Source organism: Arachis hypogaea, chromosome 5 (genome assembly GCF_003086295.3).
Source record: "Arachis hypogaea cultivar Tifrunner chromosome 5, arahy.Tifrunner.gnm2.J5K5, whole genome shotgun sequence".
NCBI lineage: Eukaryota > Viridiplantae > Streptophyta > Magnoliopsida > Fabales > Fabaceae > Arachis > Arachis hypogaea.
In genome coordinates this window covers 105,056,873-105,201,051 of record NC_092040.1, presented here as the reverse complement: position 1 = coordinate 105,201,051, position 144,179 = coordinate 105,056,873, and the positions used below count along the sequence as shown (strand labels likewise).

The following is a 144,179-nucleotide window of genomic DNA, read 5'->3' as shown; positions in this document are numbered from 1 at the left end:
AAACTAATTTTCTGAAACTTAACAGCTTTTTAAAAAAATGCAAGGCATGCGTACGCGGACGCATGCATGCATACGCAAGAATCCTTTCTGTTTCATACACCTGCGTACACATGAGGCGGATGCATATGCAACTTTGCTAAATTTTACAATCATGCATACGCATGAGGCATGCGTACGCATCAAAAGCCAAGTTTTGAAAGTAAGCGTATGCGACGATGTTCATGCGTACATGAGGCACCCTCTCTGTTTTGAGTACCCACGTACGCGGGAGGTATTCGCATACGTGAGTTTGTCAGGGTCACACCCGTGCGTACGCATGAGGTAGCATGTGTACGCATGACCACCCTGTTTTGGAAAAAAATGATATTTTGAGTTTTAAACGTACTCACTAGATTTTCAAATTAAACCTCTTTAACACTTGTTTAAAGTTTGTTAGCGAGTTTTTAAGTCTTAGAACGAGGGTGAGTATGTTAAATAAGTTTAAGGATATTAGGAAGGGTTTCGCAAAGTGATAATTGAACTTATGAGGTGTTGGTAATGTTGAATGAGAAAAGATGGATAAGGATGATAAAAGTAATGATGAATCGCAATTAAATGAGATATATGTGATGACTGGGTAAGAGACAGTAGCGTTGTCCACCTGCTCCAGATAAAATGCAGTAGTGTTATCCACTTGCTTCGGGTAAGAGGTAAAAGGTTGCCATTATTATGCTAGTCAATTACTTGTTGAATCCACCTTCCCTTTGCACATGTATTTCGGGTAATAAGAAGAAAATGGAGGCTACTTTCTTCTGCTGTGAATCAAGGCTGATATTGAAATTTGGGGTCAAAGCACAAGATTAAGAGTTTGGATTTGGAAAATACATTAAGGAACTCATATCAATAAAACTATTGCTGCTTATCTCTCTTCTACACTGCTTAACTCTATTATGAATCTCTGATTTTTTGGTCTGATTTCTTGAAAGAAGGAGAAGACTTCAACTAGTTCAATGCTCAAGAAAAATGCAGAGGCCGTGAAGCAAAATTTAAGAGACAGCCTCACACTCTATAGCTGGTCTAACAACAGCATTTGAAGGAAAGTAAAATAGAGTAAAAAAATTCTGAGCATCATATCATACATGCAGAATTATTTTTCTTCTTCTTGAACTTCATTTTAGATTTTTTTGTTATGGTTATTTGATGTTAATCTTTCTGTATTTGAGACAAAGGTAAATCATGGTGAGGTGAAAAATGAAAAAGTCATGAGGAAAAAGAGGCAAGAGAAATACATTGAAAAAGTCAAAAGAAATTTTTTTGTATTTGGTTAGTGATGAACTAAGATTAATTCCCCTTACCAAATTGGAATAGCATTTGGTGGCTGTTGAACCAGTTGGATTCTCCTTTGCCAAGTTGGAACAGCACTTGGTGGAGATTAGGCTTGGTTAGAAGTTTGGTGATTGATACTAGTTGAATTATAGTAAAATTCATTAGTATTAGTGTATGTAATCTGTTTGATTATAGTAAAAATTCCACTATAGTTGTGATAGAAACTGGATTTAGATTTAATTGCACAAAAAAACTAAACCAAGATACATGCTTGCCTGATTCTCTTTTCCTTGCTCCGTTGTGTTTTGGTTTTAGAGACAAAATGCAAAAAATCTCTTGCATAATCTACTTCTGTAAAAACAAAGCAAAAAAACTTCAATTTTAAAATTAACTTGATTCAACCCCTCCCACTTCTTAAGTTCTAGCATTACCATCAAAATGGTTATTTGTTACACTTTTATGCTATTAAATTGGTTCCTAAGAAAACACAATATCCAATCATAGATCTTCTAGCATCAAGGCTTACTTCCAATCTACATCAGAGAAGGCGTAAATTCAAAAATCAGTACAAGGTTTAAAGAGCAATCCAACATGTTGAATTACTTGAAGATATTTGAGAAGCCTTTTCACTGCCTTCCAATGATTTAATGTTGGATTGTGCATAAATTGACAAACTTTGTTGACAGTAAAGGTGAGATCGAGTCTGGTTAGAGTTAGATATTGTAATGCTCCTACTGTGGACCTGTAGAGCCTAGGATGGTCAAAGGGCTCAGAGTCATTAGTATACAATTTTAAATTAGCAACCATGGAGGTGTAGGGACAGGTTTAGAGTTATGCATATTTTTGTTTTTTTTTTTTTTAGTAGTTCAGAGGCATATTGCTGTTGTGACAACATAATGTTACCATCAGATTGATGAGTAACTTGCAATCCGAAAAAAAAGTTAAATTGGCCATGATCTTTTAATGAAAATATAGTATGTAGTTGTTCAATAAGTTTGTCAATTTCATAAGAATTATTACCAGTAACGAGAATATCATCCACATATACAAGTAAATATATCACAGAATCATTATTGCATCTAATGAACAAAGAAGTATCTGACTTAGCTGTATAGAAGCCAAACTGTTTGAGAGTGTTGCTTAGAGTGTTGAAGCATGCCCTTGGTGCTTGTTTAAGTCGATAAATTACTTTATTCAAATGACACACTGTGGCAGGATTTGAAGAAACAAAACCCTGAGGTTGTTCTATATAAACATCTTCTTGAAGCATTCCATTTAGAAATGCATTATCAAAGTCAAATTGTTGTAGCTTCCAACATTTGGAGAGAGAAACAGTGAGGATAATCCCTATGGTTTGTGGCTTGACAACTGGACCGAATGTTTGATCAAAATCAATTGTGCCTTGTACTTAAAGATACGACATGAGGGATCCCTATTGATGGCAAAGACCTATTTACAAGATCAAGATGAGATGTCAAAGCTCTAGGTTCCATTCTTGTAGTCTTCATTAAGTTCATTACAGATTACTTGAATATGATCATCTTTAGGATAATGAAAATTAAGATCAATGATGGAATCCATCAAGTGTCGAATATTGGTCAAATACTTAACCACTTTCTTAATAGACCTAAGCTGACCTGTTAAACTCTGAATTCTTGCTTTTGAAGAAACTATAAAATACTCATACAATTTGTCCCAAATTTCATAAAAAAAAAGTTACAGTGGAACACCTTGTTCTTAAAATTACAAGTCATAGAAGCATGAATCCATGTCTGATGAAAAAGATCCTTTAAGAGCCACTCGTTATATGTTTCTGATTTTGTTTTTGAGAGTTTCCCAGCTTCATTAGCAAAACGAGCTGGAACTTTTTCTTTTAGAAAATGATCTTGAGATAGAACCGTGATTAAAGCAGATTTGCGCCAAGTGTTATAATTGTTATCATCAAGCTTGTCACTAATAATTGGTAAATGATACTTGGAGGTTGAAACTGACAGAAGAAAGAAAAGAGAAGATTCTTGGAGAAAAACAAAAAGTGATTTGTGACTGAATGTATTATGATATATTGATCAATGAAGAAAAAGAAACAAGAGTATTTATAGAGGGTTCGGTCTGTTAAGTAATAACAACCCTTCTAACTAACTTTCCTTCCAATTCTAACTAATATAATTAATAATTACCAAACTTAGCATCATACTAGCATAACATTTTGAGTAAATAGTCAAATTAATCTCCGAAAGATTACTTATTCTCTAAATTAGTCTCCAAAAATTTTTTTTAATCAAATTCGTCCTTCAAAGATTTTAAGTTAGTCATTTTAGTCCTTTTGTCACTTCCGTTACTAACAGCGTTAAAATATATTGATGTGACACATTAAGTGACACCATAACACACATCTAGTAGTCTTGATTGGCGGTTAACATAATAAGTTTATGAAGTTAGATCAAATCAACTCCAAATTAAAAAATTCCAATGTTACTTTAAGTTCTTTCCTCAATTAGGTTTTGATTTGATCTAATTTCATAAACTTATCATACTAATAGTCAATTAAAACTCCTATGTATGTGTTGTAGTATCACTTAACGATCCACATTAACAAATTTTGGCGCTGTCCACAAAGAAAATGACAAAAAGACTAATGCGATTAATTTAAAATTTTTGAAGAATGAATTTGATTAAAAAAAATCTTTTGAAAACTAATTTAGAGAACGAATAATTTTTCAAGAACGAATTTGACCATTTACTCGTTTATCATCTAATTACTAATTTTTGTAAAATAACTTGTCAACTTCTGATGTATAGAAAAGATTTAGAAAAGAGTTTTGAGATAATTTCTAAACAAAGAACTATAAAATACTTGAAAACTTACTAATGTAGATATGAATTTAACAAAGTATCATTATATGTACACATTTCACAAACAAGAATAAAGTGAATTAAACATTAATTTTTTACATGCATTAATTTTTAGATAAAATTGTAGAAATTAAATATTCATTGAGAGAAGTCAAATAGAAAATCTCTATATTCAATCACAAATCATGATTTAGCCAACTGACGTGAGAGTAAATAGAGTTAATAGATTAAGTATATATTAGTAATTATAATAAGAAAATATAAGTCATATTTTTTAAGATGGTAAACTTTGTTTTATATATTAATCTTATATCGTCTAAATCAAAAAAGTTTTTTCTTCCCTACTCCTATAAATATACATTTGTATTCTTTTGATTATAAAGTGAAGTTGATATGGATATAATATAAGTTTTATGCTTAATTTTTTAGGCTCTCCTAAGAATAATACGTCTAGTTTACGTTCTTAGTTTAGCCAATCAAAAAGAATTTATGATTATTTTTATCATAATAGAGTTGTTAATCTCTCCAAAATTGACAATCCACATGTCTAAGCGTCACCAACTTTTTAGATACTTGTGTACACATATATATAATTCTAAATTAGATTTAACAATTATATTAATAGAAAAATAATTTGATCAAAGTGGCCCATCATACCTGTTGGGATGCTACTCGAGTACTCGTGCTAGTTTTAGAACTGTTTCCATATCTGTAATAATATTTTTGTGTACAAATACTAAGAATTGGATTAATATCGATTAATCCATTAGTTCAACATCATTGCTATTTATATTAATACACGACACTTTCCTTTCTATTATCGCAATATTGAATTCTTCATACTTTTGGAAAAGCCAAGTGACATGTAGTTTTATACCTTTGCCAGAGTAGCCTCAATCCTCATGATATGATACCCACATTTCGGCTTGAAACAAAATTTATCTTGGATTCAATATATAATATTGAACAATTAAAAAGGTAGAATTGAGCAATGCAACAAAAAATTGAGTATTCTTTCTAGTTAGTTTCCACTACTTAACTTGGAAATTGAATGTAATCATGAGTTCAACCCTCTTTATAGTATTTGTAGCCTATAATCCCTAATAGTAATTTTTTTGTGAGAGAGCACGTATTAGTTGTCTTTTCCAGTATCTTCTCCATGCAACTTGAATCCGTGTTGCTGCAACGGATCTCAAATAAGGTGATTCAAACCTAAATATCACAAATTATCAGAATCAGCAATACTACATTTCAAAATAATATGCTAGTGAAAATCACATGAACGTAACAGAACAATATTTTTTACAAACAACAAATTTATTTAACTCTCTAAAGTGGACTCATCTACACTATTCATAAACATAAACTATTAAAATTATTTTCGATTTTTTAATACGCTGACAAAAAATATCCGTCACTTTTAATAACCATAAAAATATTATAAAATACAATAAAAATAATATTTTTTTATAAGTGATAAATAATTGTTATATTTGACAAATTACTTATGTATTTGACTTAAAATTTTGTAAAAATATTTGAATAATTATCAATTTAAAAAAATTGAAGACGATTTTAACTGTTTATCCCTATTTAAAAAAGAGAAGTTAAAATAACGAAGACTAAAGATATCTCGGCAACGAGGCTATAAGGTTAATTATAATATCCTTATGGAGTTATGGTTAAGTATTTTTCATTCATTCATGAGGAGCATACTAAGCTAAGACCTAATAGTAGTGTTCTAGTTGTAGGGTGTGGATAGTATTTATGAAATTCCCATGAAAAAGAAAAAAAAAACGATGAGGCTCACACCGAACCAACTGCAAAATATTGAAATATAAGAAGATAATTTAATGACCTCAATGCTCTTTGAACAAGTGGATTTCGCAAGAATCTTGTGAAACGGATTGTAATTGCTTCTAGGTCAGCAGCTCCAATTGAATATACCTCCACATTCGTTAAACACGTTACTGTCCTTCTGCTAAGTAACCTTGGTCTAGGAAGCCATGCCTTTTTACCATCTGCAACAAAAATTAAATGATAAAAAAAAATATACTCATTTATATGTCTTTTATTATTAGTTTTTAATATTTTTTTTTAAATCATAATATAGTGTCAGAATTTTTTTATAATTTAAATATCTAAAATTCGATTCTTCTTAGCTCCAAAATAAGTTCATCATAAGACAAATAAAATAAATTACACGTTTCTAAATTCAAACAAAGATGCTATTTACATATCAAATCAGCTACTATATATTTGTATATAAATATATATGTAATTTAACTCATTTTAATATATATTTTATATTAATAGTTGATTTTATATACACATAATATAGTCAAAATTTCAAATACTTAAATGAGAAATTGAAGTTGTTTTCACAATATTGAATATTCATGTACCTGTGCTAACCGAAGAATTTTCAAGACACCATACTAAAAGTTCTTCACCACAAGCATCCCTTTCGGTTAAAAAAACTCTAGTTCCATCTTCGCCAATGCTCTTCAATTCCACACGCAAAACAAAGAACATTTTCTCTACCAAATCACCAGGATGCAAAATAGTACTTCCTTTGAAGTATACTTTTTGCCTAAGCCTCTCACAAATGGCATCTAAAATAGGCTCATCCATTAAGCTATAGATCCTCAAACTTTTTGCTTTTTCTCACATAACTTTAATTTAAGGGTTTTTTTTTTCAAATATACTGGGCTAGTGTTTAGTGTTGTATTATCATAAGATGTTTTTTTTTCTAATACTTTTACTTTTATTATCAGAAATTTATTAAATACACTAAAAAAAATTTATTTTCAATAAAAAAATATTTTTTTTATCAATTTAACGGTGTCCAAACAAACGCTATATTTCATTTCATAATAAATATAAAATAGGCATGCCTTCAAAATAACTTTTACAGTTAATTACCCTTATTAAATATTTATATAGTCCCACTTCATTTTTAGTTAAATTGTTATGGTTTAAAAGTTTATAATTAACGTTGTAAAACATTGTTAAATCAATTTATCTTCTACCTATTCATATTTATTTTTTATCTCTGTATAATATATAAAAATTGAGATCAAAGTCAATTCTATAATGGTGTTGTCTACCATGTATAATTTTTACACTACATGATAAAATACAAAAGATAGAGTCTACATTTTTTTCTCTCACCTTTTAGACAAGTTAGATTCCAATTTTTTAGGCATCATAGAACTTCCCTTCTATAATAAGCTAAACACTTTCGTTACTTTATAATTTTAATATTTTATCATTTCGGTACCAAATTAATTTTGTTACAATATAAACAGTAGCAATTACATAACTAACTATAATAAATAATAAGATGGAAGATATTATATATATGTCCAACCTTACTAATCTTCTCTAATCTATAGTTATTTCTCCTACTCACCTTTCACTCTTTCTTTTATATTAGTTTCTGATATTCTCTCAAATTGTTTTTTACCTATCCAGTATCCACCACCTACATGATGCTAGTTATGTTACGATGAAGGTAATGTTAGGTAATTAATAACTTTTTTGAACAATATGAACAACTACTAATAAAATAAAAACACACTACAGTTCTAAATTATCTATCTAAATCTTAATATTAGAATAACCATTCGCACACCTAATAAAATAAACATTTGATATATCTATTGTTCATATTGTTTATCAATATTATTGGTTTCCTATACTTTTTCTATGACAAAAGAAACTTTTCAAACTGCTCCTAAGGAGTAAAGACTTGAACAATATGCTACAAATACATCATTTTCGACATAGGGTGAAATTATAAAGTTTATCCAACATCTAAACCCCAAAATTATGATGCACTTGAAGTGAAAAGATGGTTAATTGGTGTTAATATATGTATATATATATATAGCTAGTCATATGCTATAGATTGTGCTTACTTTCTTAATAAATTCGAAGAGATGACGTCTTATGTCTCTCTGCAGATCTTTCTGGCATATTCTCCATAAGCATTTGTGCATTCATCCCTATTGTTGCCATCCAATTATACCTTTCGGCATGTCTGATCCTCCTGCATCATACAAATATTTTCTCTCACTCCTTTATATATAATATGCTCATCATAACATTTTCATGAGGCAACCCAAATAAAAATGAAAAATATAAGGCATACTACTATGTATTCATAGCATTTAATATTATAGACAGGGAATCAAATTTCACTTAGCTAACTTTAGTCAATTATTTTTTAGGATTTAATAATTTAGAATCTAGAATTAAGAGTTTATGATTTATGATATATAATTTAAAAATAAATAAAATAATTTTATAAAAATTAAGTGACATTGACTAAAAAAAAATTGATTCTCTCCCATTATTCCCTATAGACGACATTGGTGTAGTTGAGTTAAGTTTGAGACTGTGTCATTGAAATAACACATTGCTTATCTTTATTGCGCATAAAAGAAGAAAAGGAAAAGGGAAAAAAAAATAACAGTGGGTTAATGAAAAAAAAAAAGAACCAAATTACCCAATTGACAAATATATTTTTGGCAATGTGGAAGTGCCTTTGTTGAAATAATTTCATTGCGTGCCTTCTTACTTTCTTAGATCTTCTGATAAGTGAAACTGGTTCATCCATTGCTCAACTTCACGGCTTCTAAGTTGCATTTCTAGTGTTCTGTAAATAAAATGAATGAAAACACATCAAACACATTATTTTATTTAGAAAAAAGAATCATTTTATAAGGAATAACGTGAAAGCAGAGTATATGGGGAACTCTGAATATTTTTCTTGTTGAGGAATAAGAGAAACATTGTGATGAAACAAGTAAGGAAGACATGGAATGAAAGAGCAGAATTTTACCTTTGTCCGAGATTCTGAAGAAAGTTTTGTATGTTTCCAATGAGAAGCGCAAAAAGCAAGAGCCCCAATCCTATGATTATCATTGTGAAAAGGACTTCCAACTCAAAATCACTTGGGGTTAGATTACCAGCAAGAGTACTGATTTGCTGTATTCAGGAAGAAAGAATAATGATATTAAAATTGAAGTCTTACAATTAATATTAGCAATAGAAGAAGAACTATACCTGGAAGCCCCAAAAAAGTGCATACAAATATTTTTTGATCAAGTTGCTTCCTGTAGTAAGTCGAACAACATCGGCATAGATCCCATAATCAAAAGAACCAGACAACGAATTCAAACAAGATGTGGCATTTACATTGTTTGTCCACAAATCTTGTGTCTGGTGAGAGAAATGTCCTTTTCCACAATCCACATATTTCATGCAACCAATGATGTTAGCATTATGGCAAGCGTCTAGCAAACATTGATTAACTCTCTGCAACAAAAATGAGGGAACAAAAGGTATTAGTTTTCCTTTATGATTGAAGAGGGTTTTAGAGGGATAGAAGACTTTGGATTCCTTTTTTTTTTCACAATAGAGATAATAATTGAATTGTTTCTATCTTTTAAGCAATTATCAAACTAAGCTTCCTCCAAAGATACTTTAATTTTTATGTTTGTTTTGACTCACCTGAAGTCCAAAGAGATACCAACAAGAGCCAACAATATGGCCAGAGAGCATAAAAATGAGAAGATTGAGAGTGCAACTTGCCCAGGCTGACTCAAATATGATTCCTGCTGGAGATTGGCCAATTAGCAATGGCAAGAACCTGAATAATCTGGGAATGTATTGCACAAGGATCACCGCAGATATAAGATTCTTTGAATGATTTGCTCCTGATGAACCCAATAAGTACTTTGGTAGCACAAACAATATTATTATCTGCACATATTTCATTATAGAATTACAACACAATAAATCCATCATAAATTCTATCTTTTTCAAGGTACTAGTCCTATATTCATGTTCACATTTTTTGATTTTTAAACCTCACGATTCACATAAGAGAAGCGGTATTATATTTCTGCGGATATCCAAAATATTAAATACTAATGGTCGTTTGGATAAACAACTTAATTAAAATTTAAAAAAATTAAAATATAAAAGCTTATAAAGAGTTTATGAATAAATTATTTTGTGTTTAGTTTTAGTCATAGAAGTATTTATTTTAAACTTACAGTAATAAATAATTTTTAAAAGAGAAAAAATCAGTTTTTTTTCATAAATACTTTAAATAAATTTTTAGAAAATCACAAGTTAATTTTAAAAATGGTACCAAATAATAATAATTTTTTGAGAAGTCAATGATAAAAAAAAAAGTAACTTCTACACCTTTTCAAACCAGTTGTAAGTAAAATGTCAAAAGAAAGGAAAATTTTACCTGAGGCAACGGAATCACTACAAATAAATCAAGAAGAAAATAGCTATGCAAATAATGCATAGCAATCTCTTTTGGATGGTCAACTATATCAATCACCCTTGATCCATTACTAGCAGAAATATAAGCCAACCTAAACTGTAAAGATGAAACTTGATAGAGTTAGAATTGCACAATAAAATCCTTATTATACATAACATTCATTATAATGACAGCAATCGTAGCATTCATAACTTCTATGTTATCGTGCAATGAATCAAGAAAAAAAAAAGAAAAGACTTCAAACACAAATGGAAGTGTCTACTACTTTAATCTCTTTCTTCTCAAAATGTTATCAAAAAAAAAATTACCTTAATTTGAATTATATTTTTTAAGTGCGATCAAAATTTCATAGCTATTATAATCATGATAATAATAGACATTATAGCATTTTCCTATTTATCATCCCTAAGAATGTTCTATGATGTACTAATCTAATGAACAATATGATAGATGTAAGAGAGTTTGTAGACTCTATGTTCCTTTGATACCAAAATGTTTGTTTTTAATAAAAAAGTTTTGCTAAGAGATTACCTGAAGAAGTATGTTCAAGAAATACACTAAATCATTCAAGCTTCTAAGTACAACAAGTGGTATTGTCCTTGTCCAGTTGATAACGATGCAGTTGAAATCCTACAGGATGAACAGGAAATATATGGAGAAAACCAAGAGTATTACGGAAAGATTAATAACTGCAACTTACAAGATTATGCACTAATTAAGTTACAGGAAAATAATTATACCTTTTGTACATACGGTATGAAGAAAAATAATGGATCGAGAAATATTGCCACCAAGCAAAAGATAGCTATAATCTTGTTCCATTGCTTGACGCGTTTTGAGTGTGGGCTTATAACTTTAGGAATACAGGAAGAGATGAATGATAACACTTTTTTGACAAAATCCTCTTCATCACCATGAATGTCATCATGGTACTGTAAAATTCAAAATAGCAGGAGGCCAAAATCATAATTGGTTATATGAATAAGAATTTAATTTTGGTTTTCTGTCAAGTCATTTTATCCGAGTTAAGGTCTCTTTTGATCCTTGAGATTGGCGAGTATTGAAACCAAATCAGTGCAATTTGTCAATTTTAAAGACCAAAGTGAACTTTAACTCGATTTTATCCATATATTTAATTATATAATATCATATAAATAAAAATAGCTATAAAAATCATAAAAGAATGTGATTGAATGACGGTGTAAAGCGTCAATGACTGAGTATACTAAAAAAAGACAAAAACTCATCTGTAATTATTTTTGTAAAAAGCTGATAGCTGAAAATTATCAAAAGATTTAATAAGTTTAATTAAATTATCATTTAATAATTTTCAACTATCAACTTTACATGAAATTACTACAGGTAAGATTTTACATAAAATTAAACTCTGAAATAAATGTTGAAAAAAAAGAAAAAGCTTACAAATAAACTACTTCAGAAAGAAACAAGTATATACCTCTTGATCAAATCTAGTCGGAGTTCTTGGAATTCCTTGGTGAGCATTATCATGAGTACCGACCCTAATACAAAAATAATTATTACAAATGATTCCCTGTTGCCCAACGCTCACTGCGGGTGGTGTATGTTCCCAATCATAGTTGTCGTCCCAGTTGTTTTCACTGTTTTCAGTCACAGTAACTCCACTCTGTTTGAAAATATTTTGGGTTCCAAGGGTGGCATATAGTTCATCAATCTTGGGCGGGAAGGTTCTGACGCTGTTAAGTTGACGACGACTATGCTCTCCAAGACTTGGTTCTCTGTTGTAATATGGGTCCATAGACACCATGGGAATGTACATGGATGCGCTTCGTCTCCTTGATAGGATCCTCCGGAAACTAGAATCCTTGAGTTCATGGGATGATTGTGCATTTGATGATAGCATTGGCTCCTCTTCTATTTCCAAGTTAGCCATGTTTACTCTGTATTCTTTCATAGAGAAAACAACACATTCGATATCTTTTTAAGTGTGTCTATGTTCCATAATACAAGTCATGTGAGTCTAAGTAGCTGATAACCAAAGAGAAGGTAACAACTTAATAAGAAAACCAGCAAATAACGTAATAAAATATTGAAGAAATTGCACACACAAAAAAACACTGAAAACGTAAATAAAAGAGAAATCCAAACCAAATGTGTCTAAGTATAAAAGTATTATGTTGGAAAACGTAAAAACTAGGGCATACTCGAAATTATATAAAGATTCACACTCACATATATATTACAAGAGTACATAGCATACAGAGACGTGCTTTGTATTTATTATTATTTTTTTGGGTTAAAATAAGAGGAAAAAAGACACCCACACGTGTTTTCTTTTTTTCCTCTTTCTGTATCTCTAGCTAGGGTAAAACTCAGACAAGTTGAGTGAAAAATTGAGTTCGTCTCAGATTCGACTTATTAATAATTGAGTTTATTTTTAAGTTTAAAAATAAATATAAAATTTTAAATAATTAAAATTATTAAAATATAATAAATTTTATTATACCTTTTAACTTATGTCATGTGATGGGTTATTTTTTAATTAGTTATTAGATTAGTTATAATTAAATTATTTTATAATTAAATTAATTTTTAAAATGAGTAATTATGCAGTTTTTTAAAATATTAAAATTTAAAACATGACTTTTTTCTCAAATCATTTTCAGAAGATATATCCTAATCCTCTGTAATGGCTTTCAGTCTTTTGCTCTTCCCTCATTCCTTCATCCTCGTCACTCCTCTCCCATTCCTTTCTCGTCGCGCTTCTCAAGCAGCACCGTTTCGTTAGTTGTAATTAAATTATAAGCCAACTGAATAATTAAAAAAAAAACTGACAGGAAATTTCAAGAATGCAAAAAAGAGAGAAAACCAACTTGTCTAAACACGGCGAAGCAGACTCTGACCCGAGATGATAGCAGCGAAGGACGAGGACGTGACGACGAGAGACGCACTGGAATAAGGAGACGCGACGACACAGAGTAGGGGAGCCGGACGACGCAGTGTTGGAGACACATCGGAGCTGGTGAGACGAATTAGAAGAGTCGGCGATCGTGACTTCTGGACTCAGGAGTTCGGCTTTTTGAGATTTCAGGAGAGGCTGATTAGTGGGGAAGAGTTGTTGAGTGACATTAAGAGAGAAAGAGAAAGAAGAATTTAGGATTAAAGCCACCGTTAACGTGATTTGGAAAATTAAAAAAATCAGTTTCTAATCTTTTAATAAATTATATATTTACCCCTTTTAAAAATTTAATTACAATATAATCTAATTATGGTTAAGATAGTAATTCAAATTAAAAACAAATATTTAATTAAGATGTGACACATCATAGAGGATAATTTACATATTATTTTAGTAAATATTGAATAGCATTCATCCAAATATATATATTAAAAATATAGATTAAATACATATAAAATATATGTATTAATAATTTTATTTATATATATATGAAATCGAGCTACTCACGAACTAATAAGTTAAATTTATTTAAGTTTAATTGATTTAATTTATAAATTCAATTTTATTTTCAAACTCAACTCATTATCTTACAAATTTAACTTATTAAATTATTAACAAATCGAATTCAAATAGACTAATAAGCTGATTTGATTTATGTTTTGTCCTAATCTCTGCGTAAGCAAGCACCTTATATAAAAGGAGTAAGAAAGCATTGGTCCAAACAATTTAAATTTTTTCACTCGTATCTTTTTATGAGTCTATGACACAATATCTTACATGTTTATCGCTATTCATGCAACCAAATATGATTTTGTTGTTTCCAACCAAATATAATAACAATTCTGCTGAGAAAATTAATAGGTCTAATTAATAATAAACTAACAAATATTTTTGAACTATATTTTTATGCTAATTAATTGTTATTAATTAATAAATATTTAAATTTTATTTTTTAAAATATATAAAATTAAATAATTATTAATTATTTTTTTATTCTAATTCACTTTTTAGTTTCTATTATTTATTATGCAAATCTTAATTCCTTTTGTTAAAAAAAACTTTGAAACTCTAAAAAAAATTTCAAAACATAAGATAAAAAATTATTCAAATCTTAAAAAAAAACATATAAAACATAAGAAAAAGAATCATCCAAAACTAATTAGAGGTGAATACGGATCGGATCGAATCTAATATCCGCAGTTTTTAAGTTTGGATCCGATCTAATCCGCACATTTGTAGATCAGATATCGGATATATTTACAAAATACAAAAATATTTTTAAAAACTTATTTTTATTAAAAAATATCAATAAAATTAATTTTTTATATTCTTTTAAATATGTTTAATCTTAGAATAATATTAAACATACTTTTTAAATAATAAATTAAAACATAAAAAAATATTTATTTATTTTTTCAGATATCCGGATATGCGAATACCTACACAAAATCCTAATCCTATTAATTACAATTTCTTTTTTATTGTATTTAAACTTTAAACGAACACCGCTGTACCCTCTAACGATTTACGTATAAACTTAATCCGATTTGTGTATGCAATCTTTAAATATTATAATTCGATAAAATTATAATGTAAATGATTTATTTTGATAAATTGTCATCAAATAAAACTTAAATTTTCTCGCTTCAATTATATTAAAAATACACTCACGACACGAGCCACTGCCACTCACCGCAAACGCTCTCTTTAGTTACTATCTCAAGCTGCTCTCTCTTTCTTTTCTCTTGGGCTTCGTTATTGCCCCCACAGGATGCACACATAGGGGTAGAAAAAAAATCCACACCCACGACATAAAAAAAAAAAAACTTAACAGAGTGGAGATTAAGGTACTCGTTTTGGTTAGCTCACTAGTCCGCTTAAGCAAGTGTCGGGGGTTCGAATCCCGCCTTGTGCATGCAGCAACCCATTGGCCAGCGGCAAACCCTTAAATGGAGCTCAGTACCGCGACGGATTAGTCCTTGACCTGCCGGGTTGGGGGATACCGTGGGAAACCAAAAAAAAAAAGGTACTCGTTTTACAGGAATTTACAAAATGTTTGCCAAAAAAATTTATTTAAATATTTTTATATGTATAAATTATGTAAATAATTTTATTTTATTTTATTTTAATTTATATATTAAAAATTTTGTGTATATTATTATATTAAATTTATATTTAAATTATATTTAATTTGATATATTTAATTAAATTATATAAAATTTTATTATAGTTGTGTTTTATTTAAAAAAATTAAAACTTAATAATATTTATAATATTTTTATTTAAAAAAAATTAAAACTTAATAATATTTAGAAGTTTATAATATTTTTATTTAATTATATTATTTTTAATACTGCCTAGCGATAAAATATTGTGTTCAATTCCACTCTCATTTTACACTTAAATTTTAGTTGCGTTGGTTCATTTTAATATCCACCAACATAAACAAAAGAATTAGACAATGGAATTTAATTATGTATTCAAAGAGAAGTGACGGGATCTACTCTCCTAAATCCTCTGAAGCCTGAAAGAAAACAATTAGACACACTCTGAACCTTAGATTAACTGCACAATGATCCAAATACATGTTCGACCCAACTTGCTATATGCCGTTCATGCACAAGTTCTTGTTTTGTGTTTAGAACTAACACATATGTGCCATACCATATAATTAACGAACTATATGAAAGCATTTGCTAGGAATATTTGCACCTGGTTTAGGAAGAATTCAGGATCAAGCGGAGTGTGTGATCAGTTAAAAACAAAAAAGAAAAAAAGAAAATACACTTACAGTAAATAATAAACAGTGAGGAAAAAGTTAATAAAAATAAGAAAAGAAAACAGTAAAACCTGTGTACTGATGAAGTTCCAGTCGAAGCCCACCAATTACTTTCACAGCATTAAAGCAAGCAGAGAGTAGTCTGTGTTGCCAGGAATTGAAGAAGACTTTGTAAGCGAAGTCAATGGAAGACTTGTTATTAATGAAGTGAGAGTTGCAATAATTGTCTATGTGCGTCAGAGATGACATGTATTTTTATTGGTCACTAATTCACTATCCTTTTGCGACAAAAAAGGGGCTATTTTTTCTATACGGAAAAAATGTGTTTTTTTGTTAAAAATAAATCTTTTTGGTGTATATATAGTAGGAGTGGCAAACGGGCTTAAATCTGTCGGGTCGGTCTGCGTAACTCGCCAAAAAAGATGGACCAGGCTAAAAAATTGTAACCGCCAAAAAGTAAAAACCCACCTATATAAATTATTTTTTGCATGGAAGGACCGAAAATTTTTTGTTTGGAAATTGTTGTTTCATTCTTGACAAAGATAGCAATGGAATCAGTTAGCACTAGGGAATTTGAAGTTTTGTGCTTTTGGCTATGCCATTCATAGGTTTTAGATGGTTTAAATTATATGAATTTCGGCTAGTAAGGCTTCCAGTGCCATATTTTACTAGAGTAATGCTCATCTAGTTCATTCTTCATGTGCCTAAGCTTATCTTGTTGATTTGCTTTGTCGTCCTTTCTAGGGTAAATACCTTTTTCGACCCCTGAACATTTTAAAGTGACACATATCGTACCTTGATCATCCAGAAACCTTTATCCGATCCTCAACCAACGATAAAATTGAACGAATCGACCCCTGTGACCGGTTGCTAACAGGTTGCCTAGATGACGTGTTAGGTGGAGGCTGAGGTGTCAATTGAATGTGCCACGTGTAAGTAGAAGTTGTTGCAGGGACTTATAACCCCTTCCCTGTAACTCAAACGGCGTCGTTGCATTGAGTTAATATTCCCCCATTCTTGAATGATTGAAAAGGTTTAGGGTTTGCATCTTCTGGCTATGTGAGAGGACCAGCAACGGTGGGCATGGCAACTACAAATTCTGGTGCTTCATTCGGTGGCGAGAAAAGATGTGGTGGGGGCGACGAGAGTTGGGACAGTGAAATGAGTGCCGATGGAAGCATTCTGGAAGGAGCGTCGAGAAGGATGAAGAAGAAATTTGTTTCTCCAGTGTGCAATTGCAGATCATATGCCATTTTGTTCGAATCTGGAACTTCAAAAAACCCTGGGAGGCTTTTCTTTGGGTTGTTCCTATTTTAAGGTAAATTTTTTGGAAATCGTTTTTGTTTGGATTGTTGCGTTATTTTGGTAACTTATTGGAGCTGAACAGTAGGCATGTTTTGATGTAGAACAACAGAGGACATTGCAAATACTTTGCCTGGCTAGATGAGTATGTTGCCTCGTTTTGTATTGATGAGGTGGTACAAGATGGAGTATCAGACCCAATGAAAAAGATGGAAGAAAGAATTGCAGAAATAGAGAAGAAGATGGATGAGGTCAAAAGCGATGAGAAGAACAGTGGTGCTCTTAGCAGATGGAAAGTGTTTGGGTTGATTTTGCTGGGTATTGTAATAGGAAATGGATGTAGTATAGTAACAGCTGCATAATGTTAATATGCCTTTGACATTGTAAATTCAGTGTTTTGTAATGGGGCAATAATAACATCTGCTATAGCTCAACAACATTGCCAAAAAAATTGAAACTATTTTGACATGCATACACCTAACCTGTGAGCTGCCATAAGTTACATGTGCAGGTTTGATTTTTCAGGTCAACCCCCAGCTTGTGTGTATTCCTGGAAACCTCAAACACAACCCTGTCATTGTCACCACACCATTGAGCATTCCACTTGTGACTTTCTAGCTTAATCCACTTGTCCAATTTCATTTGTTGTACTGGAGCCAACTTTCCTTTATATGCTCCTAGGATCCTCTTGTGTCTAGCCATTTGTTCATAACATGAACCCGTAGCTCCTCACACAGTGTTAGGATTGGTTTCTTCCTAACCTTCACAATGACTGCATTCCAAGACTCACACATGTTGTTTGTCACAGCAGCGTTCTTAGGATAGTGACTGAAAAATGCCCTACACCATACCTTTGGGTCAAACTTACTCATGTATTCCCAATCTCCATTACTCACAGTTTTCAACCTATCCATAGCAGCCTTGAACTGAATTGGAGTTGTGCTCCTAGCTGCTTCCTAAACACAACCCTTAACCTATTTGTTCCTAAACCCCTTTTCACAGTTTTTCCACATATGTAGCACACAGTTCCTATGAATAGCATTTGGCATCACCTCTTGGACTGCCCTTACAAGACCCTGCAGTATATGATATCACACATTTAATCTAGCAGAAAACTGAACAATACATGATGCTTGCTAGTAATTATAAAACTTACTTTCTGTTGATTAGACATTAAATGCTATCCAAAGAGCATGCTTGCCCCGAAATCCTCCTGAAGGCAGGTCAAAAATCATTTCCAATTATCAGTGTTCTCAACCCTAGTTACACCAAATGCGATCACAAAGACATGATTTTTTGCATCTTGGGTCACTGCAGATAGCAGTTGGCCTCCATAGTAACCCTTCAGAAAACACCCATCCAACTCGATGAGTGGCCTGCACCCATTCTTGAAGCCTCTTTTGCAAGCATCAAAACTGATATACAATCTCTGAAACAAGTTTGGCCCTTGTGGCTGGGGTAAGGTGTTCATATGTGCTGTGCTTCCGGGATTACTTTTGTGTATCTCATTCAGATAGTCCCTAAGCTTCCCAAATTGAGCCCCTTCACTGCCCAACACAATCTCCCTAGCTTGCTTTATTGCTCTAGTAATCATCTTCCGATTCAGTTGAACATTATAGTCTTCTTTCATATGTTGCATTGCCTCCCTAGGTGTCAATTTTGGTTGCATTTTTAGTCTCAGCCCCAATTTTTCAGCCACCCATTTTTTATCAGCAAGGTTGCTTCCATAATCCCGGCCACATGTGTGCTCACTGTGAAATGTCTTGACCTCAAAAGACTTGGTAACCGAGTTCTTCGACACAAAAATTAGCCAAGGACAATCTTCCTCAGCACATGCTGCTCTAACTCTCCCCGACTCATTTTTTAGGTACATGCAATCCCTTCCATATTGTACAAAGACATCCTTAAGTGCCCTTTTAAATTGCTCCATAGTTGCAAACTGCATCCCTAGTCTAAACTGCACCTCTCCAAATATTTTGTCCTCATTAAAATCTGGACCAGAAGAGCCCCTCTCATCATCAGATGAAACTGGAGTCACAAAACCCTCAGACTCATACTCATAAACAATATCACCACCATCAACAAATTCTTCACCAACCTGAGTTGCAACCCCCTTCTGCCCCATATATCCCTCACTAGCTGGGTCTTCCATATTACCCAGATCTGGCCCAACACAGCCTCCACTACCTGGGCCTTGGCCCAACCAAGAATCTCCACTGCTAGGCCCACTTTCCATTTCTGTATTCAGAACATGTTTCATCCTCCTCTTACCAGTATATCTCCTGGAGGCCCTTCTCTTTGCCATGGTGTTAGGTGAGCAAGACTTCCAATTTTTCTTCTTTTTACTTTGTACATCAACAGCCTCCTCAGAACTGTCAGTTTCATACCCAGGAGGAGGGGGCTTGTAAGGTTCATCTTCAGCACTCTCATATGAATCGTAGGAGGAGGAAGAAGATTTTGAAGAATCTGTCACCGCCAAGACATCCTCATCTTCAGATACCCATTCCTCCTCCACAAGCTCATCGTCAGTTACATCAGGGATATCCACTCCATGCTCAAAGTAAGGTGGAACTCCTTCAGATTATTCCTCATAGTGAAGTCGCACATGTTGTTGATCTCCTTATCAGCATAGAGCACATGCAGACCATCCTCGAACTCAATAACAGTTGGGTCGTGCTAGTAGATTTGTTTGTATGTCAAGTACCCCAAACCTTTGAAAAGTTTCTCCAAGTCCTTCTTGTTTACGAAATCAATATCCATTGGAAGAAACTTCTCTACCTTCCCGTCTAAGTATTATAGCTTACCATTACCTCTAACAAGCTTTCCGCCATGGTTAAATACCGGGATCACAAACACAGACATTTGCAACATTTAAAAACAGTTTTACCGTAATCCACAACAATGCCACCAACATTATCATCACTAAAATCACTATATACAAATTTCATTACCCGGATTACTAACTATGTTTATCAACCCCTAGCATTATCAAACCCTAATTAAAAACAGTGTTTCTTCTTAACCACTTTATCCATTAATCATACTAATCATCTCGAACGTAAAGTTCCTCACATCACATCCCGCATAGACATGCATGAAAAACAACTACATTCTTAACTAACACAATGTGAAAATCGAAAAACTGAACTAACCTTTCACTGCCGTCTCACACAGTGAACGTCTATGCCCTGCACACGTTCGTCGCAGATTCGATTATACCAGACTTCCGTTCTAGCATCGTGCAAAGGTTCTGGAGGGAAACAATGGTGGAAGATGAAGTGTTAGGGCTTTTTAGTGAATGAATGAAAAGAAGAGGGAGATTATAGTAAATGTACTTTGAAACTGAAGGGGAATATTAACCCAATGCAACGACGCCGTTTGAGTTGCAAGGAGGGGGTTATAAGTCCCTACAACAACTTCTACTTACACGTGGCACATTCAATTGACACCTCAACCTCCACCTAACACATCATCCAGGCAACCTGTTAGCAACCGGTCACAGGGGTCGATTCGTTCAATTTTGTCGTTGGTTGAGGATCGGGTAGAGGTTTTTGGATGATTAAGGTGCGATATGTCTCACTTTAAAATGTTCAGGGGACAGAAAGGGTATTTATCCTCCTTTCTATAAATGTAGCACAATGTTGTCAAACATATGTGATTAGTTCATCTAGTGAAGATGATAAATTCTTTTGGTATTACTATTGGTGACTTTCGCAATCTAATACTATTGCCATTACTTGTTTAGTCTCTGGAACAAGTTTGGTATATTACCTTTGAATTGTAGTTTTCATTATTTAGGCTTAAGCCACTTAAGCTTAATTAAGCCCCACTGCACCTCTCCCTTCTAAGTAGAGTTTGGATTATAGTTATCTGAGCTTGTTGGATTATAAACAAACCAGTGTTTTAAAACAGCAGCCACGGTGAAATGGCATGGCTATTTTTGGCCCTGGCCACCATATGGGGGTCGTTGTGTTATGGGAATCACAGCAGCTACAATTGTGGCAATGTCGTGGCAGTCCATAACCTGAATAGAGAGATGGCGGGTTTGTTGGAAATTTTTTCTGCATTTGAGGGTTTGGTAATTTAGAGAACCTAATATCTAAATTAGAGAAAGATCTTACCTTCTTAGGAAGCTTCAGGCAGCTTTATCCTTTCCTCCCTCACCAACTCAAAATCTCTTCCTCTTCCTCTTTCTCCCCTTCTTCCCCCCTCTCTCATTTTCTTTGCTGCTGGTGGCGTCAACGCATCATCGGTGCCGCTGCGGGTTAGCCCTCCTCCACTCCAGGTGTTTCTTTTTCCAAATCTTCCTTTACTCTCTTTTCATGACTCTGTTCTGCTAACCCCTTTTTTCTATTTTGTTCCTCTCTTCCATTACCTCATTTTTTATATCCTTTATTTTGATTTACATAAGTAACTACTCACTATCTACTTTAAGACAACTAACAGCCCCTTCAAGACAACGTCTTTGGTGTTTCTTTTGTGTTTTTAGTATTTGACTATATCACCGTTGACATTTAAATTCTCTGTCTTATGTTATTTGGTGTGTTAAGACTTAATGTTGTGTCTATTTGCTGATGAATTTACTGAAAAGTTGCTTGTGTTGCCTAGATTTTATAATCTATTATATTGCAGTTTTTCTGCATGTTGTTTTACGCATATACATTTTGGTTTTAGTCCATTTGCCATAATACTATGGTGGATTTTTGGCTCTCCACCATGAGCCGCCATCCACAATAAAAAATTATGAAACAAACTGATTCTTTTTAATTTGAAAATTAGTTAAGGACATTGAGATTGATCTTGATGCTCATGAAGTTTATTAGATGTCTTAATTGTTCATGTTACATTTTTATTTCCTACTCATTCGATTGGTGATTAGTAATGTTGGACTGTTATATTTGACCCTCTAATCTCACATAATTTAACAATTTTTACTATCTATATAGACATGGATAAGGAGCACGAAAACATAAAGAGGCCTCAGGGAGCATAAAATTAAAAGAGAGTAGGTCAATATGTTAAAGAATTTTATAGTATTCTTTGGTCTGATCCTATTTAGGATGGACTGCCTTTCAGCCCCTCGTGTGCTTAAAATGAAGAAATAGAATTTCCATGGTATATATAGAATCTTATGTTTTTCTCTATGAATTTATTATCTTCTCGATCCGCAGGAGATAGTTACCCATCATATGGCTCACCAACTTCACTTGCCTCTATAGGAGGAGATCATAACTTAATTCATTTTTCCCATTCATTTCATTCCTAGTTAATTAAATACAAACCTAAAATTATGATTTGCATAAGTTTTACTTTTGCTTATAATTTTCTATTGCCATTCTCAAATCCATTTCTAGATGTATTTTGTGGGCAACATTAGACTCAAGTCAAAATTATGAAACTTATGTATATGGTTTTCCGGATCTTATATAATTACTCCTTGTTTGAGTTACCACAAAATTACTTGTATGAATTCACCTACATGTACCGATTTGTCTCCAGTTGCTGCTTGTTTGAAGGAAGCAGATACGATGAATGGAGACTCCAAGAAAGAATCTTCCTTGGTGAAGATAAAAGTATTATTTTTTGTAAGAGCACGAGACATTACTGGCTTGAGTGAGATGCCACTTGAGGTTTCATCTAGAAGCACCACTCAAGACTATTTGAAGAAACTTCTTGTAATGTTTCTGAGCTTGGAAGAGATTCAAGGGTGCGTAGTTTTGGCGTTGAATGAGGAGTATGCGGTAGACACAATAGTTGTTCAAGACGAAGATGAGTTGGCCATAATACCTCCAATTAGTGGTGGTTGAGGTGAAACTAGGGATGTCAATGGGGCGGGGCAGGGGATGCCTCCCTGCTCCCCATCCCCACCCCCAGAATTAATTCTCATCCCCACCCCGTTCCCCGTCATGGGGAAAAAATTGTCGCCATCCCCGTTCGCCGCGTTCTCCACATTCTCTGCGGGGCCCCATTCCCATCTCCCTATGTTTAACCTCTATATGAAAATTATAATAAAAAATATAAAAAAAACCAAAAAACAAACTACAAAATATTATTACAAACACACAAACATATCTTATCTATGATTATAAGTCCAGAAATATAATATAGCAAATCATAGTCCATAAAATAAAATCTTGAACAATAGGATTAGGATTTTTCAATGAGTGAAATTACTAAAAAAACCTTATATTAGAAATAAAGTAAGGGTTATTAAGTAAGTTCAAAAAATTGGGGAATTATCGGGGATGGGGCGGGGATTCCCGCTCGGGTCCCCACGCCTGTCTCGGAGAAATTTTGCTCCCCACCTCCATCTCCACGGGAAAAATTTTCCACTATTGGGGCCCCATTCAGGGCGGTCCCCGCGGGGATCCCCGCCTTCTGGAGATTTTTGACACCCTTAGGTGAAACAAACATCTTTATTTGTTGCAACAAAGTATTTTTTCTACTCTTAAAAACATTCAATATTAGTAAATGCTCATGAGCTTGTATATTATCAAAACATTTTAAGCAATGTCTTCAGCCTCTTGAGAAGTTCAAGTCTATGAAATGTGTTATCCTACCATCAATCCACCATGTATATTGAAAATTATTGTATAATAAGAGTTATTGTAAACTTTTATCGTCTTCTACATCTTGTCAATTTAAACATTCAATCCATAAGCAATTGAGGCTTGATATAGACTATATAGATAGAGGATATGTTGGCCTCTCATCCAGAGTGATTGTTTGCACTGGCTATAAGTAAGAACAAGTTCTGAGAGTAGTTTCAGTTTTTCAGACTCAGATGTGACAAGCTCACTTGTTGTTTTAGGGGTATCAGCAGTGTGATATATTGCATTTCTGATTTGTTGAATGTTCCTTGGTATAAATACCCATGTCATGTGTAGGGCGGACCTTAAATAATAAACATGGAGGACCATAAAAGATAGATAAGATGTATGTGACAATATGGTGATGTTATATAACTAAACATGGAGGACCATAAAAGATAGATAAGATGTATATGACAATATGGTGATATTATATAACTAAGTTATTTTGGGGGTTAAATAAGATTTTGGTCTTGAAGGTATAGTTCAAAATATTTTTTGTCTCCAACCTTTTTTTGCATATAAAATTGTCCCTAAGGTTTAACTTAGTTTTAAAATCGTTCTTTTTATCAAAATTTTAATTTTTATTACTAAATTACTCTTAACTAAAAAAATTATAAAAAAAAAGAAAGAAAACAAATGGGAAGGGGACTGGGAAGGGAATCACGACGGAGGGGGGAAGAAGGGGGAAGGGAAGGCGGGGAGAAGGGAATTACGTGATGGGGGAAGGGAATTCGCTGCGTTGTCGTTCTGCTCATTCTCCTCTCGCCGGTTGTTGCTGCTCACCACTGCTCCTCGTCTCGCGAGGGAGAGAGGAGATGCGAGCCTTGTCGCCACGTCTTGCCGCAGTTGAAGAGCTCGTGAAGAGAGAGAAAATGCACGGCCAGGGAAATGAAGAGGGGTGGCTCATCGCCGTCGCGTTCCGCCATTGCCGCCGATGCTTCTGGTCCTCCCCGCCGCTTCTGATTTGATCTTCTGCGTTTGATTATAATTCTAGTTTTACTATTCATTATTTTTCTACTTTTAATTTCTTCTACTTCTGATTTGATCTTTGATCTCTGTGTTTTGTTCTTCTGATTTTTTGTGTTCTGATTAGTTTATATATAGTAAGAGATGATGCATATAGATTTTTGGTGTTGATCTGGTCATTATAACTCGGATACAAGCTATAATTCAGAGATTAGGTATGATCTGTTCTTATAAGTCGGCCACGTAAGTTATAGCTCGGCCACTTGCAAATTCAAAACAGAGTAGTTTGTGATCTATCTGTATAAGTCAGTCGTGTGTGCTATAACTCGGCCATGTGCAACAAATTAAAAAAAGAGAACGGTTACTTGCTGATAGTCCTAAAAAGACCTTTTCAAAGAAGCCACCAAACGATTCTCTCCGAGATTCTCGGACCGTATCCATGCCTCATATCTCGGAATGAGAAGAACATACCACAATCAAGTCATATACAAATCTTATATAAACAGAACCAAGTAAACATAGCAGGATAAGTACACAGAAAACTCTCCCTTTTATTTTCTCTTTCAACTCAAAGAAAGTTAAAAAACTCTTTTTAACTTGAACGTTGGAGTCTCTTTGCAGGTCCCAACCTCCTCCAGTGTTTCTCTTTGCAGGTCCGAACAAAAAAATTTTTACAATGGAGAATTTTATTAGATTATTATTTTTATACGCCACGACTAAAAAATCATGACCTAACCCAAAATGTTGTGTTGATTTTTCTCATATTTTTTGATGAATTATCAATCATCCAAATATTCTTTCGGAAAAATATATACTAAGTTACTTTTCGAGAGGCAACAATTTTTTAGTCCAGTCAAAGATATGATTAAGCGAGTTGAGAATTCGACAACCACGCCAAGTGAAGCATATAAACTTCGTGCATAACAAAGTAATGAACTCAACTTCACTACTCCGGTCTTTGAGATGCTTAAAAAATGAAGAAGAAACCATATAAAATACACCTCTTATTATCACAATATATATAATTGATTATAGGTAATACATGTAAGACTCTGGATTTTTGAAAATTTAATTATGAGTTATATGAGATTTTGAACTTTATTTTATGAATGACAAAAAAATATTTTTTGAATAAAAATTCGAGCTGTTATCTTAAAGATTTTGGCCCTGAGTAAGGCCAAACGGGCTAAAAATTGAACTGGGCCTTCAATTGGGCCCAAGCCCCAAGCCCATGACCTATATAAACTCTCTCACTAGACAAGTTCACTTTTATTATATATATATATATATATATATATATATATATATATATATATATATATATATATAGAGAGAGAGAGAGAGAGAGAGAAACTATTATGGTAAGAAACTTCGAAATTCTTGCTCTATTTTCTATTTCTCTTCTGAATTTGCGTTATGGTATATGTTCGGTTAAAATATTGTGATTTTGATGTTTAGGAAAAATTTAATCTTAGAGTTCTAACGGGATTTTGACCCACGAACTCTTTTTTCTTTTGATTCCCCCTTGTATGTGCAAACCCTAACTTGAAATGTTGAGATAATTGATGTAAAAAGGGTGTATGGGATAGCTTGGGTACTTGGTTGATCTTGGTGTGAATTTTGGCGCTTGGTTTGATTATGGAGCTCTTGATGGAGGCTTGATGTCGTTGATTGAGGCTTGGGTATAATCGAGAAGGGAATCCAAGTGTTAAAAAACTACCGTCAATAAGTTAGGGATTTTTCTTAAAACCATTTTATCATGGTAGCCTGCTCCAGTTCCCTTACGAAACTTTCGTTATTGGGTTAGCCATACACTTCACATATACTTGCATTTTTTATTTCTCTGTGGTAGAAATATATATAAAGAGTATGTTGAACCTTTTCAGAAATATAGCCTAGACTGATATTTTCATTATTTAAAATTGAAAATAATAACTACGGGAAAAATATAGAAAAGATCGTTTGGCCATGCGGGTTCTCCATAATAATTATGACCCATTCCTTTAGCCACAACATAATGGAGGCAGTCAATCAATATAGATTGATCCGAAATCTGATTCAAATCCAATATAGCACCTATGGGTACATAAGAAATGTATTGAATCGATTACTAAGAATTGTTATAAATCAATATTGATATGAAAATTATATTTTTGGTGATCATCTGAGTATTATGAATTCATATGTTTGATTGTTGTGGTGATTAATTGATTGGATAGTAGCTTGAATTATGATGTGGATATGTGTGTATGTATAATTATAATGGTGTATGTGATTTAATTGCTTATTATAATTATTGATGTGAGATTTTGGGTCTAAGACCATTATTAGGGTGAGATATCCCCTATTTGGTAAGTTATGGTAAGTGTGTAAGTTTCATGTAGTTGAAATAATGAGTTTGGATTGATAATTGATGAGTTGTGGTTATTATAAATGTATATTTTAATGATTTAAGTTATATGATTTGAAAGTGGGTTGATTAGGCTTGAATGAGTAAGAAGCGATTGAGTATTGATGAATATGTATTGTTGGTGTCTAGAAGTGGTTTGTGATGGTGTGGAATGGAGCAAATTGGAGATTTTATGAAAAATGTCATTTTGAAGATTTTGGTAAAAATAAGTTTTTGACCAATTTGGATGGGGGTATAATTTGGCACTTGGAGTTCGGAATTTGATGAAATTTGTCTTAAATTAAAGGTGATGATGAGAGCTTTAAATGGTTTAAGAACAAAGAAAAATAGAGTTTTGTAGAGAAAGTTATATTTGATTAAAAATGGGCATTAAAAACTAAATTCTGCAGAAATTACAGAAAAGTGGAGTCATGCGTACGCATGAAATTTAAATAGAATTGAAATGTGGTGGATTTTGCGCGTACGTACCATGTATGCGTATGCATTATTCAGGATTTTTGCGTACACACGAGGCATGCATACGCATGATTGTGCAACCCGAATTGAAAACAAATTAAAAATGTGCGTACGCACAACTGCCCTGTTCTTCAGAAAATGCTGATTTTAACTGTTGTGGCCTATCTAACCAGCCTTTTTACCCCTGTAACCCCCAATTAAGGTCCAATAACTAGTTTTTAGACTTTGATATGAATGTGAGCATATGGAATGGATTAGAATGAGACATTTAATAAGATTGTGGATCAAATGTTAATGATTATTGAAAAAAGCTTGTGGTTGATGAACCTACTGAATATGAAATTGATTTAAAGATATTAATGTTGACTGATTATGGTCCGAATAACTGTAATGGCAAGAACGATGGTGAATCTCGTTTGCGTATTGATGTGGCAATGTCTCCAGAAAAAGGTGGTAGGACATTCTCCCTCAAAATTATTCTTCTTGGAGATGCGGTTGCAGTATGGGAGTGGGGAAGATGGTAGGGCACTCTCCTTCGGAATGTTTCTACACATTCTCTTTTAATTGTTAGTTGGAAGTAAAGAAGGTGGTAGAGCAGTCTTACTCGGAATATTTTTCTCACATCTTCTTTTGATTGTTGGTTGGGAGTAGAGAAGCTAGTAGGATACTCTCTCTCAAAATGTTTCTCTCACATTCACTTTTGATTGTTGGTTAGGAGTAGAAAAGGTGGTAGGACACTCGCCATCGGAATATTTCCTCTACATCCTCTTTTAATTGTGTATGTTGAAAGTGGGAAAGGTGGTAAGACACTCTCCCTCGGAATATTTCTCCCATGTCTCTCTCTGGTTGCAAAGTGGTAGTGTACTATCCCACGAAATTTTACGACATCCAGGGGAAGGTGGTAGAGCACTCTCTTACGGAACATTTCTCCCTGAGTATACCTCCAAGAGAAGGTGGTAGGGCACTCTCCCACAGAATTATTCCTCTTGGAATGTGCAACTGAGAGATTAATCTAGGAGATGCCAACTGGATTTGGATGGGATTCTGACAGTTTAACCGACACGTGAGCTCATGACTAGTAAAACAGGCATGCATCATACTGCATTTGTTTGCTATCATTTGGGTGTACCTAAGTGTTTTGGTTTGTCTATCTGATGAATTTTATCTAACTGTTAATTGTGTTACTTTCAGTAACTACTCTCTAATTGTGTTTGCCTTGCATTGTTTCTGCCTATGATTGATTCTGTCTTGAGACTGAGTATTGGTGAAAGAATTGATGCTTTTGAGATCGTGATTTGATTATATGTTGAGTCGGATGTAATGATTTGGTTATGTTTTGGGCCGGAGGCCGAAATTTGATTATTTTGGGTAGGAGACCGTGACTAGTTGGGCCGGAGGCCGTATTTTGATTAGTTGATAAATGTTGATATGCACATTGACTTGTGGTGGATTGTGTGTTGATTGATTATGTGATGGGTCGAAAGCCGTGATTTATTTGTGTGAAGTTTAACAAAGTATGAAAAATCTAACTGGTTCAATATAGAATTAATGAACATATGCTTGAAACAGAATAATCATTCAAACAGCTTAGGTAACTTTTAAGATTTTATAAGAAAAATATGAATTTGGATTTTGGATGATTAACTGTTGGTTTTTAAAAAAGGTTCTTAAGACGAATGATGATTGCTACGATTGAAAACGGTTTTCTTTTATATATATCTTCTTATAACAATTCTATAAAACTCCTATAATGAGATTGTGTGGTTAGATTCTCACCCCTTACAGACTTCTCTTTTTAGGATAGATGAGGATTTTTATGGAATTTTTCCTGTGCCTCTGGTTATATTGTATATTTATATATTAGTTATAGTTTTTCCCTTTTCCTTTGTTATTATATTTCCGTAAAGAGGGATAGGAGTTGTAATGATATGTACGTTTATAATATTTGTAAGTTACTTGTATGAGAAATTTCATATGTCACTACAAGAAAAACACCCATTCAGGTACATTTGAAAAGTGTAGCTAAAAGTGAAAAAAAAATGATGCCTTAGGCTACGGCTACGTTTTTTGGCTACGGCTACGCTTTTTGGAGTGATTCCTATTCGACCGTTGCCTATTCTCAAAGGCTACGCTTTTCTGCACCAAGGGCTACACTTTTGGCTTTTAGGAATAGGGTACGCTTTTCAAGTGATGCTTTCCAAGACCAAAGACTACGCTTTTCAGCTTCCATTTTTGCCAGAATAGGCTACGCTTTTCAACGCTACTGCATCACCTGTAAAGCGTAGCCACATTATATACCATGACTACCATTTATAAGTGTAGCCTTAGGTCCCTCTTTTTTTTTAAATTTTCTGTGTGTATATATATATATATATATATATATATATATATATATTCTAACAATTTTTTGTACATAATATTTAGTAATCATGATTACATGTATCATTTTAGATTTTTAATTAAATGAATTAAATATTATAAAATAAAAATAAATACATAATAATAAATAATTTCTTTAAATAATAAAAATGATCTTTCAACAAAAAATATATTTATAATGAACCAAAAATATTGGAATGAACATAATTTTGAATATTTATACATCTCACACTAAGTTAAACATACCCACTAAATTAAACATATTCTAAATAAATTATCCATCTCAAAATCTGGCCTAAAGAGCATTTTTCTAGGAGGGACTATTAAAAATCAAGCTGGATGAGCAAGCATTACTGTCATAATCAAGATTCTCCTCTTCTATTGTTCTCACCGGGTGAATAGTGCTTGAAATTGTAGATATACTTGGGCTGAGTTTGAGTCTGAAGGAGACAGCATTTTGACAGCAACTTCAGTATCACCTACATAGCCATGATACACTGTTCCAGATGCTCCTTTTCCCACAACCCTTTTAAAATTTTTGGTAATTTTTTGGACTTCAGCATAGCTAAATTGCTGTTTATTTGACTCTAACTCCATCTTTATTCTTGAATATGCTCTCAGATTCCCCATTTCAGAGGCTACTGTATGTGGAAACAATGCATTGAGTAAAATATAAAGCTAACTGTCTTAGAAATTAAACCAAACATAGAAGATTATCATGTACCTCTATGTCTTTTAAATATGAAGAAAGAAGTGATTGTTGTTGCTAGAATCACAAAACCTCCACCTAGTGATGCCACCAATGGGACCACAACTTTATTACTATTGCTGCATGAACCTGAATAGCAAAGACCTTGATTTCCTCCAAAACTTGCACTTACAATAATAATAAAAATAAATAAACATGTTAGTAACATAAAATATTACTATTTGGAACTGAAATTTGAGGTATAAACTATAAAACATACCTGGTTTTGAACATGCCATTATTTGAATTCTCTCTGAGTTGCATTGGAACTGCTCCTGTTAGTTGATTCCGTTCCAGGTTCCTTCATTGGAGGACAATGTTGAGTGTTATCACTTATTTTATATTTTATAAATTTATTTAGAAATAAGTTTTCAATATAAAAATATCTTACTTACAGAACTTTCAAGGAATGAAGTTGAGATAAGAAATAAGGCACTGATCCTGTCAAACTGTTGTTTGATAAATCCCTGAAATTGGAACAAATTATTTTTACTCAACTCTTGAAATTTATACCTCAGCATTTATAATTGTACATCTGATGGATTCAGTGACTTACAAATATCCTATTGACTTCAAATTGGATATGGCTGATGCTATGTTTCCAGTTAAACCACTGGAAGATAAGTTCCTACAACCATCATGATTATAAATAAATTTCATCAATTTCATCCAAGAGAAAACTATGTAGTTTCATCTACTATAAAATTAACCAAAACATACAAGTATATGATCCTTGGAGAAGAAGAACCAGCATAGCTGCAATTAACACCATCCCACATGTAACTTAGTGGAATGCATGGATCTCCTTGTCAATTTCTTTTATCCCATAATTTGACTTCACATTCATGATAGTTGACCATTGCATTCCTTGAAGACCCACACTAGGAGGGTATGAACCCAATGGAATAAAGAATCTAATCAGCTTTCACATAAAATAAATCAAGAATTATTATCCAAACCATCAACACTACAACACTCAAGAACTAGAATAAAATGTTCAAAGTTCATTAACTAAAGCTAATTCTAATTTGAAATCCTAATTCAAACTAAGTTAAACCTAAAAATTCAAGTCTAATTAAATTCATACAAAATCTAAACAACAAAATTAAAATTAACCTAGAGACTTAATCAGCTACAAGATCAAAAAAAATGGAACCTGGTGCAAATTGACAAATATGAGTTACAGGGAGAGGGGGAGGATGCTGTTTGAACTTAGAAAAGATGGTCATACCTATCCAAAGTTCTTTACCTCTTAATTTGACCCAAAATGCCAATGTTGCAACAAGTGAAATCCCACATAGGTAGAATGCTCCTAGATTTATGAAAAGCCCAAGGTGCTGCCATCCACAGCCTCTAGATATGCAAACAGAAGATTTATGGTAGATAGTATTTAATCTAACCTGGTAGCAGCCCCAATTCCAAAAGGAATAGAATAGTGTTAAGATCGTATCGAGACTGCACAAGAAAAATCTGACTTAGATTTCTAACAAAAAAAGTTATGCTATGTTATAAAACTTACCAAACTGAAAGAACTGATGTTTCAAGTTCTGAATCAGCTAAAATGATAGAATCAAAAATCAGTAAATAATCTCAACAAGAGGAAACAGAACATAATTCATAAGGTATTAGTTATACTACAGGAATCTCAAATCTAGCATTTAATTATATATAAAATGCAGTCAATTACAACATGAAGCAAACAATAAGTTTTGTTACCAATTTAGAATTATGGACCTGACTCAACTCTAAAAGCAATTTCACAGGAGAAGGCTATTTGGCCATATTCCTAGACGATATCGATATGGAACTTGTCAATTACAAAAAAATCATCAAAAAAGGAAACATAAAACCATATAAATTCACTCAATTATTGTTTAGAGCTTCACACATTTATCTGATGTTATCAATCCAAATATCATCATCACCTACACAACTGAATAAGCACTTTCAGGTTCCAACATCAATTAAGATGAAAGAAATTCTCACAAGCTGCACATAAAAAAAAGATACTCACCCTGTACTAACTCTGGACTCAACTAACTTGGAGAGCTGTGTCAATGCCTCCCTTGAAAGCTTAACTTTCTGAATGTCACTGTCCTGCCTGTACCCTTCATCTCCAACAACAAATCCATGTCCTGATTTTATATCTGTACACCAAAACCAACATAAAAATAAAAACAATAATCAATCAGATAAATAACAGATTAAATCTTGTTTGCCTACAAAAAAACACAGCTTAATTCTTTAGTTTTCAGATGAATTTCTGGTTTACATGATTAAGGAGAATTTAAATTGGTAATCAAATTTCTATGTAAAACACCCAAAGCAAAGAAAACATAACCAAAAAAAGCATCAGAGAGGAATATAGCTTGAAGCTGGAAATTGAAAGCAACCACTATGTTCAAGGAATGCGTATGAACCAAGACATCAATCAGAATATTTCAGTGTGATACTTGTTCTTTTCACTAATTTTTCCTTCAGATACTAAACTAATTGAAAACCTAAAATTAGAACTCAAAACCCCCCAAAAATTCACAGAACCAATTGAAAATTGATACATACCTTCTTTATCTCAATTAGCCACTATCAAAACCATACACACCTTCGAACTGAAAAGTGAGAGCGAGTTACAGAATGAGCGAGAAAGAGATGATACAGAACAGAGAACGCTTACCTGGTGACAGAGGATACGACCATGGCGATGAGCGGCGATGGTGAAGAAGAGATGAGCGGTGATGCAACGGCTTGGAGACGGTGCAGCAGCTCAGCGGCGAGTTCCAGTCAACGGCAGCGCGGCGACAGAGCACAACGGCGGCGATACATTCCTTCGAGATCCTCGGCGGCGGTACATCAGCCTGGCGGTGGCAGAACGGCGACGGCAACAAGCCCTAGCAGTGGCAGTGGAGCTTCAGCGGCACAAAGCACCCCTTTCTTCTCTCCTCCATTGCGTTTTCTCTCTTCCTCGAGCTTTCTCTCTCTCACTGGCATTCGACGATCTCTTCTTCTTCCCGTTCTCCCCCTTAGCTTTCTGATTTCTTCGTGTGTGTGTTGAGTGAGGATGAGGGTGTGTGTTGCGTGAGTAAAGGAGTGAGGACTGAGGGTGGGTGATCGAGGGTTCCTCCAAAATTTCACCAACTGTTTATTTGGTATTTTATATTAGGAGACACTTCTAAAGCGCACCCAAAACTTAATAAATGGGTTACTTTTTAAAAACGTTCCCTTTGGTCTAAAAAATGTATCCATAGCTTTTTAGATTTGGCTACGCTTTATAAGTGATATTTAAAATACCTAAGGAAACGCTTTTGAAGTGATGCCTCAATAATGTTTCCTTTTCTCTTATAAAAGGGCACCATGCGAAAAAGCGTAGCCTATTCTTAGAATAGGCTACGCTTTTCAAATGTAGTTTAAAAAAAATGTTGCTGAATGGGTATTTTTCTTGTAGTGTGTTTATGTATATATACGTATATAAAGATTATGATTGAATTTGTTTATATACGCATGTTTGTAAAATGAAAAAAAATGGTTTTTCAAAGAAAACAGTGACACGATTTCGAGTTAAAAAGGCTCCTATTTTATTATTAAGTATATGAAAGTCATCGTAATATCTTTGCTATCAGAATGACGTAACCGGAAGCGTGATATTCTGGTAGTAAGGGTGTTACAATACATATAATTGATTATTTCATATTATATGACTTATATAAGTGATCTCATTTATTATTATAAATATTAAATGAAATAAGTCATTATTTTTTTTTATTTGAGTTTAAATAAAAATAAAACAAAATATTCTATTTTACTTTGAACTTCAGAATTTAATGAGAACCAATAGGCATATATAAATACAATTTCAAAATTTTGGTTTCTAATGTACCAAAAATAATCTTGCATACAATCTTTGTTCTATTAGAAAGTTGTTATTCAATTTAAAATAAGAATTCAGTAGATTTTGATAGAAGAAAATTAAAGAATTATAATAGTCAAATTCTCTCTATCATATTCACGAATTTAAAATATGCTTCCATTTTCAAATATTTTTTTAATAATTTATCATGAATAATCTTCAAATTTAGGAATAATACAAAAATTCCAACGATCACACTTAATGAAATTATTATACGTAAATCAAAATTCATTTCTTATATAGTATAAAATTTTATTTTTTGTTATTATCAAGAATACATTTCTATAACATCGGAGTTTAATTTATTAAAATCTATTCCAACGCCTATATAATTTTATATTTCTACTCTATACTAGGATAGAACCTGCATGATGATGGCACACTCCAAGAATGATAATAATGTGCCTTTTTGCCTTTCATGTTTTGAGGCAACGCCAGGTACTTGCTCCAATCCTCAAGAAAGTTGTTAAGATCATGGATTTTGTTCTTCAATCCAACACAACAATTAGCATGCATCGTACAAAGCTTGTTAAAATCCTTGAAGTACTCGCAAAATCCGCCAAAATATTCTGGGCTAAGAAACCTAATTTTCAGGTTCATGCTTGAGATTTGAGGGAGTTTTTTGATCTCGTTGAACACATCTTGATCATGCATGTTGGGAAAGTCCTTCCTAGAATTGAACCAAATCTTGTAGAGCCAAATGGTTTTTTCATTGGATTTTACATAGCTGAACCCTGTATTTGGAGCGTTATCTAGGTCGGAGGAGTCGCCATTGAAATTATCACAAGAAGTTTGAAAATCTGCATCTTCTTGTAAATATTTGAAGGGGTTCCTTAGCCACATTATATCAGTATCCTGCAAATTAAAGGAATACATAAAAAAAATTTCAAGAAATTGTGGCGGTAGTAGTGTTAAGTGTTAGGTGTGTATAAGTAATTTTCAACCTAATTAAGTTTCTTAATTAAGTTAGATGTCAAAACAATTCAAAACTTGCTACATTACAAAATAAAGATTAGAATATGGGAAACAGTTAAAAATAGTTTTCATGTTTTTTTTTTTTTCTTAATCCTACGTAAACGCCATAAGATCATCAGCCATCATGAGTTATTATAGTGTATATATAGAAATTCAGGCTAGCTCCACAATTCTAAATGAATACAAAAATATTTGGTTTTGAAACCAAAACAAATTGAGATATCACATTTAAAATAAGACACAAAAGATATAAATATAAAAATTATTTTTTTTAAATATTTTATTTGGTAATAAACTGAATATAAAATAAAATAAATAATAAAAAATTTAATTAATTTTTTTCTTAACACAATTTTAAAAAAATAGAATGATAAAAAATATAATTATGAAAAACAATAAAGACAAAATATAAATTGTGACTCTGTTGAGTGTTACTATGTCTTTCTTATTAAAAAAGATTCTGCCAAATAATAACATAATTTTGCATCATTATATTCATATTTTAATTTCTTATACTTATAAACAAACATAACTAAATAGTATAAAAGTTATCTTATTTATATTTTTTAATTACTACTTATTTTATTTTATATTTTTTAATTACTGTTAAAATAATTGAATAATATTAATATAATAATATATAATTATGATTATTACATAAATAAAATTATGAACGTTAGGGTAAATAAGTTAATTTTAAATTATTATATTTCTAATATAATATTACCAAAGAATAATGCAAACTAAATTCAAATTTAAGATCAATTTCAGAAAAATATAATGAAAAAAAATCACAATTATAAACAAACTCCATAACTACATATAATTAAACTGGATATATATAACCAAATAGAGATTCACAATTATGAAAAACAGTACGTAGAAAGTCATGTTTGATAAAAATATTGATTATTTGAAATAACAAAAATCGACGTACCGTAAAGACAAAGTTGTACCCCATTTGAAGAACAAAGCCAAGAAACTCAATTTTTCTCCACACAATGTGGAGGTAGTCTTTGGTCATAAAAAATGCTTCCTTTGATGTGGCATTCTCGCTCTTTGATTCAATCTGATAACAATATGGGTGTATGGCTTGGCAACGTGCTTGTGCCTTTTGATCCCAATTTATTACCACCAAATGATTTAAGAAATTTTTTGTGTCGTTTCCAACTCGAAAACTCTCTCGAAACACATCAAATATTGAACCTGGTTTTGCCCATGCTTCATTCAAACTTGTGATGATAACTGTGTTGTCCTTCATGGATGCATTTCTTAGAATACTTTCTAGCTTTGGGTCATACTTTTCCTGATAAACAGTTCAAATTTTGAGGAGAATAATATCAAGAGTTCAAATATCGAAATTCATCAGCATCTCAATAGATATCACAACATAGTATCGAAATGAAATGGGAAGTGAGAAACACGAATAAAAGAAATTAAAAGTAAGTCATTACTATAATAGGAATAAAATAAAAACAAGAATAATAGTTAGGGTGGATTAGGAGTAAGAGCTCATAAGCTGATCTAGCAATGATTTAGAATGACACATGATAAATGACAAATTTTAAAATGACTGACATGACATTGATATCTTATTTTTTTGGTATAAAAATTATTCAAAAAGATGGAGAATTTTTTATTTATCAGTAAAATTATAATAGTAACATTTTGAAAAAGTTTCGAATGAAACATTCAAAATGATCATGAGTTTCTACTCTGATGAAAAAGAAGTGTAACTTATTGACAAAAGACAAAGAAAGAATGATAAATTCTACTTATTATAAGAGTTTGATTAGAAGCATCTCATAATAAACTGCAATCAGATCAGATAGTGTTAGTAGTTGGATTACATAACATATTTATAACGGAGCCTTATTCCTACTATACGCAAATAGGAAAAAAAAAAGATTGGCCGTTATTTGAAGGTATTTTAAATGATGGTATTCATTATAAAAATACTAACAAAGTAAATATTGTGAGCTAATGTTGTTTAAGGTAATAACTATTAATGGCTAAGGCTTCACTACTATGTCTTCTCGAGGGCTTAACTATGTGCTCTTTCAGAATAGTTTAAAACGTTAGAGGTAGAGAAGAAATTAGGTAAGAAGTTCAGTGGGATTCTTGATGTTGCCTTTTTTAGTGTTAAGAGAAAAGAATCTCGTATTTCAAAGGCTAAAATTCTAAGGATCTTTTTAGGGAGACAATAGACTACTTGTACAATGTGTATAATAGGCTATTGAGTTACAAAATGAACATCCTGTACTATCTAGAATAACCATCCGAGTACTAGGGATAATAAACATCTTCCCAAAAACTTAAACTAATTTTGGGGTTCACCAAGGATCAAATTCTTGACTTTTCGGATCTAGCGCTCTAATACCATGTCATGATACCATTCATCCCAAAAGTTTGTAGCACTAATGGTTATATCTCTAATACTCCATAAACCTCCATTGTACGCATTGTATAAATATTCTATTGGCACAAGGGGAGAAAAAATGTTGGATAACATGTGAATGAATGCTCTGAATAATAAATTTGTAGAAGCGGGTTTGAGATACAAACGAGTTGAAATTTTTTACACTTATTGCACTTACTTAAGACATGATAGAAAAGTTGTACGAAGTTTATGGATAATTTTGCTGCAAATCAGATTAAGCAAGACTAGATTGGTGCTTGACTAAAAGCAGATCAAGTGGGTAGGAGAATTGAGGAAGACTATAGATGTGACAGTGCTAACAAGAGCCAGCAAAATTTTTCCTCATCTCAACCTATGAGGAAACCACCTCCAGCTTGGCTTTTATACGGTTTTGTAAATCTATTAGTTCGAGAAGCAAGAAAACAGGTGAGCATCAAGGAGAAGGAGGCTTAAAGTAGGTCCATGAGGCATGATAGAGAGGAACCAATGGCTATTTTGAAAGAGATTGAAGTTAATAAAAATATCTCAAATAATTTTAATACTGTCAACAGATCAAAAACCAGGAAAGGAGTACTAGAAGGGACTAAACTACTTTGTTTTAATAGTAGGAGTCATAAGAAAAATGATGAGAAAAATAGAATCTGAAAAAGATGGCAAGAAGATCTCAGTCTAACAGCCTACTAACCGGAATTAAACGAAGTTCAGAAGGAAAGAAAGTGAAGTCAAAGGCAAAAAAAATCTACCATGATCACATGATGGTGAATGAGAAAAGGGTGGGTGCCACCCAAAAATGGCATTCAAGGATCCATAAAGATGATAATGTAAAATTATCGGAATTTGAAAAAATTTCTTACAATTCACAACATTAAAGGATTGTATTTGATTCATTCTCGTGATGTGGTTTTTTTATGCGAATCAAAAAACACTTCCTTGACTATGGAAAGAATTTTTGGAGATGTTGGTTTTATAAGAATTTCTTGTGTTGATCCAAGATAGATGGCAGGAGGTTTAATGATGGCATGGAAGAGGAGAAAATACAGATTATGCAATATGAAGATTACTTAGTATATTTTAAATTGGAGGACTCTATAAGCCAAAAGATATGGGATGTGATGGGAGTTTATTTGTACATTGACGAGAGACAAAGAGAAGCACAATTTAGGCAAATTCTAAATATTATGGCTAACATAAGTGAGCATTATTTAATTATTAGTGGCTTTAATTCTATAACTACTTACTTACCATGAGAAGGAAGGAAGGTGGATGAATTTGTTACTTTCATTCAGAATATTTTTAATTTTATCAACAATGGAAGACTAGTAGATTTGAGATTTGAAAGAAGAAAATTTACTTAGAGTAATAGATAATTTAATAGTAATCTAATAGACTATCCTAGAACAATCATTTTTCACTTGAGTGATGTTGGTTCTGATCATTGCCCTCTCCTACTTAATTTCGATATTAATTCCTTTAAAGCAAAACACAGATTTCGTTTTCAGAGTGTTTGTGTTATGAGAAAGAGGTGAAGAATATAGTTCTACAGTTATGGAGAATAAATGTAAAGGGTTCTCCAATGTTCAAATTGTTCCAAAAGCTTAAAAAATGTAGACATGTCCTGGTGGAATGGCAAAAAATCTCTAACTATAATTCAAATTAAAATACAAATCAATGCCTATTCTACCAAACTAATTGCCAAGAAAGATAAGGGTGAGGATTCCAATAGTAAATTAATTAGACAGATGAAAACTGGCTTGGAAGATGTGTATGAAATAGAGGAAAGATTTTAAAAAGAGAAGTCTCAGGTTCAATGGTCAAGTGGAGTGATAACAATGCTAAATTCTTTCACTCTAAATTTCAGACTAAAAGTTGCAAGAACAAAATCAGTAGTTTAGAAGATAAAAATGAAAGAATTAAGTCAGACCCAGTTGGAATTACATCCATAGCACAAGAATATTTTTAAAGACTTATTTAAGTCCTCTTATCCGAGTAGCCCTGCTGAAGTACTAAATGATTTACCCTGCAAAATTGTGATAGTACTAATTGAATGTTAACCAAACTGGTCTCAGAGGAAGAAGTGAAGACAATTGTCTTTTTTATTAATCCTTTCTCATATCCAGGTGACGATGGTTTTACTGTAAAAATTTTTCAATTCTACTAAAGTATTATTAAAAATATTGTTTTAAGTACTATTTTTATCTTCTTTTATGGTGGGCATATGTTAAGGACTTCTAAACATATTCATATGTTTTTTATTCCTAAGATGGATAATACCCATATTATGAAACAAATCAAACCATCAATTTAAGTAGCATTTTTTACAAGATAGTGTTTAAGATTCTGATTTATCGCATGCAACATAATGAATAAGGTAATTAGTGATAATCAGGATGTATTTATTATAGGCTAGTTTATTAGTAACAATATTTTATATACTCATAAATTCATGTATCATTTGAAGAACAAGTGATACAGTGATTATGAGATTGCTCTTAAATTGGACATGAGCAAGACGTATGACAGAATTGAGTAGAGTTTTGTTTGGGTAGTGATAGAGGATATCGATTTTTGTAAAAGGTGGATGGGTTGATTGAAGGAATGTGTGACAATTATTTTGTACTTTGTTATTGTAGAATGCCAATCTCATAATCTTTTAAGTCATGTAAAGAACTCCGATAAGAAGATCCTTTTTTCTCCTATTTATTTTTTTTATGCAAAAAGGTTATCTTATCTGCTCTAAAGAGGAGAACAGAGACATAAAATAAAAGGTTTGAGATTGAACCAAAGATGTTCTATGATCAATCATTTATTCTTTGCATATGACTCTATATTATTTAATTAGTCGAATTTTGTAGGAGGACTTATTTAATACTCTTAACATATATGGTCAAATTAGTATACAGATGGTTAATTTACACAAATTATTTGTGTTTTTTAGCAATAATACCCCTGAAGGAGTGAGAAATCATTTAGTAGTCTTATTACAAGTTTCACATGTGGACAATTAAGACAAATACGTAGCCTTCCTTCCGTGATTCTTCACAAATCTAAAAAAGTTATTTTTAACTACGTGAAGAATAAGGTGGCTAAAAAATTACAGTAGTGAAAAAAGTTCCTACTATCGGCTAGTGACAAAGATGTTCTTATTAAGGCAGTGGTATCAGCTATCCTTATATACACTCTTAGCTGTTTTAAACTACCGAAAATTTTGCTTGATGAGATTTATAAAATGATTATATGATTTTTGTGGGACAACAAAGATCAGAAAGAAAATTACACTAGTAAAATGGAGTGCTGTCTGTCGACCTAAGAATCAGAGAAGGCTCAATATTAAAGATCTGAGAGAGCTTTTAACTTAACAATGCTGGATAAATAGAACTGGAGATTACTGTCCATGACAAAATCTCTGATTTTTAAGGTCTATAAAAATAAATATTTCAGATTCTCAAAATTTTTGAAAGCTGAGGTTGGTAACAATCTGTCTTGGGGATGGAGAAACTTTATTAAGGACAAAAAAAATTTTGAAAAAAGATTACACTGAAAAATTGGAAGGGATAATTATGTGGGAATAGTTGAAGATATGTAGTTGGCAAACAATTTTCTAATAGCAAGCATGGATAATTTGAACATCAACCGCAACTACAATGAATCTTACAATTTATTACGCAAGATAGACAATAAAATCATCAAGTAATCTCATAAAATTTTATCCCAAAAATAGCACAACTCATATTGCAAACTGAAATTAGAGAAGAAGAAGATGTACTAATCTGGAGAGAGAACCAAAGATGGAAAATATTCAGTTACTTCAGACTACTACCTAGCTTTCTAAATTTTTCAACCTCTCGTCGAATTTCTGTCGGAGCTATGTCAGGAAAAGTGTTTAATGTTTTCAATCTGGGATCTCAAATGTCAGCCTAAAGTTAGGATTTTTTGTGGAAGGTGATGTACAGTGGTTTATTGATTGGTCAAAGACTTCATCAAAGAATTGCAACAATCTCTCCAATTTTCTCTCAAGATGCAAGTAATTGTAAGAATCTATTGAGCATTGCTTAATCTTTAATTTTGTGTCCACTCCAACACTGTTTTGCAAGAATCGGAACTCCAAACCTTCAATATAAACCCCAACACAGTTTTTTGAAAAATGGTGGACGACAATATTTGATAATTTGAAGAAGAAGAGGAATAGAAAAGAATATTTATTACTCACTGTTAATCTTTTCTAGCTAATATCGAAAGCACACAACTCATTCATCTTTGACGGCAATTCTCTCTCGACTCAGCAACTTTTCTTCAATGTGAAAAGGATAAGTAAAGAAGATAAATATTATAGATACATTAACTAAGTTTTCTTTTTCTCTTTTAGTTATTTTTTTTACAATTTGGTTACGATAGAATATCTCATTCTTCTATTGTCCGAAGCTTTTTTGGTCCAGTTTTATTTAATAAATAAAAAATTAACTACTTTTGACAAAAAAAAAAAATTATCCTGTTTGGACATATTGTGGCAGTTTAAAATTATTGTTATGCAATTTCACGTGAAATATTTGTATAGTGACAGTTATACCAATAGTTTCTGAAAATCGCCGTAGTAATTAATTCTCACGAGCTAATAGATGACGGTTGAAAAACTCTTGAAGTGCGATTTTATAACGGTTTAAAACCTCCCACAAATAACAAAAAAAATCACCACTAATTTATGTATTTGTTGTAGTGTTATGAGTTATACTAATGGTTAATGACTGGGCCGAAGACATAAAAACAAGAAAAAATAATCCAAAATTTACATTTCATTTTTAGTATAACTTCTTGTTCATTAAAAAAAAAATAGTAATTACTCTCTCTACAATAAAAATAGAATATATAGCAACACAAGAAATATGGTTAAAAAATTTCTTACAGAATTGAATAAGAAATAAAATACTCTCACACCAATATTTTATAATAATAAATTAGTTATTGTACTTTTTAAAAATTTAACATTTCATAGAAAATCAAAATATATTGATATTCTATTTTAAAATATTAGAGATTTAGTAAATGAAAAAAAAATATTGATAGAATATTGTTCTTCTAAAGAGCATGGATCAAATATCTTACAAATACATAAAAAAATATAGTTATTTTACAAATTCACCAAGAAGATGCTTCAAACAAAAAAAAAATATATCTATAAGATTGGTTTTAAAAGAGACCACGTTAGATATGAGTTTACTGTGAACCAAACAAATAACTGATTCATACACTAGAAATCTCATGAAGCTACAAACATATGTGTGTGTATCTGAGTATGCAAAAGAAAATATTGCAAGTTATTTTGTGTGTTGAGTGATCTTGATGAGTCTGTTAATTGTGGACTTTAAACTTACATTATTTAAATTTGTTCGGCTAGTTTTCACATAATCTAAGATGCTCTTATACCATAAAGATAGCCTAAACCACCAAAAATAACCATGAAAAATTGATTTGTTGATAAAAGTAACCATGAAAGATTAAAATTCTTCAAATATTCACAATTGATTTGTTTCGTTTGTCAAATGTGATCAAATATTAATAAAATATTATTAAATTATACAATATATCCACATCCATTGTAACGTGGCAAAAGAATGCCTTACGTGGATTAAATTTTTTTTGGATTAAAATTGCATTTATTTAATTTTATTTATTTAGTTTATTGAAAAAGAAAACTTTCTCTTTGAAGCATTGAAATTAGAAGAACAGAAAAAGGTGTTAATCCCTCCTTTTTGAGCGTGACATCAATCATGTCCTAAACCTTATGGGAGTATGCTAGAGAAGAAGAAGATGAAAAATTACTCTATTAGGGCATGATTAATGTCACGCTCAAAAGGGAGAGGCTAACACCTCTTTCTCTTCTTCTAATTTCAATGCTTCAAAGAGTAACATTTTTTTTAATAAACTAAATAAATAAAATTAAATAAATACAATTTTAACAAAAAAAAATTAATCCACGTATTGTAATGGATGTGAACACATTGTATAATTTAATAATATTTTATTAATATTTGGTCACATTTGACAAACGAAATAAATCAATTATGGATATCTGAGAAGTTTTAATCTTTTATGGTTATTTTTGTCAGCGAATCAATTTTTCATGATTACTTTTGGTGGTTTAGTCACGAAGATATAATAAGGTTATACATCTTGGGAAGAGGGAGAGACACTAATAATGTATATTAGCTAGAGAACAAGGCTTGTATACTTATGACTAAGAGTAAGTGACTTAGAATATAGAACAAGATATAGAAAACAGAATAACCGAAATAACCGACAATATATAAGAGAAAGAGAGAGAGAGAGGGGCACACCTTTGTTGACACATGAATGAAGTAACGAGTAGAAGCATAATAGTATAAGAGAATCATCCACAACAAGACCAATCCAACAAAAAGCATGTGCATGGATCTTCTTAGCCAAAGGAAGTGGTTGTATCCATATCTTGCTATGAAGTTGTTAATAGGGGCCTTCTTCATTACTTACTTTGATAGCAAAAAGTTGGGTGCTGAAAATAAATAAATAAGGTCATTTGCCCTTATTAATGTCATTGTGAACTTTCAATTAGACATAATTAAGAGTTGCACGGTTCACCCAACCCAAAAAAAGTTGAATGCTACGGTATGCTTACAAAAAATATTATATCATATTTGCTAATGTGTGTATTAACATGGTGCATTCGTTCCTTTAAGAAGTACAAGTTTCACTGAATTTCGATACAAAGACATATACAATTTTATTATGCTTGGGGAATAATTTAGACATGATCAGTCTTGGTGACCCACGATTATTGATTAAAGTGAACTCTCTTGTTTTTTTTTTTATTTAGAATTTATGTTTGGAATTAGGATTTAGCATACAATTTGGATTGAAGTGATAATGGAGTGGCCGGATATCGACTATATTTACGTTTATGGTGGTTGTTTTTTTATATTTTAATAATATTTTTTATTTTACAAAAAATGTTAAAGATAAAAAAAAACTACTTTAATTTTAATTATATTTTTTTAAGTTATTATAGCATAGACACCTAATATACAGCTTTATATAAATCAAATTAATATATTTTTTCATCTACTTTCTTAATATTAAAAGAAGAAACTATAAGAATTTTTTTTATTTTCGTTTATAAAATGTAACCAAGACTACTAATTAAAAAAATACTTATTATTTTGATTAATCTTACATTAAGTGCCCATTAATTAATCGACTAGTATATAAAAAAGAATGGTCAACATGGAGTGGTCAATAAATTCATGTTATTACATATTTAGTTTATTAAAAAATATACGAAATTAAACTATCAGATATTTTCATCCCTTGAATCTGAAATTTAAGTAATATGGAAATTTTGAAAAAAAAAAATTATCAATACTTTTCTGGAAAACCGACGCATTACCCAAAAAAATAAATAGGAAAAAATCAGTAAAGATAAACAATTTTATTAGAATGGAGAGTGAGATGTGTAATTTCTTTTAAAATATATTTTTTGTTTTTAAAATTTATTTTTTTAATATATTTCTAACGTTTTATTTTATTTAATTTTATTTTTAACGATATCAATTTATGTTAAAATTATCTCTGGACGTTTTGAGTTTTGTCTTTAACATTTTAGATAAAATAAAACACTAAAAATATTATTAAAAAATTATAAATATTAAGAAAAAAAATCCATTTTTTTTTTCTGCCTATGAGATGTAATAGGTACCCAAAAACAACAACTGAAATTAAAGCAGAAGATATTGAAACTTGTCTCAGAACCTGGTGTAGACGACACTGCTGGAAAAGCCTGAAAATGTGTATGTAGTTCTCAGTTCCAAAGATTGATCAAATAAAAGGAGCATCAGTTGTGGTGTGCTTCTCTCTCTCCATATATATTTGTGAAATGTATGTATGTATATAATGAAATAAAAACAGTCTACTTCTCACTATATTAAAAGGTAAGATAAAATTTCCCTAATGTGACTATCAATGATCATCATTAAATTGGTTTGACCCAATTTTCTTTTGACATTATCTTTTGATTCTTTTCTTTAATTTTTTTTCTTTTATGTATCAAGTCAATAATTCTTCAATTTATTATATTTAGAAAAGTTCATTGTATGTCATAACTTTTTATATAACTTTTGAATTTGTTTCCATGAGTTTCTAATAAAAAAAAATTTGTAAAATATTTTTTTGAAAAATTAAAGTTTGTTGATATTTGAATATCTTAGGTTAAGTACGATTTTGGTCCTTAAGGTATAGGTTGAAAATTTTTTCGTTTCCAATCTTTTTTTATATAAAATCATCTCTAAGATTTAAAATCAAATTTTAAAATCGTCTTTTTTACTTAAACATTAAAATTTTAGACTAAATTATCTATAACAAAAAATAATAAAATTTAAAAGATAAGAGAAAGAGAGTATTTCTACTCCTGCGAAGCAGAAAAGGAAGAAAAAATATGGGAAAGAGAAGAAGAAGTTGTCCACGATCCACCTTTGTCTCTGTTTCCGCTGACACCTCTGTACAATTTTGGTCTCTAAGATAAGGACGATTTTAAAATTAAACTTTAAGGACGATTTTGTATGTAAAAAAATGTTAGAAACGAAATTTTTTTTTACATATATCTTAGAGACTAAAATCATACTATTTATTATGTTTATTTATTTATTATTAATTAAAAGTATTATTAATTATGTTTATATATAATATTAATATAAAAGTATTATTTTATTTATTTATTATGTTAAAAATATCTTTTATTAAATAGAAAAATGTTTAAAAAGATGTAAAATTATAATTTTTAAAACAGATATTTTTTATTCTTTTAATGTTTTTATTTTTACGATTAAAAATTTATTAAATACATTAAAAAATAAAAATAAAAAATTATTTTTTATTAAAAAAAGTACATTTTTAACAACTTAATGACTTCAGAATAAATTCTTCGTATATTCTTTAAAGGATTTCTTTTAATAAATAAAATAAAATAATTATTTACCAATGTATGTATTTGCCAATTTGTCATTGTATTCATGGTTCTAATTTCTAGAATAAACAAACTTGGTTAGTACAACCAGGTTAACTAAAAATTGGCAACTAAACCAGTATAGAAGACATGATAAAACGTTATTAAAACCAATGGTTAGATAATCAGTCAAAAAAAAAGGTAAATCGATCGAACTGATTCGATTTTTTATCGAATAATCGTCTTAAAATAATATCACAAAAGATATCACTTTTTTTAAAAAAAAGTATATTTAATACAAAAAATATTGTTTTATTATATCTAATTATCTCAATTTAATTTTTAAACTTTTAAATCTCTAACCATACATATACTTCCATATTCATAAAATTTAATCAAGTCTTTCCTTTCTTCCAAATTCCTAACTTCTCTCTTCCCTTTTTCTCTTCTATCTTCGCTGATTCTAGTTGTATGGAATTTCTTCAAGAACTCAACCTAACGATTGGCATGACAACCTAAATCCTTTGCTGTGATGAGTTGAAGACTGGGTGAAACAATGCTCCAACCTTCAAAACCTATTCTTAAAGTTAACAAAAATCAGCACTTGAATGGTGTTAATTGATGACCATTCCAAAAAATAGATAATCTATTTAATTTTATACATCATGAATTTCAACTAAAAGTATCACTTTTGTAATAATTTATTGTGTCATATTATATGTATACTAAAATGAACTATCAAATCAGAGACCAATAATTAATTAAAATATAAATATATATTAAAAATATATATATGAAACAAGATACATATAATTATACATAAATACAGGAGCGAAGTTACATGGAGAGAAAAGGAGCAACGATTCCCCTAATTTTAATTTTTTATATGTAAATTTTAGTTTACTCTCTTTTAAAATTTTATTTTAGTCTTATTTTATTATATAAATATTTTTAGTCCTCTTCTAATATTTTATATAGCTCCGTCTTGTATAAATATATGATAATTGATCTAATTGGTAATTTTGTATGCATGCACAATATTCTTGAAAATCATTATAGATAAAAATAAATTTTGAAATAGTTGATTTGAATAATATATATATATTGGATACAATTTTTTTTTTCGTAGTTAACTAGTTATACCACTCAACACGTCCACGGGAGTTGAGAGAGGTTACATAGAGATGCATCAACCAAAACCAGAAACCTAATAGAAATTCAAAACCTCTGAAAAATCTAACCAAGTAATAGTAAATATAAACAAATTGTTCCTACAATAGTAGTACGAAGCCTCCGATCCTTTAGACACCTTTGGTCTTAACTTATTTTTAAATAATTATTATGATCTTCATTCTCTGCCTTGCTACTGGATACTTGGCTCTAATAATATTCATTTAGAAATGTAGATTAAAAATAATTGCACGATTATTCTCGTACCTTTATAGTTAATTAATGTATTGTTGTTAGTCCTCATAGTCAACGTTTATTGTGCCTCTGATGCATTCGTTGGAAGGAAGTCCTTTCATAATGTCAAAATTGTTAGTACGTGGACAAGACTAGAAGCATAAAATTATAGGGGATTAGGACGATTAATACAACATAATAAATTAAAGGACTAAAGGAGGATCCATAAAGACGCGTAATTTTTTTTTTAAGATAGTTATGTATTGCATTATTATTGGATGTATTAATGAATCGGTTATTTTTGAATTTTTTAATAAATTAGAATAAAATTAATTTTTTTTATAACAATAACAATAAACTTAATTCTTATGAGATCTGGTAAACCGACCAATTTACATAACCTACTAGATTATAATTCTTTTTTAAAACAAAAATCAGGAATATATATTTTTTTATCAAAAAGTTTAAATATGATTCATTTTAGATTGTGTAAATCGATCGAATCAAATTGAGTCTAATAATTATAATGCGAACTATTGGGTTTATTATTGTTGCTATAATAAATCAATTTCGTTATGTTTTATTAAAAATAAATTATTAACCGATTTAATAAATATGTCCAATAATATCATGACACATGTAAACGTCTTAAAAAAAAGACATTTTTAATATCTTTATTAAAGTGATCTCCTAAATTAAATCCACCTTTAAACGATTTTTCTTTGAGAAAAATAAAAAGAAATCTTTTTTTAAACTTAATTAGTAGTATATAATTAATCACGTATATAAGTATATAAGTGATTAATTAATAACTATTTATATCTTAATTAATAATTATGTTAGATATACATTAAAATTATTTATTAATATAAAATATATTAAAAATAAATTAAATACGATCAATTTTAATGTGTAAATAATACTTTTTTAATTGATGGTATTATAAAAAAAATTCATGAATTAATCTTATCTATCTTTGTGGCACATGTTAATATAAGTTAATTAAGTTACCTGCAAAGTTGAGGAACAGTCCAAGAACGATGTGATTGTTGTTTCTCAATCTGAGGCAGTGCCATGTAATTTTTCCAATCCTGAAGCAAGATCTTAAGATCATTGACTTTGTTGTCCAATCCAACACAACAATTGGCATGCATCGTACAAACTTGGTTAAAGTCGTCACTGGGCCGGCAAAACCCACCAAAATATGTTGTGCTTAAGAACCTAATCTTCAAATTCATGCTGGAAATGTTAGGGTGAATCTTGATCATGTTAAACGCATCTTGATCATGCAAGTTTGGGTAAAGTTTGCTAGAGTTGAACCAAAACTTGTAGAGCCAAATGGTTTTTTCATTGGATTTTACATAGCTGAACCCTGTGTTTGGAGCATTATTCATATCCGAGGAGTTTCCAGTGAAATAATCACAAGAAGTTTGGAAATCTGCATCTTCTTGAAAATGTTTGAAGGGGTTCCTTAGCCACATTACATCAGTATCCTATAAAGATATCAAAGAAAAATATTTAGTTTCTTAATTTTTTTTTTACTACAAGAAATAACAGTTTTAGTATACATGGCATTTATTTAGTTAATTTTTTAGGGACAATAAAAATAATTCTTAAGACTTTTACCAACAATTGGAAATTAGCCAACGAATTTGTCACTAGAAGTTCTTAGCACGGTTAAAACTTTTGTTCCAATATTTTTGGTGACTCTGTCTAAATCCTAGTAAAGGTGAATGTGTATTCAATGCTAAAGTTTGGAAATAAGGATGGTATTTTCATACAACCTTTTTCTTTCGTAGAAAAGAAAAAAAAAACCATAAATATTATATTTTCTTTTAACACGAGCATTATAATGCTGCTTCCAATTGTTCTTTAGGTAAAATATTTGAAATGGCATATTTTTTTATTTTAATTTTTTAATTAAATTATTATTTTTAAAAAATACTCATATTTTTTTTTATTTTTTATTTTAATTTTATTCCTTGCAGATAATTTTTTGACAATTAATTAATCAACTCTTTCTTTCAATTTTATCCCTAAAACATATTCATTATTATCCCCTCTCCCTCACACCATCATCTCCTTTCTGGCTCTTTCATGCACCATGCCCTGCCATCGCATTTACCTCCTCAATAATTCGCTGTCGCTACAACCACCTCGGCCTTTTTCACCTCTCTCGTCATGACCATTATCCACCCTCGTTGCTATCACAACCTTTATGTTTTCCACTATTTCGCTTGTCGTCGTTGATTTTCTCGCCATTCGCTTATGATTTTTGTTTCTATTGTTAAAGTCTGTGTTGAGTGGTGGTTGTTGTTCTTGGTGATGGTGGGTTGTAAGAATGGATAGAAATTTTGGAAGGGGTGGCAGTGAGTAAAAGGAATGATAACAGAAATGTGGTGGAGGTGATCGATTGAGTTTCTGATGAAGTGAAAAGGGTTTATGGTGTTGCGACGAGTATGAGAACGAGGTGTGATGGTAGCAAGGTTGGGGTTTGAAGGGGTAGTTGGGGCAGTGGTGAGTGTTCATGACAGGTGGCGGTGATTGGGGGCAATGGTGATCATGGAGGGAAAAAGTAGTGATAATATTAATGATTGTTGATATTTATGGGTGGAGTTGAAAAAAAATTGATTAATGGTTGACCGTCAAAATTAAAATTTATAGAAATGTTACGGACAAAGTAAAATTAAAATGAATTAATCGTTAAAGGATATTTTTAAATTTTTTTAAGAATATTAGAAACAAAAAGTAATATAATTTTGGCGTGCAAGTGCAAATGAAGAAGATATTGATTTGAGATAAAAAAAAAAAAAAGTGTATGTACCGTGAAGATAAAGCTGTAGCCCAGTTGAAGAACAAGGCCAAGAAACTCAATTTTTTTCCACACAATGTGGAGGTAGTCTTTGGTCATAAAAAATGCTTCCTTTGATGTGGCATTCTCGCTCTTTGATTCAATTTGATAACAATGTGGGTGTACGGCTTGGCAACGTACCTGTGCCTTTTGGTCCCAATTAATTACCACCAAATGATTTAAGAATCGTTGTGTCTCGTTCCCAATTCGAAAACTCTCTCGAAATACATCAAATATTGAACCTGGTTCTGCCCATGCATCATTCAAGTTTGTGATGATAACTGTGTTATTCTCCATCGATGCATTTCTTAGAATACTCTCTAGCGTCGACTCATGTTTCTCCTGCTAAATGAAAGAGGAGACGACAATATTAAACCCCATATTCACAAAGTGGTTAATAATAAATAACTATGTATATTCTTAAACAAATAATGACACGGACACAATTTCTAATGGGCCTAATTCTTTTTCTTTACTTTTTCAATACATAAATGGGCCTAACTTTTGTTTATTTTTTACGTATTTTTCAATTTAATAAGATTAATTCGTCACAAATTAAAATTTTATTTAAAAATTTATCGTTGAATAATAGATTGTTGTATATATAAGACGAGATTCGAATTTCCAATACTTATTTAAACAGACTAATAAATTAACTAATAGACTAACCCAACTTGATTTAAAAGACCTAATTTTAATAAGAACTTAATTTATTTGGGCCAACTAGGATAGACTCGGATGGAGAGGAGTGGTTGGAAGCTTGGTAAAAATAATTTTTAATAAAAAGCGAAGGCTATTCTTTTTATAATAGAAATAAAGATTTTTTTGTGTCTAAAAAATAAAGATATAATGTGTAATATATGATTTTCTAAAAAAATTAGCTAAAATTTTCACTTTTCATCCGACATTATTCTTTTCCAAAGAAATTTCTATAATTCTATGTATCCTAAAGCAAACCATACTATGTGTTCAAGGTGGCATTAGCAGGTTAATAAAAAAAACTCTTCTTGTAGATGTGTACGAGTATGTAGTATGTCATATTATGATTAAAAAAAGATAAAATATTATTATTTCTCGTCTTATATATTTATATCTTGAACATTTTAAAAGTGATTCAATGCTATTTATTATAGTTATTAGAACCGAATCGATGAACAAACCGATCAGATTATTAGATCGCTAGATTACTAGTTCAATGGTTGGGTTACTGGTTAAACCGGTTGACCTGGTATTATGTAAATAAAAAATAAAAAATAATCAAAAGTTTAAAATTAAAATTTAAAATATATATTTTTACTAACATTTTAAAAATATCAAGTTATTTTAAAACAATATGGAACATAAATAATAAATATTTTATTATTTTTATTCTATCATAAATATTTTTATTTTGTTTTTATATTAAAATAACTATTATTTTTAAATTTTAATAATTTATTAATTAATTTATATCTTTTATATTATATACTACAAGTATTTATTAAAAAATAATATTAATAGATATTATATAATTATAAAAAAAATAAGTGAATTTATAATTATTGTTAAATAAAAATATAATTAATTTAAAAATGAGTGAGTTTATAATTAAAATTAAAATAAATTAAATAAAAATAAACTATTTGATAGAAGGTATCTATATGTATTATAATTTACATAAATTTTAATAGGAAATATGGTGGTTTGATGATTGTGGAGCCTTTTGATTTTCTCGAGGGAAGGATTCAAACGCTACCTCAAGCATTTTAGAAATCGATCCGATTTTTACTATATATGCTATTTACCATTAACTCAATTAAACATTACTAATAAAGGTGGTGAAATATATAATAAATGTTGTTACAAAGTGGCAAAATCTTATAATATTATTATTGTGAATATATTTAAAATATAGTTAAAAAATAAAAATATATAAATAAAGAAAAATTAAATTTAAAAATTTTAGGATAGCATATTCTTCTTTACTCTACACCAACATCAAGTTCTTATACCATATAAGACCATGTTTTTCTTCTATACTAAATTGCAGAAAAAATTAGAGTTTGAGAAAATATACAACCTCTATTAGTATTTTCAATGAAGAAAAGTGAGAATAACATTGAATTAATTTTCAAACACGGGGAAAAAATGAACAAAAAAAATGTAGCTAGACAATTTTCATATTTAATCCATACATTTGGGCCAAAAATAATATTTTATATTAAAAAACATAAAAAAAGTACTTTTACCTAGATATTCTATAATCTGTGGGGAAAAAACTTTAATCATGTGGGAGGTATAAAAAGTCAATGAAAGAACTAGAATTTACCCTTAGCTAGCTTAGAAATACAAGCTATGATGCACCGATACCGACATGAATACGGGATATGATACGATACGGGACACGCCGACATGCGAATTTTAAAATTTTATCTGACACGGAAACATGTATACATATAAAATATAAAGTATTTTTTAGATAAATTTTAATGATATTAAAATATAAATTAAAATTTTTAATTATTTTTAATGTCTTATTTTAATTATATCAAATATTTAAAATATTTTTTTTGTTTTAATAAATAATAATATATACTATATCTAAATTTATTTTAAGAAGATATGTCAAAAATAAGACTGGACACGCTGATACGTGATGGTATTTAGGCATGTCTAGGTGTGTCTAGAGAAGAATTTTTTATTTTTTATTAAGACAAGGTTGGACACAACAGACACGCGTGTCAGACGAGTATCGATGAGTATTGTATCCAAAATATGTCTGACACGCAGACACAATAACTCAGCAAAATGTCTGTACTTCATAAAATACAAGTAATAACAAGGGTTAAGCAATATATAGAAGTAATAATATGCAGTCTCACTTAGCTTGTTTGTGGTCATTGTGATTTATAACTAGATGACCTAAAATCTGATTTATTTTAAAGCAAATAAATGAAATACATATTTCAGGGTTTAGGGTTTAGGTAATAATATCCACTATTTAGATACATAGTTATTCTTTAATATTTCCTTTACTTGAAAAAAAAAAACTGAAATGTTTTTTAGAAATTGATCAATAAAATATTATAATTCACGTTATTGTTTTATTCATGAGTAGTAATAAAAAGTATATGATTTATTTTTTATTCACAGTTTGGATTTCAATTTGGCAACTATGCCTAGAAAACCTAAAAGTCAATGACTTCTAATTGCGTTCAAGCTGTAACTAAAAAACAAATTAAAGGACGAAAATCAAAGTAATGACTTTCCAATAAAAGTAAACCTAGTTTTTTTTTTTAAATATTGAAAAAAATTTAAACTTTTATAAAAACGAATATACAAATATAAATTCAAAGACAATGAGATAGAAATTGAGACATAGAGAGACTTGCCTTTGTTGAGACACCGTTGAAGTAGTTTGAGATAGTAGAAATTCTAAAGGGAGAAGGATAGTTGCATATCAAGAACATCAACAACACAGCAAATCCAATACAGAACACTGTAATTTGCATGGGCCTACGCACTAGGAGATTACTGTAACCACTACCTCTTGTTGCAACCAAGTCTTTGATAGAGTGAAAAACTTCCATTTCTTAATTATTGGATAGCAAAAATGTGGGCTGCTAAATAAATAAAAAGAAAAGAAAAGAAGAGAAGAAAGGTGGAAATTAATTAGTCCATTTGGCTTTAATTTGATATTGAGAATATAGAACAGTAGTGCTACGTTATCAACTTTTTATTTGTCAAAATCTGCCAACTTGAGTTGGGTTGGACATGAAGTCCATCTACTAAATAAAGCCACATCTTAGTTAATCATAGTTTAATCTTAATTTATCACGTGTTGGTAATAGTTGGCAGATTCTCTCTTGATAACGTATACTTTTCCAATATAAAAATCCAAATACACACGTGCTTGTGTATAATGAACATGATGAAGCAATGAAGAGTTAAAAATAGGTTTTGAAATAAAACCGAATCGGTTATTGAATTAATAAAATAAAAAATTTAATTGAAGTTGTATAGGATATAATAAAATAATATATTTATGTATAAAATATATTTTTTTAAAAAATAACTTTTTGTTATTTATTATTTTAAATTGGTTAACTGCTAATAAAAAAACATAATTTCAATTGGATAATTGATTTTTTGATTAATTTTTTTTATTTTTGACAAATTCGCTACTAAATGATTTTTATTTTAATTCAGATAAATTTAATAGTCGATTTTCAATTAATCATATTTAAATGAGTAGTTCTATTCAATTTTAACATGATGAGTTGGATAATGACAAATCCTTAAATGAAGTTCAGATTTGCGATGGAGTCATCCTTAGCCTGTTGGTAACCAAAAACAGAAAATCCGATGAGTTAATGCAAAGTTTTAAAATTGATTAGTGTGTTTATTTTGTTTAAAGAAAAATATATGTATGTATGTATGTATGCGTGTATGTATGTATGTATGTATGTTGACGCATGAATTTTGAATAAAGAGGGCTGAAAAACATCAAAAGAAAAAAGTTTTAGATCTCAAATGAGGGTGGAATAGTTATATCTTCGCTGTTATTGATTGTCTTTTAAGTATTAGTAGTATATGAATATATAATCCATGTTTATAATACAAATAGGAAGGTGGAAAATGGAGAAACAAAAACCAGAAAAGTGAACGGATCAAAGTCACGTTGAATGGTGATTTACATGTTAAATAATGGCAATACTTGGGAGAGTTAACGGAATGAAAAGATCGGACACGGTCCCAAAAATGACTAATAAATGAGGAAATAATAATTAAGGTTGAACCAAGTAGTAGAGTAACGGTGATGAGATAGTAAGGGGTATCTATATATAGTTATATACACACCATATCATTAGAAATGTATTGTAATATATTTAGAAAGTGATCATATTTATTTTTATAAATTTGATGATTTTGAAATTGATATGCTTATATGTCGGAAATAAATTAAAATTATATCTGTCTAATATACGATGAAAATCTCAATTAATTATTTTAGACCAAGTGCTAAAATTAAAATAAATGTTAGATAGAGTTGATATAGGAATAATCTGTCACTACTCCTATAGATTGTAACGTTCATGATCTCATTTGGTGAATCAAGAACCAAATTATTCGTTATCAATATTAAAAAGATAAGCAACTTGGGTTAGTTGAGTGATTAGCTCACTTATCCATTTAAATAAATATCGGTCTTGTACATGTAATAATTTATTAATCAATGTCAGATCTTTAAATAGAACTTAAAAATTCATGATGGATGAATTTTTCGCTTGACTGAAAAATACTATGAGCAACAAAAAAATATTAAAAAAAGATTTTAATATATGGTTAAAATTTTCCAGTTCTTGGTAAGGTGTTCTTCTTGAATAAGTTCAATGTAAAAAAAGAATGTTATTATGGTAATAGGTGTTAGGTTATATTATTGATCTTAGCAATATATGGAAGAGATTATTTAAAGAAAATATGATAGGTGTTTTGCTCTTTTCTATTTGCCCGGTTGTATTGGTTTTGTCATGACGTTATGGCATTATCAAAGTTTTTCTCCCCTCTTATAATTACACAAAGTTTATAACGGATTACAAAAGTGTATTTGGGATATCCCAAAGAAATACATAAAAAAAAAGGAAATTACAACACATAAAATAATAATCATAAAAAATTCAGAAAAATAAAGAAAAGAAAAAAGAAAAAAAGAGGAGCTTACAACACTAATTGGCAGATGAGAACATGAATACTTCCACATATGTTTTTGTTAGATCCTTTGCCAATGTCACTCTTAGTGGAAAGGCATACTTTGTTGGTGTGTGATATAAAAAAAACCTTGTAAGAGTGAAACCTACTTATAAGCTAATGTGATCTGAATAAATTGTCATTTCGTGAGGGTTTAATCTTTTGATTTCAAGATTAATAATCACCTAGCGTGTAGTGAACGTAGTATAGCTGTGGTATATACTATTAATTAATATTATTAATTTGTGCGCCTCACGTTCTTTTTTTTTTTTTTTTTGACCAACACCTCTTGTTTGAAAAATTATTGATGGAATTATATAATTTTTTGAATCAAATAAATAACCTTCCATCCATATTACTACTATTTTCAATTAATATGCAAAAAATAGGAGGGGCTTTAAATATGTAAAATATTAAAGCTAAATCAAATTAAATTTAACTTTGATATATTCCAAATAGAATATATACTCGTCATATCAATTTAAATCTTGTCTTATAAATGAAATAAAATCATTTAATGAATTCAATTAATCAAATCATCATCATTTTCACATTTCTTAATTTCACTCCAACTACACTCATTTTGTAAATAATACTTTAGCTCAAGCTACGACCTAGGAGTGTACATGACTAATGAGTTATAAAAGAAAGGAAAGCGAATGGTAGACTTAATTTTAAAAATTACAAATTTAAAATAATAGATAAGGGGAATTACTATATATTTTTCCTTTGTATATATATTACTATGTTTTAAATCTTCTCTTTTATTAAAACAATTTATGGTAATTATATATTTTGTAAATTGTTACAATAATTTATTAAGAATAAAACATAAAATAAATCAAAATCTAATGAAAATATCCTAATTTAGAATATTAACTTTCAATACTTAATTAATACACATTAAAAGTATATTGAAATATAAAAAAATCAATAAAAACTTTGCTTTTATATTTTCTTAATAGGTGCCCTTGTTAACCAAACCCTTTTTTTTTTCTATTATTGGTAATGAAATTATTATCATGGTAAAGCAAAGACGTAATATTATTATTCTTCGTTTGGATTGCGTTTAGTTATCTAAAAATATGATAAAATAAGATATTGAGAATAAAAAATGTAAAATTTATTATTTTTGTATTTTATTTGGTGATAAATTAAAATAAATTATAAAAAGTTTAATTTTTTTATTTAAAAAATTAAAAAAAATATAATGAAAAATATAATTATAAAAAATTAACAAAAAATAATGAAAGAAAAAATAAATTTTTTTTAGTATTTATATATTCTTTCTGTCAAGATAAATATAAAATATATTAATTCAATATCTTTAAATATAATATTTTTATCCATAATTCATCTACTAAACACAATTTTATATAAACTAACTTGGGTTGGTCGAGTGGTCAGCTCACTCGTCCACTTAAGCAAATGTCGGGGTTCGAATCCCGCCTTGTGTATGCAGCAATCCATTGGTCAACAACAGACCCTTAAATAGAGCTCCAATTCGCGACGGATTAGTTCTTGACCTGTCAGGTTAGAAGATACCATGAACAAAAAAAAATACAATTTTATATTTTTGTATTTCTATCTCAGTATTTCATATGTATAAACAAACAAAACCTTACAAATCTAATTGCATATTATTGTTCATGAATGTTGAATTTGACAAATAGCCGCACAGTGAAATCCATCGTACTAAAACTCATCAATTAATAAGTTAAATGTATTTTAAAATTAGAATTAAAATTTATATGAATTATATTCATTTCACTTCTTCATGGAATCATAGTTGCAACTAAAATAGTCAAATTCTCGTCTTATTATTACTTAATGGTAAAATATGTCAAATCTATTTGTTTTTTATGTTTGATTTTTATTGATCACTACTTTTCAACATGGGGACCTTGGAAACCTTGAATCATAATGTGAGAAGTACTGGTTTGGTTTAATTTAAAGAAGTGTGTACCTTGTTAGAAATTGACCTCCTTCCAACTTCATTGAGGTTCGTCATTTTGATTGTCTACGCCAATATCGTGTTAAAATTTTTATTTTATTTATAGTCTAATTTATTAATATAAAAATTAATGTGCATGGTATTATAATTATTAAAAAATTTATATCAGTTAATTGTATTAATAATTAATTAATTTTTGATAGAAAGAATATAAGTATTAATAAAATTTGGGTCTCTAATTCTGGCTAGTATATTATATATAATGATTTTATTTTAAGTTAATGGTTAAAGAATAGGAAGTTTTAAATTTGAATTAAGAATAATTGGCCATAGCTAGAAAAAAGTAGGTAGATTATTGGTTTTATGAAATAGATAAGATTAATAGTTAAATCAATCTATAAAAGATGGATCATTTTTTAAATTCATTCTTAAAAGATTTTATCAATAAAATTCGTTCTTCAAATATTATAAATTAATCATATTTATCTTTTTATTATTTTATCAACAATTTTTATCAATGATTGATGATATAAGATATTAATTTATAACATAATTGATACATAGTATATCTAATTAAATGCTGATCAGATATATTTATGAAAATTATCAATTTAGTTTTAAATTATATTGGAATTATTAAGGTTTATGTAATTAAAAAATAAGACTAAATAGACTAAATTGATATATTTTCATTGTTACAATAAAAAATGATATATTTTCATAAACATGTATGATCAACGTCCAATTGGACATGCTAAGTATTGTATATGCTGTCAGTTAACGTTTCACATTATTAATGTTGACAAAAATTATTAATGAAGTAACAGAGAAACAAACATGACTAATTTGTAATATTTGAAAGACAAATTTAATTTATAAAATCTTTTAAGGATGAATTGAAAGAATGACCTATTTTTTAAAAATTAATTTAACCATTAATCTAAATAGATGACATGTAATATCATAGCAAACAATTATCTCTACCTAGTTATTATTTGAAGAAGTATGAATAGTTTTTAAATCCAAAGGAAAACTTTAAGTTTATTATTAAATTTTAAAAATTACTTAACATCATTCATGTTCATACTTATTTTTGAATTGTGAGCATTTAATATTTGTAATGCAAGAATAGTTTTTAAAATTTAATAAAAAAATTTAAATAAAGAAAAAAAATAAAAGTAAATATTTTTAAAAGATTTTTTTAGACTACTATGACTTAAATGTCGCCTCTTTGTTTTAGTGGTAGAGGATGAGGGGTTGTGGTCTTGGCGTGTTTATTCTTCTTTTTTTGTTCTTCATCTTCTTTTTGCGTCAAATAAGGGTGTATATGACCCGACCTGATTCGAAGACTCAGCTCAGATTCGAATGTTTTAGGGATTAATTTAATGTGATTTCATCTGGTCTAGGATCGAGTAAAGGTCTTAAAAATAGTTTTAGTCATTATTTAGGGTCAGATTTGGTTAAAGGTGATCTGACTTCACCCGATCCATGTGCACCTTAAAATAACTAAAAAAGTTATGGAAAAGTATATGGAACCAACTCCTAACCAGGCAAAAATTAAACAACTCAATTAATTAAAATCATCTTAATTAATTTAATTTTTTTAATTTACAATATTTGTTATTAATTATTGTTTCATTAAAATCAGCTTTTGAGTAATATGTTCCAAAAAATGCTCTTGGGATCACGGAGCAGAAACAAGCCCGATTCTTCGCCTTCTATTCCCTTTGGTGGCTACAGTGCATGATTCTCTCTTTATATCAATGACGGTGCCGATCTCATCCATCCGACCATCCAAGCGGTGATCCCTTCTCAGGGAAGATAAGGCTCCCGATTCTTCATCCTTTCTCCCTCTTGGTGGCTACGGTGCATGGTTTGCTCTTGGTTACATCAACGGTGCCAACCTCCTCCATCGGACCATCCAAGCGCCGCTCCATTCTCAAGTGAAGTCTACGCTCCCGATTATTCACCCTATCTCCCTCTCGGTGGCTACAGTGCATGGTTCGCTCTTGGTTACATCAGTGGCGCCAACCTCCTCCAATCAACCATCCAAGAGAAGGGTGCGGTGCAACACTTCCGGAAGAGAGCATCTCCCATGGCGTTTTCAACCCCAAAAGACAGATCGATTAGTACATTGATCAATCCAACCCAAGGCGATGAACAATTCAGTGTGGGTGAAGTAGTTATTCAAGAGTAAGAGAGGTCGAAAGTATGTTGCATAAGCTGCTCCTGCGTCATAGGAAATTTTATAATAATGCGTTATTTGAATGTTTATTATTCATGCTAATTAGATCTTTTTTCAGTTCAAAAAGTATAATTATTTGAAAAATTCTGGTACAGTGATATATTTAGTTGAACAAAGTATGCTTAAAATTACTATTAAATACTTACCCAGCATGTTCGAATCATAAGAATTGCCATCAATAAAGTATGCTTGACTCCCAGATTTGTTTTGCAATATTTTTTGATGATTTTTATTGGACTCATTCATTATATAGTAAGGAAGGATCTTAACTTGATAATGATTTTTTTCGGTGTCTTTAATTGAAGGTCGACGAAATTACCGACGTCGTTGTGACTAAAAAGGATGAGTTGGACTCCGGACACGAGGTTTGAATGTGCTATGTGAATGTTTTTAATTCATGCTAATTAGATGTTTTTTAAGTCACATTAGATTTTTCACTGTGTTAATTTTGTATTATTGACTAAGAAAGAATATGTGCTCTTTTTGGTAGTATTTATGCCTTGGCAAGGTTTTGATGAGAATATGCTTTGATTTTACTTTTCATCTACTTTCTTAAGGTAGGTTACATCAATTCGGAATATGCTTTCAATATAATATAACTATATTAGTGAGTGCTATATGAATCCTGAAATGGTATCAGACCATATAATGGTATAAAAGAAAAAAAATAGAGTGATGTTTGTACACTTTCCTAAAGTTCAAATATCATTTCTATATTTATAATAATAGAATTTTACTGAAAACCTTCGCAGGTTACTATACAAAGGTGTTTTGTGATTTGTGAACCTATCAAATGTATTGGTTCCTTATGTAATTAACTCGTTAACCATATAAATTCAAATCATAATCCAACATTCAATATATTGGGTTGGGCTAAAGTTTTGGTTAGTATTTATAGTGAAACAAATTTGTATAATATAGATGTTTTTTAAGTTCAAAAAGCTTATTTATTTGAAAAATTTGGGTACAGTGAAATATTTATGTGAGATTTTATTAAAGTATGCTAAGAATTGGTATTAAATATTTACTATGTTAGTGCTAGTTTTGATTCCTATCTAATTTTGTGTATTGACGTTACAGTTGCCAGATCATAGTGGGGTCGGTGAAGAGAAAATTCCAGTCATAGGAATGAGTTTTGGTTCGTTGCCTCTCGCACAGAAATTTTATGCAAACTATGCAAAGAAAGTTGGGTTCGTTACTAAAATCAGGAACATGAATTTTGACAAGATGCGGAAGGAATCAAAGATACCGGTTAATCAATCTATTTACTGCACGCGAGAAGGTTATCGAGAGTCTAGGGTGAACGCAGCAACTCGAGCAAACAGAATTACAGCCACGAGATGCAGAGCAAGGATATATGTCATGCTGGATAGGGAGAAGAAAGTTGGGTTGTGTCTAGATTAGAATTGAGGTATTCTCACCCCTGTTCGGCTAAGAAAGTTGTCCACTATCATGAGTACCGGGAGTTGACCATGCAAGCTAAGTGCGTCATTACATATAACGATGAGGCTGGAATAAGACCTAACAAGACGTATCTAGCACTAGCAAATGAGGTTGGTGGGTCCTCAAACCTTGGTTTTTCAGAAAAAGATGTCAGAAATTACATCACAAGCAATCTCCGATGCTTCGATGACAATGAGGACTTCCAGGGGATGATGAATTATTTCGTTCGAATGAAGGAGATCAATCCCGACTTCTTTTATACCATATATGTTGACGATGCTAATAAATTTAGGAGCGCACTATGGGTAGATGCAAGGTGCAGGGCTTTATATGAATGTTACGGAGATGTTGTGTCGTTCGACACCACTTACAGAAGAAACAGGTCTGTATATTTATTGGTGAATTACAAGAGCAGTTATTTGTTAAATTTGTCTTGTTGCCTTACAGTTATTTTTGCTCTTTTCACAGGCATGATCAGCCGTTTGCATCCTTTGTCAGTGTAAATCACCATGGGAGTCTACTCTTCTTGGCTGTGCTTTACATGGGAGCGAGGAGATCCCTAGTTTTGAGTGAGTGTTCACGCAGTGGGTGAGATGCGTCGGGATTGCGCCAAGGGAGATTATCACTGACCAGTGCAAGGCGATGGCTGGTGCTATTAGGAAGGTCCTACCTGATACTATCCACCGATGGTGCATCTGGCACATAATGAAGAAATCATAATTCAAGCTCAGTGGCTACGCTAGGTACAGAGAATTGAATGCAATGATGAATCACATTGTGTGGAATTCTCCTTCGACTGAATCGTTTGAGGTTGATTGGGCTGGCTTCATCAAACAGATTAATTTAGGCCAGAACAGATGGTTAGCAAGTCTGTGATTGTTAAATTAAATTTCGTATGTTGGTTTCTAGTTGCCTATTTATTCACTTCATGTTATTTTTGCCGGCTTGATACCGTTCTTATGTTTTTGCTAAGAAATGTAGCTGAGTTTTCTACCCCTATAGTCAGTGGATGTTCTTTTCAATATATAAACAGATATTTTTTCTCGTAGTGTGTCTGTATGTTTTTTATAATTTATTTTATCATTACGTTGGAAGCTGTCATCATGTTGTTTATAAGCAGCACTCTTTTGCTTTTTTTTTTTTGCAGACCTTTATGCAAATCGACGAAAGTGGGTTCCAATATTCTTCAAGAGTGAATTTTGGGCAGGCATGAGGAGTACACAACGTAGTTAAAGTATGCACGCATTTTATGGTAGATTTCGCATTGCAAGAGTGGGTTGGTTCAGTTCGTCCATGAATACGACAATGTGTTTAGAAATAAGGAGTAAAAGGAGCTAGAAGATGATGCTGCGGACTCGAAAGGAGTCATCCCATGTATAGAGAGCACTGGCATTGAGAGACAGTTTCAACAAGAATACATCAGTAATATGTTCAGGACCCTTCAGCTAGGGGTAAGAAAAAAAACCGATTGCGTGGTTCGATCAATTGAACAAAAGGGAGATACAATTTCTATTAAAGTGGACGGGCAGAAGGTATTCTGGGGGAAGCTTGTCTACCATACTTTCATAGTCGAGTTTGACCCTTTGAGTCGAAAGGGTCAGTGCGAGTGCAACAAATTTGAATCCGCTAGAATATTGTGTTGCCACACATTTGCGGTGTGGTCATACTACAGAGTTGACACAGTACCGAGCTGCTATGTTATTCCTCGATTGAGTAAGAATGTCATCCACAAGCATACTTACATCAAGAGTAGCCATGACGTGGCTCGGAATGATGAAAGCGATAACTTGTTCAGGCATCTGTGTTCAGAGTTCTATAACGTTTCTTAGGAGTTTGTTTCTTGTGATGAGGAAGCAGTCATCTTGCGAGCTGCCCTTTGGGATGCAAAGTCCAAACTGACTGATTACCGTGCCAGCATGTGTTCCACTACTGTTGCTGCGACTCAGAATACCATGCCCATATAGAGCACATGCGATGCTATTGTACATGACATACAGGGACCCTCAAGAGTCAAAACCAAAGGACAGCCGAAGAGTAAGAGATTTAGAGCAAAGTTGGACAAGTCAATTAAGAAGTCAATGCAAAAAAGGAAGAGGAAAACTTTTCTTATGCAATGGTGTTCTTGATTAATGTATGTTGTTCTGTTTATGTTGTGCATCTTGTAGGATGATGTTGACCTTCAGTCAGATAATAATCACCATGGTTCTGTAAATAAAATATTTGAGGTTTCTACTATATGAAATTCATCGGATGGTGGCGGATTCATGCACCTGTTGAATTCTTTTAGGCATATATAGTTAGGTTTCTTGGCATGTGTTTGGTGTCATTCTTTATATACAACTTAATAAACTATTCCCTTTTCTGTTTTGTCACTTGCATTTATCCTGTTTTGAAGTATTCATTCAAAGAAACAAAAGCACAACTGTTGTTATCTTTTCCCCATTTATATTTTATTAAGGTTTTAAAGAAATGAATTGTCACATATTTGTTCGCAAAAAACATATGGATTAAATCCGCCCTGCAAATGGTTGAAGAGTATAAAAAAAACAAAAGGCAGCGAGTGGAATATTAAATCTGCAAGCACACTCACATCTCAATGAAGTGCACGCAGTCGCTAATGCTTAACACATGAAACAAAGAAATCATATACCAAACCATCTATTTTACAATGAGAAGAAACATCCGAGTGCCTACCAGAGACACCATCCACTTAAAATCCTACTTTATGTAGACTGATCACGACCGAAGGCCGTGCAATGCTTTGATTTTGAGCAACTTCACAATTTCAGCAATAGAAAACAATGATAAAAGAATAAATAACGCCTCCATTTAGTTAACACCACGCTAGTTAATGGAAAGAATTGCCACTTAAGGATAGACATGAACAAAAGAGTTATATATACCGATCAGAGTTGACTCAATATTATAAATATGCAATGCATTGCTTAATGAACTAGTAACATCACTAACTTGAAAACTTATTGCTTGAGAATCCTGAAATACCTAATGTATAAAACTTGCTGAGGAGTATCTAACAAAACACGAGCCACTCACTCCTCAATGAATTACTAACAAGTTCAAATGCCTTAAACATGATAAATCAGAAAATAGATCCAGAACCATCTAATTTACAAATAAAAGAAACATCCTAATGCCTAGCATAAGCACCATCCACTCATAAACCTGCAGTGAAACAGGATTTATCAAGCTCACACCGAAATGAGTTTAAGCCGGAAAATGCCATATTAAGCTATATAACTCTATCACAAGGAAACCTTAGATGTAGTAAGGCAGGTGTATATATTGATGTTTTCTTACCTAGTCAAAAAGTCTTCTTCCATTGTCTTGCCCCCTTGTTTGGCTTTCTAGTGGGTAACCCCGCACGCTACAACATGCTCTTTGTGCTCGGTGCTGTGAACGGTGATCTCACAGCCTTAGTCTTTTTCCTTGGCTGGTTGTGGGGCACAGGATTGCTGTCCAATACCTACAACGCCTTCCCAATTTGTGAATTATGAGGACCCATCACTATGTCTAGTATGATCTCCTTCCTAAACTCCTATACAACGTCCTGCATGGCAATTACATGTTGGATGGTAATTTTAAAATCGAGAAAGAAATTGACTAGAAAGATGTTCAACTTAATTGTTATAACATATTTAACATCACCTTGTCCCAAAGCTGCAAGGGTTTATCTAAACTCCAAAACTGCATGAACTTGATGACGAATACACCCCAATCACAGCTATATGTACAAAAAGAGAATATTATATCCAACCATGATATCATTATCAAGTGAAGTATTGTTAAGAGTATTGTTAGGTGTCTTTTTAACTGACCCGTTATCTTGTTTTGGGACGCTAGGATAGAAACGAGGAAGGCCATTTTCCGTGTGCTCATATGCAGGCATAGAAACTTTTGCCATATCTTCAATGATTCTTTCCTGGAAAGCAACAACACGTTAGCAATGATACATTTTCAATAAATAAGGCTAACTGTGAACTAATTGGTTGATATATACTTACCGCATAAGCATATATTTTTAATCTTTCATTATTATGCTCTCCTGTATACATACTATCCAGCACCCACAGCCTTTTTTGAGCAATCTCAAAGGCATACAGCCACCAATGACAATCGATACAGAGACTGGGGCAAACTACTGCGATGAAAACAGAAATATCAAAGTAGTTACATGATCAAGTTAATCACCAAATATAGATAGTTGTGAAATTTTTAAAATATTTAACGTGTTGCAGAACATCTAATGAAACGAAAGCCAATCACATCTCAATTAAGTACACGCAAATTCAAGTGCCTAAGACATGAAAATTAAAAACCATATTCAAAACCATCTAATTGGCAATGAACGGGAACATCCTATTGCCTATCACAAGCAACATCCAAGTAATAAACACAGGGTTGTAAGCACTTAAACCAAAATATCAACCTTCAAGTATTAGCTCATACAAAAATCATACAGTTTTTTTCAACTAGCGCATTAACTTACTCATTTTCGCATGGAAGCTACTATCTTGTCAAAAAATCTAGAATCATCACCAAAGTGAGGACCCAGCCCCACATAACTAACGGTAGGAACCTCCCTGAAGGAATTCAAGTTCCTCTTTTGCAACACAGTTTCCTGTTAAAAAAGTACTATTTAGGTTCAGACCTCAAATCATGATCGATAAGAATACACAAATTTGTCCATACCAAAATTCCTGGAGGAATACAGTAAAAGTCATTCTTAAACCGTAACGATTCTGAATCATTAAAGGTTGAACACATCCACTGAACGATCTGCATAAAAATTTAAATTGCATTAGGGTCATCTGTTTAAGCCACGATATACATTAAGAAAGATATTCATTCTATTAATGTGTTAGTATGTTATACTTACGTTGCTGGTGACCCAGCGCCGGGGTAGCAGTGAGCAGATGTCCTCTCGGACCAATGATAGATGTTGCCTTCCTTCATAGGACGTCATAACCTGACTTTGCTCCAACGAACCATTGGCAGCCCATCTTCGCAATCGCTCCTCATCATCCTCTTCCACCTTTCGTTCTTTTAGCTGTGGATGCACCTTTATAAGAGTACATTGGGTAGACTTCTGTTCCGTCCGAGTCATGCCCGGTGAAATCTATTTGCTTGGTAGGCTAGGAGTCATGCAAGACGGAGTGGCTGGCATCATGGTCTGCAGTGGCCTCGTGTTCTGTAGTTGCTCAAAGTATTGCCATATTCGTTCACACTCGGGGTCTCGGTTCGACAAGAAATTGGGATTACTGCAAGAAACTCAACCGATATTAGAGAAAAGGCATTTGTATACGGATACAATCCCTAATTCACTAACAAGCAAAATAGACCACAAAATGAAATAATTTTGCTTAGGAGACTTGCCCGTCAAACTCCCATTCTTCATGTTGCACTAATGCAATGGAGAGTGTTCCTGCATCGGGAACTATAGAGACAGGTGTTTCACGGGTTCCCTTATCCTGATGATTGAGGTTGCCTTCGGTTGGATCGGCACTTGGTTTTTGTTGGTCAACTCCCTGGTTATACAATCGGCACATCCTCTTGGCAAGAGGCTCATTCTCCTCATCATCATCTGTGCTAATTGGGAGATCCCTTTCCTCAGATTGTTTTGGGCTGGACCTACGTGATCGGTCCTTTTTAGCCCCCCCATTTTTTGCGGAGCTCCCCTGCTAGGCTATTTTATGTATAACGAATATGTTGCGTAAAGAAACATCCAAGTACATTGAAATAAACCTAATAAACTTATGCAAAGCTAGTCGATGATTTAAACCGTAGACAATAATAAACGTATACTCACTCTCGGGCTAGTTTTTTATCCTTCGGCGCGCCGTGAACTTCTTCTTGTTGGAGGTGGAGCTGTTGTGCGTCCACTTGGTCGTCTTTCCTTTGATACCTGCTTACTCTCTCCACCGACTGAGCTCCCCTGTTTGAAGTAATAGCATGAACCAAATTAACAATAGTGAAGTAAACCTGTTAACATGCTAAAGCCTTAAAACGTGCTTACCCTTGGCGGCACCGAATCCTTTCGCCCACGCTTCTGTGGTGCTTTTTTTTCCCGATTTTCTCCTCGCAGCTTGTGGTGACCGGCCCTTTATGTCTTCACCTCCCCCAAGTCTAGTCAAAAGGCGCCCCTAATTTAAGAAACAAAGAGAATCAATGATTTTAATCAAACCCCAACGCACCACCAAGCCAGAAACCAGAAATAGCAAAATAAAAAATAAATAAAATCTCAAACACACGGGATCAGTGACATCTACCTAGCACATCTGACAAACAAAAAACATATTTAAAGACAACAAAAAAGCAAACATAAAAAACATCTTGAGTCATCTGATAGGCAGCTTCGACTTACATAATGGCATAAATTAACCGATTACGAGAGAGAAATAAGTACCTCGGATAGAATATATTGCGCCTTCTTTTCTAGCCTCTCTGAGGTCCACGCATCGAGCCATGGCTCATGCTCAAGACAGTCGTCGAGCAGACCGTATTGCAAACGCTGAAAATAAAGGATCTACACAGAGGATGGGCAGAATTTATGTTATACATGACGAAAAACCACGTTGAATATACTCTTAAGTTGAATAGTTAGCATCAGATATGGTTCAAGATTGTATAAGGTTTGCAATCAATTGGTATATAGCAAGGGACACAGAACTAGTGACAGGAAACATTCAGATGAAATTATACACTGAACCATCCAAAATTGGTGAACAAAGATTCAAGTAATTCAGCAACATATCAGTATATCTCATACAAATAATAGTACTAGAGCCTGAACTCTCTAAACTAATGTATAGGATATTAATTTTATACAAGTTATGTTCTTCATAAAAAAAAGGCATACTAAATTTAGTAATGGTCATTGCGTCCTACCAGCATGACGAACATGCAGCAGCCTTCACACGTTTTGTTCCCTTTCAACTTATACTTCTCGACTACCTTGCAAAACCACTTCAAAGTTTCCAACGGCCAGTTGAATCTTCGTGGATCAGAAACATCTAACACGGGGTAGATGTGTCATGGAGAAAGTACCTGTAGAGTGGTGGGGCACAGGAACATCTTCATCACCACCAGTAGAAAATATCTCCTGAACTCCATCCTATCTGATTCTGTGGCCATTGGACAACTGTAAACTAAATCCCAGAGTTCGGTTGTTGTCCGTCTATGGAACCATTTTTTGATGGTGACGTGGCACGGATTACTGTCATCCAGTGCTGGAAATGGATCCCCTACAACATGTTCATGTGTTATTGCATGTTAATATATCCATACCCAAAGATATTTACACGAGCACGCCTACGTAAGACTAGGTAATTAAGAGAGCAGAGGTTACCTCGAGACGGAAGGCCGAAAACCTTCCCGATTAACTCGGCATTGAGGCGGATGTTGCCAATGTCGAGTATAAAAGTTCTCTGCTTAACTTGATAGGACTCAGCTAGGTGAACCAAGATAGCTTACTTTACCGACCAATTTGGAACAAGCCTCAAGAATCCGAATCCAAACTCATCAATCTCCGTAAACTTCTCAACGGAGTTATTTTTTGATAGCGTACTCATCATGTCATGTATGTAGTTGGGCGAGCACAGAAACTATAACAATTTCTGGTAATTGTTACACTAGCTGTAAGTCACACATAAGATAATGTGAAATATTAAAATGTGAATGGTAGACATCATTTTACCTTTTTTCCTATGTTGGTTGGGTTTTCTGCAAATCAATCCTGTTGCAGTCTCACAAGAAATAGCCCCTAAAATCTGCATATAGAAAACATGAATGAACGAGCATTAAGCTACACCACGGGTTGTAGAAACAAATTCAGAGTTCCTGATAAATTGATGCTTGAATCATGAGTAAGTACCAAAACTTAGTTCAACACAAATCAGCCAACATTTACTATAATTTCACCATCCAAAATCTAGAACACAATTAAGAAAACAGCAACAATCAATCACCAATCAAAGTCAATATAGCAAAACCCAATTCCCAATAACAACATCTTTTGCTTTCTAATTACATAATCATCCATTCGCTAGTTATAGCAATTCAACAACATCCAACAAAATAGCAAAGGTAAACCACATCGACTACAACCATGGTTCCTGAAGCTAAGCATAGATTACAAAATAGGAATAAATCATTTCAAATTTTATGTTCTGCGTAACTAACAAACTCCAATAGATGTTGTAAAACCACCAACAAATCTTAACCAAAAAATCAAATTTTCTTGCTGGAAGTTGATAAATTCAATTCATACCCAAGTTCAATTAGAAAAAACATCATAATTACCAGTGAAGTACATCTCTTACCCCCTGTGAATTCAAATAGATAAAACACTACTTAACCAAGAGCACAACAGTGATTGGCAATTATATTTGTACATGAGGACTCGCTGCTAATTACTTCAAGGAATAATTATTGCTTGCCAAAAATGACAGCATTAATAAGCGGACCAATTTGGAAAAGCAAAATAGAATAATTGAATATGAGAAAATCTGCCTCCAATTTTTTTTTATAACTTTTGTCTATTTGTTTCAATGAATTCTTTGTATTATTTCATCATTAACACCCCAATGACAGTCCTTTGAAAACCTTTTTATAGTAGAACCAATTAGCAAATATGCGACAATAATCTATTAGTCTATAAAAACACATGTCATAACAAAATTTCTTCCAAAGGTTTTTCATTTAGGGGTATATAGCAATATCTCCCTAACAACTTCATGCCATAACAATGCAGAACCAGCAAAAAAAAAACAAAGCAATAAAAAATAGGTGAAGTTTACCTTTTGATTGTGATGTTTTTGAAGAGTTTCAGACAAATAATTAAACTAGGGGAATATCTTTTTTGCTCTTCGAAATCATCAAGAAATAAAACTAGATAGAACAACTATAGAGTACCTCCATCAGCTCTTATGTGCAGTTCAAGTACAAAATTAATTTGCAGTAATTGATCATAATCGTTAACACATTATGATGGTAACAATATATAGACTTGCAATACATGCATACCTATGATGAGAAAATAGTGAATAACTAATCTTATAACCATAGTTGCTGAAACTAATTTTTATTACAAATCACAATTTATCAAAGTTCTAATTTCATATTCTTGGTAACTTAACAAACTCCAACAGATTTTGTGTGAAGCCTCGTACAAATCTTAATCAGAAAATCAAATTTTTTCGCTTAAATTTCATATAATCAGAATCCACCCAAATTCAATTAGGAATAAAAAAACATACTTACCTGTGATAAGCTTTTTGCAAAACTCCAAAAACAGGAAAACATGCAGCTGCTATTTTTGACAAGGACCAGTGATGCACCAAAATTATATTACCTGAGCAATACAACTTGGAAAAAAATCCATTCAATTAAAATTTATCGGAACCACTACAACAAAATCATGTCCAAATCTCTTTTCAAAACATGCATAGTAAATCAGAGGAAACATCTACCATCCTTGCCAATTAGTGAGACGAAGGGAGGATTCAAGGCTAGAGAAGTGGAGGTCTGCCGGCGGACGGTGCAACTGCACCAGGAAGCTTCAGAGGCGCCGGTAAAACCCACATGCAACAGCAGAGTGGCGTCACTTTGGTTCTGTCTGTAGAGGTGCGATAGGTGGAGAGGCTAGGAGCGGCGTCGCAGCGCCCGGAGAAGAGAGGGAAGATGGTTGCATTCTGGTACCGTGTGTGGAGGCGCGATGGGCGGAGCCGCTAGTAGCGACGTCGCAGTATCCGGAGAAGAGAGGGAAGCGGGTTGCGCGATGTTTTCGGAGGCGTGGCGCGGATGTAGATGATTTTCAAATTTCTGTGTGGTAAAACGGTGAAAGCAAAGGTAGGGTTTTTGGGGAGGGTCATTTTTATTTATCTTGGGTCAATTTTGGATAGTGCTGAAGTGTATTTGGCTTTCAGGTCCCAACCCAGACACATTTGGCTGGTTTTTTGTTGATATTTTATTGATATGCTCTTGATTCTCTAGTATTGTTAAAAAGTTATATATGTTTTAAATTAATTTGAATATTATATTATATTAATCATAAGTTTATTATTTTATTTTTACTCACATTTGTTGAATTAAAAAATAAATAAAAAATATCAAATTAAAATTTATAAACAAATTTAAATTTAAATATGAATATCAACTTTTTATTAATAATTTTTTTAAATTAAATAAATACATCATAAATAAATTTTTTATAAATTATTATTAAAATTTTAAAAGTCTAATTTTTTTCGAATTCATTTGGATTCGATATAATTATGACAAAAAAATATTTAAGTTTTATTGGATCTATAAAATTGAATTAGAGTTAGATCCATTTATATTTAAAATTGGGTTTAGATAGATTAGGACAAATCAAATTTAATTCAACTCATATACATCCCTAGCGTTGGGGAAAAAAAAAAAAAACCTTACGAAGCCTTAAGAACCTGGAAGAAGTAGAACGGAGTCAGCGGCTATGCATGAATTATTAGGTTCATTGAATTTTCTTTCATTAATAAATATTATTATATGTTCTTGAAAATTGTATTATGTTTGAATCATTACTCTTAGCTTGTTTAGCCACTGGATCATATTCAATTTTATTATATTATATATCACTATATTTATTTATGTGATGATGATTATATTTATATGTAATATAAATTTTTTCGTTGTATATTATTATATTTGTGATTAATACATAATTTATTAAAAAATAATCATAATATCTTTTATAATAATTATATTTAAAAAATTATATAAATATTAATATAATATATTTATAATTATTATAAATAATATAATAAATTTATTTACAAAAATTTATTATATTATTTATATATAATTAAGTTAAAATAAAAAATAATATTTTATTTTTTAATTAGTCCACAAATATTAAGAAACAGTATTTTATTTTAATTTCAGTTCTTTAGTTAATATATACAGTGAATATTATGTGTTAAAACTTTTACTTATAAATAAATTTTAATAATACTATGATTTATATTTATTTTGATATGACTTGTATTGACATGTATTATTATATGTTATGAACTTTTATGTGTTTATTGAAAGTTGAGTAATGTTGACATGCTTTATTATTTGCAACAATAATATCTAAAAATGTCTCCAAAGTTCATTTATTAAATAATAGTAATTATTAAGAGTAAAAAAATAACGTTCTCTTTTATTTAGAATGTACAGACTTTGACTATACTTTTCGTAAAAAAAACCTCCAGTACCTATTGATATACTCCAGCTTAAGTAACATCATCCTCGATGTATTTTCTCTTCCGCCGTTTCGCGCCGCACCCATCCTCATCGCCACGCTTTTTCTTGTTGTCGTTTTGTCTTCTACGCCGCCTTTCGTCATTCTTGCCACCTTCTTTCTTTTATTATTTTGTATAAATTTTTTTGTTTTTGTGAAAACTAATGAAATTCAAGGCTTGAATCTTTTTGTTCTATATTTTGAAAGGCTTACTATATATATATATATATATATATATATATATATAAAAGTTCAAATATGAATTTAAATGAAAATGCGAGTATTCTTAGAATTTTTTTTTCTTTGAGAAAATTATGAATAGGAATCAAAGGCATGAACTTGAACCATCTGAGGACATAGAGATTGAAACTTTGATGAAGGTTGGTGTAAGTAACAAAGGGATTTAATTTGTAATAATATTAATGTATTTTTTATGTATAAATACTTAATTTTAAATATATTTATATTATTTGTTTAATTTTAGATGTGTTTATGATTTTGTTGTTTATTTAATTTTAGATGTGTTTATGTTATTTATTTAATTTTGGATGTATTTATGATTTTTTTATTTTAAGTTTATGGATGTGTTTGTGGTTATTATTTTTTTCACACATCTATTTGATTTGGATTTTGGATTTCATAATGTTAATATAAGTTAAATATACAAATATCTAATTTTGGATGTGTTTATGTTATTCATTTAATTTTAGATGTGTTAATAAATAAGATATTAAAATACCAAACAATAAAAAAATTTAAATAAACTAGAATGAATAAATGCTCTCTCTCACAACCTCTCTTCTTCTAAAATTAGATGTGTTAATAAATAAGATATTAAAATACCAAACAATAAACATATTCAACTAAATAATGAAAAATGTCAACTAATAATAAAATGAAATATGACATTTTATTTTTGAATCATAAATTTTATTTGGTTAATTTTCGGATGTCTTCAAAAAGTATTTTGTATGCGACTGTATTATTTTAAATGTTATATTTTTACGCAATTAATTAGTTTGTAAAATTAGTTAAAATACCAAACAATTAAAAAGTTATAATGAATAAATGTTAGTATTTTAATAAGTAATAAAAAAATTTAACTAATAATAAAATAAAATACGTTAGACTTGTTTTTATTGAGTAAGATATGAAAAAATTTAACTTTATTTTTAAATTTTATTTATATAATTTTAGATGTGTTATATTCTCCTTCATTTTATCGTGTGCGTAAAATTAGGTTGCTATTTTTATGGATTCATTGAATTTAATCTATTAATATAAATTAATAAATGAAAAAGAAAAAAATTCAAAGTGAATGAATATAATGTACGTGAAACAATATTTGAGACTTGAGGAGAAAAAAAAAACCTTAAATGCCTAATGGTGATGATGTGTTACTGTAGGAAGAGAGAAAAAATAAAAGATAAAATAAAAAGTATCGAAAAAAATTAGAGAAATTTTAGTTGATGATAAAATTCAAACTAAATTTAATTAACAATGTATTTATCTAAAAAATAGAAATGTGTTTTAATTTAAAAATAATTAAATAATATTATTTAAATTAAAAAATTGATTAAAGACTAAATTTTAAAGGACAAATAGTATTTTCTTAATTTAAATTGGCAAAAATAAAACTTTTGAAATGTAAAAAACCTTTTCTTTTGAAACAATTTTTGTGTCTTTTTTCTTAGATCATCAAGCCTAAAAACTTTCTAACCTTCAAACACACCGGAGGTAATACATACAAGCAATTTTTCATTTTTTTTTTTTGTTCCAAAACTAATTATTTTGCTTCTTTTTTCATAAATATGTAAAAGCCAATTTTTAACCTCCAAGAAAAGGGAAAAACATGAGAAACTAAAACAAATAGAATTATTTAGCCTCCACATCAAGTTCTATTAAACAAGTCAAACCCCTATTTTATTAATCTGGTTCACTCATGAGTTTTTCATGTAGGGCCGACAACACCACATGCTAATTCATGCATAATCAACACTAGCTACTAAGGCATCTAGACATTTTAATCATACTAAAGTAGAACTTCTCATTTAAATCAAACCATGTATCATGTCACCAGCACATGTTGCTTCGGGCCTCGAGATCATAGATGATTGTGCTGTTTGCTAAGGCTTTGTGGAGTTCATAGAACGTAATGCCTTCTTGTTTGGATGAATTTTCATTCTGCCTCCCAACTGGGGACAGAAAAAAAAAAGGAAAGGAAAAAAAGAGTTATTTTAACGATATTTTTTAGAGTAAAGTACATAACGTTTAGTTTGATTTAATATTTAAACAATCTAACAAATTTTAGTGATAATAATAGAATTAGGAAAAAGTTTCGAGAGCTAACATTTTTATTAAAATGTAGTCAATATTATTAAAAGAAGAATATATAATTCTATATTATTAGATATAATTTTATACTATTAAAAATATTAATAATAATTAATTAATAAATACAAATTTTAAACCCCTAGCACTACTGTAAAACTAAAACTTATTTTGAACATCAACATTAATTGTCACTACTATATACGTTGACAAACTCATTTTGGCACCACATGAATACTTGATGATAAGATGATTCCCCGAATTACATGGTTACGTAACTTATGACTTGACGTTCACCTTAAGTTTATGTGAAAACAAAAATCTTGAGATTAGAATTAAAATTAATAATATTTATGATAAGAAATATTAATTGGATTATGAATTAATATTCTATATTGTTGGTGCGGTTTATTTGAGGTGTGTTTTATGTGCTAATTATTAATTAGGCAAATTTTCTAGTGTAGAAGTACTTATGATTTTTATACATGTAAAAGTGCAGCATTATTGTGAAATTTTGACAGGTATCCGTAAAAAAAGCATATTTTGCATTGTTGTAGTATTGGACAAGACGTATACAAAGACTATCACGTAGAGGAGGGTGTTGGTTTCTTTTGGAGATTAAGTAGATTAGCACTAATTAACAATTAATAATAACGAGCGAGGCCGTGATGATGGGCTAAATTTTGTTTTTGGTAAAGTAGGTGTATTATTAAGTAAAAACAAAATTCAGCTCATTAACACTGCCTGTTATTATTAATTATTAATTAGTGCTAATCTACTTAATCTCTATGAACACCTGTCAAAATTTCACAATAACACTGTATTTTTATATGTATAAAAATTATAAATATTTTTACACCAAAAAATTTATCTATTGATTATATAGTAAAAATATACACTAATTTTATTAATATTATTTTAATTTTATACTCACTTATATTTAAAATAATTATATTTTTTATTATTCATAATTATTAATATAAATATTATTAAACATATATAAATAAAAATATAAAATATTATGATTTTATAATATTTATTAAATATTATTTTTTAATAAAAATAATATGATAAATATAAACTAATTAGTTAGTTATTAAAATAAAAAATAATTACTTTAGTATGAGAATAAAATTAAACAAATTTTATTATAAAAATACTAAAATTTTATATATTTATTTAATGATAATTGGATTATAACTTGTTGATTATAATTTGTTGAAGTTTGATTGTTTTCAAAATATTAGTGAAGATATCTATTTTAAATTTTAATTTTAAACTTTTGACTATTTTATATTTTTTATTTATATAGAACTGGTTCTATCAATTTAACCAATAATTTATCAATTGAACCAATAAATCAGTAAATCAATAGTCTAATTGGTTCAATCACCAGTTTGATTCTTACAACTATGTTACAAACTCAAAATTAATAAGTAAAACCCTCAAAATAAAAACTAATAAAAATTGTCTCAAAAAGCCAAAAAATATTAGACTAAGTATTGAAATTGAAAAGGGACAAAGAGCACTAATATTCTTCTATTTTTGAAGTTTTTTCTTTTTTATTTCTACCTCATTGTTAGAGTAAATTTTAAAAAGTTAGATTTAATGGTGTTTGTATAGTTTTTTAGAGTGTTTGAGAATACTCTAAATGGTTCCGAAATATTCTAAAATATCCTAGAATCGAAGGTACCGAAACCCCCTAGAAGGTTTTAGAAGATTCTGGAAGGTTATAGAATATTCTAGAATAGTGTGTATATATATAGAAGTATGAGAAATAGTATGAGATAATCTAGTAGTATTTAGGAAAAATATAGTAGGATGGATATTTGTAGTAAAGGTTTTGGATGATTAATCTAGATAATTAATTAGATTTAATTCTAACGATCTATTAAGAAGATAGATGTATGTCTATAAATAGAGGGTGAGAGTTAGAGTTTGGGTGTGTGAGTCATTTGTAACAAACACTTAAAAATTAAGGGTGTTCATTAGATAACTACTGATTTCTTATTCATGAAAATTAAGTGTATTTCTACTTTGTTAAAAGTAAAAGAATATATGTTAAAATATATGCTACTAATTATTGTTATCTATTAGTGTTTGTGATTTTCTGCCCATACGGGGATAATTAGAAATTTAGGATTGTTGTTATTTATCTTGTTATCGTCTTATGTTTCATTAGAAGCTATGCTCTTAGCTGATCAACATATTTTAAGACTTGAGGATTAACAAATTTTTTTTTAAAAATTTAACATTTAAGTGTACTTTCGGGGTAAATTTATTCGCCAATAATTATTAATTTAAGTATTAATTAATAATATATTAACATCGGATTTATCAGAGATAAAATTCAATGATAAAAATTACTAATAGAAATTTTTCGATAGTAATCAGCGGCAGACGAAAAAATCCGTCAGTAAATAATTATCTACGAGGTTTATACCGTTAAATTTATTTCGACAGTAATTCTGACGATACCCGATGAATTTCTTGTAGTGTCAAGTGGGAGATAAGATAATGATTAAACTTCTTCCACAAAAATTCAAAGCCTTTCGCAAGGTTTATAAGGACTTGATCTGTAAATATGAAGGGCCATTTGAGATTATTGGGCGTGTTAGGGAGGTTGCTTACAAAGTACAATTCCCTTTCTCTATGAAGATCTATCCCATCTTCCATGTGAGTATACTTAAACCATATCATGGAGACCAAGAAGAACTACTAAGCAGAGGTGACATTTCTATTTATATAATTTTCATTTTTTATTTTTCTAATATATAAATATTCTAATTGATCGAATTTGTTTGACCTAAAGATGATTCTAGTTTCTACTTTATCATAAGTAAGGTTATGCTTTTACTAAAAAAAGAAACATTTCTTATTTTTCAAATCGATTTTTCTTTTCATTTCTTTAGTATTTATTCAAATTTTTAATATAATATAAAACAGAAATTGTTTTATTTTTGAGTAATCTTATTATTATTAGAAGAACATGAAATTTCACCTTAACGACGCGACCTATTATCATTTTTCGCATTCAAGTCGTTCCCGGTCTGGGATGATTAGATCCTTTGATAAGAAAATCGAACATATCTTAACTAATCGCATTGTGAGACGCAGAGGAGTACGTACCACCAAGTATCCAATACTTGATCAAGTGGAAAGGGTAGCTGAATCTAGTTGAGAAGCCCGAGAAGATCTGTGACAGTTCTAAAAATACCTAGAGTACTATCATGAACAAAACGCGATGGGAATATCTGCGCAATAGGTGGAGGAGAATGTCACGGTAAATTTTAGAAGATTAGATTTAACGGTGTTTGTATAGTTTTCTGGAATGTTTGAAAATGCTCTAGATGGTTCGAAAATGTTCTAGAATATTTTAGAAGATCCAAAAATACCCTAAAAGGTTTTAGAAGATTCTAAAAGGTCGTAGAGTATTCTAGAAGAGTATAGATGTATATAAACGTATAAAAAGTAATATGGAATAATCTATAAGTTTTTAGGAAAATGTGGTAGAATAGATATTTGTAGTGAAGGTTCTGGATGATCAATCTGGACCGTTGATTATATTTAATCCTAACCGTCTATGAAGAAGATGGATGACTATAAAAATATTTGGAGTGTATCTAAAACCGTGACATCATCCTTATATAAAAATATATCTCATTTTATTTTATTAGAAAAAAATTCATAGGATGTTTTTTTTTTAAGTTATATATTTTGCTTTTTGTTGTCGATCATGATCAAATAGAGTTAATAAAAAGTCATCAGTTGAAAAAGTAAGAGAGAAAGGAAGGAAAAAAAAACATTAATTTTTGTTTCATTGTAATTCAAGTTCGGTGAACTTAGTTTTGACTTCACTAGTTTTGCGGATTTGATTTGAACTTTCAATCCATTGGTTTTGCTGAGCTTGGTTTGAGCTCACTAGTTTGATTTGAATCTATTGGTTTTGGTAAGCCTGGTTTGAGTTTACTATTGGTTTTTATGACCTTAGTTTAAACTCATATATAGGTAATTGATAAATTTGATTTGAATTTGTTGAAATTAATGGTTATAATTAATTTGATTATAATAAAAATTCGACCGTAATTTATAATGGAGAGCCTCATTGTACTTGGAGGATAAACTAACCATGATATATAGATGCACTGTTGTTTTTATTATCTTTTTCTATTTCATTTTTTATTTCTGAACGTGATTAGATAAAATATAAAAAACTCTTGCATAATTTAATTTTTGCATTAATTTAGAGCTGAAAGGATAAAAATTATTGAGTATCTTTGATTTAACCCTTTTCTTCTATTTAAAAAATAAAATTTTGTATAAAATTTAATCTCAAGATGTAGCTTTATAATTTTAGAGAGATTTGTCTCTACCATAAATAAACAAGGTAAAAGAAATTAAATATTCTATCTTATACACAATATCTTTTACTTCGATCATTTTGCGCAAAATTATCTGCAAATGTTCCATTGTGTAATTTGAGGAGGATAAAAGTAAAACTGCTTAACAAATTAAATATTAATTAAAATGGGGGGAATAACAGATATATTAAACCAAAAGATATTGAAATTTGCAATTGTATTTTAAACAAAATTATAAAAAATCCGTAGCACTTGAACAACATTTTCTCCGTGTCCTATATAGTATTATCAATTTGCTTACATCCAGTTTATGTTCCAACGAGAAAAAATTGGCATGACAATCTAGATTAATCCTTTGCTATGAATGATTGGTGATGCAATTCTCCAAACCTCATTACCTATTCATAGATATAACAAAAATCAACGTAAAAGTGTTATTTAATGACCTATCAAAAAAGTAGAAACTATAAAAAAATTAACAATGGGTTTATTTTTTATCGTAATACTAAAAACACAATAATCCGAAGTTAACTTACTTAACTTAATGTATATAATTTCACATATATAATATCTATAATTATATACTTATTAGTTATTACATATAATATTATACATACATTTATTCTAACAATCAGGAACGAATTCAAGTATAATATTATGGAGGTTTACTATAATTTAAAATTTTTTTGAGTAGTACATTATAATAATATTTATTTGTCCTCATTATATTATTAAATTTGATTCCATAATAATTTTTTACTCAATTATTGGTACTTAATTATTAATTTAAAATTTTTTTATTAGATATTCATTAGAATGATTAATTCTTAAATTTAAACGAAATTAGTGTTTTTTTTAAAAATCAACTCAAAAAGAATATTATTTATTCTTTTCTAAAATTAGCTTTAATTTTTGCGTAGCAACTATATTAATTGAAAGAACCTTTTTAACTATAAATATCAATAAGAGTCTGCTTCTAATTGCTTTGAGAAGTGAATTTTTAAATAATTTTTTAGTAATATATAGAAAGAGAAAAATTTTGACGATAGTATTAAAAAAATTACTTAATTTTTAAAAATATAAAACCTAAAACAATAGAATTTTAAATTATATTTTATTATTTAAATTATTATTTTAGTGTTTTAATTTATATATTAGATATTTTGAAGACTAGTCGTATTTTATAATAACAAAATACAGTTATAACAATAATCATACTATATGTACATAAAAAATAATTATTTGTATAAAATATATATTAAAATATAAAACACATTAAAAATAAGTTAAACAATATATATATTTATACATAGATATATAGTGGTTAATAGATAATTTAATATTTAATTTTTTATGTATATATATTATTTTTATTATAAAAATTATTATCATATTATATAAATTTTGGCCCCACTACTAAAATTTTTTGGATCTGTCACTGTCAACAATAATAATTAATAATTAAAAATATGAGAGTTTTGAGTTGATTGGGGCTGATTTCTTTTATTTCCTAAACATATTTTAATTTTTATTACATTAATTAAGAAGAAACTAAATGACACGATATAAGTTAGTTATTATAACATTATTACCTGCAATGTTTTGGGACACTCCAAGAATGATTTGAGTAGTGTTGTTTCTGATTCTCTGGCAATGCCGTATAATTTCTCCAATCATCAAGCAAGATTTTAAGATCATCGATTTTATTCTGCAACCCTTTGCAACAATTAGCATGCATTGTGCACACTTGGTTGAAGTCCTTGCTAGGTTGGCAAAACCCTCCAAAATATGTTGTGCTTAGGAACCTAATCTTCACATTCATGGCGGAAATGTTAGGGTGCATCTTGATCATGTTAAACGCATTTTGATCATGCATTCTTCGGTATATTCTGCTTGAGTTGAACCAGAATTTGTAGAGCCAAATGCTTCTCTCATTAGACTTCACATAGCTGAAGCCTGTGTTTGGAGCGTTGTTTAGGTCCGTCGAGTTTCCATTGAAATCGTCACAAGAACTTTGGAAATCTGCATCTCCATAAAATTGTTTGAACGGGTTCCTTAGCCACATTATATCTGTATCCTATGAAAAAATCAAACATAACATTTTATTCTCTTTATATAATTGATTCATCATTCATGTATTGACATGCACTTTATATGTAATACTGGAAAATTTTTATAATGATTTTTTTTATTAATTTTGATAACTACTATAGCTACACGCTGATTACAATGCCTAAATGATTTTTGAGTAACACTTAAAAAATGTTACTAAAATTAAAATTATATTTCTTAAAAGACGTTATTAAATAGTAAAAAGTATTTATTAAAGTTTTATACTCACCAATATTGTTGTAATTATATATAGTTATCATTACATGCACCTTTAAATATACAAATTTTATAATTTTAAAAGTTAAAGCAAAACAGTTAGTTTAACTGGATTAATCGAGGACTAATTATTAAATCAGTTCGACTTAAATAAAAAATTAATTGACAAAAAATCAATCAAAAAATCGATCAGATCAGTTAATCGAATCGATACAATTTTTTAGTGAATAACTAAATTAAAATAATAAAACATAAAAAAAATATTTTTTTAAATTATATAGTTTATAGATTAATTAATATAGTATTTTATTATATCTGATTTAATTCTTATTAAACTTTAATTGAACCTCTAATTCTATAATTCAATAACGGGTTCAATTTTATTACCTACGAATTTTACATTTGAATATATTTTTAAATGTGCATTTTACTGAAAATTAAGTAATATTGATTATTATATGCAAAACTAGCTCGCCATGATGCATTATTTTTGTTAAGAACTATATGAGTGTGTTCTGTCAAAAAAAAAACTATATGAGTGTGCAAAGAAAGAAGAAATAAATGTATATATGTACCGTAAAGACAAAGCTGTAGCCGAGTTCAAGAACAGTGGAAAGAAAATCAATCTTTCTCCACACAATGTGGAGGTAATCTTTTGACATAAAATATGCTTCGCTTGCTGTGAAATTCTCACTCTTTGATTCAATTTGATAACAATGTGGGTGTATGGCTTGGCAACGTGCATGTGCCTTTTGGTCCCAATTAATTACCACCAAATGATTTAAGAAATGTTGTGTCTCGTTCCCAATTCGAAAACTCTCTAGGAACACATCAAATATTGAACCTGGTTCTGCCCATGCATCATTCAAATTTGTTATTATAACTGTCTTATCCTTCATTGATGCTTTTCTTAGAACACTCTCTAGCACCGTCTCGTTCTTTTCCTGTTACGTAAATTAAAGATGATGATCATGAGACAATATTATTTACAATGTCATTAAACACTGAGTAATGCTAAAAAATTAATATTGCATTGTAACAGTCAATTTCAATTAACATTATAGTAAGTTGTCAAAAAAATTAATATAAAATTTACTAAAAATAAGTTTTTGTTCATTTTAAGTGTTTTATTTTTAAGAATGTCGAAATTTATTTTTTCTAATGCTTAATGTTCACTGAAATGTTGATTTTCAAGATTTTTTCTTAAGCTCCTAATAAACAAACATTAAGTTTAATTTGTGAGAGATTGATAAGGGGCTGATTCTAATTAATTATTATAGCTTAATTAATTTGAGCCTAATTTAGTCCTTGCGTCGTATCTGGGATGGGGCGGCGGAGTTTATTTTATCTAACATATTCTTTAATCATGTGAGAGATTGATAAGTATAACGTGGACATAGCTATAGCCTATAGGGAAACTTTTAAGGTAATGAACAATTTAGTTTGATAATTATTATATATGATTTTATTCGTGAATCTTCGAAATATATGGGATTTTTATTTTTTAATTCACAATTTGAATTTCAATTTGACAACTATATATTATATATGGATTAAAGAAATGCCTAAAAGTCAATGACTTCCAACGTTGTTTTGGGTTATAACAAACTTTTATGTGTACTATATTTCTAATTGCCTTCAAGCTCTCACTTAAAACAAAATAAAGGACGAAAGCAAATTTAAACCATATGACTTTTAACATCGTTTTGCGGAGTACTCAAGATATTGATATTTATTTGATTTAATTACTTTATTGATATTTATAATTTTATTAAATTTAAAATTAAATTTATATTTTTTAATTATATTATTATATTATTTTTTTATTTTGTAATTAATTTTTTTATGTCAAAAATACTAAAATTAATAGAATATTTTTTTTTAAAAAAATATATTATCAAAAATCTAATTAAATTTTTAATTATAGATTTTAATTTGCAAAAAAATATTTAAATTTTAATATTTTTTATATTAATAAAAATCTAATTACAAAATTAAAATAATATAATATAAATATTCAATTAAAAAATATAAAAATTTAATTATAAATTTAATAATTATAAAGACTAATAGAATAATTATTTTTTTTTCATCATCACTTTATTATTCTTATGACTAATTGGTATACTTAACAATAATATTATGACATAAATTTATCTAATACATATCCTATTGTCCATTGCATCTAGATATCTTTTATCAGAATGTCAAATTCCCTATACATACATATTCTAATATACTGAAAAATTATATGAAACTAATTTTAGTTAATAATAATTAATTTAAAGTATAATATACTGAAAAATTATATGAAACTAATTTTAGTTAATTAATAATAATTAGTTTAAAATTTATAGTGTATAATTTAGGATATAGAATTAATTATTTATGATTTAAAATTTAATAAATAAATAATTTTAAAAAATAGCTAAAATGAACTTAAAAAATTAATTTTCTAACATTACTCATATAGAAATAAAAAAAAGTGAGATAGAGACATAGAGCCTTGCCGTTGTTGAGGCAGTGATGAAGTATTCTGAGAGAATAGGAATTCCAAAGGGAGAAGTATAGTTGCATAAGAACATCAACGCCAAAACAAAACCAACAAAGAAGATGAAGATTTGCATGGGCCTTCTCACCAACAAGTTACTATGACCACCTCTTGCTATCAAGCCATTATTAGAGTCAACACTTGTCTTCATTGCTGAAAAGTAAAAACATAACATGGATTAATTAGAATGTGCTTTAATTTTCCTTGTTAGGGGAGTGACTTATATAGAGAAAACAAAAATGAGGTGTAATAATAAATCATTTCTCTGGATAAAAATTACATTTTACGAATAGTTATATATTTAATATATTTTTTTATTCAAGAGTCTTTTATTTATTTGTGTAAATTTTATATATATATAAACTTTTTTTTATTTACTTTATGTTGACTTTTTTTCTTAGAATGAACAAGAATTAAATTCTAAATTTTTAGATTATAAAAATTTTGATATTATATTATAATATTTTTTTTAATAATTTATATTAATAAAAGAACATATAAATGATTATATGTCTAAGTAAAGAATTCGGTGGCTACTCTAAGAGAGAGGTACAGTTAGCCTTCTGAAAATATTTACAAATTTTAGCCGAAATTTATTTTAATAAATTGCAATTTCATTGAGTTATTTTATGTATTTCAACTTTTAATAAACCTCCTCTCTCTGAAACCCTCCCTAAAACGTTTATCTCCTTTCTCAAGTTGTCACCATCTCCCATGCATGACATCTTCTTCCTTTCTCAGCAATTGAAGATGGTGTGGTTCAACGCAGAAGCAAGGTTCGCACTTTCGAGGACAAGCTGGCACTAATAATCTATCTCTTCTTTTTGCTTTCTTTTCCCCTCTCTACAAAGTATTTTAGTTAAGGCATAACTAGTATTTTAGTTCATGATTATCCAAAACTAAGTGAGAAATCAAAATGACATTAAGTGTAGTACTACTTTCTTTGTCATAAGCACCTCAATACATGGAAAAATAGATTAAAAAAGTGGTAATAATTATTCATTTAGTATTTATAATATTTAATAGATTTAATTGCTATGTTAATCTATGTACTAAATTTTTAATTAAATTTTTATATTATTTTTAATTTTGTAATTAAGTTATTTTTATGTTAAAAATATTAAAATCAACCGAATGTTTCTCTTAAAATATATTCGATAAAAAATTTAATTAAATTTTTAATTATGAATACTTTTAATTTGTAAAAAAAATATTTATTTAACTTTAATATTTTTTATACTAAAAAAATTAATTATAAAATTAAAAATAGTGTAACAACTCAATTAAAAAAATATAAACTTAATTATAAATTTAATAATAATTAAACCTATTTAATACGAAATAAAGGTTGTTTGTTTTCTCTAGAATGAATGAAGTTGCCTATACAGAGGGTTCAGTCTTTTGGAGGAAGAAATTATTTAAAATTGAGAAACAAAAAATAGCGTGGTAAAATTGTAAGTTGTGAAATAAATTTTGTGAATATTTTTGGGAAGGTTAGCAATACCCCTCTCTTGAATAGGGCCACCAAATCCTTGGCCAAATCTCTGACATAAAAAAAAAAGAAAAAAGAATAATAAAACTTGAAACAGAAACACATACAAGCTAAGATAATAATTTTCATAAAGGAAGAGCTTACAGTACTTGAGAGATGAGAACGCCCTTCGGCCACTTGAATACTCCTTTCAAATGTGATAATTAGTTCCTTTTCCACTTTCACTTTCTTGGCTAAAATTCATACTTTTTAGAGTTAAACCTATTTATAAGTTAATGTGATCTAAATGAATTATCATTTCGTGAGGGTTTCATATTTAGATTTGAAGTGTTTGTGCTATATATACTATAAAACTGTTGCTTTATTTGTGTATCACGCGTTTAATTTGAAAATTATTAAGGGAATTACATATAATTATTCTGGAGTCAGATCATCATAACCGTCCATATTATTACTAAATATGTACGAGAGACAGAGAGAAGGGAATTATTATGTGAAAGAGTAAAACCAAATCAAATTAATTTTCATATAAATTCAAATCTTATCTTATTATAATTTTTTTCAAATATCATAAATTAAATAAAATTATTTCATTTCAATTAAAATCAAATCATTTTCATTTTTGTTCTTCATTACACTCCAAATTAACCAACCCATGTTATATTTAATTAATCATGTTAAATGTATATAAAAAATTAACTAATAAATTAGTCATTTCACTCATTTGTAAAAATATATATTAAAAATAAATTAAATTATGCATGTATTTATATACTAAAGAAATTAATAAACTAGTAAGTGTTTCTTAAAAAATCAAAACGTGTATTAATTTATATTCATTTCTCTTCTTTTTAATAGTTACAAAAGAGTCAAAGTTTTTTGTCTTATTATTACTTTTTTGTAATAATTATTTTTAGTTTGCTTTTAATTTACTACTTTGTAACATGGGTGTCGGGACCATGCATTAAGAAACTGGGAACCTTGGAAGAGAATGTGAGAAGTACGTATACGTATTTGATTTAATAATTTGACTAAGTTGAGAGGACAATTTGAGATACTGCTCAAATACATTGTTTGCTACAAAGATACCATAAAGAAAATTTAATGCAGTTACTAAACATTTCCGATATATAATATAAAATAAATGAATTCTGAAACTGAAAACCTCGGATCGGATGACCATGTGAGAAATAGGGATTTTGGTTTGACTTATTGGTTGAAGTAATAGTGAAGTCTCAACATTATTATTATTGCGCAATACTACATTATTAATAATTTATACTCATATTTATAAATATTTTATATAAAAAATATATAATTTATATTTATATTTATTAAAATTTTACACACATATAATTTATTATTATTATTATTATTATTATTATTATTATTATTATTATTATTATTATTATTATTATTATTTATTTTGTGACATTGCTCCATCTTAAGTGACCTGTTGCTTAGAAATCGTTGACCTAGCTCCTTGCACGGCCATTGATGAGGACATGAGGTTGTTCACTTTGCAATTCTCTGCATCATTATCATTCTTATCACAGTTACATTCTTTTTTGCTAGAGAGAGAAACAAACAATGCAAGTTACTATTTTTAATTTTTAATTCTAAACTGGGTAGTCATCCGTGTTTTTGGAGAACTCATATATTAAAGTAAAGTAATGACAACAATGTATGAACTCTGTATTTGATAGTTCACACCAAGTAAGATTTTCAAGATTTTTGTCTTATCTCATTTTTTTAATGGAAATTCACCGCAAAATATCTTCTTATAAAAATAATTAAAGAAATAACTGTCATAAAATTATTTTTTTCAAAAATTTTAGATAGAAAAAGACAGATAAATAATTATATATATATATATATAGTTTTTTATAGTATTTTTCAACTCGATAAATTAAAAATTAATTTATTGCGGATTAAAACTCCATTTAAGGGTTTGTTGTTAGCCAATATTATTGCACGAAAAAGTCTAGGAGATCAGCACTTTTATCAAAATTTTGTCAGCACTTAACCAACAAAAAAAAGTGAGTAATTCCACACCATTAAAAATACCAATAATAACTAATTGATAACTAAAAATCACAAAACTTACTGACTCCTAACACTTCTCTTCAAACTCTTGACACTTATTTAAATAGACTAATAAATTAACTACTAAACAAACCTAATTTAATTAAATAATTATATTTCTATTTCTAATACGTCTCTTTAAGTAAGACCATTTTTCTGGTCCATGTAAACTTTTTGTATAGACTTTTTTCTTTGTATTTGTCTTAGACTGAATTTTTTTTGTCAACAACAATTAAACTTTGGATCTTTAGCATATAACAAATTTTGATATTATGTCATAAAATTATTTTTTTTAAGTTTAAAATGATAGAAAAATGATATAAATAATTAAATATCTACCCAAAAAAAATACCAAAACGGAAAATATACATGGTCAGGTATAAATAGATGTTTCTCTCTTGCTGCATGCTTTTGCCTCTTCAAAAGGATATGTGACTTTGTTGCCTTATTCACAAATAATGTGTGTACACAAGATAAACAAATCTTGAGTAGTGACAGAGCTTTTGGAGAATAAAAAATTTAACATTAAAATTTAATAAATATAATTATTTTTTAAGTTTGTTATTAATAAAATAATAAATAAATAATTTTATAGATAAAAATATAAAATAATTTATAATAATAATCTTTAAATCTTTAATAACTTAAAATTTTTAATAATTGAATTAGAATTAACTTTTTAATAATTTTTTTTATTATTTTCATTGCTGAAAATGATTACTTTTTAATAATCTAAATCTAATATGTTTTTAATGTTTAAAACTAAAAATTATTATACAATAAAAAAAGATAAGAATTGAATCTAAATACTTTAAGTCATAGTAAAATATTTGAACTAATTGGATTATTTTTTATTTTTTTAAAAAATACAACTAATTTTTTTATAAAATATTTAGAGAGTCATAATTTTCTATTGTATCAACTAAGCTTCGTCGTACAATTACATACACAATAAAAATAAATTAAAATCAAATTAGTTGTTGAATGAAAAAGACACTACTGGCTTAAAAATTTGTTATTATATCGTATAATAAATAATAAATATTATTAATTACTGTTTATTCTAAAATTCATTTTAGTTCTAAACTACTTTTATTTATTTATTTTATAACAATTAGTGTGTGTCTACTAAATTATTTAATAACACGTGCTTGGATAGAAATAACTTATAATATCTTTAAAAAATAATATATAGAAAACTGTTGCTTAAGGGCCTGAAAGTTGATGCAAGAAAATCACTCCGGTAATCTAGCTTCTTAAAAGTTGCTTAAGGGACTATTGACTAACGGTGTGCCTAATTATATTGCTTCTTAATTTGGGTGTGTCAGAGCACATGCCACATGGCTTCTTAGTCCACACCATCAATTTTGATAAGAATTTCTTCCTCAAGTGAGAAAAATATCAAGAGAATTAAATCCCTATTGAATCTATATCTCCATGCATTCTCAAATATACCAGGTCCAGCTGTACTTCCCATTCTAACTTCCAATTGTTTCCATTTATTTTTCTTTTTCTAGTGTTGTTTAAAAAAAATATATTTCTTTTAAATTATTCATTAAAAAATATATTATTTCTGAAAATATTATTTGTTATAAAAAATTCAAATTTTTTATTTTCATATTAAACTTAACATTTATATTCTTTAATTATTATATTTATTTTGATATTTGAATATTATTCACTAAAATATACTTTATCTATATCATTATTACTAAAATCTTTTATTCTTTCAATAAAGTTAGGCATATAAAAGTTTTGTAAACTAAATTTCTAATCAAGTTATTGCGTTTTTTTTCTCTTTTATATTTACCTAGGTGTTTTTTTTTCTCATTTATTATCTTTTTTGTGTATTTTTTTTAACGTCGTTGTCATCATCATTATCACCATCATTATCTTTTTGTTGTTGTATTATTATTGTTTAATTTTTTCATCCTTCTTTTTATTCTTTATTCTTTTTTATTTTCATAGACATCATCATCATCTTTTTCTTTTTGTTATTGGTCTTTTTTCTTCTTTCTCTTCTTCCTCTTAATTCGTTATCTTTTATATTCTTCTTCTTCTACGTGTTTCTTTCTTCAACGTCGTTGCCATCGTCATCATTGCCACCACTACTGTCTTGTTGTTGTTGTTTTTGTTGTTGTTTAATTTTTTTTCCTTCTTTTTACTCCTGATCCTTCTTTATATTATCACCATTATTATCGTCGTTTTCATCATCATCGTCTTCTTCTCTTATATATGTTTAGAAAATTAAAGTACAAAAATTTTGATATACAATACAAGAATTTCAGTGCACAGCACAAAAATTTTGATGTACAATACATAAATCTTTAAAGAATCACATATCTCAAATATTGATACACAACTAATAAAATATGCACAATAAATAATTTTTGGTGTGCAACACAGAATTTTAATGCACAAAACAAAAATTTTAATGCACAACACAAAAATTATTAAAGAATCACATACCTAAAACACTTACTCATCCAATCAACAAAATATATTCATAACAAAAGTTTGTGTTATGTACAAAAATTTTCGTATTATGTATAAATATTTATGTATTATATACAAAAATTTTTATGCTATATCAATAAATTTGTATCATTTACAAAAATTTTTTGTACTATATTAATAAATTTTTGTGTTATCTAACAAAAAATTATGTACTAACAAAACACAGAAATAAAAAAGCAGTAATGCATTTGCGTGTTTTATTTTTTGTTAGGTTTATGCCTATTTAATTATACTTAATTATAGAAATACTTATACATATAGTTATTCTTATATTATTTTTATGAATTATATATAATAAAGAATATTATTTTTTTAAAAAAATTGTATTTAAACATCTCTCATATTCTTATTATATATACTAAGTAGTGGCTTAACAAGAGTGCTTGTTAATCATTTTATTTAATATTTTAAATTTTTTATTTAAATCATTTTAAATTTGATATAAATAATGAAATAAAAAATATATAAAGAATGAATAATAGCTGCTAGGTTCAATTTATATTTATATGAATAATCTTATCAATTAGAAGTCTAATTTTTTTATGGAGATTTTTTTTTACGGTATTTTTTAGCCTAATCAGATAAAGGCTAATTTGTCATGGACTTAAACCCTATTTAAGTATCTGTCACTAGTCAATGGGTTGCTACCTGTTACTACAAGAAAAATGATGAGTAATGTCGAATTTAACGTTGAAAAAAAAATTAAAATCAGACAGTAATTAAATTACCGTCAGATTTACCATCGGAATGAATCATCGGATAGTATAAACCTCACTAATAAATAGTTACCATCGAATATTTTACGTTTGACGGTATTTACTGTCGGATTCTGTTACAGAATATAATTAGTACGAAAACAAAATCTGATAAATGGTACCAGCGAATGTTTTTCGACGGTAATGTTGGCGCCAAGTCATATGTTACCTGCCAACTTATCGTCGGATGAATCCGACAATAATTTTGACGGAAATAATTTTTATTTTTAAAAAAATGGTTGGACTGTTACCGTCGGAATATTCTAACGGTAGTTTCGATGGTAGTTTTTTATTTTTTAAAATAATATTTTTTCGTCCACCTATAATGTATTCCTGATAATTAATAATTGAAATAGTATCTTAAACTTGATTTGAAATATCAAAAATTTAAATTAAAGATATGGAATGATTTAGAGTTGTAATATCTAAAACAAAGCTAACTATATTACATTTTCGCAAATTTTCTTAAAGAAATACATATCACAGAACTATATTTACATTAATTCTATTCAAATTCATTATTTTCTTCTTCTGGTTCATCATCTTCCTCTTCTGAGGTAGTTTCCTGATTATTATCGAACTTGTCTTCCTCTTCTTCGTCGCCATCGACTCCGTCTTCTTATTGAAGATCGTCATCCTCTGGTGGAAGTGCGTCGGCATCTATTCCAAAGTCAATGATATCATCATTCATAATATCAGGTCTAAGAGTAATCGGCTCACTGGTATCAGCCATCGTTTTCGTACGAGTTAGATCATCAATCTGGTAAGGTTCCTAACCCTTTGTCTTATCATCAGACTTGATGCGGCTTCATGGCTTAGTCTTAGCCACAACCACCCAACTAGACTTGCATGAACAAGGATAAAAGAAATAGTATACATATGGTACATTTTGACGTAGAATAAAAGGACCGTAGTGCCTATATTTCATGGTTACATTAACTTCAGTGATATCGTAGTCCTTGTACTTTTGTGTTCTTTACCACAAACTTGGATATACCATTCACATTTAAATATGCACACCCTATATGTGGTGCGGCAAAAATATTCTAATTCAATTATGTTGTGCAACACACCAAACCAATCAAAGTGATCCTACATGAATCCCCGTACACCCAAACTCCAGTGTTATCTATTTTTTTTCAATCGACCACTGTATAGTATGAAACTGATATCAATAACGACTTGCATTTTTTAAAATCTAAATATAAGTAAGTCATAATTTATTTTATTAATTAGAACTCTTTATTTTTAATTAAAAACTAATTTATTAAAAATAATTAAATTGATTTTTATGATTATTATAATTATTGTTTAAACTCTTTATTAAAAATTATTTTAATAGACAAAGTTAAATTGATTTTTATGATTATTATTATAATTTGAGTTTGCATAAATTAAGATTATTATATAATTTTATTATAATAAGATATTTTACATAATTGATTTGATGATAACTAGAGTTTAAATTAATTAGAATTTTTATATAATTTTTATTCTAACAAAATATTTTGAGAAAGGATAAAACTATTATTATTATTATTATTATTATTATTATTATTATTATTATTATTATTATTATATTGAGATTTTATTTTTTACCTGCTTTATTTAAAATAAAGATTAGTTTAATAATATTATTATCGAATTCAAAATCGGACGATATGAGTAAATATTGGTACTTTTCGATGAACTTAGCTTTGTTAATGTTTTATTATATATCTTTTCTGGAACAAGCCGGCGCCAAAGTCAAAGCCAATTCTCCCGCTCCTCCCAATCAAATAGCTGCTTATACAACCATAAGTAACCATTGCGTGAGTCATAAATTTTGGCAGCAGACCCAAACCAATACCAACTCACTTCCGGACCTGCTTGCACGTCTGTATTGTAAAAGAGAATTTTACCTTTTAGATTTTGAGATAAAAGAGAATAAAGAGTATCCAAATGTCACCTATCAACCGACCAAATATCTTGTATCCGGATATTCAAATTAGAAATGTGAACTTAATCCATCTCATTAGATAACCGTCATTCTCTCCTCCAGCTAGAAAACAAAAACTTCTGATTCAAATTTCCAATACACCAAGCAAACACATCTTTCAACACTTCCTAAACCTTGCAAAGACTCCTCCAAATGAGAGAATCCTTGTTCTTAGGACAACTAAAACATTCATTTAGAGATGATCGGTATTTAGCATCCAATAATTGGACGCATAACTTGTTTGGCTGTTGGAAAAAAAAAAAGTCCAAACTAGCTTCTGAAGAAGAGTAATATTAACATAATAAGAATCTCTAATCCCCAAACCTTCATATTTTTTTGGAGTAACCAATACCTTCCAACTAACAAGATTCAATCCTCTTCTATCAACTTGTCCTTTTTAAAAAAAATTACTCATCATAGACATGTTTAAAAAGATAATATTATAATTTAATGTTGTATCTTTTTTTATAATTATCTATTTAAAAATAATTCTAACTAATATTATCTAAACAATATTTATTTTATTAAAATTAATTTTGTAGAATTACTAAACATAAATTGTATTAGCACAAATTTATTTTTACTCAAAATCAATTTTATAAAATTAAATTCATTCAAACTCTATTTTAACAACACCAATCGAAACACACACTCTGTCTCTCGTACAAAGCTTTTGTTAGTTTTCTTGGAACCCAGAAATATGAGTGATTTAATTTTTTTTAAGTTAGTATATATTTGGTCAACGTCCGAATTTGGGTTAAGGTCAGAAGGTTTTTTTTTTTTGGACATGGCCATGGGCCAGAAGAACAAACCTGGCCTAGACCCAGAACCCGAACTCGCCCAAACCCAGAAAACCAACCCGAGTGCTAACAGAAAAAAAAATGGACTTGTGTGTAGTTTATAGTTTTTTGTGGGCCCATCAACCGCCCTTTTAGTGTTTTTGTTACTACTGTTGGGCTGTGTGTAAATTTGGTCATTTAGTTTGTCACTTTCTAACATTCAGAGAAAGAGTCCCATGACTTTTTAAAGAAAAAAGGGAGAGTCCCGTCCCAGATAAATATAAAAGAGAGGAAGAGTATAAGTGTATAACTGATTGACAATTATAGCATCCAGATTCAGATATCCCAAACATAGTAGCATGAATTTTGTACTTCACTCTTCGAGAACGAATATTTTTAAAATTTAATTTTGATATATTCGTAATTTTATACATATATTTAATTATATATTATTTTATTAATAAAAAATAAAATAAATATATTAAAATTATTAATAAAAATAATTTTATTTATAATTATTATATAAATAATGATTTAAAAAATAGATATAATTAAATAATTATATATTATGTATATTTATATTGTTAAGATATTAAAATTAAAAATTTAATTTTTAAAAATGGAAAAAGGATTTGATAAAATATTGACATTCTTTTAAGCAATACATTTACTTTGTTAGATTTTTACATTTACACATTTAATTTGAATATACAATTATTTGTAAGTATAAAATTCACAATTAATTGACTTTAGGATTAGTCACTTACATAAGTGGCACTATTATGTTTTTCGTTTCTCAAATTTACTAACACTCATATGAAAGAATGAATCAAAAGAACATTTCTCAAAATCATGCTTAGTTTATTTCAATAGAACACACATATACAATCATGCATATATATGCTCTTTATATAGAAAAATATTAATGCTAATAATTTATGACTCTACTAATTTCTCAGTACACATACTTATTTAACTTTGTTTTTAATTTTAACTATTTAAATAAGTAATTTTAACATCTTTTTTATTTAACTTTATTAGTTATCATCTTGTAATTTCTAGCACAACTATGAACATCTTGAAAAATTCTTCAAGCTTTTAATATAACTAATTTCTAACAAAATCTAGCAAATTGATGGTTGTAGTATTCAATTAAAATTTTGCTTCATTAATTCTTTGACCATTTTGACTTCAATGCTCTTTATGAATATTCTAGTTATACAAGTTGATTTATAGTTACTAATATTGTCTCTCTTAAATCAAACTTGTGAAATTAATCATTTCAAGCATCTTTTTCAATTTGTTAAAATAGTTCAATCTTTAATGGTTTTGTAAATATATCGGTAACTTATTCCTCTGTAGGACAGTACTCGATTACAACTTCTTTCTCATTCACCAACTCTCTAATTTTGTGAAACTGAATATCAATACGCTTCGATTTTTCATAGAATATTAGAATTTTGCAAATTGTAATAGACGACTTGTTATCACTAAATATTATTTTTGGAATACTTTGTTTCTCGTTTAATTTCTCAAGAATTTTTTTTAGTCAAACTACTTGCATTGCACAACTTGCTACTGTTATATATTCTACTTCTGCTGTAAAGAGTGCTATTACTGATTGTTTTTTTAGTAACCATGAAATTGCACCAGAACCGAGATAAAATGTAATTTTTGAAGTACTTTTTCTTGTTTCAATATCTCCAACCCAATCACTATCAGTGTAACGGACAAGATTTACTTCATTAATATTTTCATAAAAAAATACTATTATTTAAAGTGTCTTTGATATATCAGAGAATCCGTTTTGCTACTTGCAAATGGTTGGTACAAGATTTTTTCATAAATCTGCTAAGCAATCCAACTCCAAACACAATATCTTGTCTGGTTGCAGTTAAGTACCTCAGACTTCCCATCAAACTTTCGTAGTAATAAGTAGGATTTATTATTCTTTCTTTATTTTCTCTCAACAACTTGAACTTCTCTTCTACTGGAGTAGCTGATTTTAAATGTTCCATCTGAAATTTCTTTAAAATATCATTTGCATATTTTTTCTGAGAAATCAAAATTCCATTATGTTTCTGAACAAATTTGATACCAAGAAAATAAGACATCAAGTCCATATCCGTCATTTCAAAGTGCTTTATCATAGCCTCTCTGAATTCTATAATTATTTTCAAATTATTTCCGATAAAAATTAAGTCATCAACATAAAGACACACGATCAAGATATCTTCAAGCTCAACAAACTTGATATAAAGTGTATGCTCAAATAGACATCTTTTGAAATCATTCTCAATAAAATAAGAATCAATCTTCTTGTATCATACTCTTGGTGGTTGTTTTAACCTATATAAAATTTTCTTCAGTTTGTAAATTTTATCTTCTTCTTCAGAAATTTCATATCCTACAATTTGCTCAACATATACTTCTTCTTCTAAAGATTATTTAGAAATGCTGACTTAACATTCATCTGATGTATCTTCTACTTATTTTGGGCCGAGAGTTAAATAATAATACGAATAGTGTCTAATCTAGCAACAGGAACAAATATTTCAAAGTAGTCAATACCTGATTTTTGTTTGTATCACTTAGCAACTAATCTTACTTTGAAATGATCAACTTTACTGTTGGATTTGTATTTAGTTTTGTAAATCCACTTTATTCCAATCAGCTTCTTATCTGCTAGTAAATCTCCCATGTGTCCTTTTTTTCAATGGCATGAATCTTCTGATCCATTGCTTTATTCCAATTATTGTCTCCGGAGGCTTCTTCAAAGTTCAACGACTCACAATCTGAAAATAGAGCAAAATTTATAATTTTTTCATCAGACATATCGTTATCATTGCCAACTTCATAATTTGCTAATCTAGCAGGTAGTCTCTGCTCTCTTTGGGTCTTCTAAATGATTCTGGTTGTTTGTTATATCAATTTGTCTTTCTTCTAGTTCATTACATGTATTTGGAATTACAGTCGACTGCTTTTTTGTCTTTGTGTTCCAGTCCCACACGCCTTTCTTGTCAAACGTCACATTTCTGCTGATGATCACATTCTTTAATTTGATTCTGGATTATACATCTTGTATGTTTTTGAGTCTGTACTATAGCCAATAAAGATACACTTCTCGCTTTTGTCATCTAACTTTTTCTTTAACTGGTCTGGTACATGGGCATAAGCATACTCTGAAATGATGAATAGAATGTCGCTTTCCACTCCAGGCTTCCTCTAGAGTTTTATCACGAACACTCTTTGTTGGACACCTGTTTAAAATATGTACTACTGTCGCGACTGTTTCTTCTTAAAATTCTTTAGGCATTTGTTTTGACTTGAGCATGCATCTGACCATATTCATGATAGTTCTGTTCTTTCTTTAAGCAACTCCATTTTGTTGAGAAGTATACCGGGTTGTTAGTTGGTGTTGAATTTCATGTTGTTTAAAGTAGTCTGAACATGAAAGATATTTTGTCCCTCTGTCTATTCTAAAAATTTTGATTTTACAGCCACTTTATTTTTCAACAAATTTCTTAATTGTCTTAAAGACATCATATGTTTCTGATTTTTGTTTCAGAAAGTATACCCATGTATATCTACTAAAATCATCAATAAAAGTGATAAAGTACCTACTATTGCTGTTGCTTAAAACTTCAACAGAACAAAAATCTGAATGCACAATTAATCTTCTAACTCTCCATGACTTTCCAGTAGGAATCTGATAGAAAATGAATCTATGTGCTTTTCTTCCAATTGACAAATCTCATAATTAGAAATATGAACTTGTGGTAGACCAGAAACAAGACCTTTTCTTGACAGGCAGTTTAGGCCAGAAAAATAAAAATGTTCAAACCACATATGCCATAGTCAGCTATCATCAAGTATCATAGAACTCATGTAAGAGGGATTAATAAGTTGAATTTTCACTGAAAATATTCTGTTTGAAGTCATCTTTGCTTTATTTATGAACATTTCGTTGTTGTTAAACACAGTGCAATATCCACGATATGTTATCATCTTATATCTCTTCTTAGATAATTGTCCATACTTAATAAATTTTAATCAAGTTCAGGAGTATAGAAAATATCATAAATGTAACTCAGAGAACCATCTTTCAATCTAATTGGTATTATTTCTTTTCCTTCAATAAGAATCTTTGTACTGTTACCAAACTTCAATAATAGTTTAACTAAATCATTTAATGGAGAAAATAACTCCTTTCTACCAAACATATAATTACTACAGGTATTATCCAAGTACTATATATTTTCATCTTCAGTACATGAATCACTTGTAAAAAATAAAGTTTGAATACTTGGATTATCATCAGTATTTTGATGTTGATTTTCTACAACGTGTGCTTAATTGTTATTCATCATTTTGAATCTGCAATCTGCTACTTTGTGTCCATACTTTTCATAATGAAAGCATATGAAATTGGTTCTTTCTTGATAAAAATTGCCTCAACCTTTTCCTCGGTTGGCCTGTCTGAAATTTGTTTCACGTCTTCTTTGATTAGGCGGTGTAAAATTATTATAGCTTCCTTGGTTGTAATTGCCACGACCTCTGCCTCTGAAACTTTCTCTACTTCTACTTAAAAAATTGAAACCATGACCTCATCCTTCTTGTATATGACTTGATTCTGCAACATTGCAATTGTTTACATTCACCTGCTTTTTAGGACTTTTCGGTTGCTTTTTTTGACTTCTCTAATATTCTCCTGATGTAGCTTTCCATGCTTCCTTGCAACTCTATAATCGTCATGGTATCCATATCGTGGAACTCTAATATCGTAGTCACCACATGGTCATACTTCATCTACATGGTGCAACAAATTTTCTCTACCATTTTGCTATCAGACATATCTTTTTCACTTTTTCATAGGCTCTCATCTTATTGACAAGATCTGTAATATGAGAAAAATATTGCTCAACCGTTTCTAAGTTAGACATCTTATACCATTCATATTCTCTTCTCAAAGAATGTAACTTTTCTTTCAAAGCTTTATCTACACTTTTGTACGACAACTTCAACATGTTTCAAGCTTCTTTTGACATTTGCTATTTTGCCAAACACCGTATAATCTACTCCTTGATAAATTTGAGATAGTGCCAATTGATCTCTCCTCTATTGGACAGCATCTGCTTTTTCTTGCAAATCCAATTCAGTGAAATTCTATAAGTTCTGATCCTTCAAATGGGTAGATATCAAAGTCTCCCAATAATTATAATCGAATTTTTTTATCTAATTTGGGATCAGACTACGAAATATTAAAAATGTTTGTTGTTAGAGAATCATTAGAATCAATTTAAATTAATTAGTATCGTCTATATTTATATAGCGTATCTGTACATTAATTGTAGGATTCTATGTCTTTATTACTTTGATTCATTTAGCACCTATAAATACCCCTTGTATATTGTACCTTTTGAACACAACTCAATAATACACTTTTCATATTACTCTCTCAGTTTCTTGTTTATAACATGGTATCAAGAGCTTAGGTTTTTTTTCAATGAATATTAGTTCATCGCCCCATTGTTTTTTTCCTTTCCGGCAGTGTTCTTTGGCCTCTTTTTTCGTTTCCTTTTCGACGCTTTGATTCGTCACCCCCGTAACCATCTTGTTCGTCTTGTCGCCATGATTTCAACGCAACCAAAACCGCCGCCATACGCCTCCAGACGCGCCGCCAATAGACGCTGTCACGACCAGGTTGATCTCCCTTCCAGATTCCACCCGTGCCTCTTTGCTCGCATTTTTCGATCTGTTTCCGATGCTTTGGTTTGTCACCTCTGGCATCATTGTGATCTTCTCTTCGTCAGCTTTCCAACGCTGCCGACATCTTCACCATCAGCCATCAGATGCGCCGCCACGCGCCGCCAGAAGTTCGTTGTCCACCTCCGTTATTTCTCCTTCCAGAAGCTTCAGCAGCCGTTAGATCTCGGCGCCAATCGGACGTTCCTTGCGCTCCCACGTGTCGCGACGTTAGCCTTCCTCCCCTCCAGTTTTCAGCAACTGTTGATCTTGGTGCAGATCCAATACTCCAAGTGGTGCCACGTGTCGCCCGAAGCTATCCTTGCTTGACCCGCGCGAGACCTGGCCCGACCCGCGCTTGAAACGCGCTTCCACCTCGCTGCCAGCGTGTCTCTCTCCCTCCTCTCAGGTGCCGCCACGTGTCATTGTCTTGCTGATGTGGCGCTAACGAGACTGTTGACGTAGCGTTGACGTGGCAGACAAGTGTACCCTCCCTAGGATTTTTTGGTGAGCTCTTTCTGATTTTGCACTCCGATTTCTTATTTTCTGCTTCGAAATTGCTGTTTTCTCTTCTCTCTTTGATCCTTGTGACTGCTATCATGGAAAAGCCAGATGTTTCTGCTACCACTGACAAAAAGGGTAAATTCTGTCGAAACTGTAACCGTTCTGGGCACCTCTTCCCCGACTGTCCTTCTGTTGAATGTCGCACATGCCACCAGAAAGGCCATATTAGCTACCATGGTTCACAGCTGTTCTGCCATTACTGCAAGCTCTTGGGACATTTAATTACTGTCTGTCCTACTCGCCCACCACGTCCTAGTCCACTCAACTCGTCTCCTGTCTCTCTTTTTGATATTGCATCTCTTCTTCAGCGTCTTCTCTCTATTTCTGGTAATACCCCTGCTGCTTTTTCCACCCCTCCAGGTAATTCTAAATGGTACTTTGACTCGGGTTACTTTAATCACATGTCTCTGTTGCGTAATATTTTCTCGTCTATGTCTACCACTACAAATGGACCTTCTGTCAATACTGCAAATGGCTCCCTCTTGCACGCAACACACAAGGGTTCTATATCCCAATCAACTCTTAATCTTCCTGATACTTATTATATTCCCAAATTAAACTTCAATCTTATTTCTGTTGGTCAACTTGTTGATTTGGGTTTTGAAGTCACTTTTTCTGTTTCTGGTTGTTGTGTACAGGATTCTCGGACGGGACAAATCATCGGGATTGGACGTAAGGTCAGAAGGTTGTTTGAACTCGAAAATCTTCATATTCCTCCTGTACCAAATCTCTGTGCTGCTTCTTCTCCCTCTACCCTCCACTTATGGCATCAGCGTCTTGCCCAGACCTCCTTAGGAAAACTGCGTCATCTTGTTTCTCAGGGTATTTTAGGTCAGGTTCCAAATGAATCTTTTGATTGCATTTCTTGCCAAACTGCCAAACAACATGCTTTATCTTTTTACAATAATTCATCTCTTGCTTTTTCTCCTTTTGATCTCATTCACTCTGATGTTTGGGGCCCCGCTCCCACTGCCTTTATGGGCGGGACTCGATACTTTGTCATTTTCATTGATGATTATTCCCGTTTTACTTGGGTTTATTTGATGACTAATCGCCATGAGTTACCTCAGATCTATATCAACTTTGCTACTATGATTAAAACTCAGTTTTCCAATGTCATTAAGGTTTTTCGACGTGATAATGCTATGGAATACCGTGTTTTCAAACTCTTAGCCTTTCTTGCAGAACATGGTACTTTGTCTGAGTTTTTTTGTCCTGGTACATCTCAACAAAATGGTAGAGCTGAACGCAAACACCGTCACATTCTTGACTCCGTCCGTGCAATGCGCCTTTCTTCTTTGTGTCCTAAGCGTACTTGGGGTGAAGCTGTTCTTACTACAGTTCATGTTATCAATAGACTCCCTTCTTCTGTCCTTGGTAATGTTACTCTCTTTGAGTGTCTTTATCATACATCCCCAGATTATAGTTCTCTTTGAGTTTTCGGTTGTGTATGTTTTGTTCTTCTTCAGCCTCATGAACATAGTAAACTTGAACCTCGGGCTCGTATGTGTTGTTTTCTTGGTTATGGGACTGAACACAAGGGTTATCGTTGTTATGATCCTCTCTCTAAACGTATTCGTATATCTCGTCATGTTGTCTTCTGGGAGCACCACATGTTTTCTCGATTCTCATCCTTTGAGTCCATTCCTACTACTCAGTCACCTTTGTTTACTAACCCCAATGTTGATCTTTTTCCTAGTGATGATTCTACAGATTCTATCTCGAGTGACCCTCCACAGTCTCCTGTTCTTCCACCTTCTCCATCTCCCGATGATTCCAGACCGGATGATGATCCTGCTCCTACAGTCATGCCTCCTCCTCCCGCTCGTTTTTCTAGGGTAAGGAATCCACGTCCTCATCTTCTTGATTACCATTGCTTTTCTATTATTCTTCATCAACATGAACCTAAGACATTCAGAGAAGCCTCCTCAAATCCAAATTGGCAACAAGCAATGCAAGAAGAATTACAGGCACTTGAAAAAGCACACACTTAGGATCTGGTTGATCCTCCTTCTGATCAGGAAGTTGTGGGCAGTAGATGGGTATACAAGATCAAGACTCGCTCTGATGGCTCTATTGACCGCTATAAGGCCCGCTTGGTTGCTCAAGGTTGTACGCAAGAGTATGGTATTGATTATGAAGAGACTTTTGCCCCTGTCGCTCGTCTTACATCTGTTAGAGCTCTTCTTGCCATTGCCGCTGTTAAAAAATGGTCTCTCAATCAGATGGATGTGAAGAATGCATTTCTTGATGGGGATTTGAAAAATAAAGTCTATATGAAACCACCTCCGGGATATCCTTGTCCTTCTAATAAGGTTTGTCTGTTTTGCAAGGCACTTTATGGACTTAAGCAAGCTCCTCGTGAATGGTTTGACAAGTTCAGCACTACCATATGTAGTCTTGGTTTTACCTCTAGTCCTCATGAGAATGCGCTCTTCATTCGTAAAAGCGAACGTAGAGTTGTTCTTCTACTTTTGTATGTTGATGACATGATCATTCATGGGAATGATGTTGATGGTATCTCTGATCTCAAGGCCTCACTTCACCGTACCTTTGAGATGAAAGATCTTGGTTCTCTCAGCTATTTTCTTGGTCTCGAGGTCATCTCCACCGTTGATGGCATCTATCTCTCTCAAACTAAGTATGCTTCAGATCTTCTTACTCGCGCTGGGATTACAGATAGTCGCATTGAGTCTACTCCTCTTGAGCCTAATGTTCACTTTACCCCTATGGATGGCACTGTTTTGGATAATCCGACTCTCTATCGACAGTTAGTTGGCGGTCTCGTCTACTTGACTGTCACCCGACCAGACATCACCTATTCGGTTCATGTACTTAGCCAGTTCTTGTCAGCTCCTCGTACTAATCACTATGCGGCAGTTCTTCGCATTCTTCGCTACATCAAGGTACTCTATTTCATGGCCTTTATTTTTCTGCCCATTCCTCTTTGTCTCTTCAGGCTTACTCCAATGCTGATTGGGCTGGTGATTCCACTGATCGTCGTTCTACTACTGGTTTCTGTTTGTTTCTTGGCGACGCTCTCATCTCTTGGCGTACTAAGAAGCAAACGTTCACTGCTCGCTCAAGCACAAAAGCTGAGTACCGTACCCTCGCTAACACCACTGTTGAAGTTATCTCGGTTCGTTGGCTTCTCGAAGATTTGGGTGCTCCTCAGTCGTTCCCTATTGATGTTTTTTGTGATAACCGCAGTGATATTCAGATCGGCCATAATGATGTGTTTCATGAACGCACCAAACACATTGAGATTGATTGTCACTTTGTTCGGGACCATATCCTTATTGATGTTGTTCGTCTCATTGTTGTTGGAACACTATATCAGAATGCTGATATCTTCACGAAAGCTCATCACCCGACTCGTTTTCGGACTTTGTTATCCAAACTCAAGTTGGTATCCTTAGCTCCCACTTGAGTTTGAGGGGGGATGTTAGAGAATCATTAGAATCAATTTAGATCAATTAGTATCGTTTATATTTATATAGCATATCTGTACATTAATTGTAGGATTTTATGTCTTTATTACTTTGATTCATTTAGCACCTATAAATACCTCTTGTATATTGTACCTTTTGAACACAACTCAATAATACACTTCTTTATATTACTCTCTTAGTCTCTTATTTATAACATTTGTCATATTGACTCTATAAATAAATAACTATGTGAGAACTCTCCCACACCTTATAAACTCTCAAACACCTGGCGTTGAATTAACCAGTTCTGATACTAAATATAAGTATAAAATCCACAATTGATTGACCCTAAGATCACTCACTCACATAAGTGACACTATTATATTGGTCATCTCTCAAACTTACTAACACTCATGTAAAAGAATACAACAGAAAAGTATTTCTCAAAACCATGTTTAATTTATTTCAATGGAACACACATACATAGTCATGCTTTATATAGGAAAAAATTAATGCTAATAATTCATGACTCTACTAGCTTTTTAATATACATATTTATCCAACTTTGTTTTTAATTTTGACTATTTAAATAAGTAAATTTTACATCTTTTTTTATATAACTTTATTAGTTGACATCTTATAATTTCTAGCACAACTATGAATATCTTAAAAATTTCTTTAAATTTTTAGTATGACTAGCTTCTAGCAAAATTTAGTAAATTGATAATTATTGTATTCAATTAAAATTTTGTTTTATTAATTTTTTGACCATATTAACTTTGACATTCTTTATGAAGATTCTAGTTGTACAAATTGATTTATAGTTGCTAATATTATTCTAAAAAATTTAAGAAAGATTTATGTACACGATAAATAATAAAAGAAAAAAAAGATGACAATAATATCAATTTAACTTAAAAGACTATGAAGTTCAAAATTGTGAGTTTTCACATAATCAGATAATTTGAACAATTCTCCATGTCCTCCATTTTTTTTCCTTTCAATTTGTTTACTTCCAATGAAGAAAAAAAAGGTTTGACAACCCAAATCTTTTGCTGTGATCTGTAAAGTGATTGATATATGGATCCAACCTTCGACACCTACTCATAGAAAAAAAAAAGGGAAAAAGAATGAGTACAAAATGTTATTTGACCAAACCAAAAATAAACATTATTTATAAAAAAAAAGCTATTTAAATGATTTTAGGTTACACCATGAATATGAGTAGTGGAACTTAAAAGTCAACGGAAGTATTGCTTTTATTAATGTAGTAATGTATAGATGAAAAATGATAATATTTCAAAAATTTTAAAATAGAGTAAATTACACTTAGTCATTTATAATAAGAATATATACTAACTACATTCTACAGGCATTAATATTCAAGTTATACAATACAATTTTAAGAAGGAAAAGTATAGGGTACCAACATATTATCCGCCAACTTCTGCCAACTCTTATTTATATTTGTGTTTTATGGAAGTGTGTTCGTAGATGTGTCTAATAATTAATATATTTTAAATACATATATAAAGAGACACATCCAGAAAATATATCTATAAAGATACTTCTATTAAACACAGTTATAAAAAAAGACATTTTTATTAGACACATCCACGAACACACTTCCATGAAACACAATTATAAATAAGAGTTGGCAGAAGTTGGCAGATATGCTGTTGGTAACGTAGCGGAACCGTTTTAAGAAATATGATATTGATATCCGTTGTACACGACACTAATCTCTCTTTTCAAATATAGCTTTTCTGTTAAATACAATATTATTATTTAACTCGAAAGAAGCATAATTTACTCTTGCAATTTCCAGATAAATAGTTGGCACATGCACTAGTGTTCTGTTCACCATTTATCAAATAAATAACAACATAGGCTTTGCAAAGTTTTACATACCTTTATACAATCATCAAGCAGCAATTATATCATTATATGAATTGTTGGTCATCATCATCTGCCTTTGTTTTTCCTGTTTCTACTACGCTGAAATGATGTCCTTCATGTTGTTAATGATGTGGAAATCGTTAGAAGACAAGACAGAAAAAGTAACATGGAGGATTACTGACATCAATATATAGGTTACATTAAAACCCCTTTAAATTATTTTGTTGTAGGAAAATGTTACATAAACTACCATTCATTTTTGACTTAGTAGTAATATAAGAATACATTAAAACCCCTTTAAATTATTTTGTTGTAGGAAAATGTTACATAAACTACCATTCATTTTTGACTTAGTAGTAATATAAGAGAAATTCTTGAGGTCAATAATTTTTAGAATTTTTGGTTATCATTTGACCAGCATAAATACTAAATTATCTTTAATAAATAAATTTTATTTATTCATATGTACAAATTCTGAAAAATAAAAGTGCAAACTATATTGATTTATGTGTAAAAAATTTTGATAAATATAAGTGCAAAATATTTTTAAATATGAATGTAAATTATTGGTTTGCTGGCCATGTAGCACTGCTAGAATCATAGAATGTAGTCAATTCAATGTGCTACTTATTTCCCGTGTTTAATATGACAAAGAAATTTACTAAGAATATATGTATTACTTACTTGCAACTTTGTGGCACAGTCCAAGAAGGATGTACATTTAGTTTTGTATTGTTAGGCAATGCCATATACTTTGACCAATCGTCAAGCAAGATTTTGAGATCATTGACTTTGTTGTCCAAACCAACACAACAATTAGCATGCATTGTACAAACCTGGTTGAATTCCTTGCTGGGCTGGCAAAACCCCCCAAAATGCATTGTGCCAAGGAACCTAATCTTTAACTTAATGTTTTGAATGAGAGGGTTCATCTTGATCTTGTTGAAAACATCTTGATCATGCATCTTGGGGTATGCTTTTCTTGAATTCAACCAAAACTTGTAGAACCAAATTGTTTTCTCATTGGACTTTACATAGTTGAAGCCTCCATTTGGTAGGTTATTCAAGTCATTGGAGTTTCCATTATAGAAATCACAAGCAATTTGGAAATCTCCATCATTGTAGAATTCATTGAATGGGTTCCTCAGCCACATTATATCAGTATCCTGCAAAGCCAGAAAACAAAGGCATTCTCAATCTTGAATTCCAATTCTTTAGAATTGTTTTGTGGTAAGTAAAGTGAATGTACCGTGAAGACAAAGCTGTAGCCCATTTCAAGAACAGAGCCAAGAAACTGAATTCTTCTCCACATCATTTTCAAGTAATCTTGTGTCATGAAAAATGCTTCTTTGGTGAAGTTGTCACCCTTTGTCTCAAGTTGATAGCAATGAGGGTGCAAAGCTTGGCAACGAGCATGTGCCTTCTGGTCCAAAGTTATTACCACTAAGTGTTTCAACAATCTCTCCGTCTCAATCCCAAGGTGAAAACTCTTGAGGAATATGTCAAATATTGAATTTGGCTCTGCCCATGCATCATTCAAAGTTGTAATTATCACTGTCTTATTCTCCATAGAAGCATTTCTTAGAACACTCTCTAGTTCTGGGTCATAGCTTATCTGTAACATCATAATAGTGATAATGAGATAACATTGTTATTAAGGATAAATACAAGGAATTTCGTCAATATATAACCAACCAACGTGAAATTTAGATGTTCTGTTTTCATATTTTGGATTTGCAAATTTTTTTATTATTGAACGATTACCGTTGATTTTTGTTGTTAGTATCACATAACTCTATCATTGTTAATTAATTATTGACTTGGTATATAGAATTTCATATTTCACACATCATTTTTCAAACACATGGATATATAACAAAAGATTAATTTTAATACACTACCAATATAAAATATTTTATATAATCATGTAATTACATTTGTTTTTTAGAAGATTATTCGTGCATCAGTTAAGGTAAAAGATAGTTATTTTTAGTTAATTTGTGTCTTAAGGATATATATTAAGAATATAATATTAAAAAGTTTTTAATGTATTTAGTGTATTAAAAATATTAAAAAATTAATTTTCAATCATTTTTAGTCATTTTTTTATGGTGCTTTTAAAATGTCCTTAACTCTAAAAATTAAACTTATCCATTGAAAAACATGTAACAACTACTAGTTTCTAATAAGTGGTTGTTAAATCATATAAAAAAAATACACTTAGACCACTCTATAGGCATCAAATGTTAAGATTTAATTTTTAAAAATGTTCATTTCTTCTCAATAATTAATTAATTACGTACTTAATTAATGTATTAAAAGAAATTCTCTTCAGACCATCTCTAAAGTCTAAAATATGCTACCTACCATTAATCCATTATTGAGGATAGAATAATATCCCAAGAGGGAGAATGCATATCCCTTTGTTCCTTTCACACTGACATAACAATAATCTAACCATGAATTATGGCCACTACTGAACATGTTGGTCCTTTCGCCTAAATAAAGTTATAATAAGTGCAATTATATTTGTAATAAATGAGTTCGATTCTTACTTAATTCTATTTTATTCTTAATTAATAATAAACTGGAAAATCAAAACATGCACATATATATGCTTATCACATTGAAACCATATATGTAATGCAATGATGATAGCAAGGACTCAAGAAAATGAATTGTTTAGGCTAGGTATCTAAATGGCACTACTACATGTGATGCTTTCATGCAAATTAAATGGGAAATTAATTAAAGTTCTGCCTAACATGGCAAACTCATCATAATACAACTTGTTATAGTAGGTTTCACATGAATATTATTTACCAACAGCTCAATAGTCAATACACTAATCATGTTACACAATACAATTAAATATTATACAATAATTTAGTTACATAATAAAAATATTTTAGTATAGAGCAGAAAAAATGAAAACAATTTCTATCAAAAATCATAGAAAACATTCCCTCAGGATTCCAAGTTGAACTTTTTAAAGTTTTTTTTTTAAGTTTTTATCCTCCCAACAAATGTGTCATCTTTATGAATAAATAAATTGTTTATTATTTGTTCAACCACTGATTAATTAATTATAATTAGTAGAATTCTCTAATCTAAGGCAATGAAAAATATGATGGAGTGATGATAGGGTTAGTGTAGTCAACTTTGGTCAACATTGAGTAAACCATGTGAACAGCTGGTTATGGTTATATATATATGTAATGTCTAGTTTGCAAATATATGTCGGCACGTGGTCCACCAATATCGTCTTTTTTTTAATAAATAAAATTAAATAATTATTTTGACATACGTATATTTTTAAAATTAATTAAATTTTTTACATTTTATTATTTATCTCTTTTACAGTAAAAATAAAATATACATGTTTTGTTTGCATTAAAAACGAGATAATTTTTACAAATTTATTATTTATCCCATTTACAAATAAAATACATTTAAATATAATATATTTATGTATTTTATAACATGATATGTTTATATATTTCATTCCTAATGTAAATGAAGCAAATAAAATTTTTTTTGGATGTCTGGTGAAATAAATAATTAGATAATTAATTTTTTAAAAAATATAGATGTGAAAATAATAAATTATTTTATTTATTTAAAAAGCCTAATATCATCTCACCGCTACCTAGCTAGTGCGCTACATTCTATTAATAAGTACAAACCAAAAATTTAGAAGGGGCAAAAAAAATCAATTTTAGTAAATAAAGATCTCATATAGGAATTTATTTTATTTGAAAACTCATTCATATAATAAGATTTTACAAGCTAACCCAGTAACTTATATATTAATTAGGTTCACTAAATAATAGATTAATAGGTTATATGCAAAAAAAATTTGGATATATTTTGGTGTACACGAAAATTAATAATGAGATATAGTCGACAGAGCATTACGGTCTTTTAGCCCTAAAATAAATGGATTTAGAGTCTCTAAAGTTGAATTTTATTTTAAAGAATAAAGTGTGATATTTTATCTTTAAATAGTTGCTCTTTTATATTTATTTTTAATCCCACCTATGAAAAAATAGTAAAAGATCACACTTTACTCTCTAAAATAAAATTCAAAATACAAATCCAAAATAAATCACAACACAAAGCATCATTTTTTATTTTTCAATAATTGAAGCTATGTGAATGATTTTTCATTAATAATTGATCCTAAAAGCATCAATTTAATACATATGGCCCATATTAATAAATGTGATATTCAAAGATTTATTTATAGACTGGGATTCCGAATTGAAATTATCCTTTACTATAAATCTTATCTTGGTCTAAATTATTAATCCATTATAATAATATAAAAAATCCTTTGGTTACCATTTGCAACAGACAAAATTATGAGTCCTACACTGAATTATTTTTTATGAAAAAATATTGTATTTGATCATTAAAATATCATTGCAAACATTTAGGACAGAAAATAAACCACGAGAGGAATTCTTTCTATCTGGAAATATAAAAGGAGAGAAAATAATTGCATATAAGAGAAATTAAAATATTAAATAATTGCAAAGCAAAGAAAAAAGGTGAAATATTTGTTTGCATCTGTAAATGGCATATCAGAAGCAAAATTCCCATTGGCATATCCCTAATTTTGGAAGATTCTTAGGATAGAGAAAGAGAAGGGACAAAGTTGACCAAAAAGCCAAAACCTAATCAAATTTGATTAAAAAGTTGAATCCCAAAAAAGCCCTTGGCCAATCAAAGAGAGAGTATTATATTTATCCATTCCCTAACACAAACAACACTAAAAAATCAAATGATCTAAAATCAAGACCATGCCTATAACTCAACTAATCAATTTTCTGAACCCCTGTAGTCACCAATGCCACTAGTAGAAAGTTTTCAGTGCCATTATTCAAGTGGCACCAGAATGAGAAACTAGAGAAAGTGACATAGTGCACTATTTTCAAATGGTGGCCAAATTTTGTAAGATATGAACAATTTTTTGTCACTTCTGATTTGGACATGCAGGTTACCATATGGTAACATTTTTGACATAAAGTATCTAAAATAAGCCCCACATTGATACCTTTATTTATTCCAATATTTTCAGATCCTTTTTTTTTTGGTGGATACTACAATGAAGATGGCAAAAATATCTTCTCATGAAGATGCTTTGGTTAAAAGTGTGGTTTATTTATTTAGCCACACTTTAAACAAAAATAACACTTTTATAAATATCAAAATCTAACCATTCAATCCATCATCCAATGGTCAAAAAGAAATATATTCACATGAAGACAATTATAAGATCTTCATTGTAGTATCCACCTTTTTTTTTTACTTCATCCGTTACAACTTCTCATGAGCTCATGGTTCTAAGGAACAAACTCAGAAAATCTAAGGAAGAAACTATTTTATAGAAAACAGTAAAATTAATTTTCAAGAGAAAATTATGGATTGGAAGAGTTAAGTCCACTCATAATACCAACTTCTCCCACAATTACCTAACTCCGTACAAATAAATAAAATAAAAATTTAAAGACGATTGAAATTTTGAAATATCAAAATTGACTCACAAATCCAAAAAGGATCTTTCACAAACCAATCGGAAGCCAGACATAAACTTTCATTTTTTAAGGAAAAAAATCAATACCCAGAACAAATTTTTGAATGATCATAATGGAAAAACAGAAAAAAGGGCATAAAAAACAGAATTTCAATTCCAAAACAGAGTCCAAGACAGAGAAAAACAAGTAGAAAGGGAGAGATAATGATAGAAATTAAACTCACCATTGTTGAGTCACGAGTAGTGATGTAACGTGAGAAAACAGGGATTGCAAAGGGAGAAGAAGAGTTATACATGAGAATCCACACCACAACAAAAGCAACAACCACCATAGTCATTTGCATCACCCTCCTCACCAAGAGGTGGCTGCCACCGCCTCCCGCTGCTGCGTCTCCGCCCGAGGAACCAGAATCCTTCATTCTTTGACTTGATGAACAAAAACTAAAAAACAAACCTTTGGATTTGTGTTATGAACAAAGCTGTGTTTATATATATATATAATCCTATCTATGCTTCTTTGTTTTCTTCACCAAACACCAGCGTGTTTCTTTCTTTGTCGTTGTATATGATGAAATATGAAATATTTACAAAAGGTTTATAGGGTTTTGGCTTTTCTCCCCCCCTAATTAGGTGTTTAGGACAATCTACCTATTATGGAGCAAGAATAAAAATAACAAGGTATGTTAAATTATTATTATTATAAGAAAGAAATAATTACATTGGAAACAAATGGGTATTAATTAAATTAGCTTGACAAGTCATAAATACTAACTGAAATTCATGCAGGTGTTAATGATATTGACATTGGAGACATGAGGTATGTGGGGAAGGCTGCAAGTTGCAACTTGCAAATAAAAAGATAACTATTCTATCAATTAGTTGTTTTGGATTTGGTTTAATTATTTTTCCTGGTTCTAGTTTGACTAAAAAAATATTTAATGAGGGAAGTGGAACGTTGCCTATTTTCTATACTGAAGCAAAATGGTGTGCACATCTTTTCTGTTTTATTTTTTTTAATTATTAGTTTCATTAAAATATCACATTTTTGTTACTTTGGTTCGGCGCCTCAAAGGCATGAACAGAACATTCCAAGTAGTTGAAACTTGTAAACCGAACTGAGCAAAGGTAGAGGACTGGAGACTTGGTCGTTGGAGATTAAAATAGTTTATTTTAAATTAAAGTATAAAATTATTAAACAAAAAACGTGATTTGATTAGATAAAACATCACTAGCAAAAAACAAAAGTATATGTCTGAAGACTGAAGAGACAACAACAAAAACAGCATTGCAGGAATATTCATTGATCAGATCTGATTAATATATCTATAATATTTACTTAAATTTGATCCCATATTATGGATATGATGTAATATGTAAGAAAATTGTGAATATATTATATTATTTTATTTTTATTATTTAAAAAAATATGTTTAATAATATTTATATTTAAAAGAGTAAAAAAATGTTATTTGGTTGATATCTGATTCACAAATATTTGAATCAAATTGAACCTAAGTTAAAAAATGTAAATATTGAAAAATGTAAATATTGAATCCAATATGATTTGATAATTTTAGTATAGATTATATTAAGATTATGATTATATTTATCAGATCCGTGTACATTCCTAGATATTAGAAAAGAGAAAAAAAAAATTGAGTTTTATATCTAAAACTTTTACGTTTAGGTTAATGGTAAAGTAATGAGTTAAACCCCATTTTAGTTCTTGAGATTGGCGAGTTGTATTAATTTAGCCTTCGAAATTTTAATTATACTAAATTAATCCTCTAAATTTAAAAAAAATACACCACGTTAGTCCTTCTCCCATTTTCTGTCATCGGAGCACTGACATCGTCAGTGACGTGGCCAATTCTAGTCACATTGGACAAAGTAACGGTTAAATGACATGACATAAAATTTGATTAGCTCTAATTTCTTCTCTTCTTCCTTTTCTCCTTCTTCTCATTTTTTTCTGGTTCTTCGTCTTTTTTCTCGTTGTTCACCCTTCTGATTTTAGGATCATGATTGCAAGTCGAAGCCAGAGTTCCATGTAGTCAAACACAAGGATCTCCAGTCGAAGTAGAGTATCGAGTGTTCTAGAGTAGTGTGGGTGTGGCTGACGTCCTGTTCTCTGGTAGTCCACAACAAAGTCTAACCTTAACAAATCATTCTTTGGGTGTCCTAATTACAATGTCAGTAAAAAGAGGTGGTGTAGTTTGTTTGTTTGGGCTAACATTGGACAAGAAAACGCCAGTGGAAGGGTGACTTCTACTGACCAAGTAAGGGTGAATTTAGTTTGGAGAATTGAGAAGTTAGAACCCAAATTGTACATGTTATTATTGGCTCTGTTTATAATGTTTGTTGCTGGTTTCATGTTGGTATTTAAGATTCGAGGATGATTTTGTTTTAATGTGTTTAGGGTTAATATAAAATAGAAGAAAGAAAAAGTGTCATTGTCAAATATTCAAGTTGTTAGTCCTGTTGTAAACATAAAGCAAGATATTTATGTAATGGGTATAAGTGTCTCTATATGAGTCCATGATGAGCTACTTATGACAAAATTCTTCAGATCTCTTATTCACCCTTGCAAGAGCTGCACAAGCATGCACACAAGACATTCCTAAAGAAAATAACAAACAAATATATCATTAAAGTATTTAATTATCCGCAAAAAAGAGAATCTGAATGCAGGTTAATTACCTATTAACATCCAAAATTGACATGTGCACAACCGTTTGCCCAAATCCACCACCATGTTTGTTGGATATTCATGCACCGCAAACTTTTTCATACGCGTCATTTTCAGTCTAGATTGGCATCCAATTTTCAAACTCCTTTTTTATCTTGTCCAATCTACTTTGAACCACTGGTGATAGTGATAAACCCCAATTTTATGGTTTATCTTGTGTTAAATTTAGTGGATTTTATCAACTTTTTTTTACATTTATTCAATGAAATAGCATGGTTTTGTAATTCTTTTTAAATTGTGCTTAATGATTAAAAACATACCTTTTAGGCCTTAAAATTGCTAAATTTAATGCCTTGATGCCTTGATATATTTGTTGAGTGATTCAGGGTTCATAAGGCAAGGATGGGATTGAAGAAGTGAAGGAAAAGCATGCAAAGTGAAAAATTTATGAAGAAATGAGGATTTGTGAAAATTATAGCGACGCGCACGCATAACCCACGTGTACACGTGACCAAGAAATTTCGCCAAGCGACGTGCACGCGTCACCCACGCATACGTGTGACATTGATCACATGACCTCATTAATGAAACACACTGGGGCGATTTCTGAGCTGCTTTTGGTCCAAATCTAACTCATTTCTAAAGTATTTGAAGCCAAAATCAAGAAGGAGAAAGGGGGAGCAATTAGATAGCTTAGAAATAATGTTTTAGGGTAGTTTTCTAGAGAGAGAAGCTCCTTCTTCTCTCTAGAATTAAGAGTTTTTTAGTTTAATTTTCTCTTTAAATTCTCTCTATAAGTCTTGTTTTAGTGTAGTTTCATTTATATTTCCATGCTCTATTGTCTTAATTCTCTTAATTTCTCTTGTTAATTTTTCTTTTGAACTACTTTTATGTTGATGAACTCTTGTTGATTTTCACTTTCTTTAATGCAATTGATGTCTTTTTATGGTTCTTATTGTTTAATTGAGTTATCATTGTTACTTTCTTGCAATTGGTAGAAGTATTTATTAATTCATGCAATTTTCTATATTTTTCTTTTTATACACACCAAGTATTTGACAAAATGTTTGGCTTAGTCCTAGAGTAGATTTTGTGCATTCTTGGCTTAGAAAGAGAAATTAGGTGCTCTTGAGTCATTAATACCCAACTTATGTTGGTGATCTATAATTGTTAGTTAATATTGTTTTCATTGACGCTAATCTCTTGCTAATTTAATTAGTAAGTTGATTATGACTTATGGATTGAGATTAACTAATCTTATTTGATTTTCTCCCGATGTTGGAGATAACGAAATAGGATTCTTGATAATTATTGTGTTATGATTAATGACTAGGATATAAAACCTTGATTCTAAATTCTTTTCATGAATGCCTCTTTGTTATTGTTATCTTTAGTTGTTTGATTTACCTTCTCGTCATTTAAATTTTTTGTCATTTAAATTATTGTCTTCTTATTTGCAAACCGCTCCTTGAACCTTATAACTGATAATAGGCATACTCACTGTAATTTTTTTAGAGACGACCCGAGATCTAATATTCTCGATAATTTTATTGATTTGCACTTGTAACAAACAAAATCTTATTTGATTTTGGAACTATACTTGTAACGAAGTGGGAAAAATTACCAAACTGAATACCTCAAGTTTTAAATTACCAAACCGAATACCATCTCTTAATACTGGAAAAATATCATCAGGCTTTTCTTCTAAAAATTCATCTTTTGAAGGGGAAGGAGTCTTCATCTCTTCGAAGTGCCAAGAGTTGGCCCTATCAGACTTTGCTTCTGGATCTAAAACATTGTCCAGATCTTCATCTCCTATGACAGAAATTCGTAAGAAACTTAAGTCCACTTCACACTTCTCATAATCTATCACCAATGCATCATCATCATTAACTAACTTTTTTTTAGACTTTGCAAGAGTTTCTAAAAGTGCATACCTCAACTTAAAGTCTCTTTTCTTGGATTTATAAATTTTTTTAATTACAAATGACGCCATTTCTTTGTGTCTAATGTGGCAAGAATTGGTTATGTTACTAACGGCGTCAATACTCTGGTGACGAAAAATGGGAGAAGGACTAATGTAGTGTATTTTTTTAAATTTGTGAAACTAATTTAATGTAATTGAAATTTCGAAGACTAAATCAGTATAATTCGTCAATTTTAATGGCCAAAATAGGATTAAACTCGTAAAGTAATAGCAATTTGATTTCAAATTTACTTTTGTATTGCTACTCAAATGTTAGAAAATATTTAAATATTTAAATATTAATTCAATTGATCTTGATTAATATTATTATTAATGATAATATATTAAGTATTTATTATTTTGTTATTTTTTATTTATTCATCACTTACAAGTAAATAATATATTAAATTGAATTTATAAAAATTTTATTATAAGTTTATTATTCTTGACTTATTAATTCTAGCAAAATAAAAATTGTACAAGTCGACTCTTATTTGATTTAGTTTATTGAACTAAAAGGATGACATATTGTCGATGTGGGATGCTCCAACTATAATTTTTAATAAATTGTAATTTTTAATAAATTGTTTATATGGTGTCATTGGTTGGTGGTACAACCCCGAATTGAAAAACAAAACAAACTAGATAGTTCTAAAAATGAGAAATAAATATGGGAAAACTATAAAGAACGCAGTTAAATTATTTTGATATTAATAAAAATATGTTTAAATTTTATTATTGATAAATTATTTTTTAAAAAATTTAAAAATAAAAATGTTTTCTTTAATTAAAGATTTGTTCTATTAATAAAAAAAATGTAATTTGTGATTTATTTGTCAATATCAAAATTTTACTTATCACGTATAAATTTTTATTGAGATATCACTTTTTTTTATTAATGTAGAATATTTCAATTTATTATTCTTGAGTTATTAAATAATTTTTGTGGCACATTTTTTCACGTTTTTAAATATATAATTCACGGTATTTTTGTTGATAATAAAATTTGGGAGTATTTTTGTTAATAACAAAATAATTCGAGTATATTTTTTGTGATTTACCCCATAAATAATATAATAAAGTTAGTGGTCAAATATTTTATAGGCCAAATTCAACCAAGTCACATACATCCGCTTCTTTTCAACATCATTGTGTTCTTCTTTTTTTTCGTTTTTTATTTTTTCTCTTTCTTCTTTTTCATCCACTTTCTCATTCTTTATCATCCGTCGTCGTTATTTTCTTCATTTCCTCTTTTCTTCTTTTTTATATATATGTTTAACAAAAATATTAAGCACAAAAATTTTAATGTACAATACAAAAATATTGGTACACATCATAAAAATTTTACTACACAGCACATAAATTGTTTAAGGATTATATGTCTAAAATAGTGATACACAATCAATAAAATATACACAACACATAAATTTTTAAAAAATAACATATCTAAAATATTAATACTAAACTAACAAAATACGCATAACAAAAAAAATTTTAAAAGTCCATTTATTCAGAATATTAAATTATCTAGCCAATAAAATACATTTGCATAAAAAATTATGTTATGTACAAAATTTTTTATATTATATTCATAAATTTATGTATTATACACAAATATTTATATACTATATCAATAAATAATTTATATATTATGTGTAAAAATTTATATACTATGAATAAAAAACTTTATGCTGAAGAAACGTAAGAAACGAAAACATGTGATTTGTGCGAGCTTTTTTTATTTAACTTTAACTAGCTTAATTTGACTTTAATTATAAAAATATTTTTACATATAACATCGCTTAAAATAATAATACAATTCCAATGTAGCTCAAATGATTCAATAATTTGTCTAAATTAAAAAAAAACTATAAATTTATTTTTACAATACATTGTGATTTATTATAAACATATTGACTATTCTATAGTGTGAAATTAAGTAGGAATGAAAGAATCTTTCAACACTCAACAATAAATGCAATAGTGAGGTCATTTATAATTCATTCGTAAGCAAGAAGAATACTTTTGTTATATTTTTTATTTTCTATTATAATAAATTATATTTTAATGTATTAAGATTTTTTTTCATAAAAAAAATTGATTATAATTTTTTAAAATATTTCATGACTATAAAAAAATTAGATAAACTATCAAATTAATCAACATTTATTTGTAATATTTATATATATTATTGTATACTTTTAATAAAATGATTAATTATTAGAATAATCAATTATGAGATAACAAAATAATTAAAGTTGATACAGAAAACTAATCAAATTCATTCACAGCAATATAATCAGTTTTTTTTCATGAATACCAAAGAAGTATTTTAGAATTTGTATTTCTGCAAATTAAAATGATTTTCTTTGAACAATATCAAAAATATACTTTTTTTAAGTTATTTATGGATCAAATCATATTCACAAATTTATAGTATTTATTTATATCTAATCTATAATTTATAAATATGATCGAATTTCTGTAAATTGATCATATCCAATTCATAATCTAATTGAATTAGATCACATATATTATTTTTATATCTACATATTTAATCTGCATATTCATAGATTTGTACAAAATCTATTATATATTATTAATTTTACAACTAAAATGTGTTACATGTTATTTTTTTATTACAATTAAATTTAAATCTTTTTCTCTAAAATTAATGAATTTTCGATCATTCTTACTAATTTTACAACAAAAATGTGTCACATGTTACTTCCTTATTGTAATTGAAATAAAATCTTTTCCTCCAAAATTAAAAAATTCTTCTCTCTTTCCTACTAATTTTACAACCAAAATATGTCACATATCACTCTCTCATTGCAAATAAAATCAAATTTTTTCCTCCAAAATTAAAGAGTTCTCCCCTCCTCACTCTTCCTTTCTCTATCTCTCTTATTCTTTCAATCACTATATCTCTTTTATATATTATTATTAATGACTAATTACGAATTTGACAATCAAAATGTACAACATAACATTCTTTAATTGCATTGAAATTAAAATTGAAATATACCTATTTTATGTATCATATATTACTATCTAATTTAATAACCAAATGTGTCACATAACACTCTCTTATTAAAATTGAGAGAAAATATTTTTCTCTAAAATTAATAAACTCCCTTCCTAAATTCTCTCATCTTTCTCTCTCCATTTTTCTATTTCTTTCTATCATTTTTACTCTATATTAATTTATATTTTATATTAATAATTTGACAAATCAAATAAAATATGTCATTCGATTTTTTTATTAAAATTAAAATAATTTTTTCTTCTAAAATTAACAAACTCTCATTCTCATTCTTCATCTTTATCTTTCTCTCTCTTTACTCTCATTCTCTATTTTTTCTACTTTTCTGGTCTACAAAAAATAAAATTAACAAAATAATATAATTCAAATAAAAAAATCTTATTATTATTATATACATATTTTTTTTAGTTTTTTATTTAGTTTTAAATTTTCATCATTTATCTTTTTAATCTATATTTTTATTTTTCTTCTTTCAAATATTTATTACATATAATTTGGAGAGAATACTAATGTTATAATTAAAAGTTAGAATCAAGATTTAATAGTTTAAAAAATTAATTTTGAGTTAATTTTATCACTATTAATATCATTTTTTATGCTAAAATCTAATTATATTTTTATATACATGTAGAAAAAATATTATTTTTAAATAATAAGTATAAAAATTAATTATTTTTATTTGTACAACAAACTTAACACCTAATTAAATATAAAAGTATACACGTTAAATTATTTCAAATTTTAGATAAAGAATGTTAAATTAATTATTAATAAAAATTTAGATTTTTCATATAAAAATAATAACTAAAAATCTTATTATTTAATTTTTTATCTACACAGACATTGGTCTTCTTAGTCGAAAATTTGTCAACCTACGATTTTTTTGTAAAAGTAGTTTGATTCTATGAGTCTTTTGCATCATGCATAATCTATATTGTCAGGACAAAGTAGACCATAATTTTAAAAAATTTATATTCCTATAATGTTATTACGGATAAAAATACTAGTAATAAATAAATAATATGTAAGACCCAAAACTTTTGAAAAATCTTATTATGAGCTGATCTCAAATTTTTTTATTTATGAGAGATTTTATTTTCATAAATTATTTCATTGAGAATAATTAAATCAAATTTTGATAATTAAACTAAAAATTTTACTTAATTTTATAATTATTGAGTTATTTCCTTTATTTAAATTATAACGTTAGTAGTTATGAAATAATAAGAATTTTATATGATTCGGGTTAAATAAGTAATATTTTATAATCTAATACTTATGTTTTGGAAAATAAAGAAAATTAATTATATTATTTCTAATTTTTAGATTTGAGCATTTAATTAAAAATAACTTGTAATATTGATGAACAAATAGTATTTTTATACATAATTATTGTTATATTAAAATTCATTTCTAATTACTATATTATCCCTATTTTTATTTGAAATTACCTAAATTACTCCTAACTCTAAACATAACCCAACACCCATACACACTCACCAAACCCTAGCCACTCCCAAACCCACACACACAGCAGCTGCTATCAGAATGAAAAAAAAAAGAAAAGGTTAGGAGGAAAACGAGAAGAAGGAAAGGGAAGAGAGGAGGAACGGCGTCGGCGAGGAGCCCACTATCGCCGTCGCCGCGTCGTCGCATCTATGTGACATTGTTTGAGTGTTCATATTGTACTTGGTTTGTCTTTATGATTAATTGTGATTAACTGCTAATTGTTGTAACACCCTACCATACAGAGTCTTATGCTTAAGTCATAATTCAGAGATGGCAAGGTATTACGACCTCTAAAACAAAAATTAGTACGTATAGTAATATGAATAATTAATTATAACTAGGAGCCTTTGTAGAAAAAGGGGTAAACAAAAACCGTAACCTTAAAGCGCAACACTCCGATCGATAACATAACGAACAAGGATAATCCAACGCGTGATTATATATATACAAAAGAGTGTCAAAAACAGGAATATCAAGACTCAAGATCCGGATGCGAAGATAACCGGTCCGAGCATAACAATATATATACATATGATAAAATAAGGAAAACCCCAAAGGGACACAAATACAGAAAACCTATTCTCCAAAATCTCCCAGAAGAGGAGTCATCACAGTTTGTATTATTTAATGGAGATATAAGTGTCTAAGCAAAACATATAAACCAAAAACATAGTCCCCAAGAACAAGGAATCTTCGCAATCTAGAAGTCTCCAGCATGCATCAACGGGAAACCTCACGTCCTGCATCTGAAAACCACAAAATCCGCATGGGTGAGAACCAGAGGTTCCCAGCAGGTAACAGCTTCCACATATATAATATATAATAATAGAGGAAAGCCGAAGGCAATCCTAGAACTTCCTCCAAATAATATCAACGCTTATAAACAAGCTAAACCATAAAGGGCATCTGACTAAAGATTCTTCAGTCTAACTAATACTTCCCTTTCCAATTCCTTCAATCCTCCCAACCACCAGCAGGAGTATAATGTAGCAAACACAGTTATATCAGGCAAGAAATATACAATTAGGAACAAGTAAGGCATTTAGACAATTAGCAAGTAATATGCAGTCAAATAGGCAATCTCAAACAATTCATATAGTATGCATATGATGAATGCCTGTTCCTAGTGGCTGATGATATCATCTTGTCGGTTATATAGCCAACCCGACAAGTCCTGGTCGCTAACCATTGGACTGTCCCTCTGTCGTGCATCCCCAAACTCGAGTTATACTCGTTATAAACTTGATCATAAACATGATCCATATCAATCACCCTCATTGGTGAATATTTACGGGGGTTCGAGCTCATCCGGGCCTTTCACAGTGCCCGGCCACACTTACGACATAGGGTCAACAGAGTCTCAAGCCTCGACCTGGAGCACGTGGTGGCTAGCCACTGCTACTACCCAGGGAAACTCGTATCTCTGATAGTGGAAGTGCAAATCACAATTATCAATAATTCAGCATCAACATGCGTGAATTCTCATCCATGGATCAACATCCATACTAGCCATTCCGGCTCACGGTTCAATCCAGAACCAGCCAATATTCATAGCATACACAGCTATTCCGGCTCACGGTTAAATCCATAACTAGCCATATTCATAAATAATCACGGCCCTTCGGCCAATGGCATAACAAGCACTTCCACCATCATCCTCCACATCTCACATAATCATCTTGATCCTCATTGATCATTCATTTTTCCCTTGCTTCACTCGCAAGTTATCACATTCACTAGCCCCTTTTTACTAGCTAGGCATGCCATAATGATTTAAGACATAAATGGTGAGATTGGAGGCTTAGAAGTATGAGATTTGGCTTTTAAAACTCAAAAATCAACTTTGGGATGAAAACAGGGCCTCGCGTACGCGCACTCCACGTTCACGCGTGGATGGCCTCAAAAACTCATTGACGCGTAAGCGTCATGCACGCTAACGCGTGAATTCCAAACTTGCCCATCGACGCGCACGCGTCAACCACGCGTACGCGCGGGTGTTCTCGTGCCCCAGGCACAACACCGGCACAGTTCTGGCATAACTCTCTGGAAAATGGCTGGGCATTGGGTGCAGCACCATCGGCGCGCCCGCGCACCTCACGCTCACGCGTGGATGGCAATTTTTCGGAAGATCGGCGCGCACGCGCCAGGTGCGCCCACGCGCAAGGGGTCATTCTGCTAAAAATTTTCTAAGTTAAAAACTGCAGAATTCACAGATTTACACCCCAATCTTCCAACGGACATAACTTCCTCATTTTAAATCGTTTTTCGCCCGTTCTTCGAACGGCATGGACATCCCGGATCCAATTACATTTCTAAACAGATTTGGTACAAAACGGAGATCCGTAGTCCAAGTTATGTCCCGTCAAAGTATGCCCAAAAACCATATTTTTATACAAAACCACAATATGCCATTTTCAAAACAAACCATTTTTAACTCTTTCCAAAACCAATCAAAACATGCCAATTTCATCCCTTTTCTTTGAAATCAATCAAAATGTATCAAATTCAACATCAAGCCTCCTCAACTCACACATTGACACATTACCACAATATACAAAATCACTATCTCATCATTTTAGCCCACTTCACCCAAGTGGCTTAAACTCAAACATATTGACATATCATATACTATTCCTCATGCCAATTCCCAACAACACCAATTCCAATTTACCATCATTATACATAATCAATATCATATTCACCATCAACATGGTTCAACCCACAATTCAACCATAACCAATCATCAAGAATATATCACAACATGCATACTTCTCATACATCATACCATTAAGGCATCAATAATCATCATCACATATATGACCACATCATATATCTCAATCATTTAACAACATCAACCATTCAATGCCTATCTTAGGGCCTCTAGCCTAAGTATTTCCTACCACATTACATATTAGATACGGGAAACCGAAACCATACCTTAGCCGAATTTCCCAAGCTCCACCGGAGCACTTCTAAACCACTTATCCACAAGCTCTCAATGCCTCAACACTTCCAAGAACAGATTTTGCACCACCAAACCCTTTCCAAGCTTTTCAAAGTCACCAATCAAGCTCCAATATTCACATATACACAACCTAAGCCACAACCATCATACCCATACACAACATCTCAAACCCAAACATCATAAAACAACAAAAATACACTAGGGTTGAGAATCTTACCACACCCAAGGTCCAAGGAGACAAGATTAACCTTCTCCTTCAAGAGAGTTGGGTCCTATAACATCAAAGAACCCAAAATCTCAACATTTCACCCATTGAAACTCGAAAACAAGGGCTGAGATTCGAACAGCTAAGTGTGGCTTACCTCAAGATTGATGGTATGAGTTTTGTAGAGCTCTCCGCGGTGAACGCGTGGCCGCAAACGGGGCGGCAATCGGAGCTCTAGATCAAAAGTTATGGTGGTTTGAAGATTAAGTGAGAGAGAGAAGTTGAGAGAATGTTCTTCCCTTCCTCTCCACCATTTCAGCTTGTGTGTGTAACAAATGAGGAGAGAGAGTGCTGAAAACTAGGGTTTTGGTTAAGTTATGTTGGGCCAAGGGCCCACTTTGGGTCCAATTGGCCCGGTTTGGCCCGTTCGGTCCAAATCTTGGTCCGAATTATATAAAATTGGTACCAAAATTCTCGTCTCAATCTCCTCTATCACATTTAGCCATAAAAATCACATTTTAGGCTTTCCAAAATAAATTCTCATTTATGGGTTAATTAGCCGTTAATTAACCGGGTTTTACAATTGTTCTACTTGAAGTAATTGTTTGTTTGTGCTTGAACTTTTCTACTTGTGTTTGCGACTGGAATTCTGTTGGACCGTGGTGATTGGTTGTTGTTTGGACTGTTTGGGCCTAGGGCCGTGGTTGACCATGAGGTGGCCCGAAGGCCATGTTTGATTGATGTTTCTGGTTTAGAAATGTATAAAAAACTAATCTGGTTCAGCATAGATAAACCTTTTGAAAGGCTTTTGAATTTTTAGAAAATGAACAGTTTTCTCTTTTAGAAAAGATTTCAGATTTTTTTTATAGTAAACCCTTACTTTTAAAAAAATGCATAAGGCGGTTATTAATCACTGTAACAATTTTATCTCGCGTATCCTATTATAGTAATTTTGCAACCCTATCGTGAGAACCCTTTCGAGGATGATGTTCTCACTCCCCTACAGGTTTTTTCTTTTTCAGATTACAGATGACGAAGTTCGGAAGAGCTTATTTGTTTTCTGTTAGACGATATTTTTGTATTGTTTTAGTATTTATGTTTCCCTCGCTTTTAACTTTGCAAGTTTTGTAAAAGGGATAGGATTTTGATACAGGATGCTTGTAAATTAATATGTATATATATGTAAATATATATGTATTTTCTATGAGTATTGTAATTTATATTGTAAATATGACTGTATATTTTTTTGAAATATTCGATTTAAGTTTTAAACAAGCTCATATTTTAGTATTAAATATTATAAAGTCGTCGTAATACTCGAACTATTAGAGTGGCGCAGCCGGAAGCGTGACAGTTTGATAGTTAGGGTGTTACATAATATATATTGTATTTATATTTTATTTTAATTAATAATTACTAATATTTTTATCTGTAATAACATTAAGGGAATATAAATCTTTTAAAATTACGTTAATTTTGTCCTGACATTATAGATTATGACACAAAAAATTTATAGAATCAAATTACTTTTACAAAAAATTGGTAGAGAACAAAAGTTTTCATTAGCTAAGAAGATTAGGATCTTTGTATAAATTAAAAAAATTAAATAATAAGATTTTTAGTTATTATTTTCATTTAAAAAAGTTTAATTTTTTACTAATAATTAGTATTAATATTCGTTATCTAAAATTTAAAAGAATTTAACGTGTACACATTTATATTTGATTAGGTGTTAAGTCCATTGCACAAATAGAAATAATTAAATTTTATTCTTATTATTTAAAAAAATATTTTTTCTCTTTATGTATATAAAAATATAATTAGATATTAGCATAAAATAATTATATTGATAGTTATAAAATTAACTCAATTTTTTTAAGCAATTGGATATTGATTCTAACTTTTAATCACAATATTTGTATTCTCTCTAAATTATATGTAATAAATATTTAAAAGAAGAGAAGTGAAAATATAAATTAAAAAGATAAGTAGTAAAAATTTAAAACTAAATAAAAATATATATAATAATAATTTTTATTTAAATTATATTATTTTGTTAATTTTATTTTTTGTAGAATAGAAATAGAAAGATAGAAAAAAATAGAAATGAGAGAAAAAAGAGAGAAAGATAAAGAACGATGATCAGAGAAAGAGTTTATTAATTTTAGAAAAAAAAATTTGTTTTAATTATAATGAAATAATATCAGGTGATATATTTTAACTTGTTAAATTACTAATATAAAGTATAAAATATAAATTATATATAAAGTGGGAAGGTAGAGAAAAATAGAAAAAGAAAAAAGAGGTAGATAATTTTATTAATTTAATTTTTAGAGGAAAATATTTTTTCTTATTTTTAATAAGAAAGTGTTATGTGACACATTTTTTATTAAATTAGTTAGTAATATATAATATAGCTATATTTTAATTTTAATTTTAATTTAATTTGAATATAATTAGACAATATTATGTTACATATTTTAATTGTCAAATTTGTAATTAGTCATTAATAATAATATATAAGAGAAATGGAGTGAGTGAAGGAATAAAAGAGATAGAAAAAAGAAAACAAAGAAGAGAACTCTTTAATTTAAAAAAAATATTTGATTTTAATTGTAATGAAAAAATGACATGTGACATATTTTAATTATAAAATTAATAATATATAATAGATTATTTATATATATTATATTATTTTTTTAGTATTTATAAAAGTTGTAATAATTCTTCAATAAGAATTAATTTTTATCATATTTATAGTAATTAATTATTTTAATTTTAAATAATTTTTAATAAAATATTTGTCTTTTATTTTATTTCATTTAGTTTCAACTAATTTAAATTAATTTTTATTCCATCACTTTCTTTTCTCAGTTATAGGCATAATAAGGTAAAACTGAAACTAAAAAGCAATAACATATATGGCACCTCATTTCTTATTTACTCATCGTGCTATTTTTACTAACTCACTTAATTATAACTTATCATCCATGAAAAAATTTATTATTCTTTCAATAAGTCTATCTTTAAAATACTTTTTCGTTAAAAATAACGATGACAATCAAGTAAGGAATAGAACTTCATAATAAATGTACCAATCATTTGAGTATAAAAGAGTCACAAAAAAAAAAGAAGAGAAATTAAAGGAGGAATAAAAAACACATGCAAAATATTAAAAAGGTGGATTCAGAATTTTTCAAAGCAATGAGAACATTACAATAGCAACTTAGAATTAAATTCTTGTCAACTACTATAATCAGTGATAGATTCAGAAATTTTAAATAGTAAAAACAAATACATAATATAAAAAAAATAATAAAAAATTATAAAAGCATATAAAAATATTAAATATTAAATTATTTATTTATTATAAATATTGATATATTGATAAGTAATAACGAATAACGTGATAATTAATTTACCATTTTAAAAATTAAATATATCATAATAATAATAATAATAAATAAGATTAATCAAGATAATAAAATGATAAATGCATTATCTTTTAATGAATAATAAAAATGAAATATATATTTTTTTAAATTATGTACGATAAATGGTAGTTTAGAAAAAAATTATACATCAAATCTCTCATATTCTTATTTTATATTTTATAAATTATTTAATAATTATTCAATTATTTAATAAAAAATAGAAAATTAATTTCAAATAATAATAATAATAAAATTAATTACTTAAATAAATAAAAATACAAGATGTATTATTATTTTAATTATTTTTTAAATAATTTTTAATCAAATTTATGTCTCAAAACTAATTATCAAAATACATGTTTAGTACAGAATTCTTCAATTTATTAGTAAATATTAAAATTGAGTAAAAAACATTTAAGGATATAAATTTTAACTAAATAAATTTATTAATTAAATAATGTTATAATAATATTTTGTTTTTCATTAAATTAATTTAATATATATTTTTATCTTATATTTTTAGATATGAATTAGAGTTTATTTTTTATGTATTGACACAGTATAAACTTTTTTACATAATTATTTAATTATATCTATTTTTTTAGATAATTATTTATGCAAATACCATTAATATAAAAGAAAACTAATTTTTATGATATAGTATTATGTAATTGAATACACATATAAAATTAATTTACATTAATTATATATCAAAATTTAATTTTAAAATTAAAATATATATAAAATAAATATTTTAACAAAATTTAATAAATATTTTTTTAATATGAAAATAAATATAATATTTTAATAAAAAGCATATATATATATATATATATATATATATATATATATATATATATATATATATATATATATATATATATACTTTCTTACATTTTTAACAAAATAATAGTGGGAGCACTTGTCCCCCAAAAAGTATAACATAGGTTCGTCCCTGACTAACTACAATCATGTATTGGGTCTATCTACTGTACAGATGTACGTTTGTACAGATTTACAGATTTTGATTTAAAAGTGTGTCACTAAAAGTGTTGCTTAAAGAGAAAGTGTTATCCTTAATCGTTAACTTGGCTCTGATACCAATTTTTTACCAATTTTTAAAAGTAAAACGACTTTAAAAATTTTTCGAATAATTTGCCAATTCATAATCAAAAGTATTGACCATAATTCTGATTTTTATAGTTTTTCAATCTTGTTTTAGTTTATAATATTCTTTTTTGCATGGATTATTGTATATAAAATCTTTTATCTGTTTGTCTTTTTCTTTAATATATTTTCTTAAATCTTCAAAAACTTCTTTTATTTCTACACTTTCTGTTGTTTCTAAATATCTTTTTAATTTTTCAACTTCATTCTCCATTTTTTCTTTTAACAATTTTAATTCTTTTAAGTCATAATATGGTTTTTCAGCCATTTATAAATTTTTTAAGTTTAACTTCAACTTGTTTATATTTATTCTTATTTCTATCCTTTTTATTATAAGGTCTTCAATTTCGATCTGAAGATTATTTAATTCCCTTTTATACTCCTTTATTTTATTTTCTGGTTTCTCAATCTTTGTATGCTTCATTATTTATCTTAGAATTTCTGCAAATTCTATCATTGATTCATCACTATTTTCTAGAGATTCTATTAATTTTTCTAGCTCTTCGACTTCTCTTTTTAACTTGTCATAGATTATTTTTAGAGTTTCAAATGCTCTTTGATTTATTTCAAAAAACTGTAAATAATTCAACCGATTTTCTCTTTCAAAGAGCTCTTGTTTCTTGTCTTGATAAGTTACATATATTTTTTCTTTATTTATTGTCATAATTTAATGTTTAGGGTTTCATTTAATTTTTCGACCTTTTTTGTTAATTCTTTTATTTCAGAATTTTCTTCTTTAATCTTTAACTTGGATAAACTTAAAGGGCTATTAATTTTAGATTCTCTTATTTGAAAATTCGATGAAACTAATTTTCCTGATGGTTCTTTTAATAATAGAACTGGATTTTCAATAGCTTTATATTTTGGTATTTCTGTTTTGACAATTTTCTGAAATAATTCATCAATATAAATTCTTTCTCTGTTTTTAAATATTATACTATGATGGCTATTTGTTAAAGCATAATTTATGAGCAATGTTAGGGGGCCAGCAATTTTGTGATTGTTAGCCATCAATTAGCCATTAATGATGATTTGATGGTGTGAGATTGGTATGAGATTTCATCCAATGGCTCACCTTCCTCTGCTGGTTACATGCTGGCCAAAATTCAATGAAACTGCTGGCCCCCTAGACTTTTCCATAATTTATTACATATGTAATTGAAAATGGTTCATCGTCTTGTTCCATTAGATTCTTTCTGTGAAATTTATAAGCCAAACTTATAGATCTTCCAAGATTTTCAGTTGATAAAGGTATAGCATATCCAAGATGGGCATTGAATTTAACATTTACGTTTGCCAAGTTTTCATGAACAATTCCAATTATTTGATCTATTGGGTCATCAGTAATTCTTTTATCACAAATTGCTAAGCTTATTGGTGAATTAATTCCTTTCATATATGTAGATTTGATTAAGACTTGTATAGTACTAATATGAATCCATCCAATTTTAGATCTTTTTTGTTGATCCTTAATTTTCTCAATCTGTTTACTTAATTCTTCATCATTTATCAAAGTTATTTCAAGTTCTCCATTGGCGGATTTTATCTTTATAGGGGCTTCAAGTTGAATTTTTCCATAGTATATTATATTTTTTCTATTAAAAACTTATTTTAAAAGATTTTGTTTATTAAAATTTTCATTTGATTTGAGATTTAATTCTGTTTTTAGAACAGCTTGTTTTTCATTATCTAATAAAGCAGATAATCTATAATAATTAGATTCTTCCGTTAATTCTAAACTTTCTAAATAATTCATAACTAAGAGATTAGGATAAAGGCGTACCTTTTTGGAGAAAAACTTCCTTTATTTAGAATATTTTACATAAGATGTTTTTATCTTCAGAGGGGAGATTGTAGATACTAACTCCAGAGGGGAGTTTAGAATTGGTTTTCCCTAAGGGAATTCTTCTTCAAACTATAGAATCGCCTCGGCCGCTTCCTCCTTGCTCTCCTAGCATATGAGTACTCTTAGCCTCCTACTTTCTATTGTTTGATGCCTTCTACAATTGCCTAAGCAACCTATTTATAATAGTTGGGTTTGATGGACAATTCCCATCCTTACCATTCTTATGACGTCATTGCTTACGTCATTGTTTGCTATCTTGCACCAGCTACATCGTTGGTGCTTTATGACCTAAGTGCTTACGTCACTACGCAATAATATTAAGAGATGCTTCAGATGTGCTGTCCTCCTCTTTTATCATGTGACCCTCAGATGCATTGTCCTCTTCTTTCATCATGTGAGTTGATTCTGTTTCATTATTGCTTTCTTCAGATAACTCTGAGGCACATAGCTGGCACTTGTGGTCTTCTCTGTCTTTTATCAAATAGCAGAGATTCCTCTTTATCCCTTCAGGGAGCTTTTCTAAAAGTTCGGATAAGTTGTAGAATGCTTATTCAAATTCCACCAAGAGTCTCATCTCTCTTTCTTCAATTTCATTTCTTTTACTGGACACAAGCAAAGTATTTCTACTTTTATAATTAATCCTTGTATGAGATTTTTTCATTATTTTTTGAGTTCTTTCAAAGACCCTTGCTAATGTGCTGGCTAGCCTTCTTTCATGACTGTAAATTGTTAAGTCTTGAATCTGATCAATTGGTTGAAAATTTTCTGGGAAGACGGACATGAATATTACTTGGTGTGCTGGAACCAAGCATTCTTCTTCTTCATTAAAAATAGGTTGACTGTTTGTAAATTTTAGGAATATATCCCTTGGATTTACATTGTAAATCATATTTTTAAATCTCTTTACTGCATCAACGAATCCTGTAGGAAACTCACTAATAATTTTTAGATCATTAAAAATTAAAATTGTATCAATTAGTCCATACTGGAAAAACTGATAGGTATCAGATGGGGAAGCTTTTGGAAATATAACCAGCTTTGTTGACTGTTCTTTGGCAATAGGATAATATCCCAAAATTGTCCTTTTTTCTTCGGTCCAATTCAGGACTATGTTAAGGGTTTCTCTGAGATTTGATCTACAGACCCTTTTCTTTTCCTTGATTTCAGCCCTTGTAGGAATGTTTCTTATTATCCCTGTTCTCTGGGTTTGAATTGGAGCTTTATCTGCTCTTTTTAGGGTTTGTTCTGGATGAAGAGCTTCATATTCCCTGAAGGATTCCTTTGCTTCTTCCAGTGTTAGAAACCCTCCTTTATGAATTATCCTTGATTGATGTGTGAATGGTGCTGCTTTTTTCCAGGCATCATATACTCCTTTCATGGAGCCATTATAAATTACATAATATTTTTTATCTTGGGTAGATTTTTGATAATTTCAGCAATTGTTTTATTTTCTGGAATTTTTTCTTCACCTGATTTGTTCACCACGCTTAGTTGGCTGAACTCTGATGGTTTTTGTGTTGATTTCATTGCTTCGATGGCCTTCTTGAGGGATTGGATCTGTGTCCTTATTTGCTGACAATGCTTGCATTTTTCGAGTTCTTGTTCGTATTTTTAAATTTCTTGATTTAATGCGTTGTAGACGAACTCCATTCTCTTGTTAATGTATCTGCAATAACATTTTTGTCACCTTTAATATATTCAATTTTTATTGGATATTGTAACAAAGATAATTGCCATCTTACCAATCGTCCATGATTATAATCAACTTTTAAGTTATATCGTATGAAATCTGTTAAGTAACTTGAATCTGTCCTTAATGTAAATTCTTTGGGTAGTAAATCAATTTTCCATTTCTTAAGAGATTTAATTACTGCTAGAGTTTCCCTTTCATGAGTATTATATCTCTGTTCTGTTGGAGTAAAAGTCCTTGAAATATACCTGCAAAGTAATTCCTTTGGGGGATATTTAGAATCTAGTGATTCTTTTTCTTGTTCCAAACTTTTTATAGCTTTCTTAGCTTTTAGACATCCTGACCAGATTATGTCTGAAGCATCTGTTTCTACTATTAAGTAGTCATTTTCTTCTGGAATATAAAGTTCTGGAAGTTTTTCACATAATTCTTTAATTCTTTGAATTTGTATACTATCTTTTTCATCCCATTTCCATACTTTTTTAGTACTTATTTTTGGAAATAAGCTTTTAGTGTATTCTGTTATATTCTTTAAAAATCCCTGATCAGAAATATAATTTATACACCCTAAAAATCTTTGTAATTGTTTTCTATCTTCTATTTTATTAGGAAATAAATTTACCTTTTCTAGAATATTTGGTTGAAGTTTTAGCTTTCCTTGAGTGGATAGAATTAATCCAAGAAACTCTATTTCTTGTTTTGCTATTCTTGCTTTCTTTTTACTAAGAACTAATCCTTTTTCTTTACATCTTTCTAAAACTATTAATAATTTTTGAAGATGATCTTCTTTATCCTGTTTTGTAAAAATTAGTATATCATCAATGTATACTAAAACAAATTTATTTAACTCTTTTAGATTTTCTTCCATAAATCTTTGATAAATACCTGGGGCTTGTTTTAATCCGAATGGTAATACATTCCATTCATAGAGCAACACACTTGTTGATTCTTTTGTTGGGCAAGTAAAAGCAGTTAATTTCTTTGTTTCTTCATCTAAACGAAGTTGCCAATATCCTGATTTTGCATCAAGAGATGAAAACCAAGTTGCTCCTTTGATTTTTTCTAAAATAGAGTCTTTTCTTGGAAGTTTATGAGCATCACCAATAGTTGCTTCATTCATTTTCTTATAGTTAGTAACCATTCTTTGTTTTCCTCTTTTAATTTCATTATTGTTTTCAACATAAAAGGCTGGAGCCGCATGAGGACTTTTACTTAATCTTATAATTCCTTTTTCTAAAAGATCTCTACATTCTAATGAGAACTCTTCTTTATCTCTTGCGGAATAAGAAATTTTATTTGGAACATTTATCTCTTTTGTAGGATCTTTTAATTTAATGCTTACTAATTCGTTATTTGTATTTTTAATATCTAAAGGATTTTCAGCACAAATTTCATCTAGAAGTTCTTCTATCTTTATTTCAAGATTTTTTTGGGAATATTTATCTGAAAGTATAAATTTAAATAACATGTTTCTAATATAGAAAATATATCTTATCTATAGTAGTAGTTGGTATTTTTATACGTTTTGATTTTTGATTTATTGAAGAATCGTGTGGAGCTTTTAAAACTATATATGTTAATTCTTGAATGAATGGATGATATAGCTTTAAAAAGTTATTTCCTATGATAAAATCCATTCCAGAATCTAACATATATATAGATGGAACAATGAACCTATAATTTTGAATAAAAATTTCAGCCATCTCTGCTTTTTGGTCAATTTTATGTATTGATTTGTCAGCTATTCTAACTCTTAATGGTTTCTTTAATTTTTTCCAATCAAGTTTTATATTTGAACTAGCAAAGCATTGTGTTGCTCCAGAATCTATAAAAGCATTTATAAACTTTTCTGTTATTTTTATAGTAATAAATGTGGCATTATTACTCAATCTCTGAGTCTGTTTCTGAGACATATTCAAAAATATAGTCTAAGTTATCATCAGATTCCTCTAAAGGTTCAATGAAACAAGACTTAGCAATTTCTATTTGTTTAATAAGATCCTTTTTATCCTTCTTTTTCGGACATTCATTTGCATAGTGTCCTTCTTCTTGGCAATACCAACACTTACAGTTTTCTTTTTTATTCGGGCAATAGTCACTTTTTTGTCTTTTGTTTTTATTGTTATTTCTTTTTCTAAAATACCTCTTTTTTCTCTAGTTTGGATAGTATTTTATTTTTCTAAATTGGTATTTTTTTTTTCTTTGAAAATTTTTATTAAACCCATATATTTTGGGATATCTCTTCATTATCCTGACAGCAAATTCTAATTATATTTGCAAATCTTTTTTGAGTTGCTTCTTGCATACAACGTTCTTTTATTTCCTCTCTTATTGCAGAGGTTGCTCCACCAAAATTATTTTCAATTGTCCCTCTATTTATTTCTCTTATAAATCTTCCCATTATAAATTCATTAGCAGGATATGGAAGTTTTGTTATATACATACTAAGATAATGATTTTTATCTTCTTCTTTTTAATTTGTAATAATGTATTCTATATTCACATATATAAGATTCCACATTACATAGATCATATATCTGAATATTAGTTAAATGGTTTTTTGCTTCTTGATATTCTTTATTATAGACTTCTTGTCTATGATCTATAATATTTTTTCCAAAAAATTCTTTATATAGAATCATCATTATATATAATATCTTATCATAAGCTGTTGTCTTTGTTGCTAAATCTTCTATTATTTGGTTTTCTATTGATGTCATATAATCTCTTATAGTTCCTTTAGTATGAAACCCTATGTAATTCCAAATATCTCTTCCAGACAATTCACTAAACTTTGGATTAGTAAAAGCTTCTAATAAAAAGGAATTCAACCAATTTTCGAAAATTTCTTTTTCATTCTTTTTACAGTCTAAGTCGAGCATTTTTTCTCCTTCCATTTCCTGGATTTTAGGAACGTATCTTGATGGTATTTTTGTATATTTTGAATCTTTATTTATGAACCCTTTTTTAAAGGCATAATTATCAAAACCTGTTTCCCATTTAAATTGAGATTGATTATCCTTAGATGTTCCAGCTTCATTTTTTACTTGTATTGGAATTGCTGGTTCTTCATCACTTGAATAATCTAGAATGTGTTCTTCATTTTCTATATTTTCAGAATTTACTAATTCTTCTTCTATTTGAAAACCATGTTCCATAATATTATTTTCTTGAGCCATTTTTAATTGTTTAAAAAGTATTGTAACTTCTTCTAATTTTTCTTCAATATTCATAATTTCAATGGTGTTTTTACTTTTAAGTCTGTTATGTTGATTATATGTTGAAATTTTTCTTCTTTGAGATTCTCTTTTTCCTTATTTCTTTGAAATTTTATGAATACTAATATTTCTTCAAGCATATCTATTATAGAATTAATTGTGGGTTAAAAGTATGATAAAGATGTGGGGAATCATTTCCATGGTAACATTTTTTAGAAATTCTATGTGAAAAATAAGTTTTTTTCAAGTTTTTGAAGTCCTTCAATAAAACTTATAGTAAAGTAAAGATTTTGAGAAAAATCATTTTGTATTGATTTTAAGAATTCGGTGTCATTACAGTTGACATTAGTTAAAATCATTAATTTTTGATCTATTAATTTTGATAACTTAATTATTTCTTCTCTTAAATCTTTTAATTTATTTTTTTCCATTAGGTGACGCTTTTCTTTGTGAAGATTTACGGTTTTAGATGAAAAGTGTGGCTCTAGAGTGTGTGGTTAAAATTTTGCCACGTAATCATATCTTTAAATCTGTACAAATTTAGATCTGTACCATATAATTTTCCTCATGTATTTCTTTCTCTCAACTTCAATTATAATTTTCATTTCACTTTATTTCGTGATGAATTAAATTTATCGGCTAGGACATTGATTTCACCACATTATAAAATTGAATATATTGAATTTAGTATTATTCATTGTATTTATTGTGTTAATCTCTTAGCTACCATTTATATAGGTAAAAAATTATATTTTTGTGAAAATAACCATATATCGAGGGAAGTAAGTGAATAAGAAGAGCAATAGTATTAATAATAGGTGTAACACCCTACCATACAGAGACTTATGCTTAAGTCATAATTTAGAAATGGCAAGGTATTACGACCTCTAAAAATAAAAATTTAGTACGTATAGTAGTATGAATAATTGATTATAACTAGGAGCCTTTGTAGAAAAGGGGTAAACAAAAACCAATCGCAACTCAAAGCGCAACACTCCGATCGATAACGTAACGAACAAGGATAACCAACGCGTGATTATATATATACAAAGGAGTGTCAAAAACAGGAATATCAAGACTCAAGATCCGGCTGCGAAGATAACCGGTCCGAGCATAGCAATATATACATATGATAAAAAAATAAGGAAAACCCCAAGGAAACCCAAAAGGGACACCAATACATAAAACCTATTCTCCAAAATTCTCCCATAAGAGGAGTCATCACAGTTTGTATTATTTAATGGAGATAAAAGTGTCTAAGCAAAACATATAAACCAAAACATAGCCCCGAGAACAAAGGATCTTCGCAAATCTAGAAGTCTCCAGCATGCATCAGCGGGACACCTCACGTCCTGCATTTGAAAACCACAAAATCCGCATGGGTGAGAACCAAAGGTCCCCAGTATGGTAACAGCTTCCACATATATAATACATAATAATGGAGGAAAGCCGAAGGCAATCCTAGAACTTCCTCCAAATAGTATCAAAGCTTATAAACAAGCTAAACCATAAAAGGGCATCTGACTAAAGATACTTCAGTCTAACTAATACTTCCCTTTCCAATTCCTTCAGACCTCCCAACCGCCAGCAGGAGTATAATATAGCAAACACAGTTATATCAAGCAAGAAATATACAATTAGGAACAAGTAAGGCATTTAGACAATTAGCAAGTAATATGCAGTCAAATAGGCAATCTCAAACAATTCATATAGTATGCATATGATGAATGCCTGTCCCTAGTGGCTGATGATATCATCTGTCGGTTATAGAGCCAACCCGACAAGTCCTGGTAGCTAACCATTGGACTGTCCCTCTGTCACGCATCCCCAACTCGAGTTATACTCATCATAAACTTGATCATAATCATGATCTATATCCATCACCTTCACTGGTGAATATTTACGGGGGCGAGCTCATCCGGGTCTTTCACAGTGCCCGGCCACACTTATGACATAGGGTCAAAAGAGTATCAAGTCTCAACCTGGAGCACGTGGTGGCTAGCCACTGCTACTACCCAGAGAAACTCGTATCTCCGATAGTGGAAGTGCAAATCACAATTATCAATAATTCAGCATAAACATGCATGAATTCTCATCCATGGATCAACATCCATATCAGCCATTCCGGCTCACGGTTAAATCCATAACCAGCCAATATTCACAGCATACACAGCTATTCTGGCTCACGGTTCAATCCAGAACCAGCCAATATATAAACAATTACGGCCCTTTGGCCAATGGCATAACCAGCACTTCCACCACCATCCTCCGCATCTCACATAATCATGCTTGATCCTCAATGATCATTCATTTTTCCCTTGCTTCACTCGCAAGTTACCTCATTCCCTAGCCCCTTTTTAATAGCTAGGCATGTCATATTGATTTAAGATATGAGTGGTAAGATCGGAGGCTTAGAAGTATGAAATTTGGCTTTTAAAACTCAAAAATCAACTTTGGGATGAAAACAGGGCCACGTGTACGCACACTCCATGCGCACGCGCGGATGGCCTTAAAAACTTCATCGACGCGCAAGCGTCAAGCACGCTAACGCGTGGATTAAAAATTTGCCAATCGACGCGTACGCATGGGTACTCTCGTGCCCCAGGCACAACACTGGCCCAGTTCTGGCATGACTCTCTGGAAAATGGCTGGGCATTGGGTGCAGCACCATCGGCGCGCCCGCGCACATCACGCACACGCGTGGATGGCATTTTCCGAAGTACGGCGCGTACGCGCCAGGTGCGCCCACGCGCAAGGGGTCATTCTGCTAAAAATTTCTAAGTTAAAAGCTGCAGAATTCACCAATTTAAACCCCAATCTTCCAACGGACATAACTTTCTCATTTTAAATCGTTTTTCACCCGTTCTTCAAACGGCATGGACATTCCGGATCCAATTTCATTTCTAAATAGATTTGGCACAAAACAGAGATCCGTAATCCAAGTTATGTCCCACCAAAGTATGCCCAAAAATCATGTTTTTCATAAAAACCACAAAGTGCCATTTTCAAAACAAGCCATTTCCAACTCTTTTCTAAATCAATCAAAACATGCCATTTTCATCCCTTTTTCTTGAAATCAATCAAAATACATCAATTTCAACATCAAGCCTCCTCAACTCACACATTGACACTTTACCACAAATTACAAAATCACTATCTCATCATTCTAACCCACTCCACCCAAGTGGCTCAAACTCAAATATATTGACATATCATATACTCTTACTCATGCCAATTCTCAACAACACCAATTCTAATAAATCATCATTGTACACAATCAATGTCATACTCATCATCAACATGGTCCAACCCACAATTCAACCATAACCAATCATCAAGCATATATCACAACATGCATATTTCTCATACATCATACCATCAAGGCATCATTAATCATCATCACATATATGACCACATCATATATCTCAATCATTCAACAACATCAACATTTCAATGCCTATCTTAGGGCCTCTAGCCTAAGTATTTCCTACCACATTACATATTAGATACGGGAAACCGAAACCATACCTTAGCCGATTTTCCCAAGCTCACCCGGAGCACTTCCAAACCACTTATCCACAAGCTCTCAAGGTCTCAATACCTCCAAGAACAGATTTTTCACCACCAAGCCCTTTTCAAGCTTTTCAAAATCACCAATCAAGCTCCAATATCCACACATACACAACCTAAGCCACAACCATCATACCCATATACAACATCTCAAAACCCAAACATCATAAAACAACAAAATTACACTAGGGTTAAGAACCTTACCACACCCAAGGTCCAAGGAGACAAGATTAACCTTCTCCTTCAAGAGAGTTGGGTCCTATAACATCAAAGAACCCAAAATCTCAACATTTCACCCATGAAACTCGAAAATAAGCGCTGAGATTTCGAACAGCAACACGTGGCTTACCTCAAAATTGGTTGTATGGGTTTTGTAGAGCTCTCCGCGGTGAACGCGTGGCCGCAAACGGGGCGGCAATCGGAGCTCTAGATCAAAAGTTATGGTGGTTTGAAGATCAACCAAGGGAGAGAACTTGAGAGAGTGTTCTTCCTCCCTTTCTCTCTAATTTCAGCTTGTGTGTGTAACAAATGAGGAGAGAGAGTGCTGAAAACTAGGGTTTTGGTTAAGTTATGTTGGGCCAAGGGCCCACTTTAGGTCCAATTGGCCCGGTTTGGCCCGTTCGGTCCAATCTTGGTCCGAATTCTATAAAATTGGTACCGAAATTCTCGTCTCAATCTCCTCTATCACATTTAACCATAAAAATCACATTTTGGGCTTTCTAGAATAAATTCTCATTTATGGGTTAATTAGCCGTTAATTAACCGGGTTTTACAATAGGTAGTTAAAAAAATAATTATGTTATAGTGGACAATTTAATGGTATATTTATGTATGTTTTTATTTATATTTTAATGGTTAAAAAAATTAAATATGTTAGTATTTTTATTTTAAATGTACAGGCCATTTTTATTATTATTTAAAATAGACTATTTATCTTCTAATTTTTATTATTTAAAATTATTTTTTTATTATTTAAAACATTCTATTTTTAAGAGTTTGGTCTAATTTAAATTATTAATATTTTTTATTATTTTGAAAAATTATATTTAATAATTTATAAATACATATATCTTGTTTACATTGTAAACTAAATATTTTTCATGCGATAAACAAGATATATGAAAATTAAAAAATACACATATCTCGTTTATTGATACATTAAAATATTTCGTTTACAGTATAAATGAGATAAAAAAATATTTATTTTAGTAAATATTTTTTAAATTATTTATTTTAATAATTATTATAATTAATTAATTTATTAAAATAAAAAATCCAACTCAATAGGGGTTGGAATAAATATTTATGACAAAAATGAGAAATTGCATAATGTTGGTACTAGAGATAATGATCACCACTGAATATGATTTGTTCCTAGACAATGAGCTGTTCCACATTCTAATTATTTTTTAGGATGATATAGAATATTATACTTTTGGAACACTTTTATGTACCTCTGATATATTAATAGAATAATAATGCACAAAAATGGACCTCACTTTATTGTAGAATATTCCTTAACAAGCCGCCTTAACTTGCATTGAGCCATTGACCTCACAATTATAAGTAGGAATGGGAGAGCCAAACTTTGATCCATATTGTAAATAAATAGTTTAAGTCTTAATATATATATTTTTTTATAAAATTGTGTTTAAATTTAAATTCGATCTATTTAAAAATTTAACAAATCTAAGAATTTATTTAAAAAGTTTATTTTGTAAATTATAATTTAAATAATAAACTTAAAAAATATTATAATTTATAATATAAATCATGATTTATAAAATTTAATTTATTTATATATATATCAAGTCACATATTATAATTATATTTATAATTTATAATTATAAATATTTAACAAAAATTATAATTTTAACTAGTCTTAACTATTAATATAGTCAAAAATTTAAATTAAAGATAATTTATTTTTACAAAAAAATTATTTTGATGAGCAAGCCAACGAATTTTGTAATTCTTTTTAAACTTTATGATCTAACTTTTTTTAATTGATAAATTTTTTAAAATGAATTCAAATTTAATCCGTTTAATAAAATTGAGCCGAATTTAAAATTAGTCGAGTCACAAACTCCCATAAAATATTTTTGTTCCCACTTCTACCCCTATGTTACATTAATAACATGATGGTATTAATATATTAAAATTTTTATAATCAAAATGTCTAATTAAAAATGACTTTTTATCTTTATTTTTAGAATTTTTTTAAATTAAAAAAGACGAAATAAACCGACCCTATGTGTACGATGGTGATTAATATTAATTCCAGTTCTTTCTACTAGTATTCTTGTTTTCTTATATTTTAATTATTATTATTATTATTATTATTATTATTATTATTATTATTATTATTATTATTATTATTATTATCGTGGTCGTTGTTGTTGTTAGCAAAATAAACTATTATATATATCAAATGCTCCCTATGTTTAAAGCATTCGCAAAGCCATTTTACCATGCACCGTTACCAATTTGATAATTAAAATTCTTTATATGTCACTTTGTAATTGTGATTGATATAATTTTTTCTTTTTAAAATTATCGTTTTTCTTTTTTTTATTTTATTTTATCTCTCTCTATTATATATTACTAAAAAAAAATCTACTTTTATACTAATATAAAAGGAAGAGTTTTTAAAGTGAGCTCAAGGTTGACAGTGCAGTGGATAGATATGCCAGAAAATAATAACTGACCGCATATTATCGACTCCTATTGATTGACTAATCAACGAATGGACAACTCATTGGTTGACCCACCATCGACCAACGAATTCCAGCCAACTAGCGACCATGGATTATTACAAGAATAACGGTTAATATCGTGGACAGATTTAACAATTAATTTATCGATAAATTTGACAAACTACAAACTACAAAATCTCAAACTCCAGATTCAATCTACAAAGTCAAAATTGGTTAGAGAATATCATATACATATATATACAACTAAAATATTCCAAAATACATAAAGTAAATATCTAGTTCTCCAAAAAATTTTTAAAAGATAAAAGTAAAGCATATACAAAGAAAAAGCTTAAACACACATATATATATATATATATATATATATATATATATATATATATTTTTGACAAATTAAAAGATACACTACTAAAAGGTGAATTCATAAATCAACTAACAGAATTAGTTAAAAAAAAGAAAAAAAATAAACAAAAAATAAGATCAACAGAAATAAAAAAAATCTATAATTATTTCAAAAAATCACAAGAAAAAATCTCCCTTAAATCTCTTCAAGAAGAAATAAAAATTAAAAAAAAGAAATTTCAGAATTAAAACAACAAAATATCAATATGAATTACAAATTGCTAAAAATAGAAGGAGAAAATATAATAAAAATTCAAGAAAAAACTTCACAAAATAGTACTAGTAAAATAAAAAATATAATAATTCCAGAAAATTATGTTAACATGAGTCCAGAAAATTACGTAAATGTACTAACTCTATTAGTAAACTAGAAATGGTTCACTACGATAACTTTAATTATAGGAGAAGAAAAATATGATTTTATAGCTACGATAGACTCAGGTGCTGATGTTAGTTGTATACAAGAAGGGTTAATACCTACAAAATATTATAAAAAGACTACAAAAAAAGTTTATAAAGGCGAAAATGACAGAATAACTATAGATTATAAATTAACCAAAGAAAAAATCTATAAAAACTGAGTATATTTTTTCACTACATTTTTTTAGCAAGAAACATATCTCATCAAGTCATATTAGGAAATCTATTTACTATATTATTATATCCCTTTAATGTCAATATAGATGGAATAATTTGCTTACGTATTTCAAATCATCCTGTTCATTTTGAATTAATCATTAAGGCAAAACAACATGAACTCAATATTCTACATCATCTATCTACCCAAGTTAATATCATAGAAAGAAAAAATAAACAAGTTAACTATTTAAACCAAGAAGTTATATATAAAAGAATAGAAGAACAATTAAAAACTTCTAAAACACAAAATAAAATAAAAGAAATTGAAGAAAAATAAAAAAAATTATGTAGTCTAAACTCCAAAACTTTTCATCATAAAAAATTACATGAGATATCTTTACCATATGAAGATGGATTCAATGAAAAAGATATACCGACAAAAGCAAAACCCACACATATGAATAAAGAATATCTAGAATATTGTAAAAAAGAAATACAAGAATATCTAGATAAAAGATTAATAAGACCTTCAAAATTACCATAGAGCTGTACAGGCTTCTATGTGATGAAAGCATCTGAAATAGAAAGAGGTGCTCAAAAATTAGTCATCA

The 144,179-nt window shown here is 29.9% G+C and overlaps 6 protein-coding genes across 24 annotated transcripts; all 6 read right to left on the bottom strand.

The window, feature by feature from the left end:
• Positions 1–5,964: 5,964 nt before the first annotated feature.
• LOC140173030 (probable cyclic nucleotide-gated ion channel 20, chloroplastic) lies at positions 5,965–6,792 on the bottom strand. Its single transcript, XM_072196089.1, has 2 exons — positions 6,564–6,792; positions 5,965–6,179 (listed from the first exon to the last, which is right to left on the bottom strand). Exons 1-2 carry the CDS (start codon positions 6,790–6,792, stop codon positions 5,965–5,967), a joined length of 444 nt encoding a protein of 147 aa, XP_072052190.1.
• LOC112802444 (probable cyclic nucleotide-gated ion channel 20, chloroplastic) lies at positions 6,015–16,408 on the bottom strand. Its single transcript, XM_072237714.1, has 11 exons — positions 16,257–16,408; positions 11,925–12,394; positions 11,209–11,400; positions 11,000–11,098; positions 10,430–10,564; positions 9,679–9,930; positions 9,232–9,483; positions 9,008–9,153; positions 8,744–8,821; positions 8,082–8,212; positions 6,015–6,179 (listed from the first exon to the last, which is right to left on the bottom strand). The coding sequence occupies exons 2-10, from the start codon at positions 12,378–12,380 to the stop codon at positions 8,086–8,088; spliced, it is 1,737 nt and encodes a 578-aa protein (XP_072093815.1). The 5' UTR covers positions 12,381–12,394; positions 16,257–16,408; the 3' UTR covers positions 6,015–6,179; positions 8,082–8,085.
• A 14,038-nt stretch (positions 16,409–30,446) lies between these two features.
• On the bottom strand, positions 30,447–34,222 carry LOC112802443 (probable LRR receptor-like serine/threonine-protein kinase At1g05700). 16 transcript variants are annotated; one of them, XM_072237705.1, is made up of 11 exons: positions 33,714–34,199; positions 33,602–33,648; positions 33,054–33,186; positions 32,559–32,595; positions 32,271–32,439; positions 31,760–31,920; positions 31,596–31,667; positions 31,435–31,506; positions 31,260–31,340; positions 31,016–31,167; positions 30,447–30,932 (listed from the first exon to the last, which is right to left on the bottom strand). In XM_072237705.1, exons 6-11 carry the CDS (start codon positions 31,816–31,818, stop codon positions 30,679–30,681), a joined length of 690 nt encoding a protein of 229 aa, XP_072093806.1. In that variant the 5' UTR covers positions 31,819–31,920; positions 32,271–32,439; positions 32,559–32,595; positions 33,054–33,186; positions 33,602–33,648; positions 33,714–34,199; the 3' UTR covers positions 30,447–30,678. The 16 variants fall into 16 exon arrangements, with proteins under 16 accessions (XP_072093806.1, XP_072093807.1, XP_072093813.1 ...); XM_072237706.1 differs by having other exon boundaries at positions 32,289–32,439; XM_072237712.1 differs by having other exon boundaries at positions 30,447–30,929; positions 32,289–32,439; positions 32,559–32,586.
• A 13,449-nt stretch (positions 34,223–47,671) lies between these two features.
• On the bottom strand, positions 47,672–57,362 carry LOC112803932 (uncharacterized protein At4g15970). 2 transcript variants are annotated; one of them, XM_029298712.2, is made up of 6 exons: positions 57,259–57,362; positions 54,929–55,159; positions 51,531–51,899; positions 49,718–50,199; positions 48,740–48,821; positions 47,672–47,877 (listed from the first exon to the last, which is right to left on the bottom strand). In XM_029298712.2, the coding sequence occupies exons 2-5, from the start codon at positions 55,124–55,126 to the stop codon at positions 48,779–48,781; spliced, it is 1,092 nt and encodes a 363-aa protein (XP_029154545.2). In that variant the 5' UTR covers positions 55,127–55,159; positions 57,259–57,362; the 3' UTR covers positions 47,672–47,877; positions 48,740–48,778. The 2 variants fall into 2 exon arrangements, with proteins under 2 accessions (XP_029154545.2, XP_072092658.1); XM_072236557.1 differs by having other exon boundaries at positions 54,929–55,156; positions 57,259–57,353.
• A 23,688-nt stretch (positions 57,363–81,050) lies between these two features.
• On the bottom strand, positions 81,051–87,637 carry LOC112799827 (uncharacterized protein At4g15970). 2 transcript variants are annotated; one of them, XM_072236555.1, is made up of 5 exons: positions 87,418–87,637; positions 85,741–85,934; positions 83,806–84,174; positions 82,495–82,979; positions 81,051–81,300 (listed from the first exon to the last, which is right to left on the bottom strand). In XM_072236555.1, exons 2-5 carry the CDS (start codon positions 85,930–85,932, stop codon positions 81,297–81,299), a joined length of 1,050 nt encoding a protein of 349 aa, XP_072092656.1. In that variant the 5' UTR covers positions 85,933–85,934; positions 87,418–87,637; the 3' UTR covers positions 81,051–81,296. The 2 variants fall into 2 exon arrangements, with proteins under 2 accessions (XP_072092656.1, XP_072092657.1); XM_072236556.1 differs by having other exon boundaries at positions 87,423–87,637.
• Positions 87,638–105,931: 18,294 nt separating this feature from the next.
• On the bottom strand, positions 105,932–113,584 carry LOC112802442 (uncharacterized protein At4g15970). 2 transcript variants are annotated; one of them, XR_003202407.3, is made up of 5 exons: positions 112,790–113,584; positions 108,276–108,641; positions 107,711–108,192; positions 107,039–107,138; positions 105,932–106,227 (listed from the first exon to the last, which is right to left on the bottom strand). XR_003202407.3 is itself a non-coding variant. In XM_025845663.3 (5 exons), exons 1-4 carry the CDS (start codon positions 112,982–112,984, stop codon positions 107,071–107,073), a joined length of 1,098 nt encoding a protein of 365 aa, XP_025701448.1. In that variant the 5' UTR covers positions 112,985–113,584; the 3' UTR covers positions 105,932–106,227; positions 107,039–107,070. The 2 variants fall into 2 exon arrangements, 1 of the variants encoding a protein (XP_025701448.1); XM_025845663.3 differs by having other exon boundaries at positions 107,039–107,125.
• Between the last annotated feature and the right edge of the window lie 30,595 nt (positions 113,585–144,179).

Bases quoted from the DNA above. Each gene is read 5' to 3' on its own strand.
- LOC140173030 (XM_072196089.1), bottom strand. From the start codon at position 6,792: ATGGATGAGCCTATTTTAGATGCCATTTGTGAGAGGCTTAGGCAAAAA. The intron at 6,180-6,563 runs GTACATGAATAT...TTTTTGTTGCAG, and splicing joins AAATTCTTCGGTTAGCACAG to ATGGTAAAAAGGCATGGCTT.
- LOC112802444 (XM_072237714.1), bottom strand. From the start codon at position 12,380: ATGGCTAACTTGGAAATAGAAGAGGAGCCAATGCTATCATCAAATGCA. The intron at 11,401-11,924 runs GTATATACTTGT...TGAATTTTACAG, and splicing joins CGACTAGATTTGATCAAGAG to TACCATGATGACATTCATGG. The intron at 8,213-8,743 runs GTAAGAAGGCAC...TGTATGATGCAG, and splicing joins TTATCAGAAGATCTAAGAAA to GAGGATCAGACATGCCGAAA.
- LOC112802443 (XM_072237701.1), bottom strand. From the start codon at position 31,818: ATGTGGGATGGTGTTAATTGCAGCTATGCTGGTTCTTCTTCTCCAAGG. The intron at 31,668-31,759 runs GTATGTTTTGGT...TGATGGTTGTAG, and splicing joins TCTCCAAGGATCATATACTT to GAACTTATCTTCCAGTGGTT. The intron at 31,341-31,434 runs GTAAGTAAGATA...CCTCCAATGAAG, and splicing joins CTTCATTCCTTGAAAGTTCT to GAACCTGGAACGGAATCAAC.
- LOC112803932 (XM_029298712.2), bottom strand. From the start codon at position 55,126: ATGGAAGTTTTTCACTCTATCAAAGACTTGGTTGCAACAAGAGGTAGT. The intron at 51,900-54,928 runs GCAAGTCTCTCT...TTCATTTAGCAG, and splicing joins TCAACGGTGTCTCAACAAAG to GAGAAACATGAGTCGACGCT. The intron at 50,200-51,530 runs GTACATACACTT...ATATCTTTATAG, and splicing joins GCTACAGCTTTATCTTCACG to GATACTGATGTAATGTGGCT.
- LOC112799827 (XM_072236555.1), bottom strand. From the start codon at position 85,932: ATGAAGACAAGTGTTGACTCTAATAATGGCTTGATAGCAAGAGGTGGT. The intron at 84,175-85,740 runs GCAAGGCTCTAT...TTTACGTAACAG, and splicing joins TCATCACTGCCTCAACAACG to GAAAAGAACGAGACGGTGCT. The intron at 82,980-83,805 runs GTACATATATAC...ATTTTTTCATAG, and splicing joins GCTACAGCTTTGTCTTTACG to GATACAGATATAATGTGGCT.
- LOC112802442 (XM_025845663.3), bottom strand. From the start codon at position 112,984: ATGAAGGATTCTGGTTCCTCGGGCGGAGACGCAGCAGCGGGAGGCGGT. The intron at 108,642-112,789 runs GTGAGTTTAATT...ATGATGTTACAG, and splicing joins CTACTCGTGACTCAACAATG to ATAAGCTATGACCCAGAACT. The intron at 108,193-108,275 runs GTACATTCACTT...CTGGCTTTGCAG, and splicing joins GCTACAGCTTTGTCTTCACG to GATACTGATATAATGTGGCT.